Below are 117478 nucleotides of genomic sequence, written 5' to 3'. Positions count from 1 at the left end.
TCATAGACTCGCACCTTTGTGTTGACCGAATATTGGCAAAGAAATGACCGGTTAGATATGCTTGTGCCCATAAGTGTCGTGTATTTCCCTTCTCAATCACCCATGGATGCTTTTGGACGTTGAATTCTGAAACAATCGAACGCCATTGAATATCAAATTCCTTGGTTGTCCACCAGGAAGCCATGCATTTTGAGAATGCTGCTGTAAACTTTGGGTCACCAATGTTAGCTTGTGCATTGCGAGAAAGATGCCAAGAACATAATCTGTGCTTAGCATGAGGGATAACAGATTTGATAGCCCTCTGCATTGCCCTATCCCCATCGGTTACAACAGAAATAGGTGATTTATTCATCATGGCTTCTAAAAAATTCTGTAGCACCCACTCGAAAGATTGAGACGTTTCGTCAGCGATTATGGCAGTGGCAAACACAATTGTGTTATGGTGATGATTGACACCAACAATAGGCATAATTGGTCGACCATACAAATTATCTTTGTACGTTGTGTCGAACGCAATTACATCACCGAAGCATGTGTAATCCGATCTCGATGTAGAATCCGACCAAATAAGATTATACAATGCCCCCGATTCGTCTACCGAGTATGTCATAAAAAACCCGGGATCATCATGTTTCTTATAATCAAAGTAGGCAATAAGCGCATTCACATCCCCATCGACGATTTCCTTTGCTTTACCTCTTTGAAGTGCATTGTAGAGGTCTTTATGTGTAAATCCAACATTATGATAGCCCCCTGCCTGCTGCGTTAAATAGTTCATTACTTGTGACGTGCCAACACCGACCTCTTTCAATGTTGTTGCCTCATCGATATCAGCCTTACTTACAGCTCGATTAGAACGCATAAATGGTGTCATAGCAGATGTGCACAATGCATTATTATGTTTCTGATCAGACTTACTTATAACCCACTGATCGTTTGTATTTGTTGCTGTAACTACGACTCTAGCCTTACATCCTGTTCTTGTGACTTGCAGTATGAGCACGTTGACGATCAACAGTATTGACTTTTGATACTCGAAACCCTTCTTTGGAACAACAAAATTCTTGTGTCTTCACATTCCCTTCCACGTCAAGCCGTGTTGTTCCCTTACGTGCACTAAACCCATGTTCCCGTGCGAATCCCTTGTAAAAGTGCCAAGCTTGATCACGTGAACAGAAGAGCTGACCAACCAATCTGTCAGATTCATCAACATTATGTACTTCATGGCATTCCTCGGTTGGCTTAACATTGTCTACATCAGTATTATCCATGGCAAAATTTTGTTGTGCAAGTTCAGTGCTCCAGGAGTTGATGGATATGTAAACGAAGGTTCATTTTGAACATGTTTCTGTCGTGCTGCTTTCAATAGGATGTGGCATTGGTAGTGGTAGTTAAAGGGTGGGTACAACATTAAATTCGCAGTACATATATTTAGGTATGTACAATAACTACAAGTATATTATCATTTTAAATTCGCAGTACACTGTTAAAAAATTGAAACATAAATTACATAAGTTTTAAAAAAAGTATCGATCCTTTTTATAAAAAGTATGGACACTTTCAATATAATAGGTAAACATATGATGTAATAGGTAGCCCTTATATAATGTAATAGGTATCGTTTATATAATGTAATAGGTAGTGGTTATATTGTAAAGTTTCTATCCTTTTTATAAAAGTGTCCATACTTTTTCACTGTGGAAAACATTAATTAATATTAATTTTTGAGTGAGTTTTAAGATATTAATTTAGTAATTATAGGCGTCTAATGATTTATTTTTTACGTTACGGTATATATTATTATTAAATTAAAAATTCTAAATAATATTTTATAAAATATAAAAACAATCAAATAATTTTTTCTGCAAATGAAATTATTAAATCAATATTGTAGGTGGAAAACATGAAACACTGTTAAAAAATTGAAACATAAATTACATAAGTTTTAAAAAAAGTATCGATCCTTTTTATAAAAGTATGGACACTTTCAATATAATAGGTAAACATATGATGTAATAGGTAGCCCTTATATAATGTAATAGGTATCGTTTATATAATGTAATAGGTAGTGGTTATATTGTAAAGTTTCTATCCTTTTTATAAAAGTGTCTATACTTTTTTCACTGTGGAAACATTAATTTAATATTAATTTTTGAGTGAGTTTTAAGATATTAATTTAGTAATTATAGGCGTCTAATGATTTATTTTTTACGTTATGGTATATATTATTATTAAATTAAAATTCTAATAATATTTTATAAAATATAAAAACAATCAAATAATTTTTTCTGCAAATGAAATTATTAAATCAATATGTAGGTGGAAAACATGAAACACTGTTAAAAAAATTGAAACATAATTACATAAGTTTTAAAAAAAGTATCGATCCTTTTTATAAAAAGTATGGACACTTTCATATAATAGGTAAACATATGATGTAATAGGTAGCCCTTATATAATGAAATAGGTATCGTTATATAATGTAATAGGTAGTGGTTATATTGTAAAGTGTATATCCTTTTTATAAAAGTGTCCATACTTTTTTCAATGTGGAAAACATTAATTTAAGGTTATCTTTTGAGTGAGTTTTAAGATATTAATTTAGTAATTATAGGCGTCTAATGATTATTTTTTACGTTACGGTATATATTATTATTAAATTAAAAATTCTAAATAATATTTTATAAAATATAAAAACAATCAAATAATTTTTTGTGCAAATGAAATTATTAAATCAATTGTAGTGGAAAACATGAAACAATGTTAAAAAAATTGAAACATAAATTACATAAGTTTTAAAAAAAGTATCGATCCTTTTTATAAAAAGTATGGACACTTTCAATATAATAGGTAAACATATGATGTAATAGGTAGCCCTTATATAATGTAATAGGTATCGTTTATATAATGTAATAGGTAGTGGTTATATTGTAAAGTGTCTATCCTTTTTAAAAGTGTCCATACTTTTTTCACTGTGGAAAACATTAATTTAAGGTTATCTTTTGAGTGAGTTTTAAGATATTAATTTAGTAATTATAGGCGTCTAATGATTTATTTTTACGTTGCGATATATATTATTATTAATTAAAATTCTAAATATTATTTTATAAAATATCAAAACATCAAATAATTTTTTGTGCAAATGAAATTATTAAATTAAATAATTCAAATTGAAAATTAAACAACAAATCAATTAAACATTGTTGTGGGTACATTAATTGAACATTGTTATGGGTACATTATTTGGATTAATTTCGTTGAGATGGGTTATGTATAACAAAACAATCTATCTCGCATGTGAGTACTTTATTCCAACCATGTGACAAGTGTGACACTCCATCAACTCACAACTCAGCTTTGAACTCAATCAATATTGTCTTTTAGCTTGATGGTTCATAAAGCATGTTACTTGAACAGTATGAATCAATTATGCAATTTTCATGTTCAATTTAACACTGCATTTCAAATTCATTTCATATGTAATTGGAGTTTGAATTTAAATTTCAATTTGAGTTTGAATTTCAATATATATTTCGGCTCCACTATAAATATTAGCCCAAGCCAATATGCATGTTATCATTGATTATTCCTAATTTCCATTGTTTTTTTTCCAACGTATAAACGCGAGGGAAATCCCGACCATTTTATTTTGGTCAACTTTAAAGCGTCAGAAACGTTTCGGGCGTATGATTTGGGTGGTATACAAGAAATGTAACAAATAGCAACTAAAATCATAAGTTGAGTACCACCCAAATCATAAGTCTGAAATACTTCCGATGCTCATCAAAATCCAAAGCTCATATGGTGCCAAGCAAAAGGAAATCAAAATCCAAATCTCATATGATGCCAAGCAAAAGGAAATCAAAATCTACAACTTGAGTTGAACATTGATATGATATGTTCAGTTGTTTCATGTTGGGATTTTCTCGTTTTTGATTGCTTGGATAGTTGTTCTCTTGCTTCTTCAAGTGTTCTTAAGATATTAATTTTTGAGTGAGTTTTAAGATATTAATTTAGTAATTATAGGCGTCTAATGATTTATTTTTTCTGCAAATGAAATTATTAAATCAATATTGTAGGTGGAAAACATGAAACACTGTTAAAAAAATTGAAACATAAATTACATAAGTTTTAAAAAAGTATCGATCCTTTTTATAAAAGTATGGACACTTTCAATATAATAGTAAACATATGATGTAATAGGTAGCCCTTATATAATGTAATAGGTATCGTTTATATAATGTAATAGGTAGTGGTTATATTGTAAAGTGTCTATCCTTTTTATAAAAGTGTCCATTGGAAAACATTAATTTAAGGTTATCTTTTGAGTGAGTTTTAAGATATTAATTTAGTAATTATAGGCGTCTAATGATTTATTTTTTACGTTGCGATATATATTATTATTAAATTAAAAATTCTAAATATTATTTTATAAAATATCAAAACAATCAAATAATTTTTGTGCAAATGAAATTATTAAATTAAATAATTCAAATTGAAAATTAAACAACAAATCATTAAACATTGTTGTGGGTACATTAATTGAACATTGTTATGGGTACATTATTTGGATTAATTTCGTTGAGATGGGTTATGTATACAAAACAATCTATCTCGCATGTGAGTACTTTATTCCAACCATGTGACAAGTGTGACAACTCCATCACTCACAACTCAGCTTTGAACTCAATCAATATTGTCTTTTAGCTTGATGTTCATAAAGCATGTTACTTGAACAGTATGAATCAATTATGCAATTTTCATGTTCAATTTAACACTGCATTTCAAATTCATTTCATATGTAATTGGAGTTTGAATTTAAATTTCAATTTGAGTTTGAATTTTAATATATATTTCGGCTCCACTATAAATATTAGCCCAAGCCAATATGCATGTTATCATTGATTATTCCTAATTTCCATTGTTTTTTTTCCAACGTATAAACGCGAGGGAAATCCCGACCATTTTATTTTTTGGTCAACTTTAAAGCGTCAGAAACGTTTCGGGCGTATGATCTGGGTGGTATACAAGAAATGTAACAAATAGCAACTAAAATCATAAGTTGAGTACCACCCAAATCATAAGTCTGAAATACTTCCGATGCTCATCAAAATCCAAAGCTCATATGGTGCCAAGCAAAAGGAAATCAAAATCCAAATCTCATATGATGCCAAGCAAAAGGAAATCAAAATCTACAACTTGAGTTTGAACATTGATATGATATGTTCAGTTGTTATCATGTTGGGATTTTCTCGTTTTTGATTGCTTGGATAGTTGTTCTCTTGCTTCTTCAAGTGTTCTTAAGATATTAATTTTTGAGTGAGTTTTAAGATATTAATTTAGTAATTATATGCGTCTAATGATTTATTTTTTCTGCAAATGAATTATTAAATCAATATTGTAGGTGGAAAACATGAAACACTGTTAAAAAATTGAAACATAAATTACATAAGTTTTAAAAAAAGTATCGATCCTTTTTATAAAAAGTATGGACACTTTCAATATAATAGGTAACATATGATGTATAGGTAGCCCTTATAAGTAATAGGTATCGTTTATATAATGTAATAGGTAGTGGTTATATTGTAAAGTGTCTATCTTTTTATAAAAGTGTCCATACTTTTTTCACTGTGGAAAACATTAATTTAAGGTATCTTTGAGTGAGTTTTAAGATATTAATTTAGTAATTATAGGCGTCTAATGATTTATTTTTTACGTTGCGATATATATTATTAAATTAAAAATTCTAAATATTATTTATAAAATATCAAAACAATCAAATAATTTTTTGTGCAAATGAAATTATAATATTGTAGGTGCATTCACATGAAACACTGTTAAAGTATCGTCCTTTTATAAAAAGTATGGACACTTTCAATATAATATAATGTAATAGGTAAATTGCAATGCTATCGGTATAAATATACCGGTTTACTTTAAAATAGGTAAATATAAGCGCTATCTATTACATTATATAAGCGCTACCTAGTATGTTATTGTACTTTATAATATTTCCGGTTAAATAATATAACATAACCGGTCTAAATTTTAACCGGTCACTTGTTTAACCAATCACGCCGTATATTAGCCGTTTTTTAGGCGCCGCACCGCAGAACCACCCGACCCCTCGACTTTTACGCGAGTTGCTGCTGCTCTCTGCGTTCTTTGTCTCAGCTTTCATCGTACTTCAGTCACGTCAATCACACCTCCATACGCATGCGTCCCGATGCTTTATTCGATAACCTACGCTGTCTCGATCTCAACCGTAGACGTGTAGGGTGATGAAGGGTATCTTCGTTGTTTTATCGGCCTTGTGGGTTTTGCTTCTTCTTTTTTTTTTTTTTTGAAGGGAAGTGGGTTCTGCTTCTTCCTCCATCGAGAATAAGACTGTAAATAAGAAGAGATAGATTGTGAGTTATTCGAGATCGACTCGATAAATGTTTGATAAATATTCGGATCGAATGAACTCGACTCGAGTTCTTAACGAGCTGAAACGAACTACTCGATATTCGACTCGAAAAACTTGTGAGCAGCTCAAAAATATAATATATTAAGATTTTATTTAAGAAAATAAATTAATAATAATAATAATATTTATGTATTGATTTTTTTTTAAAATACAGTAAGATTTCATGTATTTAAGGTTTATGTTTGAGTTTGAGTTTGAGGCTTCAATCGAGTTAAGTTTAAGAATTTTTTTTTTCATTTCAAGCCTTTTCGAGCTGCTCACGAGCTTCCGTTCAGAATTTCGAGTTCGAGTCGAGCTTGAAAATTTTAAGCTCGCGAGTTTTCGAGTCGAGTCGAGCTCCATTTCAGAGTTTTCGAATCAAGTCGAGCTCAGTAATACTCGAACTCGACTCGACTCGTTTACACCCTTACTCGAGAATCCCTAAAATGTTAAACACTTTGGATAATTTTACTCTTATCCCCATATGAAACTCGCCAAAAAGGGGACTAGACCGGTCTTTGTCTCATCAGAAAGCTGTCGCTTCTTTTCGAGCCGTTGTAGTTACATTTGCTTACTATATTATATACAAACACTTGATCGTACGGCTAAGGAAGGTCCAGAACTTGTAAATTTCATAATCTTTACTTAAGGACTAATGCATAAATTTATGTTAAGGTATTAACTTAAAAATTATATTATAAATTTAAGGATGTAAATTTAGATAATAAATAAAAAATCAAATAAAATACATAATATATAAAGGAATTTAAAATTTTTAAGAGGTACAACTGTACCCCATCACCCCTCAATCCATTCCTGTCTCACTCTTTGCATTTTTTTTCTGAGTAATGGGGAAGCTTCATTCGTCATCGGAGGGCTTACCGTCTTTAACATTTTTTTATCATAAAACAATTAATTATTAAAATAAGAACAATTAAAATTTGTAGTGATTAAATTAAAAAAAAAAATAAGTGACCAAATAGTAGTGAGAGTAAAGTTAAGGGATACATTTATCATTTACCTAAAAAATCTATAACAGAAGGAACTTGTAAAAAGTCTCGTTGGACTAGCAGATTTACATGGGCCTATTTGTGCCCCACGATCATTGACAAAAGATGCCCGGAGTCCAAAATAAGAACCCCTTTTCTCTGTTTAGGGCTTATTTCCGAGATCTAATCGCATTTTGTCGTCGTCGTTTTCGTCATCTCCGCAATACCTTCGAGCGGAAACACCGGTCTTCCTTATTGGGTTCATCTTGGATCGGTGGCAGGGGTAAAACCGTGGAACAATTTTTTGTTTGTTTTGTTTTTACCTGAATGAACTCTGAAGAATTGTTCTCTGAATGTTTCCAGCTTTCAATTAACTTCAATTACTTACAACATGTCTAAGGCTCAAGATCCATTTTATATCGTCAAGAAGAGATTCAAGAATCTGTATGTTGGGTCCTTTCCTTTTTTTTCTCATTATCGTTGCATCTATTTGATAGTTGTCTTTGTGGGATTCTCCTTAGTTGATATTTTTGGGTGTTTTTGGTTTAGATTGATAAATTGCAATCAAGTTTTCACCAATGGGAGAGGATTCGTCCTGACGAAGAACGAGGACATCTCACAAAGAGATATTATCTAATTGTGAGAGCATTGAGTGGCAGGTATTCAGTTTTATGTTTCCCGCTTAATTTGGATTGGATTGTCAAAATGGGAAAATTTCTTTGTTGGAATGATTTTTTGGACAATATTTATCTGTTAATCGCACATTTTTATCCGATTTGCCGCTGCTAAAAAGATTATTCTTGATAGGAAGGTAGATGAATTGGACAAAACAATTTCTGTGGCAGCTAAGGATCCTTCATGGTATGGCATCGGGGAGGTGGAACTTGAAAACCGAAGGAGATGGACCAGCAATGCCCGAACTCAGGTATCATCTTTAGGGTTTCTAAATATTATCGAAGAGTGGATATTTCAGTAATTTTTGTGTGTTAAGTAGTACCGTGCAGGTTTTTTCCTGTTATTATAATTTGATGGAACTTTTGATCCGTGAAAGTTTTGGTTTTGTAACACAAGGTGAATCTTAATCTTCTACATTTTCAATTAGGGTTCGCTTGTTAAGTTGTATTTCGTTTGATTTGATCAGGTGGGAAGTGTGAAGAAAGCTGTAGTAGCTGGAAAAGAAAATGGTAATTCTGCAAGTGCGGTGCACGAGAATTGATGAGACTGCCAAATTCTCATCAGCCAGATAGATCCAACCTGTATGGCGCCGAAGATAATGATGACTTTATAGCATCGGAATCAGATCGACAAATGCTTCTTATAAAGTAAAGGTTTTCTTGACTTCCCCTGCCTTTCGTTACTATATTGCATTTGTTTCATTTTTCACCAAAATGATTTGCTGTCCAGTTTTGCTAGTTTTTTTTAATTGTTTATCGATTGTTGGTTGTAGGCAGCAGGATGAGGAGTTGGATGAACTAGTGCTAGCGTTGAGAGAATAGGAGGTGTTGGACTTACAATACATGAAGAACTTCTTGCACAGGTGAGTGTTTGTAGTTCTCCTGCCATATTCGGTTGGGTTTACCGGATACCAGAGCTTAAAGCTATTATAGTCGATATGTTCGTATGCTAATATTCTAATCCCTTGGGGTTTCAGGAGAAGATAATAGATGATTTAGGTAACGAAATGGACAGCACAACAAACCGATTGGATTTTGTTCAGGTGATTCTCTCAAAGCGAATCCTATCCATGATTTGAAATCACATATTTGTTTTTCCAACTCGAGCTTGTCTTGAATTCCTCATTTGTTTTTCCCTTGCAGAAGAAGGTAGCCATGGTTATGAAGAAGGCCAGTGCAAAGGGACAGTATGATGATTTATTTTGCTAGTTTTGTTCATTATTCTATTCATTCTGGTCTTCTTCACTTGAGAAAAGATAAGGCTTTGTCTTACGATGTTCATACGTGAAGATGTCCGATTCGGAAATAAACCATGGGGTTGTAAAAACAGGGCTGTGTTGGTGTAATCTTTAGTGGAAAACAGTGAGAACGTAGAAAATTATGTGCCGAGTGTTATGAATGGTGAGCTTGGTGGTAGGATTATATGAAGCAGGCATATTATTTGCTGTTTGCTTCTTCACAAAATGGCATGTGGCAGGGATTTTGTTTACGCTTTATGTTCTTATTGACGCCTTAATGCGACACTGTGCACCACAGTGTCCTGATATCATCATAGCTACTTCATATTTTATATATGGTTTTGTTTGCCTTTTTATTCTGTCTACTTGGTGGACGAATGTATTATTTAATGTAAAAATAAATACGAATTTCGTAAAATAATAAATGCGCAAGATACAAGATCTGATTGACTTTCGTACATCAGTACAAGGTACTTCCTACTAAAATGTATTTGAAAATGCATCTTACATATCGTGTCTTTGTCAATTGAGGATTATTTCGTATTATGTGTTAATTCAAAAATTACAAATTTTAGGTGATATTTTGTGAAAAGAAACTAATAACGAATTTTATATCAAATGAAGATTTTTATTAATTTGATTTGAAAGAGAAATGGGAGAAAAGTGGGCCCACTACTGTCTCTCCACTTCCAGGATCAGATCTTGTTCTGTGCTTTAAAGAAGCGCCAGGTTCTTTTATCCGATTATTTGAGTTATATAATTTATTATATTATTTGTAGTATTATAATAAAATGCGATTTCAGTTTTTGGATTTTCTCTAACATATAAAAATGTATACATATTATATTTAACATATAAAAGGGTAAATTACGTAATTAGTACCTAAACTTTCACGTTTGATTCGATTTAGTATTGAATTTCTAATTATTTTAAAATTATACTTAACGTTTAGTTTTTGTTTTAATTTAGAATTTGTCGTTAAAAACTTAAAGGTAGAACTAACTGACATAGATGCTAATTTTTTAATATATTTTAAATTTCCATGTAACATCATATAATAACTTTTAATTATTTTTATTTAACAAATAAGACGGTAACACGTGTCCACCCTATCAAAATAAAATCAACATATTTTGCAGAGCTTGGATATTTAATTTAAGACATTTTTAATTTAAATTTCATTATCATCGCAAAATAAGATATTTTAATTAGGTATATAAGATCAATTTTATATTTAATTTATATTCTTGTTTAATTAAAGATTAAACTATATAAAATATTTTATAAAAATATTAAATCATTAAAATAAACACTATTTTTGAACTTCATAAATCTTCTATATTTAATATTAATTAATAATATAAATTTAAATTATTATGATAAAATAATTCTTAATATATGTTTAATTTTAAATTTATATTATATCATAAATAAATATTTTAAATTTAATTTATTAAAATAATTTAATATTGATTTTTAAAAATATTTATTTAATTATCTTTATTCCAAAATAAAGTTAAAATAATTCAATTAAATAAATTGGTTTATTATGAAAAATGTTTTATATTTTTTAATAATTTTATAATTTAACTTTTAAATATACAATATATAAATTAAATATAAAATTGATGATATATAATCAATTTCATATACTAGCATAATGGTTTGACACTAATTTTTTTAGTGCTAATTTTAATTAAAATGCTTTATTTTGTGATGGTAATGGAGTAACAATTAAATAAATAATACAATCGTAGTTTTGAGGTTGGGTGGAGCTTCGTCGACGGCAAAGGGCAATAGTAGGCGTAGATTTAGGGGTTGAAATAAAGGTTTTTAAAGTTTTGAGATTATTTCAAAATTTATGTGTTTTCTTTTTTTTAAATATATATATTAATTTTATATAAATTTTTTAAAATTATCAGATTGTGACACGTGTCACTTAACGGAAAAAACTAACGATCCGTCACGGCTTGACTCATTTTGAGTAACGGAATGAAATGTTAGGCACCAAACTAGAACGAAATAAACCTTATTCACTAAAATGAAAATATGGGCATAAGTTGGACACTTTTGTATATTTAAGCCTTAAAAGTATAATGTTTAAATATTTATACTTATTAATACAATGATATTTGAAATGTATAAACTTAAACTATAATAAAAATATAAAAAAACATTTTAAGACAACTCATTCATAATATTTTATATATTAAAATATAAAAATATACTTACACGAATATAAATATTTGTTTTTAGGTATTAAAATATTAAAAAAATATACATATTTACATCCGTATAAATATGTTTCTTTGAATTTTGTACAACAACCTCTCCTAACGTAAAGAATAAGATGTGAGGAAGAAAGAAAATTACAGATTTAGTTTTTATTGCTCGTAAGATATTACAACCCACCCATTTAATGAAGGTCAAAATTGATATTCCATCTAATAGAGCTTTTCAACTTTAAAAGTTTTACTTAAATAAATGATTTTAAAGTATATTTGTTTGAAATTATTTTACTTAAATAAATGATTTTAAAGTGTTTGAAACATCAATTTTAATTAAAGTACACTTGTTTAGAATTGTTATTGTTTAAATGATTAATTTTAAGGTGTCAAAATCAATCCAAACGGAGCCTTAAGTGTTCTTTGATTCAGCGACCGACTAAACCCCCCTCCCCCGCACCACCATCACCCACGAAAAAAATTATAGTAATTTTTCTCTTCTTTGAAAACCCTAGGGATTGTAAGAGAAACCATTCGTATTCGTTTGGCGATTTTTCTCTGTCTCTGTTATTAGCAATGGGAAGAGGAAAATTCAAGGCGAAGCCCACCGGTCAACGCCACTTCTCTACTCCTGAACAGTTGGGTATGATTTCTTCCTTTATTTCTGTAGTTTTCAATTTTAGTGCTTTCTATTTATATACCCAGAAATATTCGATTAAAAGCAAAACATTCAGATCTTTTTATTTGGTTTTAGTGGGACTTGTTGAAGTATGTACACCGTTAGTTTATGATTGACAAAGATAGTTGAAATTGCTGTTTAAAATTTTGGAAATTTTTATCACGTTGATATTTTCTTCTAGTGGTTTTTGAAAATATGTGTCCAAAAATGTTGCTTGAGAAGTTAAAGAGCAGTTGTTTTGTTGAATTTACTATTATTTGGTTAGAGTAATTCTAGGTTAGTTATTGTTAGTAAATATTGTGGATGATAATCAGACATTATATGAGTTAGGATTAGGGTTAACTGATTCTCTTTCTTCTGAATTCAATCGTGCAAGCACTTTGCCTGAAGGAAACATTGTTTTCTTTCGTTTTGGATTTATTTTTGTGTTTGCAGTTGCTGGCACTTCAACTCGTCCTCGCACTTTTAAGCGGGTACGCACTCTCTCTTTTGGATGCACTTACCCACACTTCTAGTAGTTATTTATGCTATTAAACTATAACTACTCACTCTTTACTCATTAATGTTGTTAGCAAGAAGCTGAATACAAAGCGGAGGAAGAATCGAATGAGGAATCTGAGCAGGAGTCTGGAGAAGAATCGGATGATGAAACTGAAGTAAGTTTATCATAACTGGGCTTCTGTTTGTCAATTGTTTTGGCATATGAAATATTAGGAAATCTGAAAATTTCTAGTGCAAACCAACAGCAAAAGCGCAAGGGAACTCAAGGTGTGATTGAGATCAACAATCCTAATTTGGTGAAGCCAAAGAACTTGAAAGTTAAGGATCTCGATGTTAGTTTCACGACGTCTGCTTATATATTGTTTCGATGATTGTATGTTACAATTAATGCTTTATATATGTTTTGATTTTAGCCAATCTCATTTGTAGGCTGTTAAAACTACTGAACTTTGAAAAAGGTTTGGAAATTTATCCTATTTTTTTCTTCCAAATTCTGCTTTTGATGCATGTCAAGTCGTGGTTTGTTGTCTGGATCTATTCTTCTGTCTTAAGCTATAACTTCTGTATCTTTCTATATGATTTTTATGCGAATGCTCCATCATATGTATGTTCTCTAATTGTTTTCAGGGAGGAACTAGAAAAGCAGAAAGCCCATGAATGATACATGAGGCTGCAAGAGCAGGGGAAAACAGAACAAGCAAGGAAAGATTTGGGTAAGCTAACCGAATATTCCTTTACCTCTTATCAAACGTCCCTCGTGTCAAGACTTACTAATCACATCAAGTAAATAGAATGGGCTAAACACTGACAACGCTAACATCTGATTCTGTACTCATTACGCCAATCATCAATTTATCTTGCAACATGATCATCCATTGCCCCTATCAACTCCAGTTTTAAGGCTGATTCACTTTTTTTCTTATAGTTAGCTGGATTTTAGGGGAGTTGAATTCTGTAGGTTAAAAACATAGAATGCTTGAAGAGGCTGTAATTGTTACACATTAAACTGAGCAGATATCTGCCCTGTGGGATGATGAACAAACTGAGTGCTTCTAAAATCTTAATTTTGCGAAATTGCTTCCTATAACCAAATTTACATGGAAAATGACCTATATGCCTTATCACTTATGTTTAGTGGTAAAATTCAAAAGTTGGTTCTAATTGATTCTGCTTTTTGCGACAATAAGAGACTATATCCTGTGGGGTTTAGTGTACTGCAATTTTTCCTTCACAAGAACAATATAAAGCATGTCTAACTTGGTATTTTGTGGTAATACAGAACGTTCATTTCCTGACCTTATTCGTCAACAGAGAGAAGAAGCTGCTAGAAAAAAAGAGGAGGAGAAAGCCGGTAAGAATCTGGGGCCTCTACTATCATTTCCTGACCTTTTTTTCTTCTTTTTGATATTGATGAACATTCATATTTGAATTTGTTTCAGCGAGGGAGCAGAAGAAGGTCGAAGCTCGAAAATGACATTCCTTTTTATATACAGTAAGTGTTTCTTCCAATAGATTATGCGTGCTTTCTACAATTTAGCTAACGGTTGGTTTATATTCAAAGATTCATCTTTTTTATTTTATTTTTCGTTAAAGGGTAACGGTTATACAACTCATTATACATTTGTTTTTCGTATTTGGTGGCACATAATTTGATAAAAAAAAATTGAGTTAAACCCATTTCTTTTATAGTCTGTTAATTTTACCTGCTATTATGAGATCATTATCAAAGAGTTAAAGCTGGTTTGAGGCCTTTGTTCGAGGTCAAATAGATTTTAATTAATATCTGAAATTGAGTCAAATCCTTAAATGATGTGAAATAAGCTGAATTTTATATAAATTTATGATGTTGCACTTAAAAGTAATGAACAACAAAACCAAAGCAAAATGTCTGAATTTAAACCCAAAAAATACATAAGTCCTAGAGTTCAAGCTGGCAATTGACATGTGGTTAGCATGTTCCAAAGCACAATGTCAATTGGTTGATACTTATGTTGGTGTTCGCTTTCTATGCTGTCGTGTGGAAACTTCTATGTAAAGATAAATATCTCTCGGACTTCACCTTACTTTCGCTGTGCAACATCAGCCTCCTTTTATGGCCCATACATCGTCTTTTGATCCAACATTGATCGTCTTGCCTTTAGGCAAAGCCGATTGGTCATCTCCTACATCAAGTGCTTTCCGGTTCACAACACGATAAATTTGGGCCAGCACTTACGTAAATGCGCCCTCAACATTCAAAGACTCTAGTGCAGATGTTTCCATGAAGAAGGTGTTCTCTCGTTCTGCGAAAGCTTTGGCATCTTCAGAGGAAACCGCTCGCAAGTGGTTCAGATCTGCCTTGTTTCCTACTAACATGAACACAATGTTGGCATCAGTGTGACCGCCGACCTCGGTTCAATTGATTGAGAACATATTAACATTGTTGCCATCAAGCTGCTTAGCGGTTGAACCAACACCGTTGGTGAGTTTGAATCTTTCAACAGTCTAATTTGTTCGATTCGGATAACCTCTCCTAACCTAAACTTATATCATTAAGAAAAATTCAAACCAAAGAATCTCCCTTCCATATTTGGTGATGGTCAAGTCTTATTTACAGGTCAGAAACTATGCCCCTTTACAACAAAAGGAAAAAAAAAAAAGCACACCCAATCAAAGCACGCCTAATTCCCACCGCTCCGATTGTGCCTGTAACTTTGAAACGCTTGTTTTTTCTATTGAGCTTGGAATCCAAGACTATAATAATTTTTGGGTGGTGGAGAGCCATGATTATAGTAGTTGATACTCCATGAAAAGAACACAGTCACGTACAAGGATATAAATGAATGAGTTTAAATAAATAAAAATATATTTATGTATGTATTTATATTTAGTTCGTATTCGTTTAACTTTATAGTTTTTTTATTTTCATTTGTATAATTTCGAAGGCATTCGTTCTTTATTCGTTCAGTGCTAGTGTTCATTGGTTTACTTTCACCTTTTTATTTGCAAGCCAAAGAAAAATAGTAGAATTATGCAATTAGTCCTTAAACTTCAAAGTTTATCATGTATTCAATTTAGTCCATATTTTCAGTAATATTTAAAATGTAAATAAATAAATAAACATAAATGAATTTGGCCATGAATATAAACAAACCGAAAAGACTTATATTCATGTTCATTAATTTATAATAATTTATTTAACTTTATATGAACGAATTCATATGAGCATTTACACTCCATGGGCTAAATATGACGTGGAGAGGCGGGAGGAGGAATTAGGAGCTAGGTAGAAAAGGAGACAAAGTTCTTTGTGGACATATCATATCATATATGTAAGTATCAAAGGTGATGGCTTTGTCAATTCAGAAGAGTGAGTTTAGGGCTACATGAGGTAGTGGGGGTTAATACTGTTGTCACCAGAGTGCACTTCAAAACATCTGCAACACTCATCAACGCCAACTACTCACTCCCCCACGTCCTTTGACCACTCATCACACATCATAGAATCTACCTCCTCATTCACTCTTACACTACGTAAAAAACAACAGTAAATGTCTGCACACCGACCAATCCTTTTTGGCCTGTTTGAGTTTTAGGCTTTCAGATTGGTGCTACAGATATTGTTTACACACACGTGTATACATACATACATACGTACGTATATATATATATATATATATATATATATATATATCATTCATATTGCCTTAACGAAAATTGAAGATTAATAATAGATTGGTCGTCCATGAAGTTTTCATACCATTCCAGATACATATATCCATAATATATAAGCCCTAAGGAGTACAATACAGCTAAAGCTATATTTTTCAACCTTGATATCAGAGAGAGAGAGAGAAGAAAAAAAAAAGGGACAGTGTCAGCCAATGTCTGTATGTCGTCCATTTCTCACATTTCTAAAACCTGCAAATTCAAGTGAAAAGAACACACTGATCGACAAACTTAATTGATAAGCAAAAGGCACCTCCTGTGTTTACACGAGAAGAGTGCCCTTCATCAATCATCATCTTTGCATACCAAGCTGTCATGCACAGTGCATACTATTTATATTATAATCTAGTCTTATGGAGCATTTATGTTTAACATTTGGATTCGAGATATAATGTAATCTTATATATATATATATATATATATTGTCACCTTGGGGTTATACGGAAAAGGGAGTTGATGAGCGAAGCAGATAGTAAAATCCACCATGTTGAAGGGACTGAAGTGTGATCCCCCACTCATTGGTGAGAACAAGTTGACCGGCAGAGTTGATCAAGATTGCATCATCACCAAATGCTTCTCTCATGTTGAAAGGTCCCACGGCCACCTCAAAGGCTACATCATTGATGAACACCGTCGATGATGATGATCTAGCCGCTGCACCTCCAGGTTCCACTGCACCCAAATCGCCGACACCTGCCGACCGAGGGAATCATAATGCAGTAAGAGAAACAAGACATGCACACGTTCACATAGTAACAATGATCAGAATCACGAACATAAATTTTTTACCAGGACTGTGGTGATTATGAGATGGAACAGTTGCGGGAGGAGCATTATTGGTCATGGAGTAACTAAGCTGCAGTTGCATCAGCATCTTTTCTTCATGTTCTTTCCTTGGAGCTTCGTGGTTCAATATCTCACTCAACAATAGGCTCGTACATGGCCCGACTGGCTGATCAGGGAAGGCAAACCCTTGTGTGAATCCAGGTCCAGTAGTCGCCTGTTGCATAGGAAAGACAAAGGGTTCCTTCAAGAACTCGGTTTGAGGCTGCTGATGGAAGCAGGTCTGGTTCATCGAGCCAGTCGGTGAGTCGGAAACATCCATGACCATGACCGTACTCTTCTTAGCTCCTTTTGGTGAATATTTGTCTGATGAAGATGATGGAGTTAAGTGGGACTGCTGTAGTTTAGTGTTTTGGAGGTTTCGAAGCTTGGGTTTGCTTCTTGATTTCCTGTTCTGGAACCAGTAAAACACATTGGCATCGCCTACTTGCCCATACTCCTGCAATTGAGCTCTGATTTTTCTTATTTCATCCCTCGGTGGGTTAACCATCCCGGAGTTGAATATCGCTTCCAGTATCCGAATCTGTTCAGGTTTCGGATTCCATCTCGGTTTAGGCTCGGGAGTACGCTCTTCACAGCCTGCAACTGGTATGCAAATCATCCGACTCCTCAGTCAGAATCATGTGCAATTCAACATAAAATATCATTTCAAGCACCAAGATTGTGTGATTTTTTGTTTTACCTGAGGAGCAAGGGGGTCTATGGCAAGCACTTGAGATGAGAGAAGAGTTGATGTCATGCTGCTGCCATTGGTGGTGAGTGTTGCAGGGCTTGGATTTGAACATGCTAGGCCAGTGCCTGTTTGATGAAGCCATGAAGATGGCGATGATAGTGCCCAAAATCAAAGGCTAGATATTTGAAAAGAGATAACAAAGAAATAGATTTGCCCTTTGCACTAAACAAACATAAACATCTCTTTCTTTATAGCCTCGCCTCCTCATCTACCCTCTCTGATTACTTTCTCAATTAAAAAAGTTGTCATTCCCATATCCCAAAGGAAAATAAATAAATACATGTATAATTTTAGAAATAAACTATGGCTTAATTCTGATTTGGTCCCTAAACTCTATAAATTTCTCAACCTTAGTACCTTTCAATATATATATATATATAGGATTGATATCTAATGCAACTTACGGTGCATAATTTGATGCATTACCGTGTATATAAAATAAGCTCTATTTATGATTCGACAATGTGATGCACCGAGTGTATACTTCTATGGATCATCCATTATCATCCATTATACATACATAATAAGTTCTATTCATGATTTAGTCCCTTCATTTTATTTATTCCCAAATTTTTTATTCTCATTTATATACCCGACGTATAGTTTTCTTTCCATCCACCCAAATTATTACTGCATCTAATAAAAAGATGTTATGCGTCATGTTTTTATTGGTAGTTTCTTTTTAATTTTTGGTATCCAATTTATTAGTTGACTATTCAGATCGAGAAATGCAAAAGTTTATCAAATTTCGAATTAAACCTATTCACATTTTTTTTTCCAAATTTCATTATTCAATTTATCAAATATTTTTTATTTCTTAGTCTTCTCAAATCTCAATCTGAAGGTAAAATAATACAATATTTATTTTTTTATTTATTGTTCAAAATCAAGAAATGTATCGTACCCAAATTCAATTTTTTTTATTTATTCTATTAATTGAATTTAAATGTTTTCTTAACAAAATAATGAAAATAATATTTGACAAAAATTGATCACTCTTTTATGTTTTATTAATATAATATTAAATTAATTGTTCAAAGTAATAGAATATATTTTCGTTCTACAAAGACTTAATTTTAAATTTCACTCAGGCCACGAAAATGTATGAAACGACTCTGGTTGGTAGTTTTTTAAAAGATAATTTGTGAAAGAAATGATGATTTAGATAGTAAAGTGAAAAGAAGGGTTTAGGTACCAAAATGAAAAAATGGACGAAATCAAGTAGTGAACTAGGGAAAAAGATTTTCTCACATGTTGTCCTCCTTGTATTATTTCTGAAATAGGATAGTTTCTATAGTAATCGGAGAAGACGGCCAGACGACATGACACCTTTTCGGAATACGGTTAGACAACAAGACGCTTTTTAATATCTATGTATGTAAAAGACGATGTTTCGTATAGCCGTCTTTTCAGAAGATGTCATGTAGTTTGGTCGTCTTCTTTAACGCAATGTAAACAGATCTTTATTTGAGAAAATAAATTTAGACGAGTGTTATTGCAAAGTCATAAATATAATTTTGAGAATAAGGTGTTGAAGTATATGAAAGGGAAAAGCAACAAGGGGAATCCCCTGGTAGACGATAAACAAGAAAGGAAATGGGAAAAAATGGAAAGCGGGAAGATAGGGAGTACTCCCCCATCCCCTACCATACAAATTTAACATTGAAACTGAAATACTTGTTTCATACTCAAACGTACAGCAAATTCCCCCGGACTAGAAGCAAAGGGAACATGGATATAATATTACATGCTGCCTCTATTATTGGAATCTTCCTCAGAAAGCTGACACACAGAGCTCTTAATACAGTCGGTAAGAGTAACTCACCCGTATCTATATCATTTTCAAATCATCTCAAACCCAAGAAATATTGTTTACAACTCCAAAGAGTGAAAATAGTATGGATGATCAAAATATTTAAATTTGATAGGTTTCAATTTGATTCGATCGTTTATGATATAATTTGATTTTAGAATTTAGATTTGAAACGGATTAGGTATGTCTTGTAAATGAGATAATCAAAATCGAGACGGAGTTAGATTTTAGTAGAAAAGAAATCTTTGACTTAATCTATATAATTACCATAATATATATATATATATATATATATATATATCTAGATACGATTACTATGATATTTCTTTCTATTGTTTTTTATTATCCTTTTATTTTACTGGGAAAAAAAAGAAAAAGAAAATATTTGAGTCAAAAAATAGATTTTATTCTAAAAATCGAGATGGATAAAATATCACTAATATTTATCTTTAGAGAAATGGGGTTGTTTTTCTGGTAGGGAGGGATTTGATTTGCTCTTAATTGGGTTTTTGGTAGCAGTGCATTAATGGATGTGTTGGAAGGAAATAAATAGGGTCGAGAATGGGGATATGGGATTCTTTCATATAACTTTGATTGGAACTAAATACGGAGGGGGTAGTAATTGCAAATATATACAAGTGGTTTATTTTGGGCAAAGTATGGGGGTGGCCCTTGGAGGAGTTGGATTGACTCGAGGTTTTTTGTATATTTATTGTCGATTCACATGGATTAAATTGAATAGTTGTAAAACTTGTGGTGTAGACAGGGCAAAAACATTAATTATGCAGTTATGTTGCATTTGCACGCATATAAGGGGTATTGTTTGCGGCCTTCAATGGTTGGTAATGGTATGAGATGTTAGGCAGGATTCAAGCCTAGAAATTGGAAGACTCGTTTCACCATTTATTATTCTCACATATCATATGAATATGGGTTAAGTCTGGTTGAATTTTTGATCTACTTTAATTTACTTTATTGTTTTATCCATCACTTGATTTGGGTTAGAAAATTATATTTGATTTAAAATTTGATTAACTTTTAACATAAATTTTTTTACTCGACTCGACCCGACACAACACAAACATATATATAATTATCATATTTATTAGGTAAATAGAGATATGATTAAAGAAATATATAGAGATGTATATTATTATAATTATCCCTATATATAAGAAACAATTATACAATTATATTACTTTGATTCAAAGATTTTTTACCTTAAATCTGAACTCAATCATATATGTTCTTATCCTTAAAAAATCATGACTTAACATAAATCTAAATTTTCAAAATAAATAAATAAACTTGGTCCTACAAGATCGGATCAAGTCGGAATTTGTTGAATTCGAGTATCATATCTATCTCCAATCGTATGCATCATAAATGATATAATTATTCTCTCTCTTAATTATATATGGTTTATTCAATGGGTTGTTTTAGATGTGAGTTTGTTTGTGGTTTTAATCTTCTAACTATGTTTAAATTCTTTTATACGAACCAAATAATTTTAACGGTTAATGAATTGTTGTTATTTCTTAAAGTCTCATGTTCGAATATCATGTATGCAGAGGTATAAGCGTTAAATATCAAATGGTTGAGAATATTTAAACAAATACTATATTATATTCATTCGAGACTAATAAGAAATATCTCTTTTTTTCTATATAACCAATGATATCATATATATATTAGTTGAAAAAATCAGATAATTTATTATGAAGACGTGTTTTGAAAATTTTCATAATTTAATTTGTTTTATTTATAAGATTCAAGATTCAACATTAGAATATGAATGTTGAACTTAATTATTGTAAAAAAAACTAGAAGACAAAATTAGAATTCTAATTTATCGTAAAATATTATATATATATATATATATATATATATAGCACAATTTAATTACATAGGGTAACACTTTTTAGTGTAGATAGGGATCACTTAATGGCATCAAATTAATTAACGGTTTTATCAATATAAAAAAACCGATAATATTATTAAAGTATAGGGACTAAAAGCAGAATTAGATCGAAAAGAAGAAGTGTAGTATTAGTCATGGGTAGAATATAAAAAAATGTAGCAGTTGGGAGGTCTGACACAAAGGATCCAAATGGGACCTATGGCTCTGTTTAGTATGATAAAGCCTTTTGTTTTCTCTGTTTAGGGGACACACACAAGGGAGTTTGCAGCAAGAAGTGGGGACCCATCCCCATCTCATCCAACTCCAACTGTGAATCTCAAAGTTGAAGACGAACAAGTAGCGGACTCCTCACTGTTTAGGGTTTTTGGCCTTTTTCTGTCGCTGGAAACCTGCATGTGTGGGGGTGTATTTGGCTTATGATTGACAACACTCTTTCGCCATACCCGTTACCTTGAGGTTCCATATTCAATATGTTTTGAGTTATAACACGACGAGATTACAGATTTTATTATCAACAAATCTCCAGTTGTTTGCATTGATAAATGTATCTATAATAAATAGGTTAACTTGTTAATTAGTCAAAATAAGCGAGTTCTTATTTGTTATACTGTCCTCTCTAAATTTTCTCAAGACAGGATTTCTTTTGCTATTCACGTTGGGTTGTATTTTTATTGTTATTCTTTTATCGTATCAATCTATGAATAGTTATCATGACCCTAGGTATGATGATATCAACACTAAGGGGCCGTTTGGTTCACGACATTCATGATTATCGGGAGAATGAAATTCTCATTCTCCCGTTTGGTTGGCCGGTAATTCTATTTTCGATAATTTTTAATTTCCAACAGTGGATTTTTTAGGTATATTACCGGGAATGTGATTACCCTCATTCCCTTAGGTATTGTTGGATTACCAGTGTTTTAGACTAAAATACCATTAATTTGTTTTCCAAAAAATATCATTATTTTGTTATTGAATAAAAAAATTCTACGAATGTTAAATTACAAATTTATCCTTAAACTATTTTAGATGTACAAAAAGAGTCCATAATTATAATTTTATACGAAGTTCGGGGGTTAAAATAACATTTTACCCTTTCATTAAACCTATTTATCTTTTCAATTTTGTGAAAAAATTATATAAACTTTATGAATTTAAATTTTTTAAAAAATATATATAAATTAATTATAGTAATATTATAGTAGAATTCAACTTGTTAAAAAAACAAATATAAAATAAGGACAATTTGATAAAATATACATTCCAATAATCTTTTATTCCTTTAATCAAACATGACAATCTTACATTCCTGCTAAACGAACCAAACACAAAATACAACATTCCTAGTATTCATATTCTCTGTTAATCTTTTATTCCCACTGATAATCTTACATTCCGTGAACCAAACACACCCTAAGAATCAATATATAAGTCATTGTACAAGACTGAAGAACGAGATCTTCATTTCGATCACTCTCTATAAACTTTTCACTGTTCATGATATTATTTAGTTCATTTACTCTATGTCTTTCACAGAATCATCAAATATAACTTTTCGTTCTAATTATAAGTAAATCACTTACTTCTATCACAACCATATTTTTCTATCATCGTCGTTGTAATCAATACATGATAGTTTTTTAATTAAAAACTTTAAAAATAACTACATTCATCATTTGTTTGAATAAAGTTGTGATCCTTAAATAAAATCAAATGTTTCACATTTTGTATTATAATTGAAGTAAAATAAGTAAAGTGATTTAAATTAATTAATTAATAAATTAATAAATTTTACTATAATTATAATTAAAATATTTTATTTTAATTAAAAAATATGAGAAGTGTTGATATAGAAGGCACATGATTACAATAAATGGTGTTGGTAAATTGTTTTTTTAAAGAAAAATCAGAGGCAGAGCGTAAGGCGGGCATATGAAAGATGGGTGTGTTTTAGCTAGAAATGCGGTGAAGACAACAGTCACTTAATGCAAACGTGCTCGTAGTAAATTGCCTAAATGTTGCTGCACATGCATTTTATTTTATTTTATTTTATTTTATTTTATAATGGGTTAATATACTTTTCGGCACCTTACTTTGTCTTTCATTTGCAATTTGACCCTTGACTTTGGGTATTATGGGCACTTTGCCCCCCTAACTTTACACATAAATGTTATTGTTCATATTTTAATAAAAATATAATTCTTATCTGGTACCGAATTGAATGAATATAATATTGATGTAGAATATTTGAACTTCAAAGTTTATAGATTATTACAAGAAATGTTTTCTACTTAAAAAACTATATTAGTGCTTAACATACATTCTTAGTGACTAAAGAATCATTCTATTTGTTTCACAAAAGGGAACACCGTACGAAGATTTCAAAAAATATTCATTTAACTGTAGTTAAAAGTAATTTATCTTTTTTTTACTATTAATATACAACTTTAAACTAAGTAGTATATATCAACGTCGACCTGACAACCACGGGTTTTAATTCTTAAAAAAATTGAAACTATATTATCATCTAATTTCTTTATTAAATAGAGAGATAATATATTTTCAAAATAATATAATCTTTTATACTAATGAAATTTTATTATCATTTGTTGATATTATATGTTAGAATGTGAATCCCGTATCATTCATTTTTTCCTTATATGATAGATTTATTATTTAAATTTTATTATTTTTACGGATTATAAATTTAGATTTTTTATTTACAGAATCGAGAATATGTTTATTTTTTAGGGATTCAAACTTTAATGATTTAATTTTTTTATGAATTTAGATTTGCATGAGTTCAGATATTCAACAAAAGATTTACAAATTTGAATTCAAAATTTTCAGAATTTAAATATTTAACTGATAATAATTTTTAATTGGAATTTGAAATAAGAATATTTAAATAATTTATAGATAAAAAGTAAAATCAGTTTTTAGATAAATTTATATATTTATATTTGAATGTTTAAAGAATTTTTCTTATACTTGTGTCGGATCAGGTTGAGTCCGATTCATGTTTTTATCTTAAAATTCGGGTCGGATGAGATTTCGTTAAACTCATTCGAGTCGGGTTCAAATGAATGCAATATGCTTCTCGGGTTTAAGTAAGCCGAGTTAGAACATTTTCATCCTAAACTTAAATTCAACTTAATTTTGATTTTTTTTTAAATCAGATCTTATCAAATTAGATAGAATCGGGTCAAATCAAATTATCTTCCCCAGACATAACATGGACAACTCGCTTCGAATCAATAACATTCAAAGTAAAATTCCTAGGGAAACCCAAATAAGGTGGGTGTAAAAATAAAAAGTCAAAAGCAATGGCCTTTTAAGATATATGACTCATCTAATGACCTTACCTTAAACCTCTACCCATTCCCCTTCGACAGTCCAACACGATCATCGATAGGTTGCCTGTTGAAACAATTAGTAAGAAACAAGTAATTTAAATAACAGAGGGTCAAACATCATTGGATTCGGAGAAGAAGAAGACATTGATAATGTTTTGTATGGTTGATGTCTTGACGTGACAGTAGGGCTTGTTAGTCGGGTCTCAAACTCCTCAACCTTAAACAAAACTCCAATTGCTGATAGAAAAATAATACAAAATATAGCTGATAAGTGTTCTATCTGCAACAACGATTGATTTTCAAAGGAAAGCACATGATCTTCGCTTCCAGGATTTTCTCTTTGGTTTTGGTGGCTTCAAAGCTGCCTTAATTGCGGCATCAAAAACAGCCTTCACGTTCTGAACAGGAACGGAACGAAGTCAAAGTTTAAGCCTTTTAAACACTTGATATTCTTCATTATGATATAGGGTGTTGGGAATTTTGGTGAAATCTAGGATGAATGGTGCGTATAATAAGGTTACCTGTTGGGTTTTGGAACTGCACTCAATGTAAGTGACTGCTCCTATCATCTTCTTCAGTTCCTCTCCCTGTTCACCAAGTTTTCATATGAATTCTCAGCATTAATTGGAACCAGGGACGGATATGGTATTTTATGTTAAGAGAGCGAAAACAGAGTATGAATAGAAAATATAAAAAATCCAAAACATATGATAATTTGAAATGTTTAGGAACGACAGCCCCATTAGCCCCTCGTCCATCTTTGATTAGAACCATGTTTATGAACATTTATGTCTCGACCTGCCGGTGACCATTTTCTTGAACTGAGTCCTTAATGCTGTAATTGTTAACTTACCTGAGAAGTTGATATTGCTGTTGATCCAGGGTGTTCATTCAAGTACTGCTTGTCACCTCTCAGATCTGCATTCAATTACAGAGACAATTATGAAAACAAGATGACTGTGTAATAAAATATCATGGAATGCTAAGTTACCAACATGAAAACACAGATTAGATTACCTAGTTTGGTTCCAACAAGCACAATCGGCACATTAGGAGCATAATGTCTTAGCTCAGGGATCCACTATAATCCATGAATTAAAGCAATTTCATGTCAAAAGTGGATGAAAAAAATATGAAAATAAAACTGGGAATTCCAGAACATAGGCAAAATTTACCTTTTTGTATATGTTTTCATAACTAGCCTTGCTTATCAGAGAAAAAGCTAGCAAAAACACATCAGCTCCTCTGTAACTCAGAGGCCTTAGCCTGTTGTAATCTTCTTGTCCTGAAAATTTTACACAACATTTGAACAGATCAGTATGGCCTATAAAGGCTGCAATTTTGCAGAGAGACTAATGGAGGGAGAAAAAAAACACTTACCGGCGGTGTCCCATAGGCCAAGATTCACTGTGCTACCATCTACCACCACATTGGCACTAAAGTTATCAAACACTGTTGGAACGTAATCCTATCACCACAAAAAGAAAAAGAAACAAAACCATTTCATTAATCATAATGTTTAATCACCATGAAACATTCCATAGCTGATAGCTCCCACTGTTATACCGTTGGGAAAGTGTTGCTGGTGTAGGAAATGAGCATGCAAGTCTTCCCCACGGCTCCGTCGCCAACCGTAACGCACTTGATGAATCTCGCCGTGCTCATTTTTTTTTTCAATTGAGTCTTGGTTCGAATTGTATTGTTATAAACTGTTGTGATGAAGGGATGAAAAGAATGGTGAGTTGAGGGGCGGCTTTTTAACGACTTTGGTACGAACACAACAACCAACTTTATCTGTTTGTGACTGGAAATGGAATGATTGCAGGGTGGGTTTTGTTTTCTTAAAGTGCAAGGACACGGCTAGAAATAGGTGACGGTATTAAAGTGCGTTTGGTGCGGCTGGTGTTAGTTGGTTTAAGTGTTGAGGAAGGGATCGGACCCGGATGTGACGGAAATAATGATTATTGTTTTAATAACGTGTTAGAACTCATTTAACTTTTTCAATTGTTTTTTTAAATCCTGTTAATTCTCTCTCAAGATTATCATGTATTTTTTTTAATTAAGAACTTCAAAATTTTAATTATTTTTTTAAAATTATTTTGTCAATATGTATTATTATTTAAACTCGAGACATAATTTGAATTTAAGTTTTTAGTTAAGGGGCATCAAAACACCAATTAATCTATTAGCTCTTATACGGACCTTCCCTTCTTTTCCCCAATCGATCTTTGTGAAACTTGAAAACCAAAAAAATTAACAATGGAATCAATGATCATATTGACTGCATATATTGTGGGAGGAAATCAAGAGGAACAAAGCTGCACGTGGAACATTTCCAAATAACCAAGGTGGACAGCAGCACAACATTCCAGTATGAAGACGACCATAAGCTGGGTGGACTAAGTGCAAGTCACGAAATAATCTATCATATTCGAAGATTGAATATTCATAAATATAAAGTATGGGTGGATAATATTGACGTAGTGAAAATAATTCATAAATATTCCAAATCACTACGTGGATATGTTCTTGTAGTGGATAGATAACAATGCTCTTGCAAGAAGATTCAGAGATATAAATTTGACTTAGTAAAAGAGAGTAAAATAGTATTACAAACACCTTGATCAAAATAAATTGTGAAGAACTGTTAGATGAATATTAATTCAATACATCTCCTTTAACTGTAATTGCGACAGTTTAAGAAGAGACATCGACTCAATTATAAATTATATTAAATTTTTCTTATTTATCAAAAAGCAATTTAGAGTGAGGATGAGATACCAATATGGGTGGCCCATGTAAGTTTACCCAATTTAGCCCATTTTGTAGTTAAGGGTTCAGCCCAAACATTTAATATATTCATAAAAGATGTTCATGAGTCGAATTGGACTGAACTTCGGTTTTACATTTGGCCAACAGCTTCTGTCTTATCTTGTTTTACATAGGGATGTGCACAACTCAACTCTAAATAAGACGGGATAAATTGTGAGTTATTTGAGTTTAATTCGATTAAAGTTCAATAAATATTCGTTTTGACTAGACTCGATTCCAGTTAAAGCATGATTCGAATTCGTAACGAACGAGTTATTTGATACTCAACTCGAAAAGCTTACAAGCAACTCGAAAAAATATATATTAAAATTTTATTTAAAAATAAATAAATTATTAATAATTTTAATATTTATGTGTTGTTTTTTAAATACAATATTATATTTCAACCGAGTTAAGTTTAAGATTTTTTTTATTTCAATCTTTTTTTAGCTCCATGGTTTCGAATTCGGTAGAGCTTGAAAAATTAGGCTCGCGAACTTTCGAGCCGAGTCGAGTTTCATTTTAAAGTTTTTGAGTCGAGTCAAACTCATCAATACTCGAGCTCAACTATAATCGTTTATAGTCCTAGGCACAACGCTAACCTGACACAAATAAAAAAACATTATTATTTCGAGAATATATGAAGATAATTAGATATATATATGGGCATAATAGTAATTATCTTAGTTGGATTAGATCAAAGATTTTATATTCTAAATCAAACTTCGTCCTAATCAGGGATGAACCAAAGAGAAACAGTCGGAGGCAATCGCGTCTCCCTAAACATTTCAAATTATCATATACTTTAGATTTTTTTGTATTTTTTATTGATAATATGTCTTCGTCGCTCAAATTTTATAAGTTTATCATCTCCTAAATCTCCTAAAATTTTAGAAAGTTGACCCATGACATTAAATCATATGACCGTCCCTAATCTCAGCACCAAATCTTTTCTTCACAAAACTCATTTCAATTTATCTAAAATCTATATTAAAATACGATTATATAAAGTTAAATAAAATCAAAATTTCTAGAGTTTGAATATTTTGACCCATTATGTTACATTCTTTAGAGTTTTGAAGAAGAAAATTATATATACATTCATTCGTTTGTTTTAATGTATGTTGTGTGTTGTTAAAAGGAGTGTTGTTCTTTTTTGAGTGATTCAATGGTTAAAAATAATGTTATTTTCTCTTCAAATTTTAGGTTTGAGCAGTTACATTTGCCCAGTGTATGTACGTTGTCAATTGCTAAAAAAGATTATGAACATATATAATATTGTAATTACTCAATATTATTAAAAAATGTTTGAATTCGAGCCACATTTTCTCTTTCCATAACAACTTGTTCACTAGTAAAGTGATCAAAAACTATATAAAGCGATAGAAAAGTGATTATGATAATCATATGGATATTTATAAGGCTATCGATGGGTACCAGTCAATGATAAATCTAAAAATTTAATAATGTAGGTCTAAAATTTTAATATTTTTATTAAAAATAGTAAGTATATTTTTTTCTTAACACACTAAATTAAATTTAATATTTTTTTCTTTAAAATAATAGAATGTACTTGTCCCCTAGAGGGCTTAGTGCATCCGCCTTAGCATCAGTCAAGAATTGTCGCTTCATTGATACTGAATAGGCGTCATTGATACTGAATAGGTGTCCTAGAGAATAAAGGCTTAGACTAGGAAACCACGTGTATCAATACGTGGTAGTTAGTGATGTTACAACATGCGGTAATTAGTGATGTTACAAGAATATGTTCATAAAGATAGTAGTAATTGACACGTGCTTATCTGCATAGTACACTTGTGTATGTGAGAATTTATATGAATTTTACATTTGCGTTACCGAAGATTTACACGAGTAATATATTCGTTTATAAAAATGTTTCCGAAGCTGAAAGTTCGCGAGCACGAACACAACTCAATCTCTGAACCTTTGCAAAATTGATAAACATAGGACTTATAACATGATTCTGAAAGATTTTATGACTGAAAATTTAGATTATCAGCTTAATTTCAGTTGGAAATGTTCTTAGCTACTTATATTTTTATAATCAAATATGTTGAATTAATGAGAACAATTTAAAGTGATGGTGATGATCATCCAAGTTCTGTCAAAAAGAAGACAACAAGCTCTCTAAATAATCACTCCCCAAATCCTGAAACTCAAGCACATCGTATCCATCTTCAGCCACCTCTGCTACGCTCGCCATTCTCTTCATTGCAGGCTCTTCAACCATCACAAACTCCCTGTCTTCTTCCCATTCTCGACACCCTCTTTTCCGATCCTCGGCGAAGCTTTCGATGATGCCAAGACCGGTGCTGCAAGTAGAGCCGCCAGTTTTGGAGTCATCGATGCCAGTAGCCTTGGCAACTGTGTCTATTGGGAAGTTGAGATGAGCCTTGGGGCCTCTAATTCTCAAAGCAGCCTTGTCGTAGGCCATCGCTGCTTCCTCGGCTGTTTCAAAAGTCCCGAGCCAAACTCGAGCGCCTTTCCTCGACGAGTCCCGTATCTCCGCCGCGTACTTTCCCCACGGCCGCCTCCTCACTCCACTGTAATGCCTTGTTGCCACCTTCTTCTATACTCTCGGGAAATTCACCTTAGTGCTCGTATTGGGTGCAGATGGAATAATCCCATCGAGAAGACCCTCCCAGGCGTCAGCTCCCACTGATATCCACCGCCTACGACTCGGCGGCGTTTGTAAAATCTCCATGGATCCGTTTCTCCCATCCAAGGTCGGCAATTCTTCCCAGGGTTTGCATGATTTTGTTGTTTTATTATCAGCTTGTTTTCCACCAATGAAGTTTGCCCATACATTCTCCAGTAATAAAGAAGCTGTGTCTTGACTTTCAACAGCCATTCTTTGCTATCATCAATTTCTATCTCTAACCGTCCCCAAAACCACGAGGGTTTTGAGAATTATATAAAACATACAAAATGTGATAATTTCATTACAAGTCCCCAAGCTATGGACTAAATATTAAAGCCTATAATTTCATACATTCTGAGTTCTGATTGAATCTTCAAAATATCGTTATCTTATCAATCAATCAATTTTTTTTCTGTAAAATCTATTATTAACTTGAGTGTTAAACGTGGACTCAAATCTTACAAAATGTATTTTTTATGTAAATTTATAAACTTCAATGATTAAAGGGATTATTGTTATTTTTAGAGGTATTAGGTTCGAGTACATCGTCTGTAAGAATATTTTGTTTAAATCTTTATTATCAAATGATTGAGAATCTTTTAAACAAATACTATCTTGTAATCATTTTAGACTAATAATATACAAAAAATTAGCTGACCCTCATTCCCATATGTAATGAGGTAAGGGGGAGGTAAGATAGTAGGCTGCCCCCAACGCCAGGTTGAGAGCAGCTTCCGTAAGAGACATCCGAATTATAGTTTATTTTAGATTCCTTCTTTGCATTTTCTATTCATGATTTGTTTTAGTCTTTTAAAATTTATAGGTTTCTCTCCAATTAAAATTTTAGAAGTTCGTCCTAACATAAAATTTTGTGTTCGTTATTGCATGAATTCTTATTATACATACAATATTGTATGTATGGTTACGAACTGTGCATGTATGCACTTTTGTATTTAACGTGTTAAAAAATAATCCTTTTAAATTTTAATGATATTATATTTTAAAAAATATGGGATCTAAACTGTACGTGTATGCACATTTATAATTTAATTTATATGCTTTAGATATCAAAATTTTAAAATGACATGACGAATACAATATTATACTTTAATTATTAAACTTTCGAATTTAGAGATTAATTAAAAATTTGAATGACACTTGAGGGATGTTTTGTGGAGTTAACCCATGTATAATTGAGAAAATAAATACGCGTCGCTTGAACCTTTATCCTACTCGGGGCGACGAATTCCAGTTGGGAAACTTGTCATTTAATCAAATTAGCAGCTTAATTATTCATGGAAGGAATTATAATGCAAAGAAATGGTGGATTATGTGTGTTTTAAGGCTCTCGTACTGACTTATGTGGTTCGTCTAATCCTTTGGAATTGCATCAGTTGCGTAGATACCTAAACTATATATACTTCTATAAGAATATTTGTAATAATTAATGTCATTTGTCGTTACATATATATATTATATCGAGATGAATCTAGGGGACAAATAAGGATAGTCATTCTCCTTAAATTTTCAAATTCGTCTATATTTTAATATTTCACGTATATTTTTATTGATAATATGCTATATTCCTTATAATTTTATAAGTTTATTCTCCGCTAAAACTTTTATAAACTCCAGCACAATATAAAATCCTACTACGTCCGTCTCTCATCATATATAATTTTAATTTGAGTTGATATAAAGGATTAATTGAATATCAGCACGTACCAATTGAATTAAAAAAATAATATAACATATTATTTTCTTAAATAATAATTACATTATTATAAGCTGATTACATATTAGCTTAGTTGACAGTGGTATTGTTGTTATCATAAAATGGTGTTTGTGTTAAAATGTAAAAAAACGTAATTGTAATAATGATTTATCATTATATATATAATGATTTGTTATTTTTTATAAATATATATGATCAAAATAATATATTTTCTTCCACCCAATCGTTATTATGATAAAAATTAATAAAAAAACAAACAAAACAAAACATGACACGACATTATCTCAAACTTTTAATTTTTTTATTTCATTAACAATTTATAAAATATTTATCACATATATAAATTATTATGATGGATTGATGATAATTTTTTTGGCCTATATATGCAAATATATAATTATTTTTCTGTCGAGATCCTCGCTGTAATCCGTGAATAACGGAAAAGCAACGAAAATAGGGGAGTGGAAAGCTGGCTGAATAATCTAATGCATTTTAATATTGAGTTAAATTGATTTATGGGGTTTTGGTAATATTTCCCAGCATTCCTTTCCATTACAAATGACTGTCCCTTGTTTCAATATATAATGAGATAAGGGGCGGTAAGATAGTAGACTGCCCCCCAATATTAGGTTGAGAGCAGCTTCAGTAGGAGACCTCCAGATTATGAAATGTCCTCCATGGGACTTGATTCTACGACCTCAAGGTTAAGAATCTTGTGCTATACCAACTGAGGTAGATGGCCAATGATATTTGTGACAGATGTTATATGTTTATATGAATATATAATACTTCGTACTCATATCAGATTAATTTTATTAAAAATTATCTAAATTCATAGATTTAATTTATAATCAATTAATTTTCAGTTTAAATCACTCAAACGACACTAATTTCATCGAAAATTATCTCAAATTACATAGATCTAACCTAAACGTTTCAATTACTTGCCCTTTTCGCTTTTCGCTTTTCCTTTATTTTTATTTAAATTTTATGACTTAATTTTCTTACAAGATTTTGGATTCAGTTAAAGATTTTAGAGGAAGGGTTAATTTCCTTAACTCTGGGTTTCGTACAAATTTATATAAGAAAAAAAGTGGCTAATTTTTTTGAGAATTAACTGAGGTTGTGAGAAATATGATCGAGCTCATTTCAATATATATATTATTATATTACACACTTCAACGTTTAACAAATTAAATAAAATAAATAGATGAATAGTTAAAAATACTTATATTATCTCGTTTTATATAAATTCGATATTTATTATAAAAATATAATACATCTTTGCTTATTAAAATAGGCTTAGCAGAGACCAAATAAATATCGGAGATCCCATCACGCAAATGCGGCTGATAGGATTCAATGTATGAAGGGAATTATGAAAACTGTGGCTCTCCATTGACTGTGTTAAGGTTTGGATTAGTAACCAAGATTACTGAATAAAAATCGTCCGCCCCTTAATCGCGCTGCTCTTTGTTCCCGCATGTAATATTTTGACACGTCATCTAATTTTATAATAACAATTCTTTCGAAAGTTTTGACGACAATGTAGATAGTTAGTTTTTTTATTAGTATTTATTTTAGTAATCTATTAATTCAAATAAAGTATTATATACATTTATTATAAAAGTATTATTTTAATTTAGTTTTTTCTATTTGCAATTTTAAAATTTAAATCTCTAATTTTATTTAAAAAAATTTATCATCTCATCCCACCTTATAAATTAATTATTGATAATTGTTTCTCCTTTTTATGATCAATAACCAGTTAACCGCTATTATTTTTAAAAGAAATATACTCACATTAAACGTTATAATAAAAGAATGTTAATATAAAATTAAGGTTAAATACATGCATGACTAACTTATAATATGGTTGAATAATTTTAAGACATGAATGGTATAATTGAAACAGCCATCAACAATCCGTTGTAGTCTAGTTGGTTAGGATACTCGGCTCTCACCCGAGAGACCCGGGTTCAAGTCCCGGCAACGGAATTTATTTTGGAAGTTTGAGCGGGAGTTGTTCTCTCGTCAAACTGGTCTCTTAACTCTTTACTATTTTGGCCCTAGTTGCCCGCCCGCCAAATAATCGCCTCTAATCTTTGCTTCCAGGAACCTTTTGAGAGAGAATTAGAAAAAAAAGGGCTTCGAAATTTGAAAGAAACTGTGGATTAAGAAGAAAAACAAATGGAAAAGAGGAAAATCAACAGAGGATGCATGGAGGCAAACACTTTAGCCATCTTAGACTCCTCCACCGAGTTTCACAATCACAGAGATTCTCAAGAAGCCAAAGACGACCGTCCGTACTCTCTCTGGTTTGAAATCAATTCATCCGGTTAATATTAGTAACAGTATTGTTATTAGTAATGAAGTTTTGTTTGGTTGAATTTAGGTATCGATTTTCTGGAAGCCGTACGTACGGCTTCTATTGTACCAGAGCACGGAACTCCTCCAACTAAGTAAATCTACACTCACACTTACCATTTTTTGCTATTGAATTTATTGATTTTATTTTAAAATCATCATTATTATATCTTAATTTTTTTTAATTAAAGGAAAATGGTTGAGGCGGTGTTTCAAATCCTGAAGGCAGGGAAATCCCTAGAACTTATAATATCTAGTTATGAGCTTCTGAATGAGATTGAAAATGTAATGGACTTTGATCCTTTATTTACTTAGCTTATCATTTCATTACCTAATTCATTTAGGAAGAAGAAAAAAAGGTATATCAACATATTTTCTGAATGCAGAGATTTCCTCGGGTTCATATATCTGAATCATCTGGTATTGGTTCACGTGAACTGGTTGTGGTTAAGGAGGTAAATAGTAATCTCGACAATGATGAACAAGGTTTGAGTATTTGTTGATTTTACATTTTAATTTGATTTTCCCGTTATTTATTTGTTTAATTTTGATTTTGTTGCTTGTTAGGCATGGTTGCCATTTGTTCTTTCCTCGGATGTCATGTCTAGTGAGAAAGAAACCAAAGGAAGAAAGTCGTGTGGACTGTTTGATCCCAACGTGAGTTGGATTTGTTGTTTGAAACCTTAGAATGTTTGTTGAGGATATCAAATAATTGAGGTTTCTTTTATGTTGGACTCTTTGTGGTAATAGCAAGGAAGCTAACTATATAAACCAGTACCACTAGTGCTTTAGGGTAGCTTCATTAGCTTCTGTTTGACTTCCTCTATTGTTACCAGGGTTTTCATGAACTATTATTGGGCATTGCTGAAATGGCCTATAAAACGATTTCTCAAAGATTGAATTCTAAGGTTTGTGTACTTTTTCCATGTATTTCATCATCCAGTTCTTTGAAAAGTTTGCATATAGTGCGGAAGAATTCTCACATAGATGTACATTTCAACTGTCCACTCATTCTAATGGCGGAGCTCATGGTAATATTAAGCATGTTTTGCTAAATGCACTCTTTAAGGTTACCATAGAAAAAAAAATCTTCTACTAATGCATATGGAATTTACCAGTCAACTACCAAGTATTGCATTAACCCAAAAGTTGTTGCTATAAACAGTAACTTAATGTACCTTAAAGGTTGCTCTTAGAGAATTTGTTGGTGATATCCATATCAACTATACCATGCGGTTGTTGGTTTTCCCTAGTAGGAGACCTATATTTTCTATCCTATTATATATATATTTTTTGGATAATTCAATTTTATTACCCAAAGAGCAGAGAACTGCTACAAAAAACAACCAGTTTCCTGATTACAAAAGAACCACCTACTTACAAGAGCAAAAAAATCAATTAATCTATACCCCATTGATTACAAAGAGTAATATTAACACTATCATTCCTATTAATATTTATACCCCTTAATTGAATAGCAACAGTTTCCTTAATAGAATGGATCATCTCATCCAAATTTCTCGAGTAGCCTTGGAATAATATTTTGTTACTCTCCTCCCAAATAGTGTAAGTTAAAGCAGTCCAAGCTACCTTCATAATAGTTGTAAGGATTTACACAATCACCACAAGCCCAAGCTAAATGATTGTCCCATGAAAGTGATCTTCTCCGCATGCCGTTAAGGTTCAACACTGCCTCCCACAATGAAATAGCCGTAGGACAGTGTAGGAATAAGTGATCTCTTGTTTCCAGTGAGTCTTTACAAAAAACACATTTGTCATCAATGTCGAGTCCCATACTTTTCAGCCTATCTTTCGTTGGAAGTCTGTCTAATAAGGCCATCCATGCAATCATACTATGCTTAGGAATATGAAGAGGAAACCAGATCATCTATCCTATTATAGGAATTGTCTATGTCTTCCATTTTATTGGTAAGTTTTACTTTTGTACTTGATGTTAACACAATTTTATTGCAGTTCTTGGGAAATATGTTACTGTTTCAATATCTTGTCAATGTTCTTGAAGGAGATTTTGTACCCCGTATCAATATGTATAAAGGTAAGTCAATATCTAATGTTTTATGCTTCTTAATCATCAGGAAGGTTGACAGATTGTTTTATTGCAGAAAGGTTGAACTGGAACTTTTTGCGGGAGTGCTTGCTTAACATGCTTCTGGTCAGTTCCAGTTTTTAAACATTTAATTTCTCTTCTAGCTTTTGTTTCTGACATATTTCATTGAATGTGTTATGTTATTCTGTCATCAGTTTTCAATTTTGGTGTTAATGCTCGATTTATTTGTAGGCCTCAAGAAGAATCACCTACAAGGTTTTAATGAAAGATTGTTTGTATACGATCTGTTCACTGAGCCAAGATTATGCTGGAAATAATAACGAGTCTGACTGTTCTGAGCCTTCTATTGAAAAGTCATCTGAGAATCATAATACTGATGTAGCAATTGCTTTACTTGAAGTTCAAAGGACTACTTGTATGGCTATGCAGAAATTTCTGATAATGGTTAGATCCTTAAATATCTTTAAATATAAGAAGCTTCTAATTCGTTTTCACCATATCTGTTCTTTTATGTTGTGGGCCTCTCTAGATTATGGAGCTTGACGAGTCAAGGGAGAAAGCCGACATGCTACGTCAAATGAACAGATCTGATGGTTTGAGGTAATTACCTGACTCTGTTTTTGGTGATTTATTTTGTCTTCATTTTTTGTTTTGTATGTATATGACATAAGGTGGGTAACCTCTGGATTTGGTGCAGAACCCCACTGGTAGAGATAATCTTGGACGAGCTAACTTACCACAGAAAAGTACTTCCCTCATTTCTTCAGGTTGTCATTTATATATAACCACAAACACATACAATTTCAACTCAGAATACGCATCTGGTCATAAAAATATCTTTAATCTGGTTTGAGAAAATTGTCTGGGTAGGTGGTAACAAACAAGTTCTACCTCTTATCTGGCCGATTCACTCAGGCTCAGGCATCCCCTTGTTCTTTGGCCATACTCTTTGCTTAAATGTATGTTGCTTTTGAATTTTGATGGTAGGACTTCATTACCATGATCAGTGTCAAACATTGCTTCATCAGTTTTTTAATTTTAGTTTTTTCAGACTTCAACTAATCTTTTGGTAACTATGTTAAACATCCTTTCTGATTGGATATTTTTCATATTTACATATCCCAGACTCGGCATTTGTTTCAGCTTTTATAAAATTTTATGTAAACGTATGTTTGATAGCTACACCTTGATCTTTTAGGACCTAGTAAAGAATTCCTCTTCAAATTTTACATTTTTGTTCCCATTGACGTGTTACATGATCGGTATTTCCAACCATGAATACACTTTTTTCAGGTATTTAATGACCCTAAATGGAAGTTTGAAATCATTGTGCGGTATTTACTAAAATACACTAAGGTTAGTAATTAAGTTATCGTAAATGGTTGCCAATGACCTGTATTGCAAATTTTAGTTTTTCTGCAAATTGTGATACAAAGTCTGGGCCAACATCTAACTTAGATAAATCTTATTTTGTAATGCAGCCGTCTGTTCACACTCGTAGATCAAATGGTCCTTCGGAAGATTCTGCATTTCTTGGGATTTTGAAGTCGTTTTCGGATAGCAGCAGCACAAGAAACATTATAAAAAAACTTAATGTAGAAGTTGTTCAATTGCTTTTGGCGCATGCATTTCTTGTGAGTATTTTCTTTATTTGTTATAGCCGATGCTATTCCCTTCTTTGAATAATTATTTTAATTGCAAGTAGAGTTAGTTGATACGAGTATCTGCTGTTTTCTTGATTTATCTTCTGGAGCAAAGGAAAAAAAATGTTATCTTGTTGCTAGAGATTAAGAAGTGTCAAATGCTTAGAAGGATGGATTTTCTGCGTTGCTTTTCTTGCTATGGTTCCTTATTCGAAATGTTCACCCATATCATGTTTTGTTTGGTCGAGAAATTTAATCAGAATTATCTTCATTGAAAATTGCAATCCTTTATGGTTATAATCTTTTAGATAAAGTCATGAGAGGGATGAAATAACTGTGAATCAAAATTGAAGCTAAAAAGCTTCAATATGGATTTATTCTTCTGGTGTTATTAAGTCTGAAAATTTCAAGGTTATTATAGAGCAACGATTACTAACACAAAACCGTTACGAAGTTAATCTCTGTAATTTTTTCGGTGTTTTATTTTATTAGATCTTATGATTTTTGTTCCAGGCCTATACATCCATGGCATCTCAGCAGCATCCTTCCACCATGCCGGATGGCAATGAAGCTGTAATAGACAGTTCGTCTCTCGTGGAAATATCTAAGAACGTAACTGCTGCTTTCAATTGCCTAAGAAAGGCATACGAGTAAGCTTCTTTTTATCTCACTGTATTTTCCCTGTGTATTAATTACTTCTCCATATTCTGCTATTCGTGCGATACAGGTACGTGTTAGGCGCAGGACGATCATCTCTGCTTGAGCTAACATATCTATGTCGATTTTGCTTCGTAATACATATTAAACAAGTGCATTTGTACATCTCATCCTGTAGGAAAATTGAGATATCATCTCTTGGAAAAGAAGCACTGTTTACAGCAGCAATGATCATTTCAATCTCATAGGAGGTCAAGAGAAGGAAGCAGGTGACTTTTGGTTACAAGAGGGTCGCATTACTGAGTGTAACTTATTTGCTTGGCCATCTTGTATGTAAAACGACGGATTTCTGTACCCAGCACATGTCATCAAACATATACAATTGTGACCTTTGGTAGGACTGGGGCCATAAAAAAAACCTGAAATCTAATCTATTCGAGTTTATTAAATTTGGTTTAGTTTTGATTTGGTCCCGTATTTAAACTTATTTTCTTCGGTGTTTGATTCAATTTTTTTTCTTTCAAATTTGAACCTTCTTTTAATGTTTAAAATTCAATTGGAGAACATTGATCATGATAATAACCGAATATAGTAATCAATCACGGCATCACTAAGGTTAGAGATAATAACCATTATTCATGTGTTTTAGTAATATTGTTATGGTATTAATTGAGCTGGGATTAAAATTTTTAAAATTTAAGATGTATTTCGATTAAAATTGATTAAATCAAAATATATTGGTTAAATCTGTAATTTATGTTTATTTCCTAAGCTAATAACCGAATTTGACTAAAGAAAAATGTAAGTTTAAAAATCATAGTAATCGTTCACCAATCTAATTATGAATTTCATTCCTCAATTTTATTAAAAAGTGTTCGTTTAATTTTTCGGAATTTGGTCATCCTATTTTGTAAAAATTGAGAAATTAGTCTAAATAGGTAAGATTACTAAATCTTAATATTAAATTATTGATTTAAAAATTGACATTACAATAATTTATATATGCAAAGAATTGATAAAAATAATCAATTCACACACACATATATATATATATATATATATGTGTGTGTGTGTGTGAGAGAGAGAGATAAATCAATAAAATTCAATTGTTCAATTTAATACGTTTATCAATAATCAAACTAATTTTTCAAGTTTCGTAAGTTCAAAGGATTCGATTCCGAAAATATATAAGAAAATTTGGATTAATTATTGATCTCCAATTTTCTTTTTCTTCACTACTCTCCTATAATCTAATTATGTTATTTTTTAATTATTTTTTATGTATAAAATTATTGTATGATTTGTCTAATTTTATAATATGTTATTGTCTACTTTCATAGTATGTCTTTTTTTCCTCCTCAAAGATGATATCTATTTCATTAATATATCAGCCTCTGTGCTATCTAAACCCTCTTGTTGAATATTAGTAGAGAATATTAGTAGATATTCACAGACAATATCAGTTTGTCAATGAACCATCATTATTATATACATTTTTATATTAGTATTGATAATGTTTATCTTTTACCGTTGACAATAATAAATAATCCTTTTTGGTTAGTTTATATACTTCGATGATTTTATTGAAAATGTTTGAATTATGTGTATATACTTTTATCGTAATTTTAATATTTTTTAATTTAATAAAAAATGGACCATTAGAAAAATAAAATGTTGTTTCGGCCAATGGCCAATGGGCTTGAGCTCAGTTACATGTTCTAAAATAACGGACCACCAGGGTCAAACCTGAAACACAGTCGTTTAATGAATAAAAAAAGGGGATATGAAATAACGGAACCTAGGAGAACTGTTAAACGAGAATAACCTCAATTATTTTTCTTGGAAATTTCTTTAATAAAATGAGCCCTGAAGTCGAGTCTTCTCCAAGTACTGTCTCAGCCTCTCACAGGTTTCCTCCTTTCACTTTTTGCTCTCATCTAATTTCACTTTCATTTTCCTTCTCAGTTTCCCAATATCCAAACAGAGTACAAAAACCCAGGAAAAAGCCCAATAGAACTGCTATTTTTGTTTCTCTTCGTGGTCTTTAATTACGTTAATATTGTTCAAATTTCAGTCTTTCGGTTAATCTCCATCTTTAAATCACACCAAATGACTGACGCTTCAGAGGAAGCCAAGCAAATCGAGAAGCTCTACGAGTTTGGCGAACGCCTCAACGAGGCCAAAGACAAGCCTCAGGTTGGCGCCCTTCGTTCCCCTCACCCTCTATTCCTAGGGTTTAATCACCCTTTTTTCTAGCTGTAACTTGTCTAATTTGTTATACAGAATGTGAAAGACTATGAAGGGATCATCGATGCCACGAAGACGAGCATAAAGGCGAAGCAATTGGCTGCGCAGCTAATTCCTCGCTTCTTCAAGTTCTTCCCTAACCTTAGCAGCCGTGCTCTTAATGCTCATTTCGATTTGATTGAAGAAGAAGATTTGGCAGTTAGTTCATACTCAATCCGTGCACTTTTTTACTATATTTGGTTACCGAAAAATTGGGGGATTTGAAGTGAACTTTTAGTTTTACTGTGTTGAATCTTATTAGATTTTGAACCTTTTTGTAGGTTCGGGTGCAAGCAATTCGGGGACTTCCTTTATTTTGCAAGGACACGAAGGAATATATTTCTAAAATTGTAGACATTTTAGGGCAACTCCTTACTGCCGGTAAAAGTGGAATCCTTTTTTTTATTACTTTTTTTTCCAAAGAATGTCTTATAATTGTGTGCAGTGTGTTTAATCTCTTTGATGTACTTTTGTTTCTTAGAGGAGATTGTGGAGCGTGATGCTGTTCATAAAGCCCTAATGTCGGTGCTGAGGCAGGATGTGAAAGGTAATTGGCATTCTGATAAAAGTCTGTTAAAAGAATGCATTGATTTATTTAGTAATGTGAAGTTTGACTGTTAAGTAGTGCATGTGAGTTCTATAACCAATTTTTGCAGACTAGAATTTGGTTATATTGCATCTATTTTAGTTTCCTCTTCTACGGACTAGTAGGTGTCTGGGTTGTCTAGGGTAGGTCATGAGCTTTGTGAATAAAAGAACATTGAGCATATACATATAAACTAAAATGCTAAGTTAGATGTAATAATTATATTGACGAATGTAATCAACCTTTTTTAATATGCTTTCATATCCTTGTAAAATTTGGCATGAATCAACATGCACTCTTCATTTTCTGGAATTTTTCTTCCTGGTTTATCCCTTGATATCATGACTATATTCTCTTGTGAACGCAGAGTCATTGACAGCACTATTCAAGCACATTTGGAATATTGAAGATCCAAGTCCAGATGACACTACCCGTGACAAGGTTTTGTGCTTTATACGTGATAAGGTAAAGACTACTTCTTCGTTTTCCGATTTTCACTAATCCCGTGCTTTGTTTCCTGATGATAATGGAGGGAGCATCAACTATGTTTGTAGGTTTTTCCTCTTAAAGCTGAACTCTTAAGACCTCAGGAGGTAATGGAAAGGCATATTACTGATTTAATTAAAAAGGTACACTTTTGATTCACTACATAAGCATTCATCATTGTATCTAGTTTTTCCTTCTCCCCCCTGAATTGTGAACTTTCAAGTGGAAGATGTAGGATTGATTCTATTTATTTCCACTGCAGAGTTTAGGGGATGTAACTGGAGCTGAATTCAGAATGTTTATGGACTTCTTAAAAAGTTTGAGCATATTTGGGGAGAAAGCTCCTTCTGAGCGCTTGAAGGAACTTATTGCAATAATTGAAGGGCAGGCTGATTTAGACGCACAGTTTGATGTGAGTGTTTCTTTGCTGAATATTGGTTTGGATCTCTCCTTTATAATGCCTAACTTCTTATGGTGTGTTTCATATACAAGCTACCACTTTTCATACTTTAATGTAGATATTCTTTAGATTTTAGAAAGGTTGCGGGGCCATAAAATATAAAATTAGTTTGCCAACATTGTCTAGTTGAGGACAACCATTTCACCACCATTGTATCAACTGGCTTTTGTATGCAGGTTTCGGATGCAGATCATATAGATAGGTTGATATCATGTCTGTTCATGGCTATTCCATTTTTCGTGGTAAGGACTGATTTGGTATTACTGAGTATCTGCTTTTGACCCATTAAATATCTTCCCAATATATGAACTTAATTAGCTGTTTCTTACCTCTAAATCATTTTACAGAGGGGTGCTTCTTGCAGCAAGTTCCTCAACTACATAAACAAGCACATTTTACCTGTTTTTGATAAGGTATACTAACGTCCATCAGTACAAAAATTTGACATGCTAATACATTAGAAGCTCTAGAATGTTACTTAAATACTTGCTCATTTCTATACATCTGAATAGTCCTTGAAAATAGGAAATTAACTTGTACTAGAATTTCTTGAGGAACTCTGTTTTGTTAAGGCACTTCAATGGTCCTTTATTTTAAGTAGCTAGTACTGTTGTCAGGAATATGTAATAAAATGTCTGTGTCGTACAGCTTCCAGAGGAGCGAAAGCTAGATTTGCTCAAAGGTCTGGCGGAAATTTCTCCTTGCACAATCCCACAGGATTCACGCCAGATTCTTCCTTCTGTTGTTCAGCTTTTAAAGGTATAGGCATACATTTACTTATATTTTGTTGAATTGTTAGATTTTTATCTTATAGTTATCTCAAGCATGTTTATATTTATATGCATTCTGTGTTTATTTATGAACCTTTTCTTTCTTTCTCAGAAGTACATGCCTGCGAGGAAGACCGGAGAAGAAACAAACTTTACTTATGTTGAATGCTTGTTGTTTTCATTTCACCATTTAGTTCACAAGGTTTCCTCTCCCTCCCAAAAGATCTTTTAAATTAAATTTCCTTTGTCACCGTATATTGTGTGATGCTTATTTGAATATTATTGTTATATAGGCTCCCAATGCCACAAACAGTCTATGTGGCTACAAGATTGTGACCGGTCAACCATCAGATAGGCTTGGGGAGGACTTCTCAGAGTATTATAAGGAGTTCACTGAGAGGTAATCTAGCTTCTTGTCTCCATTATGCTGTAGGTTTAACAAAAATAAAAATAACTGGTTCTTTACTTCATATATATCTTGAAAAAGGTTTTATCATGTTTGTAAAAGTCAATTTATTTGTGTTCACTGGCTCAGATTTTGGAGATATCTGCGTGACATGTTTCTTTAGTACTCCAATTTTGTTCTAAGTTCTGTTCAGTTCCCCAAAATTTCATATATATGTTGAATCAATGATTCAATTCTGATATTTGCCAATGACTCCTAATTTTTAAGAAAAATAAAAAAAGCTAGAGTCTGCCAAATGATCTTAGTATGTTAATGCACAGCAATTCCTCCAGAGTTGCCAAAGATAGGGTTAATGCATCTTTTATCATCAACATAGGTCCAGGATGGCTGCAAGCTAACTTCGGATCAGTCTAGAATGATCTGATGGAAAAGAAGTATCCTCAAATCTATCATCATCAGTTGAATTGTTGTCATATTGCTTATAATGCTTCTTGATTACTGTTAGTACTTACTTTGTAATGAATGGTGGTCCAGATTGAGTAGTATTGAAGACCTAACGAGGGCCACAATGAAGAAGTTAACTCAAGGAATGGCTGAGCATAATAAAGCAATGGCTGCTGCTAAAACTGATGAAGCAAAGGATGGCATTGTGAGTTTATTCTTAAAGTACCCCATATTTTTCTTTGTTTTCTGCTTTCCCTTTTTGACATTTATCATTCCTTTTCTGTTTGCAGAAAACTCAAAAGCAGAACACCACAACAGGATTGCGTACCTGCAATAACATTTTAGCCATGACAAAGGTAAAGGGGAGTGAAATTTGTCTTCTAATTTATATAGTGCCTAAACTATCAGCTGTTTATCTTTTATTATTTACCTGTTCAGCCCTTGCATTCCAAATCACCTGCATTCATTGGAGATAAGAGTGTCAACCTTTCTTGGAAAGAAGCGATAAAGCCTTCTGTACCCTCCAATGCAACTGCAACTGGGTAAGTTTCCTGTTTATTTTAACTGTTGTTTTCTGATTATTGTTATCTTCTTGTATTCTTGGCTTTACTCAAAATCGACCCACATTTTCTGATGTGGTGAATGGTGATTGACGAAAGCATGCAATGGCCTTAATAGAATCAAACCACATAAAACTACATCCATTTTCAAGTATGTTTCCAGTGCTATTGCTACAGTGTAACGCTGACAAAACAATTTTAATTGTGTAATTGTTGTGCAGGGTGAAGCGACCATCTAATGCAGCTAATGGATCTAATAATTTTTCAACAAAGAAGGGCCGTAGAGCTGGTGGTATGCCAAATCAGCTTGTTAATAGAGCATTTGAAGGTATATCTTATGGTGGGAGAGGTGGTGGTGGGAGAGGTGGTGGTGGGAGAGGTGGTGGTGGAAGAGGCAGGGGTAGGGGTAGGGGATGGGGAGGACGTGGAAGAGGAAGAGGCTATCGGTAACTTGAGCATGAAACATAGAACGACGGCAATCAAAATTTCGAGACTCTTTGTACCTGAAGAACATGCTGAGAAGTCATTGATGTGTTAAAACATAGTTTCTTTTCAGGACAAGTTTTGTTTGATATCTGATGCTGATGAGTTTCTAGATTCGTTGTGGACTAACAACAGCCATTGTAGTCCTTTGGAAGATTGTTTTAAGTTGGATTGGCTAGCATCTGTGATTTGAGTTCCCAGTCCTGTCAAATTTTAGTGTATTTGAACAACAAATTTGCATGTTTTTTTAGTGTGGGGATGGCTGCATCTTGATGACAGTAAAGTTAATAGGGACCTAGCTCATCAAGGATGATTATTCAGGCATGGTTTTGATCTTAAACAAGACATCAAACACTTTTGTGCATCATTTGATTTTTCATTAAACGTTTATTAATTCAGTTGTCAATCGATAAGCTGCAGCTACATTTCAATCTCTGCTTCTGCTTGTGGTCTCACCACAGGGTTCTCCATGTAAATGGGAAGTGGTCATAACCCCACCTTGAAGACCTCCAGTAGTCTATATCCCGTGCTTGAGGAGATGTTGAAACTTCCCTGGGAACACAAATTTATCACGACTGAGCAGAAACATCTAGGATCTCCCTTTTCATTTCCATTCTGCCCGAAGAGAGTGACAATAACATCATACTAGAAACTCAGAGAACTAAACACGACTGAGTAGAAACCTACACACAAAGGCGAAGCAATCTCACTCTATAGCCGATATACATAGATGTAAAGTTATATATATATGAGAGATTTGTATAAAATTAAAATAGTTTTACATAAGGTTTTTAACCTTGAGGTCGTGGGATCGAGTCCCATGGAGGGCATTTCATAATTCGGAGGTCTCCTACGGAAGTTACTCTCAACTTAGTGTTGAGGGCAGCCTACTAACTTACTTTTCCCTTATCCCATTACATATGGGAACAAGGGACAACCTTTACATAAGGTAAGTAGATTCTAACCCTACATATAAATGTAGGGTGGGTATGAACAAAACAATCCCACTCCGCCGTGCTCTATTGTACTCCCTACTTTTATATTACAATGGCTTAAACTAGAAAAATATAACAAACAAGCATAATTTAAAGCATATTATACCATGCAGGTTAAAATTGAGTTTTTTTTTCTTACATAAAATTATTTTAAATAATTTCGAAATTATATAATATGTAAATAAATAAATAAATATCTTATCTATAGTAAGTTCTTAAACTTACACGTAGGTTAAAAAAATAATTTAAAAGTTAAATGCCAGTCTCTTAGCGTATAGCTAGTAGAATTATCAATGTATAAGAAAAATGAATTCATAAAATCACAATAGGAAGAAAGAAATCACGATTGGTATCAATTTTTAAATTTTTTGAATTAATCAATGATATCCAATTTATTAATTACCTAATAGTATTTAATTTTAAGAAATAAAGAGTATTTTGAGTCCTAAAATTGTTTCATATTATCATATTATATATGGACTTTCTTTTATTTAGTTTGACCCTTCAATTTTTTTTAAAGTGAAGAATGTTATTTTATTTTTCCATTACAAAAAAAGTTTTAAATGACACTTTAGAAATGTGTCAACTAGAGTGTCATTTAGCACATAATATATAGTTAATTATCTTGTACTTATTGTAGATTAATAAAAAATTATCTTTTTTTTAAATCATACAAATTCTTAAAAAAATCTCAAATATATTTTTAAAAATTTGATGATATTTTTTTAAAAGAAATTTTTATGATTTTTTTAGTTTAGTATATATTGTGTCACATAACACTCTAAGCGTCACATTTCTAGAGTATTGCATGATTTTAAAAATAAAATAGGAAAAGAAAGAGGGATATCATGTTTCATAAATCACGAAAAAAATATGGGTCAAATTAAATCAAAAAATTATTCAAATACCAACATAATAATGAAGTACTATTTTTAAAAAATAAATTAATATTTAATCATTTTAAAAATAAGATTCTTTTTTTAAATTATTGTAGAATTAAAATATTCAAACTCATAAAATAAAAAGATAAGACTAAACTCCAATATCACACTAGGTTAATTTAAACTAACATCCATAAAACATAACCAGTCTAGTACTAGTAGCTGAGGTACATAACATAATATAAATAAGTCTAAGTTCTTCTGAGGTGCATAACATAGTATAAATAAGTCTAATTTCTTCTGAGGACTACATTTCCCTAATTAAAGAGGGCATTACATGACATGCACCAGTCTAGATCTTTAAGTTAAGGTCAATGAAATCTCCTGTTTCTTGAGTACAACTTTTCTCAGTTGAAGTAGTGCCCCTTTGCACCTCTTCCGGTTGCAATAAGAAGCTAAAGGAACCCTGGTTGTGAACTGAAACCTCTGATCCTGATGAAGACGACGACTTTTGCAGTAAAGACCCCCTAGTTTTCTCCTTCATTTGGGGGGGGGGGACAATTTTTTTTTCAAACCATGGATAGGGCAGGGAAACATAGATAGGACCCAGAAAAAAGAAATTCAAAGGTGAACTATCTTACTTGGAAAGGGAGTTTGTTGGTGAACTTGGACAAGTCAGGTTGAGAATTTTGAGTAGTTGTTGCAAATGGGTTTTTGTCTCTGTTAATGGAAAAAGTAAACAAAAACAATATTTATGGTTAAAAAATTTAGGGTTTAGGGTTTATGATATGTGATATTCTACTAGCAGTGTATCAAATACTAACTCGATTAGTGGAAGACAAAAAAACTGAATACACAAGGCATGGAAGCTAACCGGGATGTTCCAAAGTTGAAGAAACCATTGTTGCTAGACGAAGATGAAAGATCAAGCCTGGGAACCTGGGGGCGGACCGGTTGAAAGGGCATTGGAGCAGGAGGCCTCGGCCTCCAATTCTCGATGGGGAAACTAGGCTTTGGCCGCTTGGTGCCCGTCATCTAATTCGATGAAAAGAGCGAAAAGAACATGAGAGCATGCAAAAGAAAGATGTTTATGTATATTTAACAAGTTCTATTAAAAAAAAACATGGGTTTATATGTATGATTAAGGCAAACATGGCAAACAAATTAAGTAAACACGAACACTAAATTTGCATGCACTTGCCTTGTCTTCCTCGCCAAATAGTGTGGATATGAAGTTGCGATGATTAGTTTTTTGGTTTGAAGGGGGCTCTACATGATGATACTCCCCTGGAGAAGATGACTGAGTTTTTGTTGTTGCAGACAGCGGGAAAAGATCCATCTGGTTTTGAATTCATGCATGTCAAAGTCCAAAAAAAAAAAAACAGTGTAAACAACTAAACATATTACAAAACTGGGTGTTTTTTTTAACCATTGGAAGATGATTCTTCTGCAGCATGGGAGGAGGAGGAGATCGGTTCGAAGCAAGCACAGGAAAAGAGAAACCAGTAGCCACTTTTGGAGCTTCCTCGTGTTTCCCCCACGATATCGGCAACAAGGTTTGTTCAGGCAAGAAGACGCCCGATCCGCCGATGTAGATCCCTTTACTACGACCATCGGCAGCGCCCACGTTTGACTGTGAACTGCCACTGCCATCACCATGAATTGCAGTCACTGAAAGTGATGAAGAAGAAGAGATTCCTCCAATCCCATTTCCTTCTCCCATATGACCATTATGTTCTTCTTGTTCACGCAATATCTTCTCCAGCTCAGCTACTCCCGGCCCTCGTTTGGGGATTCTCTGCTTCTTCGTCATGCTGAAGAGGGTCTTGTTCTTTCCTAGGTAAAATTTTCAAGATCAGAAATTGAAAAAAGAAAATGTCTATATGCTATGCGTAATGAAGAAGTGGCATTAAGGAAAGCCGCCCATGTTTTAAGCAGATAATAGATCTTAGAAAGAGAACACCAATATATGCATCTATATACTATGTTAGGAAAAAAAACATGCAATTTATTACTTCGATTTTCCGAGATTTTATGAGGAAAAATGTCTTGTTTGTCTGAAAAGAAAACTAAAACCTAGTCACCGGAACCTTTGTTGTTGTTGTTTTTAGTCCCTCGATTTTGATAATTTTTTTCCTCTCTCTATTGGCACTTGTCAATGTATAGTAGTGTGAACATGAAAATGTCCTATTTGTATAGGAAGGTGCATGTCTGATGCGTCTCAAAATCTTTGCCATTTGTATGTGCATTTGTTGGGGAGGTTTTTAAATGCCACTCCCCACTTTAGAGTAACATATTTGCATGGAATCTAAAGGAGTTTATTATAGGGCCCACTTAAATGATAATATTAATGAGTAGGGATGGACCCATAGGAGTAGATTTTGGTCAGACTTATCCCGATTCGAGAATTAGAGGTTTTCATCAAATCTAATTGGTTCTAATTTTATATGATGTTTCACTTACCCTAAACTCATCCTAAATTAAAAATATTTTTTTATATTTACTCACCAGTCTCACGTTTTCTCGGCTTTTCTCAGATTTTCTCACCAACCAAATAAAAAAAAATTAGTTGACCCTATTCCCATATGTAATGGGGTGAGGGGAGGTAAGGTAATAAGCTGCCCCCAATACAACAGCTTCCGCGTAATACCTCCGACAGTCAGAATTATGAATTGTCTATCGTGGGACTCGGATCCCACGACCACAAGGTTAAGAGCCTTGCGCTCTAATAAAACTAAAAAAAATTCATAGGAAAAAGAATAAAATTGACTTGGGTTCGATTTTTTCACAATATTTTTAACCAAAGTATGAAGAAAGATGATGACGATGGACGAAGATTTTAAAACTGAGTCAAACTGAGTGTTAAGAGAGAGAATAAGATTCTACAAGATAAAGTTTTAGAGTTAGGAATTGCATTTCTGGAAAATAATATATAAAACAAGTGAGGGCTAGAGAGAGAGAGAGAGAGCCTGAGTTACCGTCGTTTAGATATGAAGATGTCGTAGGAGACTATGACAAGCTTAAGGTTTAGAGATACGAAAGGGCAACAGTCGAGAGAGTAGAGTGGGTGCTCGAAGTGGGGGTAGGTGCAGAAAAATGAAATGAACTTGGGAAGATATGAAACCCTAACATATATAGTAGTACTTTAGTAATATCTCAACTAATAATGACATTTTAGTAATTATACCAGGACGGTGCGGATACAACCTAAACCCGACTTTGCCCAAATTCTAACCCTTTTTATCAAGAACATACATCACAACTTGTCTCAAAACCCGAATTAAAAACGAAAATAACCATATAAGATCAAGTCGGGTACAATTTTTTCCTTCCCCTACTAATAAGACATGTAATTTGGACCCCACTTTTGCTATAGCTTGAAACCTTACCTCCTAAGTTTAGGAATACTATAGGTCTAATTATGCTTCCAATCCTTTAAACTCTTTGCATGTTTGAAAATTTGACTATTTAGTTTTATTTTAAGGAAATTGAATCTTTGGATTAATGATTTAAGTTCAATTGATTACACCGTCAAGGATTTCTGTTAAATTGATTTATTTAACATTTTCTTAAAAAAATTCACTCAATCAATTTAAAGTCGCATGAAAGTCATGTAAGAAAAAAGCATCGACTTTCACTATGGGAGTATGAAATAGTATTGAAGAACTCACAAGTCTAGATTCAAAATCGAAAAACCTCACAACCCTAGATTTAACATTTGTATTATTTATCTGACATATCATGAGTGTAATATTGGATACATTAGCAATTTCTTTTTTTTTTACTTTCAAATATCATGTGGTTCAATTTAAGAAATTCATTTAACGATAATATTAATTGGACTTTAATTATTAAATTGAAATATTAGAAGGATTAAATTTAATGATTAAAAAATAAAGAGATTAAATTTTAGAGGTAGAAAGACTACAGGGACTGAGAGTATAATTAGACCCAAACCATATAATCCTTCCATCAGCAAATCCACGGTATTAATTAATTTAGACAAAAATAACACGAATTTAAAGCACTTGAATTCATATTCACAATAAATTTACTTTATTTCTTTATATTCACTCTTCTAAATATTCACAATATTTGCGAATTTATATGTTTAAAGAAACTTTTGTTTAAAGAAATCCCCACTAAATAATGGGGATTTACAAAATTAAGTATTAATTAATTTAAACTAAATATTAATTAATTAATGTATAAATTTAGTATGTTTGGCCTAAAATCTTATTTGCGTCATTTCTTGCCTTTTTTCCCCATTAATAATCGAAGATTTTGGCAATTGCAATATGATTTGTCACATGGGTTAGATAGAACATTATCTGTTGCAATTATGAGAAGGATCTTCATAGCATCATGAAGTATTTTAAGTGCAAACAAAGACACATTATAAAGTTTTTATACTAACTAAATATGTATATAATTAGTTCCATTTTTATATTAATTACATATATAATTAGTTCCATGATACTTATATGATAGTCTATATATGTTGATGTGTTAATCTACATGTGAATAATGATATGGTAGAGGGATTTAATTGACTTTTTTTTTAAGTTTTATGATTTATTTGATCTTTTATAAGCATTGAGAGTTTGTTTAACCTTTCAATAAAATTAAAAATTAAAAATTAAAAATATTTAAAATTACTAAAAATAAAAGCACTTTAAAAGTTTCAAAAAAGTAAATAAAATTAATGAATTTAAACATATAGGAAGTTATATGATGATAAATTATAAATTATAAAAAAAAAAAATAAAAATATTTATAAAGTATTAGAAAATCTGGACACTTATATATATATATACATATATATAAAACTTCAACTCTCTCTCATTAACATGAGCTTATCGTTATTCGTTAAATATATTTTCAATCAAATTCAATCTTACTTTATTATCAATTTCTCAATGTACGAGTCTCTCATTAACATGAGCTTTTTCATTATTCGTTAAATATATTTTCAATCTTACTTTAAATATAATATTCATGAGTTTAGTAGAAGATCTCATCATTTTATATCATATGAGGAACCTCAAAATCTGTTGATAGATAAAATAAAATTGATTCTATTGAAAATATATTTGATAAATGGTAACAGACTTATTTTGACAAGAGATAGTAAGAGTTTTTTCAAATAAAACTGTTCGAATTTTAATACTTTATAAACATTTTTATTTTTTTTATTTTATAACTTCTTACATTTTAAATTTTATTTAATTTTTTGAAGTTTTTATTATTCAATTTTTTTCAAATTTTATTTTTTTTACTTAAAAATTAAATAAATTCTTAAACTTTATAAAAAAAAATTAAACCTCCAAACTTTTTTTTAAAAATTAATTAGATTCCTATATATCATCATTCACATGTAAACTTTCATATCAATTTTGTGAACCATCACATCAATATTATGTACCATCATAAACTATCACATCAACAAAATAACGATCAATAATAGTTTTACCAGTCAAAGAACCACACTAATTATTTTTTAAATTAAAAATTAATTGAATACAAAAACAATTCAGACACTTAATTTTTTTAATTCGTAAGACTATTTTTTAATAGAAATCTTATTAAGATTTTGTATTAATGGACGATTACCAAAAAAACACTAGTATCAAAAGATTTACAGCATATGTAACAAAAAAAATGGAGAGAGATTTATTGGAAAGATTTGCCTTTAGTTGTGGAAAGTAAATTTCAGGTTTGAATCCTACTCCTTAACAAAAAAAAAAAAATTGAAGTATATAAGTAAACTAAAACTTATTTATCACTTAATAGATTATTCAATCAATCATTTATTTTATTTCATCTTACCATTATGTTATCCTTCAAATAAAAAATAAAATCATAATTATTTAAATTGACTAATCTCATTATATGTTTGATATTGTTAAAAATACTTTTAAGTAATAATACTTTTAAGTAATAATACTTTTAGATATTATCTTTCAAAATTTAAAAGTTATATGTACCCATCGATATATATTTATTCAGTACTTTTAGATCTTAATCGTGAGAATTTTGAGAGCAAATTCACACTATTATAGTCTTTATTTTCTGAAATATTTTTTCATAAACTGACAATCGATATTTTAAAAATCAGTTTACAGAAAAGAAAAGAAAATCTCCATAAAACAATTTCACAGTATCTCTAAAACAGATCAATTTTCAATGATATTATACTCATTACCAGAGTTTCAAATCACATTCCGAAAACGTGATTTCGTCCGCGATATAGCAGTTTTACCGTCGTCCGAGTTACCCGTAATAGAGCCCAAGCCCGCAACGGCCACAATCACAGTAAACTCAAAATATTCGAAAACATGACCGCGACCGCTATTTGAAACCCTACACATTACCTCTCCAAATTTTGAGCACTGCCAGTTTCATGATCTTCAAAGCTTTGAATCCTGTTTGATGATCTCTGCCTTCCAAGCATCCATCTGAAGGAACCAAATCGTGATCCTGATCCTGATCCTGAACCTGAACCCGATGGTCCACCGTCCTTTTCCACTTGGGTAGCACTCTGGGACGCATTCTCCTCTATCGGAGGAGCCGTTGCTCGAACCCTGTCGACCGACTCGACGTTCACCGGCTGAACTGACGGTTCAGCGGCGGTGCGACATATGGGACAAGTCGTGTGTGACCCAAGCCACGTATCTATACACTGCACGTGAAATACGTGGTTACAATTCGGTAAAAGCCTAATCATGGACTCCTCCGTAATGTTCCCTAGACAAACCGAGCATTCTGTCGGCTCATCGACCTGACCAGTGTATGTGAACATCGGCAATGAAGCTATAACCAAAGGGTCGAGCCCCGACTTGGGCGGTTCGATGATGCGAATTTCATCTGCCGTTGTGATTCGATCAGTTCTCAAACTGTAAAGTTCAGCTTGACGTCTCCGTTCTTGGCGTCTGAGAAGATACCTTGCATAGAGATGGAGTATGATCATGAGCATCACGACTCCGACCAAAGATCCCACCGCCGCCAACATGATCCTGCGGGTGACACCGAAGGTCTGGTCGTCATCATCATCTTCCGAACCCATAGTTTTGGCTTAGTTTCTCATCAATGGAACCTTAATATAAATCAGTTTATCGGAGAAAGAAGCGCCTTTGTTTTTAAGTTTTGCTAGTGTGAATTGCAAGAAATGTTTCCTCTTGAAAACACATAAATTTCAACGCAAGAAGGCTACAGTTGAACGCTTTTCAATATCATACGTATCTTGAGTTTGACTTTACAACTGCAGATATTGCCTACAAATTAATCATTCTTTGTGATTTGTTCATATAATAATGTCATAAATGGCTCATTAAAGGGTGTTAGCTGATAAATTAAGAGATATTCAACGGCATAAGATCAAAAATTTCCAAGGATTTGGTGTAAACTTTTCAAACGCCGCTTGTTTTACGTAACCCGTTGGATATTTTGACGTTGAGAATAAAATATTATAGATTTTTAGACTATGAGATCAAAAGGGTGACCATCATTTGAAATGCTAAAGTCCTAACTTGAGCTACAAATTTCCTTTTTCCACTACGACGGTTCTCACTTTCTTTTCCATTTTATGGTTTATATATTTAATGGAAGTATTTTAATGGTGTAATTAGTGGCTCTTCGATTATTAAATAAAAAAATAGATTGATTAATTCCATGAAGTATAAATATAAGTTATTAGTTGTATTTTACAAAATCTGGCCATCTACGCCTCGTTGCTCAGTAGTTTAGAACGTGGCTATTATGAGACAAAGGTCACGGGTTCGAGCCCTGATGGGACCAAGTATAATTTTTTTCCTCTCGTTTTCGGCCCGTAGGCCACGCAATTGACGCAAGCGAAACCTCACATCATGAACGATGAAAGCGCAAACCAGTAAAACCGTTTACCATTTCAAAGGTCCGATCTTATCATTTATTTTATCCAATAAAACAAGTGGTTAATATTCCACAAAGACCCACCTGAAAGTAAACCCCAAATAACATAAGGGCAAAGTAAAGTAATGGTCACTGAACTTTTCTAAAGTTTTCATTTAGGTCTCCCAACTTTTAAAACTTGCAATACAGTCTTCCAACATTTAGTTCATTTTTAATATGGTTCTCGACGTAACCGGTCGTTTGACGCTGTTACACTGTCGTTAGTACGTTTGCAATATAGTCACTGAACTTTTTAGGCACTTGCATTTAGGTCCCCTAACTTTTAAAACTTGCAATACAATCCTCAATTTCATTCTAAATCCCAAATTTCTTTTCGATCTCGAATTTCCTTTTTTGCTTCTCTATTCTCATTTCTAGTGTAACTTTTCAGTTGAGGATGCATGGGAAATTCTAATCTAACTTTGAATTATGTGGAGGTGTTGACTTGAATAAGGGTCCATTGAGAGAAGACTCGGCCAATGGATTATCGAGACCATCAACGATTCAAGGTGTAATGTTAAATACAAGTCATATCAGGTGAAGCATAGATGTTCAATGAAATGGTTGTGAGAAAAAAATGGGATTAGAAATGCAGAGTTGACAAATACTACTAAAATGAACTAAATATCATTGTTGAAAGTCACCAACAAAGCTATAATTATTTTGTATAAATGACATATAATAATTTATTCGTTTAATTCTTGTGGTTAAAGATTTTCTAACAGATGATCAAATATAATGAAATCTCAAGCAGCGCATTCACCAATCAGTCTCTTTCGCTCACATGCACTCTCGTTTGGTTTTTGTTCTTCAATTTTCCGCCATGTAAAATTGTAAACCCAAGCAGTGCTCCGTCTTTCATCTTTTTATTTACAAAGAAAAAATGGAGGAAGAATTGTTGTAACGCAACACCGATTGCGTTTATTTCTTAGCCTCTCTCCTCACTTGCAAGAATGTATTTATTTTCTCTTTTGCGTTATCCGGAAGTAAGCTTTTCCTCTTTCGCACTTTCCCATTTTCAACTCGCATTGTGTGTTTTTTGTTGAAATTTTTATGTTTCTGGAAATGCATATCAATGATTTGGATATTCAATATTAGTTTTGAACCAAAACCATCTAATTTTCTTTCATTATTCTTAATCAAAACTTTTAGTACTCTTTATGAAAGATATTCAGTCCATCAGAATAGAAGTGAAAGAGGGTATTAAGCTAAATTTTTTTGATCTTCTTGTTTGGGTTTTCTTTAAATCAGGAAATTGGTTGTGAGTATCGACATAGTGAAATTGCCAGGCTCAATCCGAGAGACTGCTGGTACTAGTTTATTGGGAATTGTATTGATCCGACCTATGGTTTTCGGCGTCCTGTGAGATGATATTCTTTTTAATAAGTTCATGTTGATTATGGGACTGATATATCGTGAACGAATTGGATTTTTTACATGTTTTAGAAATTGAGGACTCTGTTACAATTTTTAAAAGTTGGGGGACCTAAATGCAAGCGCCTGAAAAGTTCAGTGACCATATTGCAAACGTATTAATGGCTGGTTACGGCGGGACCATATTGCAAACGGACTAAATGCTGAAGGATTGTGTTGCAAGTTTTAAAAGTTGAGGACCTAAATCAAAGCTTTAGAAAAGTTTAGTGACTATTACTATACTTTACCCATAAATAATTACATGAAGAACAAAAACCCCATCCATTTTGCTTCCATCCTTCCCCAATTCAACACTGTTCAACAATGATTAATGACCTCCACTTGATTTTCATCACCCAATTCTTCCACCACTTAGATATGCCATTGCAATACCAAATGTTGTTGCCCATGAACTTATCAATTTGTTGTTGTACTGTCTTTGTTGTTACGGCTTAGCCTAGCTTACCATATCTCCCTAATGTTGAATTTTCGCAAATGTGGAAAAAGTCTAAAAAGAAACCCAACCAACACTCTCACCCACTAAGACAATCTCTCCCAGCTCTTCATTATCAGTTGTTGAGCCCTCAAAAACATGTTTGATATGATTCCTCTTTATTTTATTTCCTTGGGACCAAAAAGGAATATATAAGAAAAATAGATAACAAGAGAGGTGAAAAGCTGGTGCCGGGCCATGGCAATCCATTTTCCACAACAACCCTTGTATTATTTCCTTCTCTTTTGATTTTCAGGCTTTCCTTCTTCTTTACTACAACATCTACTGTTCTTGTCACCACTTTTTTCTCTCTCAAGCTCTTTGCTTTCAGTGCCTGCCTTAATCTAAAAGTACCTATTTTTGTCTCTGGGTTGACGGCTTTGTTGGTATGTCCATTTGTAACCCATGTTTTCGGTTTGGTTTCTTATTGATTCGGCTTTTGTTTGGGAAAAATATTGTCATTTTGGATATTCAGGATTGATAGGGATGGCTGGGATCTTTATTTTAGTAGTATTAGTTGAATAGAATCAGAGAAACAAACATAATTTCCCTCTAAACATCTGATATTTGGTTAATGGTTTTTGGTTCTCTGTTCCTCAATTTTTAAGATTGTTACAACTGTCGTGTTTCTGTAAGTAAAATAGATGGGTTGACTTTTTTGGGTGTCTTCTTGTTCATCTGTGAAAAGAATCTTGGCTGGTTAGGTCAGCTAATTACTTTCTTGAACATTTGTTCCAACTTTCAAATCAAACCATGTCCATAGCTCAAAAAAAATCTGAACTTTCAAAACTTTCTGGCAAGTTTTTACATTAAACTGAGTTATTTGTGTTCCGGTTTGCTGTTGTTTCTGCTTATATTTACATTGACAGATACTGTCAGTTTTGATTCTCGGTGGGATAAAGAGACTTGCTATCAATAATGGGTTCTGGAAATGTGTTGAAGACAATTATAAAGATAGTGAAAGACGACAGCTCAAAGCAAGTGAAGGTATATATCATTTACCAGCTTTCAAAAGCTTTTGTTTAACAATCACAAACGAAGCTATGCAACGTTCTCTGTTATCACGTTATAAATAAAATCTGAGTTTGCTTCTCAAATAATTCTTTTGCAATTTGAATCTTTTGGACTAATGTCATCTGAAGTTCCAAATGTTTTGGAAAGTGTAATCTTATGCACCATTGGAATGACAAGTTTGGAAGCTTTTAGTTACTTTTATCTCTCGCAGACGTCGAGCCCCTATTCAGCCATACGTGTCACTTCTGGCACCTTCCCTGATACCATTTGCTATATTCGGTTCATCATATCATTGATTTGTGTTATCTGGACTTAAGATGAGTGTTGGATTTGGGTGTAATCTAAATGTTTTAGTACTTTTTTGGAGGATCATATTCCTATATCTATGTCTGAATGTGATGACACCTGTGTTGGACATGGATATGTTTGGAACAATAAAGGGTATAGATAAGATAGCTTTATTGTGGCCCTTGTAATTGGTCTTATTTGTCCGGTGCAGGGATCTTCAGCTTCTACAAAATCCAAGGGCTCCAAATGGAAGAAACGCCAGCGAAAAACAAGGTTTATTAGTAGAGATGCCAACGCTCTTGGTATACCTATCGAGGATTTAGCAGCAATTCGGATTCAAACTGCATTCCGGGCCTATAGGGTATGTTGATTTGCGCGTTATATAAAATAAATCATAATATGCCTGCACATGTGCAGTTACTCTTCTATGTGTATGTATCCTATGCTTGCATGATTGTCTGACCGGAATTCCTCACAGAACAATCAAAAACCTCTTCCAGTTGTAACTGTTACCTGTTATCGTTAGAGAATAGAACATTGGTCTTTCTTGGATATGTGAGGTATTGATGAAGAGATTTACCTGCCTTTTAGTCAATTTTAGTGCATCTCGGTACTGGCTATGTTTTGTGTACGAGTTTGAACAGTGAGAATTCCTCTCTAGATGAATATATTATACAGTTGAATTTCTTGTTTGACTCCTTTTAAGATCATGCTCGAGTTAATGAACAAGACAAAAGAGAATAGTAGCAATATAGGCTCATGGTATTTGCTAATTAATCAATGTCATTACAATGTGCTTTATCTCCTCTGTTTCTCAATTCCTGTTATTTGTTGATAATGGAAGTGTGCCTTTGGTTCGGTGTTTAAAAAGGCGCAGTTTAGGTCTAGGCGAGGCGAGGCGATTTCAATGAAGCGCAGCAAGGCGCCGCCTCAATTCTTTTTGGTTTTTTTTTCTCTTTTTTTATTTTGTTTTAAATACTGACTTGTGTATCAACAACAAAAAAGAGAGAAAAATGAAATGTCAGTGGAGAAAAGAGTAAAATATGGTGGGGTTGATTAGAAAAAAGAGTTTTATGGGAGACTTATGAAATTTTTGCGTGAAATACAGATAAAGTGTTAAAAAAAGACAACTGAGCAGACAAAATGAGAGAGAGGCATGCATGCATGCACGGATTGAGAATCGGGGGAGGAAAAGACAGATTTCGGTTAGTTTTGTTGCATAGTGATGGGTTCTTGAGCAGCACGTTTAGCACATGGAGAAATTTGAATCCACGAGTAAGAAAGAAAAGCTTGGAAACACAATTTAGAAATACGAAAATGGAGGATTAGACTGGATTTGGAGAAGTGGGGTTAGGGTGTAGGTGGTGTTAAAAAGGAGGAAGACACGTTTGTTGAGAGGTGTGAGGTGGAGGGATAAGGAGACAAGTAAGAAGTTGATTCCAACTCATTATTAGACTTTTATTTATTGTTTCAGTTTCTTATATGGAATTGTGGACCAAAGAGGGAAGGGGGGTTTGCTTGGGTTCTCAGGGTTTAATGGTGGATGTAACAACTTGTATATTTTTTATTTTTAAAAAGTGCGCCTTACTTTAATACGCCTTTCGCCTTGTGCCTTGCACCTTGACTATAAAATCTCTATCGTCTTAGTGTTCTTTGCGCCCTTTTTAACATTGCTTTGGTTCCCTCTCATTTTTTTTAATTCACCTGCAGATATCTTATAACTATAATATTATGTTCACTTTAGACTTTGTAAAATGGTTTAATAATTTCTTTCCTCATGATGCAGGGTAGAAAAACTTTACGTCGATTGAAAGGTACAGTAAGATTACAGGCTAAAACCCAAACTTATTCCATCAAAAAGCAAGCTACGACAACATTAGATTATCTTCATTTCTGGAGCAACATACAAACTCAGATAAGAGCTCGCCGAATGTGTATGGTAACTGAAGGCTGTCTTAGACAGAAGAAAATAGCTAATCGGCTAAAGCTTGAGGCAAAAATGCATGAGCTAGAGGTTAGATCGAGAGCCCTGGCTCATGAGAACTTGCATGGACTAAGATATTGACAGCATGATTCGTTAATGCTATCTGTCAGCTGACCATTTTCTGAATGAGTCTTTAGTTAAAACCTGTTATCCTAAATCACAAGAAATCAATCACCTTAAACGCATACCGGAATACAATCAATGAAGGTTTAAATCTATGATGGCCTAGAATTTTGACTGCAATGATTTAGTTCTCTTTTTCCAAATTCTCTTTAGTTGTTGCTTATATGATTTCTGATTTTTATTTGTATCACATTTCGTGCATGCTAGCTTTATGTATCTGTATCTTAGGGACGATTTCTTTCATCTGCTTTCTCGAAGGATCATATAGAGATCTTAATTCATTTAATATTTGCAAGCTCATAATTTAGCTGAGGCTGGCCTTTTCAGTTTATTTTTCTGTTGCTTAATCTAAAATTGGTGACAGGTGGAATGGTCTGGTGGCCCAGACACAAAGGAAGAAGTTCTGACAAAGATCCAGCAGAAAGAAGAAGCTGCTGTTAAGCGGGAGCGAACCATGGCATACGCCTTCTCCCATCAGGTATGCGATCCATAGAGGTTGTATTTTATTTATTTATTTCTGAAAGTTATACTAACAGTCTGTGGGATATGCATGGTTTGCAGTGGAGGGCTCCCAACTCTATCAATAATGGACTCGCCAGTTATAAACTTGCTAATGCTAATTGGGGTTGGAGTTGGGTGGAACGATGGATTGCTGTTCGACCATGGGAAAGGCGGTTCCCTACTCCATCGGTGACACCTAAATCAACCCCTAAGAAACCACATAACAAACAGACAAGCAAGGCAGGTAAAACCTCAGATTCGCCGAAGCCAAAAGCATCCCTTTCAGTTAAACCCCCACTGTCCAATGGGAAGGAAACCGTGAAGCCTAGGAGGTTGTCTTACCCCGGTGCTGAGAAACCAGCTGCACGTCGAGAGAACCCTAAAACTGAAAAGCTAAACATCCATAAAGAAGATATGAAAACCACTTAGCTGCAAGCCAAATATATAGTTAGAATGTCAATTTGGTTTAATAAGTGAGCACATTTGTTTTCTTTTATTTGGGTGTGGAAAGGTACATATATTTATACGTTACTTTTGCTTCTAAGCCCTTTGTAGATAATAATGGCAAGAAAGTATGCTTTGTATGAGAACAGAAATGGTGATTCTTTCTATTTGTTATTTTTGTTTTCTAGCCTTTGAACTTGTGTTTGACGCATGCATAATGGAAAGGGACTATATTTTTTGTGGTAATGTATTTTTTTACAGAAGTCACAGTATATTTTTTTCGAAGTTGAGTCGAGTTGGACCCCTAAACGGGTGGCAAGTTCACCCTATCGCGAATTGCCGTGCCAGCCTTGTTCTTTAGCTAACCTGCCCCATAATGGATATTGGATAATTCCAGCACTACCTCAAAGATGCAATCTATAATTGACAGCTTAGAACCAAATAATTAATTGAAGCTTTATTATATGATCAGCAACCAGCTTTCTTTAGGCCCCTTGCTATTATTAGCCTCGTCCTCCATTTCTAGCTCCACAAATGGAGTAAAAGCTACTAAACCAGAAAGGAAGCAACTCATTAAAATTTTCTGGTTCAAAAATAAAAAGGGGTAATTAGTTAGCTCCTTTCCCTCTGCATACAAATTTGTACAATGCAGAATTTGGCTTCATGCTCTTCTCCAATTATGGCTTCATCACCTTTACAGAATGGCGGCTTGCCTTCGTATCCATCGCAGAGACTCTTAGCTCTGACTCAGCAGCTGCGCCATTACAAGGCACCAGCAAGTTCCTTGGACGAAAAATCGAACGAATCATCCAGGAAGCAGCCGGGGAAGTAGTCCAGAACCCGGAAACGTTTAGACCCAAAAGAGCTGCTGTTTTGATATGTCTCTTTGAAGGAGATGCCGGGGATTTGCGTGTCATACTAACCAAAAGAGCTTTAAGAATGTCTACTCATTCAGGTCGTTTGAATTTGTGTACTAGATTTGAGTTGTAGTAAAATGGTTTTATCGCAAATCTAGATGAATTGCCATATATCATGTACTTTGTTGCAGGGGAAGTTTCATTGCCAGGTGGTAAAGCAGAGGAAGGGGACAAAGATGATGACGATACAGCTACTAGAGAAGCTAAAGAAGAAATTGGATTGGACCCTTCACTTGTGAATGTTGTTACTGTTCTTGAATCATTTTTGTCCAAGGTATTGGAATATTTATCTTATACCTGCAATTAACTCGTATTCTGCTTTGGCTTTCAGCTATTTACAGATTAATGGATTTCTGTGCAGCATCTTCTAAGAGTTATTCCTGTTATCGGCATACTTCACGATCGGAAAGCATTCAAGCCTGTGCCGAATCCCGCTGAAGTGGACGCTGTGTTTGATGCTCCACTGGAGATGTTCATTAAGGTTTTTTCTCTTTATCTCGTCCTGGTACTGTACTTATTTTCACCCTATCTAAAACAATGTATGATTTGTTCGGATCAGGATGAAAATCGAATTGCAGAAGAGAGAGAAATGATGGGAGAGAAGTATCTTCTTCACTTCTTTGACTATGAAACTGAGGATAAAAAGTATTTAATATGGGGTTTAACTGCTCGCATTCTGATAAGAGCTGCTTCGGTGGTCTACCAGCGACCACCGGCTTTCCCAGAACAGAGTCCCAAGTATGAATTTCTTAGAGATGTTAACAAAATTACTGTTATGCATTGAATAAAGTCGTATTGTAATGCAAATCTATGTAATACACGTCCAAATGGGCATATTTTGAAAAGTAATAATCCAGCAGAAAATATAAACAAGAGTAATCATTCAAAGTAATATTTCCTTCATTTTACTCTTCTTTCACATGATTCGATTAGACCAAGACTCTACATTGATCTGAATGTCTCATAATGTTCGATTGTATGAAATGAGAAACATAACAAAACAATTTGGGAGCAGCTAAAGATGTCTAGAAAAAGGACTTTAGTACCGTATCTCTCACCCGAAAACCTCGTAGAATTTCTCTATAACAAGTAAACCAGAGTCGACAGACTCCAAAGGATCCTTGCGAAGACGGTGTCTTAAGCAATTGGGGATGACGGTGGCTATATCTTCTGCGGTGACTTTATCTCTTCCCTTAAGAGCTGCAAGAGCTTTTGCAGCTCTGTTAGTGACAATATCTCCCCTCAATCCATCAACATTCAGCTCAGCACAAACCTTGGAAATTTTAACCTTTAGGTCCTGATCAATCTGAACAGAAGAAAGATTACTCCTAGCTGAAGCAATCTGCTGTTGGAGCTTCTCTTGCTCTGCCTTGTACGAATCACGGAATTCTTTTGGGTTTTTATCGAACCGGGCTCTCTCCTCCACAATCTGCACTCTAAGCTCAGCATCCCTCACCGTACCGACTTGAGCATGCATTCCGAATCGATCAAGAAGCTGTGGTCTAAGCTCCCCCTCCTCTGGATTGCCCGAACCAATCAGAATAAACCGGGCAGGATGAGAGATCGAAATACCTTCCCTCTCAACTGTGTTCCATCCTGATGCAGCGGAATCCAACAGAACATCCACCAAGTGGTCATCCAAAAGATTAACTTCATCGACGTAAAGAATCCCTCGATTAGCTTTAGCTAGAAGCCCAGGCTCAAACGCCTTGACACCCTCGGTGAGGGCTTTCTCAATATCAATGGTTCCACAGACTCTATCTTCGGTAGCACCTAATGGCAAATCGACCATGTTGATTTTAGTCATTGTAATAGCCAGTTCCTCTCCTTTTGTGACCTTCTCTCTGACTTCTATACCCATCGCTTCCGGATCTTCGGGGTCCGAGTTATAAGGGTCACCGAAGACTACCCTGATTTCGGGCAGTAAATCGATCAAGGACCTAACAGTTGTGGACTTGCCTGTTCCCCTATCACCCATTATCATGACACCGCCAATCTTGGGATCAATCACATTCAACAAGAGACACAGTTTCATCTCATCTTGCCCCACTATAGCAGCAAAAGGATATACTGGTCTTTGACTCTCTTTAGCAGCAAGCTTCTGAGCCTTCATTCACATAAATTCAAAAGCAATTATTATCTATATCCACCAGTTCTTCAAATACCCAATTCTCCAGGTGCCATATAAATGTAAAAAATAAAAATAAACAAAAAACAAACACTTTCTTCAAAATAAAACAGCCAATTCGTTACCTGTTCAACTGGGTTAACTTCAGTAGCAACATTAGTTACTGCAAAATGAAATCGAGGCCTTCCCTTTCTTCCTTGAATCCCAATTCCTCCGTAAAGTTTCCTCCCATAACCCTGGCCTGTACCACCATAACGAAAACTGTAAAATCTTAATCCACGGAAAATACCCAAAATCCACTTCATTGATAAAGCAAAGTACATGGTTGGATTGATGTACCTGGGTTGATGGAGATAGAAGGAAAAACAGGCTTTGAGGAAAGAGAAACGAGAGACTGAGAAGCTAAGATTGCGGTTGAGGTTCCAAGCACGGAAGCCATTGACGACTGCGACTGTGGTTTAGTCTTCTGTTACAGTATTCTGTGATTTGCTTGACTCTTGGAGCTTGACAGTTTCTTATTGGTTTGATAGGTTGCGGATAAGAAGATAGATTTTCATTCTTTTCTTGCCTTAGATTTTTGTCATCTTGTTAAAATAAATAAAATCAAAATAAAATTTAGAAATAGAGTTAATTATATATGACTTCAATTTTGATTTTAAATCAGTATTTCATAATCACAAAATTTTTAATTGAATATTTATATCCGATCTATTGATTAAATAATTTAAATTAAATTTTATATAGATTTATTATAATAAGATGATACTCTCAAACTAATTTACTCAATTCGCAAATAAAAGAGTTTGAACTCTTAATCTTACTTAAGAAATTAATTGGTCTCGATAGTTAAAAGAAATATTATTTTTCTTAAAATTTATAAATTCAAACAATTATTTTTACAATTATATATGCATTATTAATAATAAAAAAATTCTAAACCTATACAAAATTTTTAATTACTCAACTGATACCATCTTGAGAAGTAATAAAGCTACATAAGAGTACAAAGAATACTTTATTCCTCATTTTTATCAACTTATAAAGATTGATATTTATACACATCCTAATTAGGCCGCTAACTATCCAACTAATCATACAACAAATTACTAACTATAGTAATTAATTTTAACTAATTTATATTTCAACGTATTAGATAAACTAACAACCAAATTTACTTAACTATTATAACAACTATCATTTGAGTCAGGATTAAAAATTTAAAATTTTAAAAGATACAATATTATAGGGTAAATTATATGTTTAATATCTAAATTATTACTTTTATTTCATTTTGGTACCCAAATTTTAATTTCTTTGAAAATCATACCTAACATTTAGTTTATGTTTCATTTGGTTACCCGCTATTAAAAACTTAACAGTGACATTGATGTGTCACCATAAGATAATGTTACATCATCAATGAAGAAAATGTCATGTCAATAGTTTTGTTAATTTTTTAATGACGGAGTACCAAAATGAAACCTAAACTAAACACTAGGTATGATTTTGAAAAAAATAAAGTTTGGATACCAAATGAAATAAAAGTGATAGTTTATGTACTAAAAGTGTAGTTTACCCAATGTTATAAATGACCAAATCCTAATATAAGGATTAAATTCATAACTATTGCATAGTATAGACATTAATAAAAGAATTTGACATAAGAAACGGTAACCTGAAACGATCCTCGTGGCTCCACGCGCTACCGCCACTTCTACTATTGAAGCTATAGCCCTATAAATACAGAGCACATATGAACACAAGGAAAACCAACTCACCAAAAACCCACGTTTTCCTTCTCTACGTCAAACATTTCATTTGCCAATTTTCTTTCCAGCCAAACAGCCTAGTTTTCTCACAATTTCTCACCAAGATTGACGAAGCAAGTCTCCTCTCTTTCTTTCGCTGCAGTGCAAATCATAAGCCTTGTAAAATTAAAGATCTCGAGTTTATTTAGATTTTGCAACATTCTAGAGTTTAAATTTTGGATTGATTTATTGCGAATTTGTTTTGTTTTATCAGAGAATCGATTTAAATTAAACTCCAGCTTTTTTTTCTTCTTTAGATATGTCATTCTTATCGGTTCTTTTGGTGAATTTGGAGCCATTTTAGGCTTTGGATCAGTTTTGTTTCAGTTTTAGCTCTCTGTGATAAAACACATACTGATTAATTGATGATTACCGTCTCTACATTATCCTTCTATTGATTGTGTTTTAACTTTCATGTTTCTCACCTTGCGTGGATTTATTTATTTTTACTAATTTGACCTGGAAATTTCTGTTGAACAGCTCAGGTATTTTGAATTTATAAATAATCATGTTGTGCTTGAGCTTTATTTGACTAGTTACATGTTTCCTAGAAATGCATAGTTTTAGTATACATTGCTCTAACAGTACCAGATCTCGCATCTCTGGTTCAATTTGATTTTGAAAGGTTGCACGTTAAAGTTTTGTAGAACTGCTTTATAATGCATCATGAGATATTCTATTAGATATAAATTTACAAAGGAACCTCATAGCTAGTCTGTTACACAATAGCCACTAAGAGTTTAGTTTGCTTATTTCTAATCAGTGAATTGCATTAATAGCACAAGTTTGGTCCACTGACAGTTAATCCTGTTGAATACTAATGCCATTAGCAACATCTTATGATTCAAATGTCATTGATCTGTTTTACTTGCCTGTAGTGGAACTAAAGTATTGTATCACCACTTCTTTTTTCTTACACTTCACCTCTTTGATTAGAACCAAGAGTTTTCATTATGCTGCTTAAGCACCGTTTTGTTGCTTTCTTTCTTTCCTATTGCAATTCATATTGATTTGTTGACAGTCTTTTTGACGACTGCAGATGAAGCTAAGTATTCATGAATGTTGCTTGCAGATGGCAGAGCCAAAGAAGGCAACTTCTTCAGCTGCAGACCCGAAATCAAAGGAGAAAATATCACTGCTAGGTATTCCCGTTGGATGCTAAAATTAAGAAAAAAAAATGCTTTAAGAAGAATGTGGAAATTAACAAGAGGCTAGTAGCTATGATTAACTGTGGTGATTTCTTAATGAAGACATTATTCGAAACACTACCCTTAAACCCTTATGAATGATTGCTCTGGAATCTCACAAGACTAGAAAAGTTAGCCAAACAATTCTAATGTCTAAAGATTATTATTTCTTTCTAGTATCACCTTTTTCAATAATTTACAGGACTTGTGTACTGAGATCCCTCTTTCCACTTAAAACAGATGAGGATATTGGTAAAGATTTCCTTAGCTCCTGGAAAATGAAAGATGATGATATGGATTTTAACTTTGAGACCACCACTAAGGGAAAGAAAAAGGCGTTCGACTTTGGCAAACTGTAAGTGTTGCCAATTATGGAGCTTGTATTGTCATTGTAAAATGCGGGTCTCATTATATTGCATCAGAACCTAGCATAGTTAGTCTATTCTGCATATCATATGTAGGAATAGTGCACTATTGTATTGTCTTTCTTGTATTCGTCACTCCACTTTACCTATTTTGGCGCTTTCTATGTATGTATGTCATTATTGTGCTGTTTGCAGTAGAAATTATTTCTGCGAGTAGGATGAATTACTGAAGATTATTTTTTTCTTTTCAGGGATATGGATTTTAATTTGGATGATGATTTTGAGAAGTTATCATCATTCAAAATGAAAATGCCTGATCTTGACTTTTCAACACCTGTAAAAAAGGATGCAAAAGCAAAGGAAAAATCTAAAGAGGAAACTAACAGTGGGAAGCAAGAAGAGAAAAAAGATCGCTCAACCTTCTCTTTTAATTTTAATGAGTGAGTGTCTAGTTCTTTTATATTTTCAACTTTCACATGTTTAAACTTTGCTTTAAAATTGTTTGCATGGTGCATACGTCAATTTCACATTCATTGTTTATTTCTTAGTCTGTACCTCGGATATGTTTCAGGTTGGATGATTTTGATTTTGATTTAACGCTAAATAAAGGATATAAGACTTGTAAGAAAAATCAGGAAAGCGAAGCAGTTGCTTCTGAGAGTGCTAATGTTTCTAAAATTGACGAGGTACTTGAGGATGATTGCATAACTGCAAGATACCCAGAATCAATGGATGCAGAAAATTCAAAGGCCGAGACATCCAAGGGTCAGGCCGAGGCTTGTGATTCCATAGATAAACCTTGTCCCTTAAAAGAAGTTCCTGCACAGGGACCTGATCCTGAAAATTTGGTTACAGCACAAGGGTCAATAACTTCTCCAGAGAAATCAGTGGATACCAATGCCAAAGAAACAAGTAAATCATGTCCTTCACCAGACAGGGAGGTTGCATCTGAACTCTATGATGAGCAGCCCTTACAAAGTTCACTCATGGATTCTCGCAGTGGGAACAATTCAATCCCAGAAACTATTTCCGTCATGCAGGCAGAAGTTTGTTCTCAGGGAAGAAGAATAGAAATCAGTTCAGCTTCAGATAAAAATGTAAGTGACAAAGTGATAACTAATGAGGAGTCCATTCATGAAAATTTGCACCAGAAGAACTCGTTTCCGCTATCAGAGAGTGATAGAGATGAAAGAAAAGGGGAAGGTGGAAATATCCTAGCAGAAATAGATGAAAATCTATTAGTGCAAGATGAAATAGTTGTAAAGGAAAGTTACACTGCAAGCCTACCAACAGAAAATTTCGACAATATTGCATCCAAGAATGATTTCCAGACTCCAGCTCCCATACTTCCTTCTGTTTCACTGGACAGGTCAGATAATCAAAAAAATCTTTTAATAATGTGCCATCCTTGTTTAACTGTTGAAGTGTTCTAATTTGTGGTTTTATAGATGAACTATGCGAATGGAGGTATCGTTGATGATGATTTTAATCATATATTAGTAGTTGCAGGATTGAAAAGAAAAAATATACATAACTGCATATTCTACCGTAACTGATTAAAATTACATTGATTGAGAAACGCTTGCTATTTATGCTAACTGCAGCTAACTTTGATATATTAAATGCAGTGAACCAACAGCCACTGAATTTTCTGCAAGAAAAGATAAAAAAACTGGGGCTATTCACTCAAGGTATTTCAGAAGACCAGAGGAAAACAAATTGCAATTGCATCAGCCATCAGAAACCGGAAAAGTGGTTTCCTCAGTTAGCATGAAAAAAATTGGTTACAAGCATTTGAACCCCACATATGAGAAAAGGTGTGACATGCTTCCTCTAACAAATTTAAATAGTGTTCTTCCAAGATAGATAGGCTTTTAGACTCTTTGCATCTTCAGCAGGGAGGATTTTGATGCTAGTGAAGCACAGAGTGGAAGAAAACCGGTTGATTTTTCAAAATTAAGTTCACAAGAATTGACAAAAGGGAGGTCTGCTTTGCTTCAAAGTGAAAAAAATATTGGAAGTTCTAGTGATATCAGGTGAGGCATTTACGGTAATAGACTTATATAACAGTATGTGATAAATTTGTTTAATCATTTGGAGATGTCATTAAAACTTTTAAACCCTAGAGCCAATAAATATGAAAAAAAAATCCACTTCTCAGATGATATTATCTTATCTATGCACTCCTAAACAGGGCTGGTTTTGCTGCTGGTGTTACACAAAATGATGGCAACAAATTAACCGGTAAATCAATTGTGCAAGATAAAGCAGCAGGAAAAGGAGATCCTGTTCTTTTAAGAAGTGAAAAGAATGCTACGTGGGTTTACCATTTATAAGCTTGTATTTCTATCTTTCATTCATTCTCAACTCCAGAAACATTAGTTTCTCGTGCAAATTTTTGAATAAGCAAAGTAAGCATTGGTATAGCTGGCATTTTAACTGGTTCTTGGTCTAATTTTTATCATTGTCTAAGTGAAATGTTAAGATGTTCTCAAAAGGAATCTACACCTGGATTCTTCCTTCCTGGCTAGTAGTTTCTGTTTATTCATAAATTATCTTGGATACCTTTCTATCAAAAAGTAAAATGAACATTGATTTGGTTATTGGATTTTTCTTCTCTTTAGGATGATTTTTTAGCTAGAATCTCCTATTACTAAATATATTTGTATTTCTCTGGAACCTTTAAGAAATTGTTGACTAAGCCGTGCAAGCCTGGGTGGATTCCTTGCAGTTTGAACGCTAATTCTTCTAGCCATGCCGAGAAGACAATTGAATCGAGTGTCCATACATCTGTGAATCCCAAAGTTCAAGTTCCAAAACTAGACTCCGTTCAGAGCTCAAAGTTCCATTATGAAGCACATAAAATTACCAAGAAAGCACCTGCTCTCTCTAGCTTTAAAAGCACATGGTATGATGCTGATGTAGCAACCTCAATGTTGAAGTCCATTACATGAGGGTTTCTCTGTTAACTTTTTGCAATAAAGGTTGGCCTCTTCTCAATGTAGGAGTGTAGGATCAAAGATAGATCATCTGAGCTCTCCGAAGGAAACCAATTCATTGAGAAACTCAGAGCAAAAGAAGGATACTCGAGGAAATACATCGAAGATTACCCTTCCTGTTGCAGTTTCCGAGAAACAAATACCAAAGCTTACATCCTTGAAGCGGAAAACATTTCAGGTTCTCTTTGCTTTTCCTAATGTCATTGAAATGGTATTGTGGTCACGTAGTTTAATATAATGTATCACTGATATTTTCTAAAAGCTGTTCCATAGGAATCAACTGGAGACACAATGTTGTTGAAACCCCTCAAAAGGATTTCACAATCAATAACTGAAAGCAGGTCTTGTTGGTTTTGAACTGTACACACAATCATAACCGATTTACAGCCTTCTTTGTTAGAATAACACATTTCTAATATATATATATATATATATATATGATCTGCAGGAATCTTACCGAATCTTGTGAAAGAGATGCTAATAAAGAGGTATCGGTTCAACCAATCTCATACATTTCTGTACGAACAGGGGCGGAAATCCCTGTGCAAGTCAATTGTGGATTCAAATATTTGGTAAACTCTTGACTTTTATCACATTAAATGGTTATTCTAGGTTCAAACTCACAAGAATCACATGGAGGTTACAAAAGAGAATGTTCTTTGTGATCATTTGGCCTCCGGATCTGAAGTTCCTCGGGAGGTGAATATTACAGAACTGGAATTTTCTTCGGTCATGGAACATGATGGAAACGTGGAAAAGGCTGAAGCTTATGGAAAGGAGCTTGATGATGTAAGTAAAACACAAAATAAAGTGTGATTCTTAGAAGTTCATATTATGTTACTAATGGATTTCACTTCAAAAGGAAAAGAAAAAAGAAAAAAAAATCAGTGATATTTATGCGAGCTGGATTAAATTATATATAGTCCAGTTAAGATACGAGAATCACTATGCAGTATGCACCAGAGGATAGTTATCTTGTCAAATGGCTGTTTTTCTTTGTAGATATGCAACATGCTGAAAAAGAAACAGGAGGAAGCCAAAGAACTAATGGTTCGGGCTGTTGTGAACAACAACAATCTATTGATGCTTAACCATCCCATCCATAAAGAGAAGATATCCTTTCCCATTCTTAGTATTATTTACATTCATAAGAATTTCTCTGCTTAAATTGTTGTTATAATTAGAGTTGCACATTCCTTCACGATTAAAACATTAATATGGCTCAGAAATTCGCTGAGCTACTAGTTTCCAAGGAAATGCCAACTTGATCGCAGGCATGGACGGCACTTATATGCCCATATGAGGTATCTCTCTCATCTCAAACTCATACATAGAGAGACACATGGTAGCTTAAACTTCTTCCTTGTTTTAGTTGAAAAATTCAAGCACCATGCTAATCTTGGAAACAGAATGCATGTTTTTCTTCTCTTGAAAGTTTTTTTTTCGCAGTTCAGAACATGGTTAGAAACTCTGGATTCATCTCATTGCTTAGATCTACTTGGTTCCTCTGACTCGTTGAAGTTGTGTGCTTGAACTAAATCTTTACAATGCAATTAGTTGTTGGTACTGAACAATGATTAATCTAGAACTTTAATAAACCATGATCTCATCTTTTGATTGATTGTTATACTTTAAAAAAGTATGATTGTAAGAACCCTAATCTATTAGCAAGCATTAAGACTTTTTTGGCCACGATTAAGAATGCGTATGGGTTTCGTTGTGTTGAGTTTTCGACCAACCCCACCCGAACCTCTTTGTTAGATAAAATTTGTACTAAACCTGATCTACCTGAAAAAAATATAGAGTGAGATAGTATATTGTAATTATCTTTAAAAATCTAAAAGATAATTACATTATTATTATCTCAGGTCGGATCGTGTATGTTTCATTATAAACACAAATTTGATCCGATTTGATTCGACCCAAACTCAATTTAAAAAAATAAATTTTATAAAATCAAAAACATGATTCTTATGCATATTCTTAACCCAAACCCCATCTCATGTCGTTGTAGATGTTAAAACTTAATTGCGTAAAACTGTAAACACTGCTAAAGTCCAATTTAAAAAGGGCCGAACTCCAATAAGAGAAATAGTAGAGATGGTAGGGTCCAGTCCAGTCCTGTTGTAAAAGTATCATTTTTAACTTTTCCCTCCTCGTGCGGTCCTGACCAAATTTGTAGAGCATTAAAATTAAAAAAAAATGCGCGCCTTCTCCATCGCTTAATTTGACGTTATTCAAAGTTTCAAGCCTTATGTCAAAAAAGAAGCATGGAGAATGATTCCTCCTCCAACCTTCCCTCCATTTTAAAAATATTCCCAAAATCTTAAACCATTATTTTCTAATTCAACCCACCAAAATTCCCTCCATGAAACCAAAACTTAGAAAACATGTAAAATTCCCTAAACAGCTTTGAAGTTTGAATTGAAAATCTTTCACTTCCTCCCCTCCAAAATCCACCATTACTTATGTCTCTCCTCTTCTCTACCATCTCCCCACTCACTCCCATCCTCCTCCTTCTCCTCCTCCTCTTTAACAATAAAAAATCAATGGGTTTTCTTTCTTTTAGCGAAAATGACAACAAGGAGAACATCCCTCCATTCTCCCCCAGCAAGCCTACATTTATTCTCACAAAACCTTCATCCTCCAACACCCCAAAAAGAAGATTAAGGAAACCACTTCAAGACATTACCAATCTCATTCTCCCCCAAGTCTGTTCAACTCAGATTCAATCCTATACAACAGTCCCGGTTTCTTCCCAAACTTCGGTTTCTCATCCCAAATGTCGAAAGAGGAGAGCTGGAAATGAGGTAGGGCCAATTTGCAAGAAGACTAGTTTGGTGTACAAATGTGGGAACTTCCGATAGCTCAAACATTAGATCTATATATTTACTAGTTGTTTCATTCGTCAACTACTCAATCTGCTTGATTGAGGGTTCATTTTTATTTTCTTGTATGAGTGCTTGGCTCTAAATTATACATCATACACAAATATGCTATTGTCTCGAAATCGAAATCTGACTTTTTGTAACATACTACTCTTTCATGCTTTCGAATCTGCCGAGTGATTGAATTGATTGCGTTAATTAGGCCCACTGAAATTTTAGTATATGGGTGCTTTGGACTTTATTAAATTCGGTCGGTTTGATATATGTTAGATCTCTCAATTAGACGTGATAAATATATCTTGACCGGATCATGTTGAATAAAGATGATAATTTAAATCATAAATTTGAATATTTACAAATAATTGATTTTTTTATGTTTTTTTGAATCTGAATATTGTAAATAATAATTTATAAATTTGGAAGTTAAAATTACTATCTTTTGTAAAGATTTAGAGTATATACATATTAGATATTTATTATTCAAATTTATATTACATATACAGACTTAGAGTACATATACACGTCATTGGATCATTATTTAAGTTAAAATTACAAATAACTGACTCGTTGTTATCCCTAACGTTGGGTTTAGGTTATTTGAATTTGGAATTTCGATTATTTTTTGAGTTGGATTATTGTAAGTTAAATAGTTTTTAAATTTTAATTATTTTAGATTAAGATTTTTGTTTTGTTTAATCATTTGTTTTCGATTTAGTAATTGATTAATCCAAATCGAGTATTATAAAGACTTATAATGGAGTGACTCCCAATTAAATATTTTCCATTCAAAATGTCAAGATTTAAACCCAAGACTTTTAGTGTCTTATTTCATTTAATCAATTGGTTATTGGTAAATTTATATTATTTTAAAATTGAATTAATTTAGATTCAAGTCCATTTTTGTTTGATTATTAATTTTTTATTATTAAATCAATCTTAAATTCGGATTAATTAAACTGAGAGTTTTGATATTTGGATCAAAATAACGAGGTCTAAATCAATTTACATTTCTTACCGAAGCCTATATTTTCGTCCATACGAGTGATAGAAATAAAGGGAAATGGCCAAAGGAAAACGAGAAGACACATGTTAACAGTTTAGTGATTTAGCATATTTCTTATCATTATCATTTAGACTTTCATGCCTTTCAGGGGGGTGGGGGAAATGAGAGTGAATTTAGAACAAATAAAGTCCATTCGACGAATGGAACAAACAAACTTGGCCTACATTAACATCGGCTGACGCTTAGTTTCACTATGATTTGGTTTTCAACCTATGAGTTGATGAATTTATTCATCATTTTCTTGGCAGACTACACAGGTAAAGCACTCAAGAATGTAAACAAACAATAGGTGGTGTCGTAAGCATAGCCACTTTGATAGTGGATTTCACATGTGCTCCAAGGTTGCAATAAAAGTATGAGATCAGATACAGATATACGATTTTATGTTAATAGTGAATTTATAGTGTTTTAGTGGGAAAATAGATAATTAATATAAAATACAAAGTTTTTTTTAAAATATATGATAATTTAAAATTTTAAGAGTACAATTGTTTTATATCTCTGTCTGATTCATCTTTAGTTAAAATGATCGTTTTAGTCATCAAACTTTTAAAAGGCATAAAAGAGACATTAAATTTATTAAATTATTATAAAATGATCATTAAACTTTATCGAACTATTACATATTAGTCATTCAACTATTACACATTAGTCATTTGTAAAATTTTAATAAAATTTAATGATCATTTTGTAATGATTTGATAAATTTGATAATTGTTGCACAATTTTTAAAAACCTAAAGATTAAAACAATCATTTGAATAAAATTTATTAATCATCAGTGTATTGTATCCTTAATAACATTTGGTGAATTATAATTTGGTCTAACAAAGACAAAATAAACGATTAAGAGAATCGGTTGTTGTCTTTGTTTTTTACACTTTCGCCTTTAGAAGAACTCGAGAGGACGCGACTCTTCCATGCTCAAATGTGGATAACGAGAAGAAAAAAAAAGTTGAAGTTGAGGAATGCAAGTCAGCTGGTCAGTTCTCTTAAGTGCTTAAAAAACTTTTTTGTATCGAATATTTCCGTGTTAAATACATAACATGTCCTTCGTTTACCTCGGATTCAAATAATATATCTTATAATAATCAGGGACGGATCCACCCTATATTTAGAATATTCAAGTGTACTCTCAAATTTAAATTTTCTTATGTTATTCATTTCATTGATTAAAATTTTCTTTATTTTCTCATATAACTGTAAAAAAAATTATGATGTTAATGTACGTGTTCAACCTAAAAAATAATCAAAATCATCCAATGCTGAAAATTGTATACATCAACTACACTTTTACGATGATATGCCATGCTTTTTGAGCCTATATATGCACTGAATATTCACAGCTTGGACCCCAAATAAGTCTTTTGAGTATCTAAAACAGTTGAAAGAAGATGGGTAGCAGGCGATTTCTTGCATGTTTGATACTGATATTGTGCTCAGTTTCAAAGCCCGAAAGTCGTCTTCTTAATCCGAACATTGATGTTGTAAATCCTACAAGGTCTCTTCGAATGTTGTCCCTTGCCACTAGTTCAGGGAAGGTGTATCAGTTCGATGTAGGGATCAGAGACGAATCCGGAAATGAAAACCTCTACGAGTCGAAACGCCGAAGTCCTGGTGGTCCAGATCCGAGACATCACTGATTTCAAGATTAGCAGCAGTTGTTTTCGTGAGAGATATATATGTAGTTATCGGCATCATGGCAAAATGCAAATAAAATTGCTATCAGAACTGGTTATTGGTACTGATATAATATTGTATCTGATCCATATTGTTTGAATACAATTCGTGTGCATCATCTTTGGTTTACATAATTTCCTTTTTTGATGTCTATGGTAGTGCAGGATGATTCAAAGAAATGGATACTCTTCAAATCTTAGTAATCTCTTTAGATCAAGCTCAATTAATTTACAACCCTAACTAAAGCACATACAAATGCTAAAAGTTTATATTATTCTCTTTAAATCTTAGGTTGTATTGTATTGATATTCTGAGCACAAGATAAGGCATCAAGAGACCTGGATGACAAATTCATCATCAACTACAATGTCGATCTCTAGGTGTCTCGTATGCTTTACGTTGGTCATACTTTTGTCTCTAGGCTTGGAGCTAGAGTCGGCCCTTGTCGAAGAAGAGGAACCGAAACCAACTGATCGAATCCTTGAGACGGTAAGTAAGCAAAGAAGCAAAGAGAAAGCAGTTTGAGCAGGTTAAGAGAACAAGCCCCGGGGGACCATATATTGGTGTTTTGCCACTCAGGTTATATATAAACTCAGTTTGTGTTGTATTAGATTCAAAAGCAGATGCAGATGCATCTATAATTTGGTCATTCATTATTTATATATCATGATCTGAGGCTACAATAATAGCAGAAACAACACTTGAGACTGGAAATAGATCTTAATTACTGCAGATATATAGTAAAATATTCAGTGACAATCAACTATTTTGAGTCTTGAACTACTGCTGAAACGCCTTAAATGGGTCACCAGGGTCAATATCAGAAAAAAGTGGCAGATCAACTTCTAGATTTTCAAGGCTTAAACCTCCCTCATTCAGCTTCTTCAACACTTCCTCGAATACAACCTTGTTGCCCTCTTGGCTCAGGTGCAAACCATCACTGCAGTTCCACATACAGCATGTATGTCAATAACAGAATATTTCAATTCTGCTTCGAAAATTCAGGTATTTTCATTGTATTTCTATTGACAATCTGTGATCATTCCTTAAAATTTTTACTCTCATAAAATCACATGTCCGTCCCTAACTATCTATCGCCTTTAGATATACCTAAGATAAGCTTTCCGCCAGTCAGGATACTGCTGCATCCTGGTCCAAAGATCCACCACAGGGATACCACATTCCCCAGCAGTTTTAACACATGCCTTTGCAAAACAGCCTACAGCTTCGTTTGTCCTCTCGGACAAACCTGACGGATTCTCAACGTAAGGATGTCTGCATCAATGCAGGAAATTCATCTTCTTTTAAAGACGATGTGTAATGTACAATGCAAGGACCAATATAAATACCTGATTCGTGCATCTTCATCAACCGGAGGAGGAGTAATTAAAAGAATGAGAGCCTTTGGCCACCGCTTCTGAGACCCCAAAACAGAAAGGGAAGGTCATCAAAGAGGAAAAATCTATGAGTAGGATCAGCATATACATCAACATAAGAAAATGTTAACTAATGTAGTAGAAAGATCAAACTCATAAAGCCGAGTGGCATATTTTAACGGCCTTGCCAACCCACTCTTTATGTGACTCTATCTGTTGTCTTTAAGAATGAGTATTGAGTAAAAAGAATTTGAGTTATCAAGTTAATGAATCGTATTTTATAATTAGAACTTTATTTTAAAACAAAATTAAGTTGAATTTATGAAGTTCAAACCGAGTCAAGCTATTCTAATTTCTGTTTAAATTTAATTATAAATATTTATAAATTTATGACACTAATTGATTCTAATTTATATAACTTTCTATAATTATAACCGATATATATAATGATGAGAGATTCGACTTGAACTTGAAAATCAATATACTTTTTACTAAAAGTTTTGACTTATTTAAATAGTATTTTATAATTTGAATTTTATTTGAATTTTTTAAATCAAATTTATAAAATTACGAATTAAATAAACGAGTTAAATCAAATTGAGCTATTCTCAATCCTGATTAACTTTTATATATTGACAGGCCAACATCCCCAACCAAAATGGCTGACCAGACAAGCCGAAACCAAAGTCCACGCCCGACCATAACCTAAAGTATCATCCTAATATTAAAATCATATGAAAAGACAGCATAGACAGAAACAAAAAAGCTATACAGTTCGACCCCTTTGCAGTTGTTTGTCTCTTCGTCTACGTGAGAGTTACTTGAAAAGCAGTGCCTTTTGAGTTTTGACCCTTAACGTGCTTAATGTGGTGTTACTGAAGGAAAAAAAGAGATTGTGTAACCTTGAGAGAGGAGACGATGGAGTGCAGATTCTGCTTATACTCATCAAGTGGCACATGTTGAAAAGCACCGCGTCTATCTGGGAGGCAAGCATCGTTAGCTCCGAAGAACACAGACACCGCGAGTGGCGGTGCGGCACCGCTTTCGGCCGTAGGAAAAACCCTATCAAGTACCTTCAACGCCCACCTTGTGTTGTACCCACTGTATCCTCTGAGCACCACGTCAAGCTGTAATCAAAAAAACCCACATAAGAAATCATTAATATCATCGAACCAATATACATACATACATACATATATATATATATACCCTGCGAGAGAAATGATTGGCGAGTGAAACGCCCCAGCCACCGTCATCGAAGGAGAATTCCGTGATCGAGTCTCCAAAAAGATAGATCTTTGGCCTCATGTTTGAGATAAAAAAACAATGATCTTCTTGCGAGGAGTACTGAGAGAGAACCAAAGACTGATTAAAGGAGAAGTTCATCAACAACTCTGAATCGCCTTCTATTTGTTAATAAAGAAAAAAGCTGGGTAATATTAAATACTCACCAGCTTTCAGATGAAACCCTAAAAGACTGAGTTAAAATCTGATTCGACTGTCTTTTGGGTCTTTACATTAAATTATGTCTTGTTGTTTGTGATATATATATATATAAGAGGAAGTCCAAGAAATGTAGGTTAACTGATTGTCTGTCTATTGTCCATCAGTTTCTCTAGCAGCTTTAATACCAATTTCTTTTAGTGGAGGAGTTCATAATTTTACTGGGCCAATCGTGCCTCATATCACACCATCACCATAACGCTTGTTTAGAGAAGTGATAAGAATAATATAAAGAAATTAGTTATTTTAAATAATATTTATTAAAACTATTCGTAATTATTGATTATTTTAATAAAGTCTTTCTCATATAGATTAAACAAATAACATTTTAAGGTGATCGATAATTTATAGCCTTAAATCAATGTCTATAAATTTTATATTAATTAGATATTAATTCTTACAAGTGTTTAAATACATTTTTTTTATTTTTCTTCATTAAATTATTGAAGTCAAAATTTATATATACGCATTATCATTGTTGTTCGATTTATATTTGTGTTAACACGTAAACATACTCATTTCTTTCCGGATGTTGTTCCTATAGTTTTTATTTCATTAATTGGTTCATGTTCTTTTTTCCCTTTCCTTTTGGTCCTTGGTGTTTAGATAGTGACTAAAATGTAAGTTTTGAAAGTTTGGGGTTAAAGTATAAACATTGTAAAAGTTTAGTGACCAAAAATATAATTTTAAAAAATTATATATTTTAGCCCGTAAATGAACAGTTGGACTTAAAACGATTTTCTTGGGAATCATATTTTCGCTACGGGATGTGTTAAAAGCTATAAAGCGATAAAACTCAGTATTGAAATCGGATAATCGGATCTAACCGAAATTTTACAAAAATTTAAAGGATGTTAGAAAATGGTTAAAAATATTATTTTCTAGTTGACATGTATATAAAGTGTAAATGGTATTTTGGTATAAACTATGCTTAAAACAAGTTTGTAATAGTTTACCTGATAGTAGTTTAATGAATAATATATAGATTATGATAGTTATAAAAAATGGACTGCAAGTTAACAATCCGGTAAAAAGAATTAGAATTAAACTGATATTAAGATAAATTTTAATTTAAGTATAATACATGCAATTTTATTTGTTATATGTTATAATTATGAACTTGTTAAGTTACTGTTTGAAAACGAAACTAGTTTGGTTAAAAAATTATGAATTGATGCATAAATCAATAAATGGTTTAAATTTGAACGCTAGAAAATTAGTTTTTGACATTCTGACTCGTATTTTGGAATTAAATACGGGTAAGGGTATTACAATAGATATCTTAATTTTATCTGTAATTTGTTGAGGAGCGGATTTATAATTACTTAATAGATTGACCTAATATTCAGTAGTGATCCCAAGAAACAAATATTTTAACTTATATTACTCTTATCGAGTCAGAGAACTTTTACAGAAAGAGAAAACTTATCTTTTTGGAAGATTACAACTAAAGAAGATTCAAAGATTTCATCATATTAATTAATTCAGATACACTTCCACATTTAATTTATTATTCTTGATGACTTGACACGATAGATATTGAGTTGTTAATTTTATATTAATAGAGTTTTGGTTCTAACAATGATTCCTCTCCATGCAACAAGAATATCCCTCCTTCCATAACAGTTTGTCCATCATCTTTGCTCACGACCACATATCTAAAACATGCCACTTTACCATGCCGATGGCAGCGGCGTATAAGAAGTTGGTGACTTAATAACGGTATAGGTTTCCAATTTCAAGACCAATCCAAGCAATAAAACTCATCAGCGTAGTATAGGTTAAGGGCATAACCAATTGATGCCTTGTCCCGTTGAAACCATCACCGGCGGCTCGACCCTTTGACAATAGTGAATAAGATCGTCGCGCAGATCGATATCAAAGACCCTCCCAGTTATTCTCACCACTAAGTTCTAGTCTTTTACAAAATTTTGTTTAATAAATTTTCTTATTTTTTTTATAAACCTAATGAATTATTTTCTTTTCAACATTTTTTTTTACAAAGTTTAGTCTTGTTTGTATAAGTCTTTCTTTTCTTTTAGGGTTGATCATCTTTTCATCATCCTCAAGATCATGAATACATAATTCTTGTTCAGAATGTTTATTTTTATTAGATCCAATTCTAATAAAATAATTCATTGACTTGTAAGAGTTATCTTATCTCAACTAGACTGTTTTAATAGAAAATCATTCTTCCAAATATTTTAAGATTTAGATTTGGGGTGTTGGATACATCTAGTAGATTTAGAATAATCATTTTTTGAAATTTCGATCATTGGATGTATCAAATATCATTTCATCAATTAATTATATATAAAAATATTAGTTAATATTTAAGTGATTCAATTCATGTGAGTTTATTTAAGAGTGCGTTTGGTTCACGGAATGTAAGATTACTATTGGGAATAAAAGATTACCAGATAATAGGATTACTGGGAATGTTGTATTTTGTGTTTGGTTCGTTCAGCATGAATGTAAGATTACCGTGTTTGGTTAAAGGAATACAAGATTATTGGAATGTATATTTGACCAAATTGTCCTTATTATATATTTGTTTTTTAACAAGTTGAAAAATATTTATATATTTTCTTTAAAAATTTAAATTCATAAAAAATTTATAATTTTTATTTACAAAATTGAAAATATAAAAAGGTTTAATGAAAGGGTTAAAATTTTATTTTAACCCTTGAACTTCATATAAAATTTTAATTATAGACTTTTTTTGTAAATCTAAAATAGTTTAAGGATAAATTTATAATTTAACCTTCGTAGAATTTTTATTATTCAATGAGAGAATAATGATATTTTTGAAAGAATTTTTTTTAAGGGCATTTTAGTCCAAAACGCCGGTAATCCAACAATACCTAAGGAAATGGAGGTAATGACATTCCCGGTAATATATCCCAAAAAATCCATTATTGATAATGTAAGATTACCGAGAATGACATTCCCGGCCAACCAAACGGGAGAATGTGAATTTCATTCTCATGTGAATCTCACATTCCCCCAAACAAACACACCCTAATGATTTTTTATATAAAAAGAAGAATTCGTTTTGATTAGGAAAAAAAACATTTCAAAAAATAAATAAAATTTAAAATAATTATAAGATGGAACGTTAATAATAAATTTTAATTTTATATTAAATTTACAATAATAAAATTTATGAAAAAGAGAGTCAACTAAATAATAAAAATTAGCTGACCCTATTCTCATATGTAAGGGGGGTGAGGGGGAGGTAAAGTAGTAGGCTGCCCCCAATGTCAGGTTGAGAGCAGCTTCTGTGGAAGACCTTCGGCAGTCAAAATTATGAATTGTCCATCGTGAGACTCGATCCCACACCACAAGATTAAAAGCCTTGCACTCTACCAACTGAGTTGGACGACCAATTCAGAGTCAAGTAAATAATGGTATGTGTAATTCATCAAAAAGAGAAAACAACAAACCGACGCCGCACCACCAAATTAGACGATTCAACAGTTTTCCCACCCTCAACTACCAATCAATTAGCTTTCATACATATAATTATTACCCATGTTTGTTTTTTATTATTAATTTCATTGTATTGACGCAAGTAACCTCTCAACTCCATTGTCATTAAGCTCAACCAAGGCTAGCCATTTAAGTATAATCATCATCTTGACCTTCACGATCCATTAATTTCCAAGAACCATCTTCTTGTTGCACCATACCTTTGTTTTTCCGAACTCTCCATGCTACAGGCACCAAGTACTCATCCTTCAATCCATCCATTGATTTGTTCACAAGGGCTATATCACGAGCAACCACCAAGTCAAACCCTCCTTTGCTCCCTTGTGTCCCGGCCACCCCATGTAGATAACCTTCCAAATTATGCCAACTCGCCAAGTTCCCAGGGCTCTTCAAGTACTTTGATTTACGCGTATCAATCGCCAATTCTTCACCCACGTCCGAATACCCTATTAGGGGATAGTCGGGGACGACGTCTAAGGCATTTTTTACGCGTAAGGCTCGGAGGTCTTTGAATCCGGTGAATGCCTTCTTGAAAACCGAGTCGCCAACTCGAGGACTGGCGAACAAGAAGGAGGTAACGGGAAAGGACCGGCTCGACTGGCTTTGGGGCTTGTTGTATCCATTGACTACTATGTCGACCGCATTCAAAGTAGCGAGGGCTGCACCTAAACTGTGGCCGGTTATTGTGATGCTTACTTCCTCGTTCTTGAATTGGTCTACTAGTCTCCTAACCTCGTTAAGAACCTAATGAATCAGAACAAGGACAAAGAGAATTTTTATTTTGATATACAACAGACATTGATATAATGATATTTGTATCATTGTAGGTTACCCTTTAAATTTTACTCGAGTTAATATATTTATAATGACCTCATTGTGAATTTAACCCTCTAATCATTGTAGATTAGAAGATGAAACAGAAAACTTTCACATAATACAATGATTAAAAAATAATGACGTTAGCAAACCATTCATTCTTCTTTTATTCGTCGAGCATATGAGTAGCCTGAAAATAATTGATTATATAGCACATAAGGATTAATCAATGCGTTTTGTTGATAAACAATTAATTAGAAATATTATAGTTTGGTAAATATTAGAGGATATCTCACCTGGTCGCGGGCACTGCTTTTGTTATAGGGCGAACGTGAATCATCGGAGGTGTAAATGGAGTACCACCCCTCATGCACCTTAACATCACTACGCTCATCACCAAAGATTTTCCTCGGCGAAACCAAATTAAACTCGAAATCATTGATCCATTCCAGTGTTTGCACCGTTCCTCTCCAAGCAATCACGATATCCCTCCTCCCCAAAACAGCTTTCCCCATCATCCGTCGCCACCGCCACAAACCCGATCCAGTTCGACTCCTTGCTCCAAGCTTCCCTCGACACCGGCTTCACTAGGAACGCTTCCGGCACCTGGATATGCGACGTCGCGTACAAAAACTTAGTAACCTGGTACCTGTAAGTATTGCCTTTCTCCAAACCCACACAGGAGAAGAAATTTCTCTTGCCATACAAGCTGCTCCCGGTATATTTGGACGCCTTCTCGGTGTTGAAGGCATCGTAGGCAGCCTGAGCCATTTCACCGTAGTGAATAGCATAACGACGGAGATCGATATCCAATGGATCCAAAAGCTGTCCCCAATTGTTTTGGCCGCTTAGATCCTTCCATTTTTTTGCTATGCTGCTACGCATTACCTTCTTTTTCTTACCGAACCATCTCCTGAGACTGCGTCGTGTTTCCATGTCTTTCGGTGACGCATAATGTGCTTGTTCATCGATTATATAGCTCCCCATAAACTTGGCTTGCACCGACGTTAAACTAGCCTTTCCACTGTGCAAGTATCGTGCAATTAATTACAACGGGAATTTGGATTGCGATGTTTTAGGTGACAGCTTGAAAATTCAACATTATCTACCCTACTATAATATAAATTTATCTGTCAAAATCAATTTCATAAGCTTCTTTTGCTTTGTGAATTTGCAGTTCGTTTGACTTAATCGAGAACCATGTAATTAAGACCACGTATTTGTACTTTTATATCTTTACAGAGATGAATTTCTGAATTATTAAGTATGATGTCAAATCCTTGAAGCTAAAATTCTTGGCTTTGAAGGGTATTCCTCAAGGAACCAGATTTTCAATTAAGATCATATATAAAATTTTATAGTACGGAGTAAATTTATAAAATTTATTAAATTATATGAAAATTAATTTTTTTTTTATAAAAATGATCGTTCCATCATCCCTTTCGATCAATCCCTAATCTCAACTTGAGACTTGATAGGGACCTTTTAAGCTTTTGGATACTAAGAGTCAGACATAAAGAGAAGCATTTCCTACAAGCTTGATTTTGTTTTTGTCTTTAGAAGTAAGACTTTGCTTTGAAGTTAGCATTAGATAGAGAAAAAATATACTTGGCGGGAAACTAAGAGATGCTTGGAAAAGGAAGAAGGCAAATGTTGGGATTTAATCAGATTGATACTTTTCTGAGGTTTTCAGTTTTGGTGAAGTCTCTCTCTCTCTCTTGTTTGGAGCCAAAAGTTCGAGAAGCCTTTGAATTTAAGGATACCCTATCCAAAACTATGTTCCTTTTAGTTTTATAGGCAACTTCCATATATGGTATATGTGTAGGTAAAGTAAATCTATAAATCATATTAAGACGTGCACTTGTGAGTGATTTTATGGATTCAACCAAATCTAACAATGGACTGGGTTGGTCTTACTGGATTTGTAAGTAGGCTATGAAGTTACAATCATCATGTAAGATTGATATCATGTGGACCATGAAAAACATGCAAACCAAAACTTCGGGACCAATCTAATTTAGCTATACCATCAGCTAGTTTATTACCATCTTCAAAGACATGACAATGATAATCTCTTTATCATGTAAGACATGAACATGTTGTAAGATCGAGAGAGGGGTCTCTCCTTTGAAGAAGTCGCACAACATCCAAGTTTCTTTAGGATTCGTGATTTAGTGCATGGAGATTGGTTATTCCTCTAAAAATTCATTGGTTTCGATTATGGTTCGCTGCTCATTTTGTTCGTGAAGATCATAATTTTTTGGTCGCTTTGATTAAAGCTGGGGTTTAACGTACGTTTTGATTTTATGTTCTATAGAGAGATTGTATTCGTTATGTAGTTGTGTGATGGTCGAAAATAGAAGGTGATGATTTCTCATGGTGTCGCTTATTTGATTGTTTTATGGTGCTGAGGATTTGTTACGGATTGATCCATAATTTTAGGCATGTTTAGTGTTATTCAATTTTTGTGTGATTATTTCATTATGTATTTGATCCTGGTTTGACCGGTTATAAATTTTAATCTTAATGTAAACATTACCAAGCCAAAAAAAAAATTAACATCCAAATGATCAACTTTCACAAGGTAGCGTTTGGTTGAATGGAATCTTTTAGAATTTGGGGAAATTGGAATCCAATTCCACCACTTTCCCATGTTTAGTTCAAGTTTTCCAAGGGAATTGGAATCCCTCATTACTTCAACTTTCCATAAAATGAAGGAATTAAAATTTGACCATACTACCCTCGTCAATCTTTTGGTAACTTATTCATATATTGAATAAAAATATTTTTTTTATTATTTCGGGTCGGGTCGGTTTTTTAAGTGTGATATTCGGGTCGGGTCGAGTTCGGGTTTAGGGTGAAAAATCCCGACCCGAAAATATATATAATTTTACTTTATATATTTAGGAATAATTACAATAATACCCCTCTCTATATATATTTTTTTCAATTAAGTCAATGCTTTTATTGAATAAAAATAATTTTTTATTATTTCAGGTCGGGTCGGATTTCTATTTCATATATTCGGGTCGGGTTGGGTGAAACTTTATTTTGTTCGGGTCGGGTTTTTTAAGTGTGATATTCGGGTCGAGTCGGGTCGAGTTTTTTTAAGTGTGATATTCAGGTCGGGTTCGTGTTTAGGGTGAAAAAAAACAGGACCGACCCGAAAAAAAATATATAATTTTACCTTATATATTTAGGAATAATTACAATAATACTCCTCTATATATAATTTTTTCAATTAAGTCAATGTTTTTATTGAATAAAAATAATATTATTATTATTTTGTATCGTGTCGGGTCGGTTTTCTAATTCATATATTGAATAAAAATAGTTTTTGGTATATTCTTGGTAACTAATTAACATACTCCGATTGGAATGTATCAAAATATTGCTCTATCTTTTGGTAATTTATTAACATATTTTGATTGCGATGATTTTAACTTATGATATTTATTAGCATGATTTTTATAATTTATTGAAATGAATAATCAATCAATAAAATGAAAATTTAATCTTTTTTTTTTTATAATATATTACTACATGTAAGTTGTAAAATAAACTAAAATAAAGCAAAAAAAAAACAAGAAGGACAATTATATCATTTTACATTACTGAAATCAAATTCATCTGACTTGTCTGCGAACCAAACAAAATATGGAAATTGGATTCCAATTTCATTTCCTGCCAACCAAACAGAATATAGAATTGGATTCCAATTCCTGACAGATTCTAATTCTTTCACAGATTCCAATTCCCTCATAAAAATTCCAGCGAACCAAACGCCACCTAAGGTTTCGTTTCAAGTACTATATAAGAACATATACTCTATGTCGTCCAAATTAGTGGTGTTCAAACTTCGGTTGAAACCGATTTAATCATCGAATCGAAATCTTTTTTGGTTAATCAGTTGGTCAATTTTAGGTTTGGTTGATTAACGGTTAATGAATTTTTCAAATTTCGATTATCGATTAATTCGATTCGAAATCGGTCGGTTAATCGAATTAATCGAAAATTTTAAATTTTTAATATATTATATATGATTTAAATATTACTGAACTTTAAGAGTGTTTAAACTTCAGTTTTAATCAAATTAACCAATCAAATTAATCAAAAATATAAAATATTTAATATATATTATTTATAAATTTCTGTTAAAATTTATAAATTCAATATGATCGATTAATCGAACAGACCGATTGAACCCCTATTTCAAATTGACTAAGCAGTATACCAGTCCCTAAGAATGTGGCTGATATCCTCTATGTTTCCCAACACGTGGCAACTTGTATCATCCGATAAGTATCCACGTGTCCGAAAATATATTTATAAATATATTCATTTAATATTAGTAAATGTATTAAATTAATATACAGTAGGTAAGCGAACACAAACACGGGACAATTATGAAATACGTCCTATAATTTTCGTGGCCCAACTCCGATTGTCGTATATCAGCAATCATTACGGTATAGCGAAAAGAAGAGTCGCGTAGGTGTTTTTGGGTATGGAAATCTTTGTTTGGTTGATGGTTTTAGTCACATCATTAGGAATAAACCACGTTATTGCTTAGAGGACTCAATTGCCGTTTTGGTTAGTTAACGTTGACACTTAACTAAAACTAGAAAATGATAAGAATACTTTATGACTTGGGTCGCGTAATGGTTTTAAAATTTTTCATAGGCCCGGATTAGGGCTTACTCAAATCTGACCCGTTTAAATAATTTATTTTCTAATGTAAAAAATCCAGTCCATATCAACACATCACACATGTGAGTTACTATATCAACCTTCCATTTATGATTTGACACCCAATCCAAATGATGAAAATAAAAATAAATTAAAAATTTATAAATTTTAATGACAAAAATAAATTGATTTATAATTTACACAAATTAAAAAATGCGGTGGATGTTACATTTAGGCCCAGTTTTTCTTTAAAAAACGATTTTCTTTTTAGTTTTAAAAAGTGGATCGGAGCATAGAAGACCGTTCCTCGATAATTGTATCACTATTTATTTAAAATGTTCACATTTTTTATTATTAATTTGACCTACTCTCCTCTATCTTAACACTATAGTTTTGAATTCCTTTTTTCAACGTTCCATTTTCCTTTTCTGTTTCTCCGATTTGCATTAACTATATTTTTTTCACAAACCAAGTCGTGAGACCTCACTGTCTGAGAAACCCAACAAACCCAAACAGACAAAGAACCATTTTTTGTTTCCCTCTCCCCTTCCAGATCACAAATTAAAGGATAGAACGTCTTAAAATCCAAAACCCAGAGAGATAAGAGTAAGGGAAAGCAAAAAACACCTTATCATGGTAGCTGGTAAGGTAAGGTTAGCAATGGGTTTGCAGAAATCACCAGCAAACTCAAAGCATGAAACTCCCTCTAAGCCTCCGTTGTCATCTTCAACAAACTCGGCTAACAACTCCAATTCTTCCCAGAAAACGGTTTTTTCACGTTCTTTTGGCGTTTACTTTCCTCGATCCTCGACTAAAGTCCAGCCCCGTCCACCTGATGTCGCCGAGCTCCTTCGGGTAGTCGAAGAGTTGAGAGACCGAGAGTCCAGGCTCAAAACTGAGCTTTTGGAGTGCAAGCTTTTGAAAGAATCGGTTTCCATTGTTCCTGTTCTGGAGAACGATATTGCGGTTAAGAATGCGGAGCTGGATCGAGCTTTGAAGGAGATGGGAACTTTGAGGGATGAAAATGAGGCTTTGAAAATGGAGGTGGAGGAAATGAAGGGGAAGGTTGAAGAAGAGAGGAAAGAGAGGGAGAGGAAAGTGAGGGAAATGGAGGAAGAGATAACGGAGTTGAAGAAAACGGTGCCGTTTCTGCGTTCTGAGTGTAACGGTAAAGGTGAGAGTTTGAGGAATTTGAAGAGAAGTAATAGTAAATGCTGGGACACCGTCGTTGTTTTCAGTGCTTCGAGTAATGAAAAAAGGGAGGAGCTTGAAACTGAGAGACAGAGTAACTCAGATGAACTCGTCGAGTCGACTCTTGTTAATATCAGATATCGTGTTCCTAGGATCCCGAAACCACCGCCGAGACCTTCATCATCGTCATCAACTTCATCTAACAGCTCCCCTGATTCAACAGAGAAGCAAATTCCTCCTCCACCACCACCTCCTGCACCAGTGGCAACAGTCAAACAACTTGCACCTGCAGCTGTACCTCCTCCTCCCCCGACACCTCCACCTGTGAAAGCCGTTGCGCCGCCACCTCCCCCGCCGCCTCCGAAAGGGAAAAAAGCTGTCTCGGCGAAGGTGAGGAGAATTCCGGAGGTTGTGGAGTTCTATCACTCGCTTATGCGGAGAGACTCGAAAAGAGAAGTCGGTGGCTGTAGCGCGCATGAGCTTTTGCCTGCAACCGCCAATGCCCGGGACATGATTGGAGAGATTGAAAATCGGTCGTCTCATTTACTCGCGGTGAGTTCGGTTCCCGGTTCTGTAGTTTGTTACGACAATGCCATTGTGGTCACACTGTTTTTTTGTGTCAGTGACCAGTGACTGGTCGTCCATGACTTTTATTGTTTTTGTTGGATCTGATGTCTTAAATTAAAAATGTTTAGCTCTATAAATGTAAGAGTTTGTGACTCTAATTTTATTTGATATCTTTTCAATTATGGTGACAATGGATATATTTTGTGACCAATGTACAGATAAAGACAGATGTAGAAACACAAGGGGACTTCATAAGGTTTTTGATTAAGGAAGTTGAGAACGCAGCATTTACAGATATTGAGGATGTTGTGCCTTTTGTTAAATGGCTAGACGATGAACTCTCCTACTTGGTAAGTTTTCCTTTCTTCTTTCCATCCTATCGATTTTATCGAGGGTTTTTTACCGTTTCGCTGATTAGTTTTTGTTCTTCATTTAGGTGGACGAAAGAGCTGTGCTGAAACATTTCGACTGGCCGGAGCAGAAGGCTGATGCATTGCGCGAGGCTGCGTTTGGGTATTGTGATCTCAAGAAACTAGAATCCGAGGCTGCATCATTTAGTGATTGTGCCCGGCAACCTTGTGGTCCGGCTCTCAAGAAGATGCAGGCTCTGCTTGAAAAGTACGTATAAAATACTTGGTTAATCAATATATAAATTCCTTTCGTATGCGTTCTCATTCCGTTATGAATCTGCATGTAACAATGGCAGGCTAGAGCACGGTGTTTACAATCTCTCCCGAATGAGAGAATCTGCTGCAAACCGATACAAAGGGTTTCATATTCCTATGGATTGGATGCTCGAAAACGGAATTGTAAGCCAGGTTAGTTTTAAGCTTCTAACCTTCATGTCTTGTATACAATTTTACGCTGATTAATTGTTATGTCGATCGGTGAAAATGAGATGTCCTGCATACAAATTATGGCAGATCAAGTTGGCTTCGGTAAAACTAGCGATGAAGTACATGAAACGGGTATCTTCGGAGCTGGAAGCAGTAGGGGGTGGGCCTGAAGAAGAGGAGCTGATTGTTCAAGGCGTTAGATTTGCGTTCCGTGTACATCAGGTAACCATTCTCATTTAATTTACACAAGCTGGACATGACCCTAATTCGGCATAGCGAAGGTAACCCATTTTCTTTCCGGTTTATCGACAGTTTGCTGGCGGATTCGATGTCGAAACGATGAGGGCATTCCAGGAACTTCGAGACAAAGCTAGATCATGCAACGTACAATGCCAAAACCAACAAAGATCTCTGTAAACAAACTCTGCTTCAGAGTTCAGAAAGTATCCACCATTTTGTGTTGTAAAGATCGAGACATCAAATGTTTGTGAATACAACACCAGCTGCTATTGTTATCCACCAAGATTCAATTCATTAATTCCAGGACATAACTGTAATGCTGCCTGAAAATTACTGCTCCGCCTAAACCCAACTGTTTGTATGATTGTACAATTTGATTTTGTATGAAGAAGAAAAAAAGAGACGTAAATTCTTTGTTTTGCCCAATGGGGACTTGCACATTACCAGTGCTGCATACAGAAGCTGGTTCCATGTATCAGGCAAGCCAGGGAGGCACCAGTGGCTGCAGTCGTTGCCCGAATGGTTGCCGCTATAGGCCGATGGATGAGCGTCTTTTCTCAACTGCGATAGCTTCATAATATCGAGCTAGAAAACCGGTTTTTTCATCCCCAACACCTTGTTCACAATTGCAGCAGCTGGAGGTGCCCCTGCCGGGTATGTAGGACCGGACAGTGGCTCTAGCTCTCTATAACATTTCTTTTTCGGTTGGTTCCACTCCCTGTCCCTGGTTTGATCAAACACAATCAGTACAAATTAGACCAGGGTGGGGGAAATGCCCTGGAAGAAGACCTTGGTCTTGGCAGGATCAGCAGTGCTGTCAACCCAGTTGCTCCATGTTGTAAGCCCCTTGCTGAAAGCCTATAAACGGTCCATATCTTTGTATAATGCAGACCCATCTCTAATGTAATCCCATCTACATTAACCAAACATGATATTTCTAAATAGATTACTCGAATTTGATGCATTGATGGTATATAAATAAATCGAATAAGATGAAAATGGCATCCTTGAGATTCTCCCTGGTGGGTCCACCAATGCCAGCTGTTGAAAATCAACACGTCCATTCCTTCCCATGCATTGCCACCATTGATGGAGCCTAGATCAAGCACATCACCAACACTTTCCCTAACAATATCCACCAAGTACGGTGTTCGGACAGTTCGGTGCAAATGCACAGTCACCCCATGCATGGTGTGAAAATAATTGAATCGGTTAATTTATCTAGTTGTGCTTGATAGTCGTAATCCTAGAAACAATACATGCACTAATTATTGTATTGTTAAATGCTAATCCTGGCTTGAAACTATACTTTAACTTTAAGGATAATCAAAGAGAATACAGGGAATAATTTGAGTTATTATTTTTTTTTAAAAAGACAATAACTCACCTCAAAGAAAATGAAAGACAAAGGGGTCTTCCTAACAAATGTGGTCTTGGAGTTAGGCACCGATTACATGTACATGTCCAAACTCAGTGAGTCACCCACAAACATTATCTTCTTTCCCCTCCATTTTGCCAGAAAACTCGCCCCATCAAATCTAACAACAAAAACAAAATATACACATCAATCTTTCTCAACCAAAGAGTCTAAATTTAAAAAAGAAAACAAAGAGGGAAAAAGGGGTACCTGGGCAAGCTACACCCATCAGGTTTCCAGGAGTACTTATTAAGGTACTGTTTATCTGGTCTGCCATATTTAAGGTAATCGAATTCAGCATCTATAAAGGGACACCCAAAAGAGTCGTAGAAAGGATATGTAGGATCAAACACCCATTGGACTTGAAACAAATTGCATCCACCCACGTGCTTCCTACTACTTAACCCGGTCACATTGTGGTAATATCTCCCGGCACTTGCCTCTTGCAAAAACACGAGCACAAACACAACAATGTCTTGCAACTGAAACCCATCAAGGAATTTGTTTCCTAAAAACAAGCTCAGTAAACTGCAAAGCCAGAGCTTATATACAAGGGGATGAGAGAGGGGAAAAGGCTGCTGGTGGGTTCACATGGAATGAGGTAGACGCCATCTTCTTCTGCATTACAGTATCCTCCTGCATGTCATGAGATGTATGTTAATGATATAAAATTGCACATGGTTTGGCCTTTGTCTTGATGTTCATGAGTGAAGAAATTGATAGTATAATTGAAGAATGGAGTAAAATATAACTAATTTATGTAACCCGTGATGATATTCACGACATTTACCCAATAATTGGGGAAGCACATGGGATTCCAAAAACCAACCAGGGAATTCAAGTTGTTACGTCAAAAACAGATCAGTCTTTCCCAGCCATCACCGCAAGCAGAAGGCCCACCACCTTGGCAGTTGAGCATTTGTCACCGAGCTAGCTAAGCTTCATTCAACGACAAATGTGCAGATTACAACGCAGAGAGACCTTCTTTTGGTTGAGAATAGTCAGTACGTCTCTCGTGTGAAGAACCTTAGAAGGCACAGCACATCACAGGAGTCTCTCTCTCCCCCACCCCCAGTGATACTTGTCGGCAATGGGTCAAAAATCCGTGACAATGTGAATTCCAAGTTAAAAAACTTGGTAATATGTATTCATTTTTTAAGATTTTCAAGTCCTTGTAATTTTAAGCTATTTTGAAAACAACCGCCCGTCCATCACATGCATGAAGTCATTTAAGCATGTTTTGTTATATCTATGAGTCTACAAATCAACATATGTTTTGCAAGAAAGTTTACCATTGATACTTACAATTACAGAAAATTACATCTGATACCTCTCCATTACAATTCTAATACTAATTACGTTCTCAGCCCCTTCATGCTTCGTGCAATTTAAATTTACTCTCTTTACTTTTTAATTCTAGGAATTTAGTCATTGACTCATTTCTAGTCTTTTGATTAAATAATTCAATTGATAACATTATCAAAAGATGTGTTAAATTGGATTATATAGTATTTTTTATTAGAAAAATGCTCATATTGTCAATTTAAAATCCTAAGGAATAGGGTATAGCTAGGGGCTTTGAACCCTCTTCGTTAAACGGTCAAATTGTAGTTTTAATCCCTTTTAAACAATAAAATATAATTTAGTCCTTTCAGCCTTAAAAATAGAAGAATGAACCAAGTAATGTTTCTCCTCTGTAGTTTGTTCAGAAAATAAACCGAAATCTACACCATAACAGATTTCACAGAAGAGGAATCAATGGGCTCGTCTGAGAGTGGAGAGCGATCTTCATCGACACTTACGAGTCCTCATATGCTGCAACACCGGCATTTTGTACCTGATTTGAGTTAAGGTCTTCTACCGGATCTGTAGGAGGCGGTCCGGTAGGAGACAACTCTTCAATTAGTTCAATGCAGAACTGCTTTACTTTAGAACCAACTGCCTGCAACTGACTTTCAGCATATCTCAATGTTTCCTGACCAGAATACCACTAAAATTTAATTAGATTCAACATTTTTGGAGCAGAACTGCCATGATTTCAATGGCAAAAAGATGAATGTAACCGCTACCTGGCACGCAATGTCATCAACCTCCATGCACATAGCTTCGAATTACTGATACATGTTACCGACCCAAGCCACACCCTTAGATTTATCTTCCATTAAACAGATAAAAACAATGTTTTGGTTCACTTTCCAGATAGAATTCAACACGAACTGCGAGATTCAAGAACCATATACAGATATCAGTGAAGCTCTACATATACAGACACAACAACATCATATTTCTAGCAATGCTTGTGATTCATAGATCAAACCTAGAATAGATCATATCTACCAAAACAGGCTGAGATCATAATAATAAAATAAGATTTGGGGTTCAAAGGGGAAAAAACATTCGACACTCACATGAAGAGGAAATTGATAATGTGGGGAAAATGTTCGGTGCCATTCTTCTGTCTTTGATGATGTGAATTAAGAGTTGTTTGAGGTTATGAATTCATGGGTAGTGGACGATGAGATCAAAGAATTGTGAAGGACAAATTTAAAAATAATGCACCAACCGAAAATAAAACCCAAGCCTGTACCGTGGTAGGGTACTATTCTACCACTAGACCACTGATGCTCTTATGCCTAATAATATAAGTTTTATTTTCATGATCATAGCTTATACAAAATTAACAACAATACGCTCTAGTGTTTCCCAAGTCCTAACTGTAGGCAGATAACATTGTGCTAAAAATTAATGCAGGTTTTTTTTTTTTTTTGAATTGAAAAGAGACTTAGAAGATTACATCAATCTCTCAAATATGAGTGGCCAGAAGCGTCTCACTCTAGCAGCTCGAGAACATCCGGTGGGGCAACGTCAAAAAGGACGACATGTAATGAAAAGGGATACATTCAGACAAATTTACAGCCAACATTCACATGATCAGATAAGATTGTTCTCTTAGATCTATAATGATCTATCTACATGTATGTATATATAACATGTTTCTTAAGTCCGTGTTTCAAACCAATATTTGCACACACAAACAAACACCTGCAGAAAATAAAAGACATGTCACAGTGGATTGACGCAAACGAAACGAGGGCAATCATGTTTTTCTACGAAAACGAGCTTGAGGAATCGAAGTAAGAGATCCTTCGCCTCTACTTCGGAAACGCCGGCAAGTATTCTGGCGAGATAGAAGCCTTCTCCTTGACAGAATCCATGGCCTGACGTATAGAACGTGCAATATATTCCCGTGCCTCAGAGCCATCGGCATGCACAATTCGGCAGCCAATAAAACCAAAATGGATCCTCAGCCGACTCCCCAATGTCGATATTTCTGCCTACCCCATCTTTAACTGAAGGGCGTCGAGAGCTTGTCGTAGATCTGTCAGGAGTTCGGGTTATAATCACATCAGATCGATGCCTTGAAACAATAAGTCCCATTGGCTTCATCATCACATGCATCAACTCTGACCTCATCATCATCCATTGGAACAAGAAACCCTTGGCTGGATTCAGTTGCATTCTGCTTCAGTTGTTTCATTTGTCTAATGACTTCACCTAGTAAGGTGGCCTTATCCTTCTACAATGAGCATTTGACTTGGTTGATTATTATAAAAAAAACATTGAAAATGATTAATTACTACAAAAGGACATCTACATTTGTCAACTGAATTATTTTATACATTAGGGTTTATCTGAAAAAAAATAATATCTGACGAAGCTATGTGTCAACTGATTATAATATGATTATGTCAACTGACACGAATAGATGAGTTGTTGAAGGTAGCAAGCGAGAGTTGACCTTCCAACTGCAAAAAATGATGCAGTATATGACATGCACAATCCCAGTGGAGAAGGCTTTCTAAGTAATCAAGCACACTTGGGATAATTCCACCTAAAGTCCATGAACTATCCCACAATTCTAAATTAGTCCCTCAACTTAGCAACATTCTAATTGAATTCTCAAAGTTCCAATATAATATCAATCCATTCATTTCATTACTTTATCATTCATTTTAAGTACTAAATGTCAATTTAGATCTAAAATGGAGTATAATTAAAACACATAGATGAAATTACAAATACGTTTTTACCTACTGCATGGACATGTTAGATATAACATCTAAAAAGAAATATAATGTCAATAAAATTTATGAAAATTGTTTCTTTTCCTCAAACACGTATTATCCATGTGGTAGGAATACATTATTGATTGATGACACGTAAATCAAACAACAGTTTCAAAAGCCGCCTGTATACACGGTAACCAAACAACCTTCCAGGGACGTTTGATTTACGGAATACAAGATTAACTTTGAGAATAAGATTACTAGAATGTAACATTGCTATGATAATGTTATATTACCTTATTTGGTTTGTTTAACCAGTTATATACACGGTAACCAAACAACCTTTAGTGATATGAACGCAAGGAAAGTAAAATAAGAAAAGCATGGAGGCTAAAGATATTCAGCCTTCACAATTAAGTGCTCTTTTTATACGGCCCCCAATTTAATCAAGTGGATCAACACCTGTAGTTTGACCCAACGTGGATTAAATAGGCTGAAACAGAAAACATACAAAAAGAATCTAACTGAATTTGTTAGCACATAACAACATGCAACACCCAAAACAGCATGCATCATCAGCACAATTCTTAACATTCACCCCGCTTTCTAACTTCTTTTTTCTGATTTCTAACTCCTGTTAGCCTGAAGCTGCTGCAACGAAACCACACTTAGCCGCTGTCGTAGTTCCTGAAGTCTGGAGGAAACAAGAGGTCTAATTAGCTCTGCAATTTGAAGCTGAGCTGGAACATAGTTAACTGTCAACAGCTAACTCATCACTTTTTCACCAACAAAAATGAACATGTAATTGACTTTTGCATGTAGAACAGGGTTGACTTCCATGGCGACAATGCTGGTGTTATCACACCAGACAATTGGTGCTTGAGACAAGTCTACTCCCATGTTAGATAAGACGGCTTTAACTCAAATAACCTCAGACGTAGCATCAGCTAAACTTTGATACTCTGTCTCAACTGTGGATCGAGAAACAGAATGTTTTTTCGCGAGCTCCATGACAAAAAATGTTGTCTCAAATATACACAATATCTTGAAATTGAGCGATAGTCGTCAGGATCGCTGCCCCAATCTGCATCAGCAAATACCTTAATTGAAGTTGTTCACCTTGAGGAGCTAGCCAAAGCCCAAAATCCAGAGTTCCTTTGAGATACCGAAAAATGCGTTTGACGCTTGACCATTGAGCTTCACAAGTTTGTAATTTCATGTTTATCTAATTTAGTCCTTAAAAGTATATTTTAATCCTAAATTAGCCCATAATTATTTTTATTTTTTGTAATTTACTCTAAATCTTGTACAATTACAAATTATAATTCGTCGTTCATGAAATGCGAAAAATAATTCATCTAAAAATGACTTAACCTGAAGTTCGTCTGTACCGAATAAGATTCGACATGAATTTTATCCGTTCATCTGAACCTGAATTAACATGATATTTAATTGATTCGGGTCCGAACTATTTTGACATGAAATTATATTGATCTGAATTGAAATTAACCCAACCCGAACTGAATCTGATTTCAAATCAACCTGAAAATGATCCGAATTCGAGTCGAACAAGACTCGACATGATCTAAATCAAACTATTAAATTAACTTGACATAACTTATATCTGATTTGACATGGTCTGACTTGAAATTTGAACGATTACATGGTTTTACATTTTTAATACGATGAATTAGTCTGAATTCAATACCAAAATTATGTGATTTCAATACTATAAGGTGGCGTTTGGTTGGATGGAATCCCTTGGAATTAGGGGGAATTGGAATCCAATTCCACCACTTTCCCATATTTGGTTCAAGTTTTCCAAGGGAATTGGAATCCCTCATGGCTTCAACTTTCCATCAAATGAGGGAAAGTGAATTCCATCCAAGAATGGATGGAATTCAATTATCTTGTTGGAGGGAATTGAAATTTGACCATACTACCCTCATCAATCTTTTGGTAACTTATTCGTATATTGAATAATTTTTTTTTATTATTTCGGGTCAGGTAGGGTGAAACTTTATTTTGGTCGGGTTAGGTCGGTTTTTTTAAGTGTGATATTCGTGTCGGGTCGAGTTCGGGTTTAGGGTGAAAATACCCGACATGAAAATATATATAATTTTACCTTATATATTTAAGAATAATTACAATAATACCCCTCTCTCTATATATATTTTTTTCAATTAAGTCAGTTTTTATTGAATAAAAATATTTTTTTATTATTTCGGTTCGGGTCGGATTTCTAATTCATATATTCGGGTCGGGTCGGGTGAAACTTTATTTTGTTCAGGTCGGGTCGGGTTTTTAAGTGTGATATTCGGGTCGGGTTTGGATTTAGGGTGAAAGAAACCGGACCGACCTGAAAAATATATAATTTTACCTTATATATTTAGGAATAATTACAATAATACCCTTCTATATATATTTTTTTCAATTAAGTCAATGTTTTTATTGAATAAAAATAATTTTTTATTATTTTGTGTTGTGTCGGGTTTCTAATTCATATATTGAATAAAAATATTTTTTGGTATATTTTTTTGTAACTAATTAACATACTCCGATTGGAATGTATCGAAATATTGTTCTATCTTTTGGTAACTTATTAACATATTTTGATTGCGATGATTTTAACTTATGATGTTTATTAGCATGATTTTTATAATTTATTGAAATGAATAATCAATCAATAAAATGAAAATTTAATATTTTTTTTAATTTTTTATAATATATTACTACATGTAAGTTGTAAAACAAACTAAAATAAAGCAAAAAAAAAAGTAATTCTGTCATTTTACATTACTGAAATCAAATTCATCTGACATGTCTTGCAACCAAACAGAATATGAAATTAGATTCCAATTCCATTTCCTGCCAACCAAACAAAATATGGAATTAGATTCCAATTCCTGCAATTCCTGACAGATTTCAATTCCCTCATAAACATTACAACGAATCAAACGTAGTGTTGAAGTCCAAACAACATCACTATTTTCACTAGTATTTTACCAAGGGCTTGGACCCCATTTATCCATACATATCTCTCCATTTCGCGTAAAAAATATCTATCATAACTTTCCTCCTATACCTGTTATGATTTCTCATTTCTCCTGATCTCATTGGGAGGAAGGCAAAATATCATATTACACATTAAACATGCTAATTAAAGATAGATAATGTAAATAATATATAGTTTTATTGATAGAGTCTACGAAGTAGAGCACATTCTAAAATTACTACACGAGTTTATAAGACTAAAACATCATATATAATTTTATTGATAGAAGTCTACGAAGCAGAGTTCATTCTAGAATTACTACACGAGTTTATAAGCCTAAAACATCAACACCATGTAGATGAGATTTTCTCTCTATCACAAAGGTTGTCCAGATATCCACCTATCAAACATTGCAAAACACTCGATCTGGAGGCTTATACTCAGTAGCTGTATGCCCTCCTCCCTACAAATTCAAACAAACAACACATATTTCTTTATTGTTCATTGAAAGATTACAAATAAAGAAAAGAAACATAAAAAGGCACAATGACCCTGCAACTTGACCTTGCACCATCTATGGTCGCCAATCATTAATAATTGGATAGTTGAGATATCTATCCAATCTTGAGTTGTCATGTTAGGCACCGTCATATCATGATCGCCACTACTTGAAAATCAACAAGATAACTATACTTGAACTGAAACAAATATTATTTTGAAAAAAAAAATAAACATAATAATTATTTTAACTCATATACTATAGTCAAAGTTTTTTTTTCATTAATTTGGCCCTTGTATTATAATTATGTTATCATATTGCATTTTTCTGATTCGAAAAAGTTGATATGACCCAATGACATGACACATATTGTAATAATGTAATAATGGAGTGATATTAAAAAAAATCAAACGGCTAGTAAAGATTAAACAAATATCAAATTGATAATTTTGTGCAAGTACAGGGACCAAAACTTGTAGTAATCAAATAAAATACCTAACATGTATATTAGAGAGCCGAAGCCACTCATACTGAGGTTTACATGATACGGAAAGCTGGTTGGAACATCGTATTTGTAGTCTTAAAGTAGTTTATGATTGCACCGCTGCCACTTTCCTATGCCTCCTTGCATTATTATCAAGTCACGAATGTTTCTTCTCTCCTTGCAATTTTATAAAAGAACGTTACAGCTTAAAAATAGTCATACATATTAATATTTAAATCTCGAATTCGATGTTTTGAAGATAGAAATTAAACTAAGTTTTAACATCGTACCTCTCTAATGTGAAGAGCCTTTTGGACATCATCATCATCATTAGCCCAATAAGCTCAAAGGTAGTACCCATAAGTTTGCAGGAATGAACATTTCAACAAAGATGATCACATTTGAGTGCAGGAAAGCCTGTAAACAGTGAGTATTTTTGGAAAACGTGTTATTTACTGGACAGAATAATGGTGGAAGCAGTTCACCATGAAGTTGTTGGTGGTGTTCGTCGAGATAACGCCTTCGACCGGTCTCTCTAGACTACAGGGGAATCGAGACCACAGTCCGGTTCCAGAATATGTTGAACGTTGATTCTCGACGTGCTCTCATCAAAATATTGAATATCTTTCAGACACGGCTGGTTATTTGGATCTATAGTTTTATACTCCCCATTGCAATTTCTCTTCGATGACTGAGAATAAAAAGTATATTTTTAGGATGACCGAAGAAAAGTGTTTTAGAATGACCTTTTGAAGAAATTGGTGGAGGTGACAAACTTGTTTGAAGTCAGTTGTTCGCACATCACGATTGTTTCTCGAATAGGAGAAGCTGGTGCCGACTGGTGAATCGACCAATATGATGTTTGACGCCTGCAAACAAATAATTATTGTCTAAAAGAGCACAACATCTAGTTCTGCACTAAATGGCATGGGATGATCACCTTTGTCCATGAGTACGGGTTTAGAACCAATGTAGGCAAGCTTCCATTGTACTCCACGACCTCGAATTTCAATGGACCTGCAATCCATGCAGAGCACAATACGGATATGGTAATACAAGAATTTACTAATTTGAACTCCCTAGGGTGAATTACCGATTTCGAAAAAAAAGCGAGAAGACGGAGCAGCCCGGACCATCTGTCAACCAAAGCAGATGAGTCCTCAACGGGTTTCCTCTCCGACTTTACAAAGTAGAAAAAGAGTTGAACATCTTTAGAATCACCAACACCAACGTGTTGGATTAAAATCCATATTTGCGGGTACATATGTATAATGTTAAATATTATCATAAAATATGACACAAAATTAATTGACTAATTATGTTACATGTGACATAAGTATTAAAGTGTCACAAAATTAAACTTTAGATATCAAAAGTTGTATTTATAATTTAAAGGGGACAAAATTATAAATAATTAATAGATTGACCTAATATTCATTCTCTATAAAAAGGTAGTGGTCCCTGCAAAACAAAATACCCAAATATTTCAACATATCAATTAATTTAGATACGCTTCTGCATCTAATATTTTATTTTTGATAATTTGAAATGATTAGATATTGATTATTTTTCATATTTATTATATTTTGGTTCTAACAAGTGGTATCAGAGTCTCGTCATATTGAATCATTAAAAATCAATTGATTTAGAGTATATCATTCGGATATTTAGTGGTATTAGGGTTTTTGATTTCCGTTAATATGCTTGCCCTATTTCATTGGGATACTTTTTGCATTGGTTATCATGTTTAGTTTTGTTTCATCATTATTATGGTTTCGATAGCTTTGCTGGTTTCCATCATTAAAATAACTTTGGCTGACTTATATCACAGTCTTTGGAATGTAATGTATGTTTCTACTCATGAATTTACATGCCTTGTACCACAGTCTTAAGGAAATTTTATAATTACATACCACTTCAATTTATGAGATTGATTATAATCAATTTAAGGCTAAATTTATGATATAAATCTGGTTTAATAAAGTTTCTATTGTAGTTTTGTTATTGTATGGTTTTATGAAATTTCTATTAACAGTGACATCAACCTTTGAAACATATATATGTTTAGTTTTGAATCAAGTTATAATATGTGATTGGTTTAATTCCTCAACATCATGTCTTTATTTAATTTAGTATATAGAGTGAATGCATACTTGTATTGGTTATTGGTTGCATGCTTAAAAAATTGTTGAGAAATAGTTAAATATTGATTATTTTGAATTTTGTTTAATTTTGGTAATTTATGAAATTATGAATTAGATATATATTTAAGTAATTCTTCTAAAACAATTAAAGAGTTGAGTTTTTGATTTTTTATAGCACCATTTAGGTAACTTTATTTTTGAGTTATTTCAGAGACCGTAGTGTAAGTAGAAATTTCAATCTTTACATTTTATTGTTATAGAAATATTAATATTTATCTTGAGACGACTTAATTAAGACAATAAGTCATTAAAGTGACCCAGACGTAAAATGTATGGAATGATACATTCATGTAACTTATGATATGTTTGTATTGATCGGCCCAAAGGAAGTTAACCTTTTATAGGTCCGGCAATCATAATATCACTTTAAAACAAATGACGTATTTTAAATTACGATTGTTTATTTTAATTTATTTTAATAGAATATTTTATATTTTAATTAAGTACACATATTCGTAAAATTAATAATGTTTTATAATAATAAAAAATAACAATGTCTATTCGTTTTTGTACTTTACCTAATCTTGTAGGTTGCAGCAGATGCAAAGACTTGCAATTAAATCTAAAAGATGAAAAGAGACAACAACTAAAACAAATGGCATCGGACCAAATGTGCAGATCCAAAATTAAACAACTTAAGGTTTTCTTTTGGTGCTCCCCAAATGAAGGGAAAAAGCAAAAGGCAAAAGGCAAAAGGAAGGAACTTTAAAACTCCAGGAAATGAATCTTATCCGCCAACTGCCGGTTATCATCTCCGAGTTCCGTGTCCGGTACCCGATAGAATAGCGCTCAACTTTCAAGAGCTGAGTATAAATGTCATGTTCATGTGTCCTCCCATGGAAGTAACTGTCAAAACTCCACCCCAGATTGGTTACTTGTATATATCTGCAACAAAGAAAAAACGGACCTTGTTTAGAGATCAACCCCATGTCTAAATTCATGTTTAACAATGCAAAACTGTCGGGGGGAGGGGGATAATGCATACAACAATAATCAAAAGTAGCTTATATATACAAATGCGACCACATTTCCTTAAACCGATGCATCAAATCAAGATTCAACCTGAAATGGAACAATGTGCATGTTTTCCCACAGAACTATCGCACCACAAAACTTGAGCAAGAAGATAAGAGTTTGAGCGATTAAGCATTCAACCCATCAATGCCATCATCCCTGACTATTACATGGATGCATAGAACAACCATTATGGTAAACAGACTTTTTAAATGCTGAAGCATATTAGCTCTTGATCTCTTTCATGGGTATCAATATGGTTCTAGAATCTAGGCACACGGTACTGTAGGTAAAACAGCCAACATCTGTTAGCTAACCAGCAATGGAGAAATATCAATTTTCGGCAGACAAGCCGAGAAAATAGTTTAGACAGACAGATCGTAAAAGTTCATATGAACATAAACCTGAACCGGACCAGTCTGCAAGTTACATGAAGCCACACCCCACCCTTACTTTATTATACACACACACACACATATCAACTAAGTAGTAAGCCTGCACACTCCAGGCATTCCAAATAGACATACTTTCAGAGACTAAGGTCATCCTAATCATGCATTTAACAAAGTGGAACACCTGATAAACCAACAGAACAATCAACATTCCGAAATGACTAAAGGTTTAGAGGGGCACAAAGTGGAAAATTATCAAACAGAGTTAACCTCCTATCTAATCAGTCTAGGATAGAAAATTTAGGCAGATATAAGAGACAAGTTTCCTTTTTGATAAAACCGGTCTTCATTCTTTTTCGCAGCTATATCAGTAACAAGATAAGCAAATTGTCTCACTTCCGTCAAGTCTGACATTTCCCACATCAAAGGAAAAACAAAACATAAAACTTAACACCCTGCCACATTATCTTCAAACTGAAATCAAACCTCAACCATTGCTAGTATGCAAGTTTTGAGTTATGCATCTTGAACAGAAAACATGAGTGGAAACCAGGAATTCATGCAAGGTTCTACGTCAAACACACAAAACACACTGAAACAACCAACAATGAAAAGAAAAGGTTTTGAAAATCCAACAATAGCTACAAAGCATACCCATTACATGAAAATATACATTTTAATCAATCAAATAACGAATACAACAATATATTAAGCTAAAGAAAGTTACTTCTACGAGGAAGAATAGGCCTCACCACTGGAACCCGAGGATCGTTTGCCACGCTTGATCTTCTCAAGCTGCACCTGCGTATCCATAAACAGCCTCTTCCTCTGCACTTCCAAATCTTTGGCAAATTGCATTCTTTGCTTCTCCAATTCCACCATCTGCCTCATCTTCTCCCGTTCTATTATTTCATAAACTTGAAATACCCATCGTCGACAGCCGGTCTCTTCTGTGGAAGAGAGACAACCGTAACCGGCGCCGGAGTCGTCCTGTAGGGCAACAGAAGCGGAAGAGCCACAGGAGGAGACCCGGGGATACTTGGTGACAAATTCGGCGATGGTTTTGGTGATATCTTCGGCGACGGCAAAACCTTGTTAGCTGAAAACTCAGGTCCGATAAGAGCATCCAATCGTTCAAAGAATGGCCACGACGACGTTAAGGTTCCATTAGAAGCCGCAACCCGTGTCTTCTTGATCTTATACTTCTTCTTAATAGTATCGATCCGGTTCTTACACTGAACATCAGTGCGATGAGTCTTCTTAGTATGACCATGAAGAGAATTAACGGCGTCGGCAACATCCTGCCAGTCCTTCTGACGGAGGTTCCCACGGTTAAGCTCGACGTAACGGCGATCCCAAGCGTCGATGAGGGTAGACGTAGCTTCCTCCTACCAACAATCTTCACGGACGGGTAATGTCCGTGCGCCGGGAGTGGTTGACGGAGGGGTGATTATAGCTAAGGGCGTAACGGAATAGGTGATATCGGCCATGGAAAAGATAAACAAGTGGGGGTCGGGTTTTGATTAGAAGGGAGGAATTTCGGGTTAAAGGATTAAAAAGCGCTTCGGCGATGACTCGGCCGACTCAGGTGGCTTGGTTGGGTCATTCATCGGATTAAGCGCGGCAACGACTAGTCTAGTTGGCATTTTTTTGACGTTTTCCCCTCTCTCTTTTTCCGTTGTTGCTGAGCTAATTAATGCCCTGGTGATGCCATTTTATTATAATAATAATAAGAGTTAAATATTTATTCATTACATGAACTGTCAGTTGAAACTTAGTTTTGTTAATTTATTGTTAATAACAAGACGTGAATTCAAGCATGTTTAATCATGCAACACAAAAGATGAGGATTTTAGCCCAATCCAATAGAAATAGAAGAAAGACTTTTTTTTTTAATTAAAAGGCATGAGCCATGGAAACTAAGCAGAGTTTGTTTTACAGTAGGGAGGACCTCTCACGTCACGGCTAAGAATACCCTGTAAAAACAACGGTGGAATCAAGCATGTTTAATCTTGTACATTGCAGCAAACACAGAGATTTGCATGAGACTCGATAACTAAAACAAATGACATTGGACCAAATGAGCAGATCCAAACTAAATTACAACTTCAGTTTCTTTTCTTTTTTCTTTTTTTTTTATTTTAATTTTTGGTGGCTGGGAAAAGGCAAACGGCGAAAGAAAAGAACTTTCAAACTCCAGACAACGAATCATATCTGCCAACTGCTGGTTATCTTCTCCGAGTTCTGAGTCCAGTATCTGCAACAAATAGCTATATATACTTTCAAGGGATGAGTATAAATGTCAAATATTATATTCTTCATATCTTTTTCCCATGGAAATAACTGTCAAAATTCTTCCCCGGACTGGCTAGCTATAAAGATCTGCAACAAAGAAAAATGGGCCTTGTTTAGCTTATTTATACAAGTCATGTTTAACAATACAAAAACCGTCAGGAGGGTAATGCATACAACAATAGTCGAAAGTTGCTACAGATGCAATTCATCTCCTTAAATATTCCGTGGATGAATACATCAAATCAAAATTCAACCCTTCTGGTTGAGTGGAACATTCAGCGTTTCTTTGCCACAGAAATATCACACAACAAAACCTGCGGAATACTATAAGTGTTTGAACGATTAACCATTCAACCCACCATTCCTGTGTATTACATAGATGTGTACAACAACTATTATGCTAAACAGAGTTTTGGATATCAGACTTGGGAAGAATTTTTGGGGAAAACACACACCAGACAGACCGTAACAAGCTTGAAAGGATCCTGACAAATTTGGCCTCAGAACCATTCATCGTGAACCACATTCAAAAGACAAACTCATATTGCAAAAGGCAAAGATCAAACTTGGTAGTTATTAACATTTTTCTAAACCAGGAAATGCCAACATTTTTAACCTTACAGAAAACTTATAGACAAATCATTTATGCCATACCATGTGCATCGCAGATATCAAGAGCAATTTAAATGCTGAAGCATATTTAGGTCTTGAATCTTTGGTGGGCATCAATATGCTTCTAGGCACATGGTACTGTTGCTAAAACAGCCAACCTCTGTTAGCTGACCAGCAATGGAGAAACATCCATTTTCTGCTGATACACCGAGGAAATAATTTAGACGGACAGATAAAAGTTTATTTGTACATAAGCCTGAACCTGACCAATCAGCAAGCAAAGGCTACGTTAGGCCACACCCCACCCTTACTTTACATGCATATCATATCTATCAACTAAGTAGTAAGCCTGCACACACTCCAGGACACTCCAAATAGATGTACTTTCAGAGACTAAAGCCAATCATAATCATGCATTTAATCAAATAAAACACCCTATAAACCAACAGAACAAGTAACATTCTGAAATGACTACAGGTTTAGAGTGGCACAGATTGGCAAATTATCAAACTGATTCAACCTCCTACAAATCAGTCAAGGATAGCAAAGTTACTTGCAAAAACCAGCCTTCATTCTTTTTTCCCAGCTATATCGGTAACAAGAAAAGCAAACTGTCTCACTTCTGTCAAGTCAGTCAGTTCCCGCTTCGCACATCAAAGGAAACACTAAAAACTTAAAACTTAATGGCCTTGCATATTATCTTCTTCAAGCTGAAATTAAACATCAACCATTGCTAGTATGCAACATTTGAGTAATGCCTCTTCTACAGAATAAATGAAGGGAGACCAGGTATTCATGCAAAGTTCAACGTCAAACACACAATAGACATATATGCTTTGAAGAAACCTTTGAACAGAAAATACTGAAGGCATTCCACAAAGCATATAAAAATGGACATCAAGGTCAGACTCCCTTTGGAGAAGAATAGCATCATTGAAGAATTCATTGTCAGTGTTTATTTAAAAAATATACCACAAACAGATGAATATCACTGCATGAATGAATATTACCCCTTTGTATTATCAATACTGATTTAAACACCACCCACTGAACAGTTCCGTTTAAGGTCCTATTGAACAAAGCAAACATAGCACACAACAAACTGAGGGAAATGGTTTGTTCCCTATATTAACAATTGCAGCTTTTAACATGTTTAAGTTCTCATGCTAGAATCTTAACAATAAGATAGACCAAACATAAAGTGGATAGTCCCACCAACTTCCTCAATCGCTAAACAAAACCCAGTAAGTTAAAACCCTTGTCATTTCATTCTATCTAATGCTCAAAAACACACTGAAAGAACTAAGCAAGAAAAAAAAGATTTTAAAATCCAAAAACAGCTACAAAGCATAAGATGAATGAACCCATTACACTAAAATGTACATCTTAATCAATCAAATAGCAAATACAACAATATAAAAAGCTAAACATAGCTTCTTTCATGAGGAAGAATAGGCCTCACCACTGGAACCCGAGGATCGTTTGCCACGCTTTATCTTCTCGAGCTGCACCTGTGTATCCATAAACATCCTCATCCTCTGCACTTCCAAATCTTTAGCAAATTGCATTCTTTGCTTCTCCAATTCCACCATCTGCCTCAGCTTCTCCCCTTCCACTCTTTCATAAACTTGACCAAATCTTTCTATAGCTCTGGCCAATCTCTTCATCCCTTCCCTCTCCTCTCCTTCACCTTCACTTTCCTCTCCCTCGCTTTCTTCTCCCTCTTCCTCGTCACTCTCTACATCAGCCGCTGCTGCTGCTGCTGCAGCAACGGCCAAATAATATCTCTTGAAATACCCATCATCGACAGCCGGCCTCTTCTGCGGAAGTGCGACAACCGTGGCCGGCGCCGGTGTCCTCTTGTACGGCAACGGAAGAGGAAGAGCCACGGGAGGAGACCCGGGGATCCTCGGCGACGGCTTCGGTGATATCTTAGGCGACAGCGAAACCTTTTTAGCTGTAAAATTAGATCCGATAAGAGCATCCAATCGTTCAAAGAACGGCCACGACGACGTTAGGGTTCCGTTAGAAGCGGCGACCGTAGTCTTCTCGATCTTATACTTCTTCTTAATGGTATCAATCCGGTTCTTACACTGAACATCAGTACGATTGGTCTTCTTAGTATGACCGTGAAGCACATTAACGGCGTCGGCGACATCCTGCCAATCCTTCTGACGGAGGTTCCCACGGTTAAGCTCGACGTAACGGCGACCCCAAGCGTCGATGAGGGTAGACGTAGCTTCCTCCGACCAACAATCTTCACGGACGGGTAACGTCCGTGAGCCGGGAGTGGTAGAAGGAGGGGTGATTATTGCCAACGGCGTAACGGAATCGGAGATGTCGGCCATTGAAACGACGAGAGAAGGGTGATTGGTTGTTTATGAGAAGGGGAAGAATTTAGGGTGGTCGATTTAAAAAGGGTTCGGCGATGAGTCGGCCGACACATGAGAGGAGCGTGAGAGTAGGGAAAGGGAATAATAGGGAAAAGGTCGGTCGCCGGGATGTGTGAGAGAGAGCGCGTGAGGTCAGGCTCACTGGCTGGCATTTTTCTGACGTTAGCTTTTCGTTGGTGCTGGCCTGCCTAACGTATCGGAAAACGGCTTAATTGACAACTTTAGTGCCTATATTTTATTTTATTTTCTATGTTGCTACTCAATTTTTTATTAGAAGCTATACTCAATTTATTTTACTCTCTAAATTAAATATTATTATTCGTTAGATTCTTTTGACAAATATTAGTTAGATATTTAAATTCATAAAAAAATAAATTTGAGATTGTATTTCAAATATTTGAATTTATTTAAAACTAAATCTAAAGAAAAATGGACATAGAAAGTTCAAATTCTCTTAGAAGTACAAATATTCTCTATTTTGTAATATTAATCTAGATTCGAATTTTTAAATCCATATCCGTATTATAAAAGAGTTGGATAATGAATATACGAGGATGTTTATTTGTATCTAATATGACTCCATAATATAATGTTTTAAAATTTAAATTTGTTAATGAGACAAATAAATCATGAAGGCTATAAATAGTTCACCTTTCTGATTTTAGGAGAGAGTCGTAGTTGGTGATCAAACGATCGTTGATTGATAGCAGATGTTAACCAACCCTCCTCTTAGTATCGATCAAAGTTAATAGTCAAATTATCGTTAGTTAGTATTGAGATTCTTTGTTAGTATTAGTATCAGGTATAGAGGCATGATAGTTGTTTGTAGGTCATTAGGATAAGTAGCACCAATTGATGTGACCAGCTGTTGGTCAATTATGACATCAAGTGAAACTTACAATGAGTCACGCTAATGGATCGTGATTTTTCGATAAATGTAAATGCTAGAGTTCTTGTATTTAGAGATGTTATTACATGGTTTTTACTGCAAATAGAATTTCTAAGAATGTTGATGTGCAAATTTAAGATCAAGTTTTCAGAGGAGTTTCGGAAAGAATATAACAAAATTCATATATTTTCCAAACTTATAAGAAAAGTAGGCATCAAATTGGAATAAATGATATAATATAAGTACCAAATTCTAAATTAACCCCGAGAAACTGCCAGATGATCGTTTTCCCGGGAATAATGATTTTAAATTTATGGAGTAAAATCGTATGAATTATTTATAATCATATTTTTTAAAAGTTTTGATAAAATGATCGAATATGAAATTGATATATACTAACAAATTAACCAAAAAAATTTAATTTAGAAGCGAGATGCGTCGGTGTCTGGGAATGATACTGATGAACGGCAGTGATGATGCCGGATGCCGGCTGCCGATTGATGCATTACGTGAGCCGTACGGACTATTTAACTTTGGTATTGGCCGGCTCGTCTTAGCTTATGGGCGCCGTTAGATTCCAACCATCGTTTCTATCACTAGTTTTGTTTATTTTCCTTTAATTTTTGTTTCCAATTTATCTAGTTTGATCGGGCGGTAGAATGGCGCGGCTAATTATTCAACAACTTGAGAATGGCGTTGAGCTTCATGGAGCAGCTTTTTGGGTTTTTCCCCTCACGCGTTATCGCTGCGGTTCAGGCCACTGTTGGGCCTCTTCGACGAGAGCCCTTACGCCCTTAGTTCATTTTTTTATAATTTAATTATATTTTAAAACTTAATTAATTTCAAAAACAAACAACTCTACTCTCCCATTATTTCATCATAATTACGCCTCTAATCACAGCAACTCTTTCCACGGCGAGTGCATGCACCATATTTTTTCATGTGTGATAAAGAAGAATAAGCCGTACACACAAACCCACAAGAATTGCGGTCGCGTGTTGGCAATGTCAAAGTCAGCAAACAACAATACGTGAAAATTTTACGTCGACGCTTAGAAAGAGCATAATTCCGGAGCTTGGAAAGTTCCAAGCACTTTCATTTCATACCACAAATCGTAGTTGTCGCGATAGGGGTAAGCCACTCCTATCTCTATGAGTTGCATCACGTTGTTGTATTTGTCAAAAATATGATAATGGAACACTCATCGACTTCAATGGTAGAATAAAGTAGTTTTTTTTAGAGGTTTCGAATTCGAGTAGCTGTATTTATAGGGTGTATATGTTATAAATGACTAAATTTTTTTTAAACAAATATTACATTCGAATCATCCTAGACTATACAAAAATATGATTATATTAGAGCACGTAGTAAGTATATTTTTCAACTCTTCATTTTCCCTCAAAACATTTTTATGTTAAGGGATGAATTTATAAAATTTTAAGAAATAAAAATATATTATCAATAAAAATACAATAAAATCTAAATTATATGATAATTTAAAATTTTTGGGTAACAACCGCCTCAATTAATTTTCTTTGGTTGAACCCTACATCCCTAGCTTTGCTTGACATCCACTTTGGACTTCGCCTTCGAACAATTGAACTTATCCCTTTGCTTCTCTGAGGCTCTAGGTAAGATCTCGGCCAGAACATTGGAGCATCCTGATTTGGATCTTAGAATCACATTCCAATATTATTTAACTTCTATGCCTTATATGCACTAAACACACATGAATGGAAATTAACAAATATGGCAAATAGAAACTTAAAAGAAAGTAAAAAAAACCCACCAGGAAGCTCTTCCTGGAACCCTAATGGATGGACGTACTTATTTTTCTCCATGAATCATATCAAAATATGAAGAAAATTGTAAATCCCAGTTTTGTTATTCGTGCTACTAGTAACATACAGCAGCTTTCTTGATGATGATCAACAACAACCATCAATTTGGTGTCTCTGAGATGCTCTCTAAGTGTGGCCTCCACACCCCAACTCGACCCCTTCTTCCATCCCGTGGCGTCGACAACTTCTCCGAGAGCATCTCACCTAAATACCGATCCGATACCAAAACGTTCGCCATCGAATTCGTGTTGTTGCTGTTCATGCTTCGGCTGTATCTTTTCTTCTTGGTCGTTGTTCTAGAACCGGATTTGGAGCGGAGGAGGAAATAAATCTTCCCGCGTCGGAGCTCGGTTTCCGGTGGAACAAGTACGATTTTCGGGACCGTCCCATCACTGGAAGGAGATGAAGGTTTCTTGAGGACGTGTTTAGGGTGAGCCACTGATTTTTTTGATGCGGCCAACGGTGTGTTTAGGGTTTCCTTCACTTTGATCTTACCTCCCCCTTACCCCATATATATGGGAAAAAGGGACAACCAACCATTTTATTTTTTGAGTTGAATTAAATTTTGCTCACCCTAGTATAATACTCCATGTCTAAACATTGTACATCATGTTATTGAATAAAGTAGTTCACATAAGACACATCAATTCCATGTTAAAATTATAATAAATTTATACATCAAATCAATGTTTAAATTAATAGTAATAATTAAAGATATTATTAATTTAGATCTATTATTAACATTGTAAAAGTAGAAAAAATTCGAAATATAACAAGTTAAAATGGTATAAATATCATATGCGAGTTAAGTTCTAATTTATTTTAATTGAAGTTTCAAGTGTGGTTATTGTCTAAATATATTTATGTTTATATTTGAATATCTTTTAGCTTTTAGTCAGATTGTGAATTGCAATGATTAATTTATACGAATATTATTTCAAACATTAATAATAATAAAATATTTCACTATCAGATTTTAATTTATTGTGTGTCATTTAAACTTTAGGGTTATAAGCTTTAGTGTTTAGGATTATAGGTTAAGATTTAGGATTATAATCTTATAGTATTTCGTAAAACTGAATAACAACTCTAAATGATTAAATATCAAAATCACTCAAACTTAAGGGTATAAAGGAATTGAACGTTAAATGAATTATCAAGAAATTATTCATATATTGTTCATTTATGTTTGTTTATTAAACTAAACAAATAAGTATGAACAAATTTTTTATGTTTACTTAATAAACGAACGAACATGAATAAAAATGTGTTTGGTTTGTTTATGGTCACAAGCAAACTCATTTATTGACTTTTTATAAGCTCGTTTATTTGGTTCTAATTTTCTTTTTTACATTTTAAATATTGGAGAAGGAATGGACTAAAATGAACACAATGTTAACTTTGGAGTTCAAACTATAAACCCTAAGGAGCTTAAAGACTAGTGTCATAATTTCATCATTTCCCCCTTTTATTTCAGCGCTAAACGAACATGTTGGTGAAAACTAAATGAACATGTTGGTGGAAACTAAATGAACATGTTGATAAACATATAATCAAACATGTTAGTTAAAGTTAATCGAACATGTTCTTTAACGTCAAACGAACCGAATATAAATACCTTCAAAAATAAATAAACAACGCAAACATTATATTAGAAATTAAACGAACAAGAAACAAATATAAATACCTTTAAAAATAAATGAATGAATATAAACACAATCATATTCATTTAAGTTCAGTTCATTTACGCCCTTACCCAAACTCAATCTTCCAATTAGGAATGGTAGCTTTGAATATTTACAATTTCTCAATAATTGGGCATCAAATTAGGCTTTCCAATTTACTCAAACTTATTCTAAATAATATTGTATTTCATAAAACTGAATAATAACCCCAAACTTAGGGGTATAAATGAATTGAACGTTCAATGAACTATTAATGAATTGTTCGTATAACGTTTATTTATGTTCATTTATTAAGTTAAACAAACAAGTATGGACAAAAATTGTTTATGTTTGTTTTATAAACAAACGAACACGAACATAGGCATGTTTGGTTTTTTTATGTTCACGAACAAGCTCATTTATTGACTCGCTTATAAGCTCGTTTATTCGGTTCTCATATTCCTTTTATTTTTTACATTTTAAATATTAGTGAAGCTATTGACTAAATTGAACATAATGTTAGCTTTAGAGTTCAAACTGTAAAGCCTAAGGAGCTTAAAGACTAGTGTCATTATTTCACCATTCCTCCTTTTATTTCAACCGTTAAATGAATATGTTGATGAACACCAAACGAACATGTTGACAAACATATAATCAAATATGTTAGTGAACATTAAACGAACATGTTCTCAAACCTCAAACAAAGCGAACATATATACCTTTAAAATAAAAATAAAAACAAGAAGATAATATTAAAAATCTAAATAAGTACAAACCAAATATAAACACCTTTAAAAATAAAGTTTATGATTATATTCATTTGAGTTCATTTACGACCCTGCCCAACCTTCATCTATCCAATTAGGAATGGTAGCATTGAATATATATAATTTCCCAATAATTGGGCATCAAATTAGCCTTTCCAATTTACAAGATCTAGCCCATTTGATTTTACCCCTCTGGTTCGGGTCCATTTTCTGGCTAAAAGTGAATCTTCATGAGGCTCAGGGAGTTTACTATAGTTCTGCAATTGTGCAACCTTCACTCACCTCTATCCGAATCTTTGAAAGACCCAAATACCTCCCTTTGATCGTCGATCAATCCCCCAAATTCTGATATTCAGCGATGCCCGTTTTCAAAACCCCGTTCAACGGCTACTCCGTTAGGTTCTCCCCTTTTTACGAGTCCCGTTTAGCCGTAGCCACCGCCCAAAACTTTGGCATATTAGGTAACGGCCGTGTCCACGTCATCGACCTCTCCCCGTCCAGCCCCGTCATCAACGAGCTCATCGCTTTCGACACCGCGGATGGAGTCTACGATGTCGCCTGGTCTGAATCCCACGACTCAGTACTCGTCGCAGCCGTGGCAGACGGATCTATGAAAGTCTACGACACCGCCCTGCCTCCTCAAGCCAACCCTGTCCGGTCGCTCAAGGAACACGCCCGTGAAGTCCACGGTCTCGATTACAACCCCACGCGCCGCGACTCGTTCCTTTCCGCTTCGTGGGACGATTCCGTCAAGCTGTGGACCCTCGACCGTCCCGCTTCGCTCCGTACTTTCCGGGAACACGCGTACTGCGTGTATTCCGTCGCGTGGAACCCCAAACACGCAGACGTTTTCGCCTCAGCGTCCGGTGATTGTACGGTAAGAATCTGGGATGTTAGGGAACCCGGTTCGACGATGATAATCCCGGGTCACGAACACGAAATATTGTCTTGTGATTGGAATAAATATGATGAATGTTTAATTGCTACTGCAAGTGTAGATAAGAGTATTAAAATTTGGGATGTAAGGAACTATAGGGTGCCGGTTTCAGCTCTTAATGGTCATGGTTATGCTGTTAGGAAAATTAAGTTTTCGCCTCATAGGAGGAATTTACTTGTGTCTTGTTCGTATGATATGACTGTCTGTTTGTGGGATTTTATGGTGGAAGATGCACTTGTAGGAAGGTATGATCATCATACCGAGTTTGCTGTCGGGGTCGATCTCAGTGTTCTTGTTGATGGGCTTATGGCCAGTACTGGATGGGATGAGCTCGTTTACGTCTGGCAGCAGGGGATGGACCCAAGAACAGCTTAAAAAGGGAAGTCTTCATACCCTTTTTCTTCTATTTATGTTTGCTTTTGTGTAATTCATTGTTACATTCTGAATGCATATTGGAATCATTCCACCTTTGAATAGATATAAAGTGATGAATGATATAATGGAGGGCACTGAGTAATGGAGACATGATGTTGCTGTAGTTAATTTTAATTTGGTTTGGCTATGACATGTCTTTGCACAACTGCTTCGTGTTCTCAATGAATGACTAATGTAAATTGTATTGGATATCAGATATCAATCCTCTGTATATCAGTTCTAATAAAGCAAAGGCGATTTTCATTTTTCCTTTCACAGTTTTATTTTGCTTTCCGTACTTTTCTTCTCGGTTCAAAACCGTAAGCTTGCTAGTAGACTGTATGAGAGTTAAGAGTGCTGATATTGAATTCTTATGCCTCTATAATCTTGAAGCATTTCGCAACATTTCCTCCCACACCGTAGGAAACAATACACCATAGTCAATAGTTAGACATTGAATATCTGCATTTCATCTTTATTAAATGTTTTTAGACAGGAGGGGTGAAACCTTGAGACAGTTTGTGTTTTCCCTACCTTAAACTTATTGCTGCTCAATACCGGCTTCCTCTTCTAGAGGTGGTAGTGTCAAAGTAAACGTTTTCGCCTCGGGTCGAACAAGGTTTGTTGGTCTTACAAGAAACCCATCCTTATTTCACCTTTTCCTTTTGGCTGGTTATGCACAATGAAATCAAATCCTATTTCCCCGTCAGACCATTCATGATTGCTACCAGTGATCAATGACTTGATTGCTACCAGTGATCAATGACTTGATTGCTACCAGTGATCAATGACTTGATTGCTACCAGTGATCAATGACTTGATTGCTACCAGTGATCAATGACTTGATTGCTACAGTAATGCATGCATTAGGTTTTATTTAGTACAAGATTTAAGTACTAAAAAGAGGGGGGGAATGTAAGAGTGAAGAAGCTTTTTGACAATGGTGATTGGCGGCCATGCACGGCGGTCTTGTTGACTTTCTGAAATTTTAAAGAGAGAGAGAGAGAGAGAGTTGAAGAGATGACGGAGGGGGAAGGTGAAAGCAAATACAAAGGAAAGGGACTATGAAAACAAATTAAAGCTCGTACATTTTCCAACTACACCAATTGCAGCTTCACTTTCCCATCCGAATATCCTAAAACATTCTTCAACAGAAGGATTCAGCCTATAACATGTAGCCATCACCTCTTCCTGCCTGAACCGACGTAAACTTCAACCCTTGATTCATTGGAT

The 117478-nt window shown here is 33.9% G+C and overlaps 13 protein-coding genes, 1 non-coding gene and 7 pseudogenes across 24 annotated transcripts; 10 read left to right on the top strand and 11 right to left on the bottom strand.

Annotated features, from left to right (window-relative positions):
• The first annotated feature begins 7828 nt into the window (after positions 1-7828).
• LOC120210431 lies at positions 7829-9660 on the top strand (annotated as a pseudogene).
• Positions 9661-12024: 2364 nt separating this feature from the next.
• LOC120210430 lies at positions 12025-14356 on the top strand (annotated as a pseudogene).
• A 2542-nt stretch (positions 14357-16898) lies between these two features.
• Positions 16899-18120, bottom strand: LOC120210434 (annotated as a pseudogene).
• A 7220-nt stretch (positions 18121-25340) lies between these two features.
• LOC120210429 (rac-like GTP-binding protein RAC13) lies at positions 25341-26822 on the bottom strand. Of its 2 annotated transcripts, none has more exons than XM_039209150.1 (7): positions 26695-26821; positions 26509-26596; positions 26304-26413; positions 26146-26209; positions 25982-26046; positions 25650-25715; positions 25341-25526 (listed from the first exon to the last, which is right to left on the bottom strand). In XM_039209150.1, exons 1-7 carry the CDS (start codon positions 26791-26793, stop codon positions 25428-25430), a joined length of 591 nt encoding a protein of 196 aa, XP_039065081.1. In that variant the 5' UTR covers positions 26794-26821; the 3' UTR covers positions 25341-25427. The 2 variants fall into 2 exon arrangements, with proteins under 2 accessions (XP_039065081.1, XP_039065082.1); XM_039209151.1 differs by having other exon boundaries at positions 25444-25567; positions 25601-25715; positions 26695-26822.
• A 3242-nt stretch (positions 26823-30064) lies between these two features.
• On the bottom strand, positions 30065-30813 carry LOC120210435 (annotated as a pseudogene).
• A 3448-nt stretch (positions 30814-34261) lies between these two features.
• TRNAE-CUC lies at positions 34262-34334 on the top strand. Its single transcript has one exon. It is a non-coding gene; the product is annotated as a tRNA-Glu (tRNA).
• A 93-nt stretch (positions 34335-34427) lies between these two features.
• Positions 34428-39433, top strand: LOC120210472 (negative regulator of systemic acquired resistance SNI1-like). Of its 2 annotated transcripts, none has more exons than XM_039209197.1 (15): positions 34428-34638; positions 34732-34798; positions 34895-34988; positions 35090-35158; positions 35271-35360; positions 35540-35611; positions 36678-36759; positions 36827-36876; positions 37003-37215; positions 37301-37371; positions 37469-37538; positions 38065-38127; positions 38253-38405; positions 38928-39064; positions 39250-39433. In XM_039209197.1, the coding sequence occupies exons 1-15, from the start codon at positions 34527-34529 to the stop codon at positions 39317-39319; spliced, it is 1413 nt and encodes a 470-aa protein (XP_039065128.1). In that variant the 5' UTR covers positions 34428-34526; the 3' UTR covers positions 39320-39433. The 2 variants fall into 2 exon arrangements, with proteins under 2 accessions (XP_039065128.1, XP_039065129.1); XM_039209198.1 differs by having other exon boundaries at positions 34473-34654; positions 39250-39432.
• A 1458-nt stretch (positions 39434-40891) lies between these two features.
• Positions 40892-45720, top strand: LOC120210471 (apoptosis inhibitor 5-like protein API5). Of its 3 annotated transcripts, none has more exons than XM_039209195.1 (17): positions 40892-40980; positions 41146-41267; positions 41355-41516; positions 41639-41738; positions 41839-41904; positions 42311-42408; positions 42498-42572; positions 42692-42841; positions 43066-43131; positions 43237-43302; positions 43538-43648; positions 43772-43861; positions 43953-44059; positions 44600-44714; positions 44800-44865; positions 44948-45051; positions 45291-45720. In XM_039209195.1, exons 2-17 carry the CDS (start codon positions 41181-41183, stop codon positions 45517-45519), a joined length of 1692 nt encoding a protein of 563 aa, XP_039065126.1. In that variant the 5' UTR covers positions 40892-40980; positions 41146-41180; the 3' UTR covers positions 45520-45720. The 3 variants fall into 3 exon arrangements, with proteins under 3 accessions (XP_039065126.1, XP_039065125.1, XP_039065127.1); XM_039209196.1 differs by lacking the exon at positions 40892-40980 and having other exon boundaries at positions 41059-41267; positions 45291-45418; positions 45449-45720; XM_039209194.1 differs by lacking the exon at positions 40892-40980 and having other exon boundaries at positions 41056-41267.
• A 3896-nt stretch (positions 45721-49616) lies between these two features.
• On the top strand, positions 49617-61863 carry LOC120210473 (protein IQ-DOMAIN 1-like). Of its 3 annotated transcripts, none has more exons than XM_039209201.1 (6): positions 49617-49631; positions 58168-58250; positions 58777-58926; positions 60352-60579; positions 61037-61150; positions 61234-61863. In XM_039209201.1, the coding sequence occupies exons 2-6, from the start codon at positions 58182-58184 to the stop codon at positions 61600-61602; spliced, it is 930 nt and encodes a 309-aa protein (XP_039065132.1). In that variant the 5' UTR covers positions 49617-49631; positions 58168-58181; the 3' UTR covers positions 61603-61863. The 3 variants fall into 3 exon arrangements, with proteins under 3 accessions (XP_039065132.1, XP_039065131.1, XP_039065130.1); XM_039209200.1 differs by lacking the exon at positions 49617-49631 and adding an exon at positions 57419-57649 and having other exon boundaries at positions 58144-58250; XM_039209199.1 differs by lacking the exon at positions 49617-49631 and adding an exon at positions 57419-57649 and having other exon boundaries at positions 58133-58250.
• Positions 53558-54549, bottom strand: LOC120210474 (E3 ubiquitin-protein ligase ATL41-like). Its single transcript, XM_039209202.1, has one exon. It carries the CDS (start codon positions 54492-54494, stop codon positions 53799-53801), a length of 696 nt encoding a protein of 231 aa, XP_039065133.1. The 5' UTR covers positions 54495-54549; the 3' UTR covers positions 53558-53798.
• A 234-nt stretch (positions 61864-62097) lies between the features above and the next one.
• Positions 62098-63348, top strand: LOC120210466 (annotated as a pseudogene).
• A 47-nt stretch (positions 63349-63395) lies between these two features.
• On the bottom strand, positions 63396-68465 carry LOC120210462 (magnesium-chelatase subunit ChlI, chloroplastic). The gene is made up of 4 exons (XM_039209183.1): positions 68442-68465; positions 65002-65128; positions 64788-64903; positions 63396-64641 (listed from the first exon to the last, which is right to left on the bottom strand). The coding sequence occupies exons 2-4, from the start codon at positions 65099-65101 to the stop codon at positions 63589-63591; spliced, it is 1269 nt and encodes a 422-aa protein (XP_039065114.1). The 5' UTR covers positions 65102-65128; positions 68442-68465; the 3' UTR covers positions 63396-63588.
• LOC120210469 (uncharacterized protein At4g18490-like) lies at positions 67442-72673 on the top strand. Its single transcript, XM_039209193.1, has 14 exons — positions 67442-67612; positions 67898-68012; positions 68274-68462; positions 68594-69391; positions 69651-69839; positions 69921-70058; positions 70217-70339; positions 70754-70930; positions 71028-71199; positions 71295-71362; positions 71470-71509; positions 71634-71810; positions 72024-72134; positions 72233-72673. Exons 1-14 carry the CDS (start codon positions 67510-67512, stop codon positions 72287-72289), a joined length of 2457 nt encoding a protein of 818 aa, XP_039065124.1. The 5' UTR covers positions 67442-67509; the 3' UTR covers positions 72290-72673.
• Positions 72674-77431: 4758 nt separating this feature from the next.
• On the bottom strand, positions 77432-79390 carry LOC120210467 (GDSL esterase/lipase At5g45920-like). The gene is made up of 5 exons (XM_039209191.1): positions 79237-79390; positions 78930-79154; positions 78001-78068; positions 77762-77926; positions 77432-77591 (listed from the first exon to the last, which is right to left on the bottom strand). Exons 1-5 carry the CDS (start codon positions 79333-79335, stop codon positions 77432-77434), a joined length of 717 nt encoding a protein of 238 aa, XP_039065122.1. The 5' UTR covers positions 79336-79390.
• A 3569-nt stretch (positions 79391-82959) lies between these two features.
• LOC120210461 (phospholipase A1-IIgamma-like) lies at positions 82960-84867 on the bottom strand. The gene is given in 3 exon segments (XM_039209182.1): positions 82960-83766; positions 84135-84350; positions 84352-84867. Coding segments are annotated over 3 exon segments (1305 nt in total). The 5' UTR covers positions 84826-84867; the 3' UTR covers positions 82960-83151.
• A 4055-nt stretch (positions 84868-88922) lies between these two features.
• LOC120210460 (protein CHUP1, chloroplastic-like) lies at positions 88923-91638 on the top strand. Of its 2 annotated transcripts, XM_039209181.1 has the most exons (7): positions 88923-89618; positions 89649-90270; positions 90504-90635; positions 90722-90903; positions 90992-91103; positions 91209-91343; positions 91434-91638. In XM_039209181.1, exons 1-7 carry the CDS (start codon positions 89161-89163, stop codon positions 91536-91538), a joined length of 1746 nt encoding a protein of 581 aa, XP_039065112.1. In that variant the 5' UTR covers positions 88923-89160; the 3' UTR covers positions 91539-91638. The 2 variants fall into 2 exon arrangements, with proteins under 2 accessions (XP_039065112.1, XP_039065111.1); XM_039209180.1 differs by having other exon boundaries at positions 88924-90270.
• On the bottom strand, positions 91536-93436 carry LOC120210470 (annotated as a pseudogene).
• Positions 93437-95930: 2494 nt separating this feature from the next.
• Positions 95931-96316, bottom strand: LOC120210412. Its single transcript, XM_039209144.1, has 2 exons — positions 96197-96316; positions 95931-96113 (listed from the first exon to the last, which is right to left on the bottom strand). The coding sequence occupies exons 1-2, from the start codon at positions 96314-96316 to the stop codon at positions 95931-95933; spliced, it is 303 nt and encodes a 100-aa protein (XP_039065075.1).
• Positions 96317-98077: 1761 nt separating this feature from the next.
• Positions 98078-116333, top strand: LOC120210465 (peroxisome biogenesis protein 7-like). The gene is made up of 2 exons (XM_039209190.1): positions 98078-98088; positions 115198-116333. Exon 2 carries the CDS (start codon positions 115253-115255, stop codon positions 116204-116206), a length of 954 nt encoding a protein of 317 aa, XP_039065121.1. The 5' UTR covers positions 98078-98088; positions 115198-115252; the 3' UTR covers positions 116207-116333.
• On the bottom strand, positions 100216-102087 carry LOC120210411 (annotated as a pseudogene).
• LOC120210464 (trihelix transcription factor ASIL2-like) lies at positions 106564-109875 on the bottom strand. Of its 4 annotated transcripts, none has more exons than XM_039209184.1 (3): positions 108803-109875; positions 107383-107602; positions 106564-106815 (listed from the first exon to the last, which is right to left on the bottom strand). In XM_039209184.1, the coding sequence occupies exons 1-2, from the start codon at positions 109686-109688 to the stop codon at positions 107454-107456; spliced, it is 1035 nt and encodes a 344-aa protein (XP_039065115.1). In that variant the 5' UTR covers positions 109689-109875; the 3' UTR covers positions 106564-106815; positions 107383-107453. The 4 variants fall into 4 exon arrangements, with proteins under 4 accessions (XP_039065115.1, XP_039065116.1, XP_039065118.1 ...); XM_039209185.1 differs by having other exon boundaries at positions 106566-106815; positions 107383-107536; positions 108803-109873; XM_039209187.1 differs by lacking the exon at positions 107383-107602 and having other exon boundaries at positions 106571-106815; positions 108803-109868.
• Positions 116334-117478: the final 1145 nt, after the last annotated feature.

Source organism: Hibiscus syriacus, unplaced genomic scaffold, assembly GCF_006381635.1.
Source record: "Hibiscus syriacus cultivar Baekdansim isolate YM2019G1 unplaced genomic scaffold, ASM638163v2 tig00109924_pilon, whole genome shotgun sequence".
NCBI classification, from domain to species: Eukaryota; Viridiplantae; Streptophyta; class Magnoliopsida; order Malvales; family Malvaceae; genus Hibiscus; species Hibiscus syriacus.
This window is presented reverse-complemented; position numbering and strand designations above follow the sequence as displayed.

Bases quoted from the DNA above. Each gene is read 5' to 3' on its own strand.
- LOC120210429 (XM_039209150.1), bottom strand. From the start codon at position 26,793: ATGAGCACGGCGAGATTCATCAAGTGCGTTACGGTTGGCGACGGAGCC. The intron at 26,597-26,694 runs GTATAACAGTGG...TTGTGGTGATAG, and splicing joins CCAGCAACACTTTCCCAACG to GATTACGTTCCAACAGTGTT. The intron at 25,716-25,981 runs GTAAGTTAACAA...CTTGGTGAACAG, and splicing joins CAGCAATATCAACTTCTCAG to GGAGAGGAACTGAAGAAGAT.
- LOC120210472 (XM_039209197.1), top strand. From the start codon at position 34,527: ATGGAAAAGAGGAAAATCAACAGAGGATGCATGGAGGCAAACACTTTA. The intron at 34,989-35,089 runs GTAATGGACTTT...TTCTGAATGCAG, and splicing joins TTCTGAATGAGATTGAAAAT to AGATTTCCTCGGGTTCATAT. The intron at 37,216-37,300 runs GTTAGATCCTTA...GGGCCTCTCTAG, and splicing joins TGCAGAAATTTCTGATAATG to ATTATGGAGCTTGACGAGTC.
- LOC120210471 (XM_039209195.1), top strand. From the start codon at position 41,181: ATGACTGACGCTTCAGAGGAAGCCAAGCAAATCGAGAAGCTCTACGAG. The intron at 41,268-41,354 runs GTTGGCGCCCTT...TTTGTTATACAG, and splicing joins AGGCCAAAGACAAGCCTCAG to AATGTGAAAGACTATGAAGG. The intron at 44,715-44,799 runs GTGAGTTTATTC...TTCTGTTTGCAG, and splicing joins ATGAAGCAAAGGATGGCATT to AAAACTCAAAAGCAGAACAC.
- LOC120210474 (XM_039209202.1), bottom strand. From the start codon at position 54,494: ATGGGTTCGGAAGATGATGATGACGACCAGACCTTCGGTGTCACCCGC.
- LOC120210473 (XM_039209201.1), top strand. From the start codon at position 58,182: ATGGGTTCTGGAAATGTGTTGAAGACAATTATAAAGATAGTGAAAGAC. The intron at 58,251-58,776 runs GTATATATCATT...TGTCCGGTGCAG, and splicing joins ACAGCTCAAAGCAAGTGAAG to GGATCTTCAGCTTCTACAAA. The intron at 60,580-61,036 runs GTTAGATCGAGA...AATTGGTGACAG, and splicing joins CAAAAATGCATGAGCTAGAG to GTGGAATGGTCTGGTGGCCC.
- LOC120210462 (XM_039209183.1), bottom strand. From the start codon at position 65,101: ATGGCTTCCGTGCTTGGAACCTCAACCGCAATCTTAGCTTCTCAGTCT. The intron at 64,904-65,001 runs GTACATCAATCC...ATGGTGGTACAG, and splicing joins TTCTATCTCCATCAACCCAG to GCCAGGGTTATGGGAGGAAA. The intron at 64,642-64,787 runs GTAACGAATTGG...ATGTGAATGAAG, and splicing joins AAGTTAACCCAGTTGAACAG to GCTCAGAAGCTTGCTGCTAA.
- LOC120210469 (XM_039209193.1), top strand. From the start codon at position 67,510: ATGAAGCTAAGTATTCATGAATGTTGCTTGCAGATGGCAGAGCCAAAG. The intron at 67,613-67,897 runs GTATTCCCGTTG...CACTTAAAACAG, and splicing joins GGAGAAAATATCACTGCTAG to ATGAGGATATTGGTAAAGAT. The intron at 72,135-72,232 runs ATATCCTTTCCC...CACGATTAAAAC, and splicing joins ATCCCATCCATAAAGAGAAG to ATTAATATGGCTCAGAAATT.
- LOC120210467 (XM_039209191.1), bottom strand. From the start codon at position 79,335: ATGAGGCCAAAGATCTATCTTTTTGGAGACTCGATCACGGAATTCTCC. The intron at 78,069-78,929 runs GTTACACAATCT...TTGGGGTCTCAG, and splicing joins CCATCGTCTCCTCTCTCAAG to AAGCGGTGGCCAAAGGCTCT. The intron at 77,592-77,761 runs GTATATCTAAAG...GTGGAACTGCAG, and splicing joins TGGCGGAAAGCTTATCTTAG to TGATGGTTTGCACCTGAGCC.
- LOC120210460 (XM_039209180.1), top strand. From the start codon at position 89,161: ATGGTAGCTGGTAAGGTAAGGTTAGCAATGGGTTTGCAGAAATCACCA. The intron at 90,636-90,721 runs GTAAGTTTTCCT...TTCTTCATTTAG, and splicing joins ACGATGAACTCTCCTACTTG to GTGGACGAAAGAGCTGTGCT. The intron at 90,904-90,991 runs GTACGTATAAAA...TAACAATGGCAG, and splicing joins ATGCAGGCTCTGCTTGAAAA to GCTAGAGCACGGTGTTTACA.
- LOC120210412 (XM_039209144.1), bottom strand. From the start codon at position 96,316: ATGAAACAACTGAAGCAGAATGCAACTGAATCCAGCCAAGGGTTTCTT. The intron at 96,114-96,196 runs GCATCGATCTGA...AAGATGGGGTAG, and splicing joins ATGGGACTTATTGTTTCAAG to GCAGAAATATCGACATTGGG.
- LOC120210464 (XM_039209184.1), bottom strand. From the start codon at position 109,688: ATGGCCGACATCTCCGATTCCGTTACGCCGTTGGCAATAATCACCCCT. The intron at 107,603-108,802 runs GTGAGGCCTATT...CTGATTGGTCAG, and splicing joins ACGATCCTCGGGTTCCAGTG to GTTCAGGCTTATGTACAAAT.
- LOC120210465 (XM_039209190.1), top strand. From the start codon at position 115,253: ATGCCCGTTTTCAAAACCCCGTTCAACGGCTACTCCGTTAGGTTCTCC.